At 42.9% G+C, this 118,485-nt stretch overlaps 5 protein-coding genes across 10 annotated transcripts; 3 read left to right on the top strand and 2 right to left on the bottom strand.

Moving 5' to 3' along the window:
* Positions 1 to 8,213: 8,213 nt before the first annotated feature.
* mgat3b (beta-1,4-mannosyl-glycoprotein 4-beta-N-acetylglucosaminyltransferase b) lies at positions 8,214 to 22,303 on the bottom strand. The gene is made up of 3 exons (XM_048249106.1): positions 21,890 to 22,303; positions 10,974 to 11,370; positions 8,214 to 10,746 (listed from the first exon to the last, which is right to left on the bottom strand). The coding sequence occupies exons 1-3, from the start codon at positions 21,934 to 21,936 to the stop codon at positions 9,265 to 9,267; spliced, it is 1,926 nt and encodes a 641-aa protein (XP_048105063.1). The 5' UTR covers positions 21,937 to 22,303; the 3' UTR covers positions 8,214 to 9,264.
* Positions 22,304 to 34,387: 12,084 nt separating this feature from the next.
* Positions 34,388 to 47,838, bottom strand: tab1 (TGF-beta activated kinase 1/MAP3K7 binding protein 1). Its single transcript, XM_048248576.1, has 11 exons — positions 47,744 to 47,838; positions 46,627 to 46,757; positions 45,447 to 45,597; positions 43,573 to 43,659; positions 42,806 to 42,944; positions 40,964 to 41,080; positions 40,431 to 40,542; positions 38,170 to 38,314; positions 37,381 to 37,594; positions 36,182 to 36,335; positions 34,388 to 34,610 (listed from the first exon to the last, which is right to left on the bottom strand). Exons 1-11 carry the CDS (start codon positions 47,834 to 47,836, stop codon positions 34,388 to 34,390), a joined length of 1,566 nt encoding a protein of 521 aa, XP_048104533.1. The 5' UTR covers positions 47,837 to 47,838.
* On the top strand, positions 47,790 to 48,833 carry zfand1 (zinc finger, AN1-type domain 1). Its single transcript, XM_048248577.1, has one exon. It carries the CDS (start codon positions 47,872 to 47,874, stop codon positions 48,685 to 48,687), a length of 816 nt encoding a protein of 271 aa, XP_048104534.1. The 5' UTR covers positions 47,790 to 47,871; the 3' UTR covers positions 48,688 to 48,833.
* A 7,324-nt stretch (positions 48,834 to 56,157) lies between these two features.
* LOC125298091 (integrin alpha-L-like) lies at positions 56,158 to 103,821 on the top strand. Of its 6 annotated transcripts, none has more exons than XM_048248760.1 (31): positions 56,158 to 56,209; positions 56,596 to 56,716; positions 58,945 to 59,063; positions 59,184 to 59,245; positions 59,436 to 59,547; positions 77,315 to 77,445; positions 79,001 to 79,143; positions 79,329 to 79,485; positions 79,868 to 80,006; positions 80,138 to 80,211; positions 80,324 to 80,447; positions 81,010 to 81,152; positions 81,410 to 81,550; positions 85,229 to 85,426; positions 85,582 to 85,706; positions 86,178 to 86,332; positions 87,181 to 87,347; positions 87,843 to 87,959; positions 88,256 to 88,326; positions 88,451 to 88,592; positions 88,690 to 88,788; positions 89,203 to 89,282; positions 89,447 to 89,518; positions 89,651 to 89,735; positions 90,021 to 90,128; positions 90,229 to 90,276; positions 90,492 to 90,599; positions 90,708 to 90,809; positions 90,903 to 90,938; positions 98,739 to 98,849; positions 103,773 to 103,821. In XM_048248760.1, the coding sequence occupies exons 1-31, from the start codon at positions 56,164 to 56,166 to the stop codon at positions 103,773 to 103,775; spliced, it is 3,339 nt and encodes a 1,112-aa protein (XP_048104717.1). In that variant the 5' UTR covers positions 56,158 to 56,163; the 3' UTR covers positions 103,776 to 103,821. The 6 variants fall into 6 exon arrangements, with proteins under 6 accessions (XP_048104717.1, XP_048104716.1, XP_048104715.1 ...); XM_048248759.1 differs by lacking the exon at positions 103,773 to 103,821 and adding an exon at positions 98,974 to 99,609 and having other exon boundaries at positions 79,871 to 80,006; XM_048248758.1 differs by lacking the exon at positions 103,773 to 103,821 and adding an exon at positions 98,974 to 99,609.
* Positions 103,822 to 113,480: 9,659 nt separating this feature from the next.
* LOC125298092 (E3 ubiquitin-protein ligase TRIM39-like) lies at positions 113,481 to 118,223 on the top strand. The gene is made up of 9 exons (XM_048248764.1): positions 113,481 to 114,924; positions 115,182 to 115,253; positions 115,368 to 115,430; positions 115,709 to 115,804; positions 116,054 to 116,128; positions 116,242 to 116,304; positions 117,176 to 117,262; positions 117,410 to 117,478; positions 117,602 to 118,223. Exons 1-9 carry the CDS (start codon positions 114,786 to 114,788, stop codon positions 118,117 to 118,119), a joined length of 1,182 nt encoding a protein of 393 aa, XP_048104721.1. The 5' UTR covers positions 113,481 to 114,785; the 3' UTR covers positions 118,120 to 118,223.
* The last annotated feature ends 262 nt before the right edge of the window (positions 118,224 to 118,485 follow it).

Raw genomic sequence — 118,485 nt, 5'->3', positions numbered from 1 at the left:
AGAGAGAGAGAGAGAGAGAGAGAGAGAGAGAGAGAGAGAGAGAGAGAGAGAGAGAGAGAGAGAGAGAGAGAGAGAGAGAGAGAGAGAGAGAGAGAGAGAGAGAGAGAGAGAGAGAGAGAGAGAGAGAGAGAGAGAGAGAGAGAGAGAGAGAGAGAGAGAGAGAGAGAGAGAGAGAGAGAGAGAGAGAGAGAGAGAGAGAGAGAGAGAGAGAGAGAGAGAGAGAGAGAGAGAGAGAGAGAGAGAGAGAGAGAGAGAGAGAGAGAGAGAGAGAGAGAGAGAGAGAGAGAGAGAGAGAGAGAGAGAGAGAGAGAGAGAGAGAGAGAGAGAGAGAGAGAGAGAGAGAGAGAGAGAGAGAGAGAGTGAGAGGCGAGAGAGAGAGAGAGAGAGAGAGAGAGAGAGAGAGAGAGAGAGAGAGAGAGAGAGAGAGAGAGAGAGAGAGAGAGAGAGAGAGAGAGAGAGAGAGAGAGAGAGAGAGAGAGAGAGAGAGAGAGAGAGAGAGAGAGAGAGAGAGAGAGAGAGAGAGAGAGAGAGAGAGAGAGAGAGAGAGAGAGAGAGAGAGAGAGAAGAGAGAGAGAGAGAGAGAGAGAGAGAGCGAGAGAGAAAGAAAAGGAGGAAATGCATCCATGCCGGGGGAGGAATTTAAGAATCGAAAGGCCCAACAAAGAAGAGTCCAGGAGAGGCATCGCGAGCCCACCCTCTAGAAAGGGGATAAACGGAGGAGCAGGAATGAGACAAATACTGGTGAGAAAAGAAACACAAAACCCTCCCATAAGCAGCACACACTCTCCCAGGCCCTGCTGGTTAGTGTGGAGGACCAGAGGCGTTATTTTCTGCCATTCCTGAGGAGCCGCCGGCACTCCTGTGCCAAGAGGCACATAACACAAATTCCAGGGGCTTTTGTGGCCCTGATTGGCGTGGTTCCACCAAGATCCTCTTTGGTTTCAGCCTGACCTCGATGGCTCCGGCTAAGGACACTCTGTGCTCAGCCAACAATGGTGGCCTGCATGGTCCAGTGAGGACCAAGGGGAGTGTTTCTCATCCATGAGGGCCCTGCTGCTATTTCTACCAGTGTCCTAGTTTTCAGCACACACACACACACACACACACACACACACAGGGCAAGCAGCATGGCACCTCCATCTCCTCCACATCCGTCGGAGGATGCTAAGATCCTCATAACACTTCACTCCCAGCGGATGCTGTTGCCATATAAGTATTTGATGCATATAATTGGTGAGCTCATGCCCATCTGCTTATTTTATGCAACTGATGATAGCCCCACTGTTCTACTCGTCTAGATAATTACTGGCAGATGGGACCCTCTGAGGGCAAAATGACAGACTCATCACCAGCATTAGCAAGACGATGAAATCAATGTTGTACCCCACCAGTGACCTCCCACAGCATGGCGTCTCCATCAGCATAGTTCACTATGCTGCCCTCTGGTGCATTCTGAGTGTGTCATACATCACACACAAATGACTCACAGTGACACATGGAGACTATTTATTTATCCAGCGGACACTTGCACATTTACCTCATGGCTCTGCTAGTTTAGTCACAAGGTTGTCATTAATTGATCGGCAGATTTCAGTATAGTCCATCTTGTGTCACGGCTTGTTAAAATAGCTGAGATGACATATTGATTCCACATTACCTATGTGGAATAGCGACACTTCATATGGCGCACCAACCGTCAGACTACAGAGTAATTGCAGAGAAGCAATCAACTGATTGGAGCAGTTTAATAATCTTCTCCTTGGTCACTGATGATTGGAATCGGACTGAATGAAAAGGTCATGAGTAGGTTTTTGCAATTTTACACTTCTATATAAAAGTACTGATCAAAGAGCTGTTTTTTTCTTCTTTATTTAAAGAGCTGTTTTAAAAGACCTGATGTAAAATGATGGCCTTGGTGCCAAACATCAGTGACAACAGTGACCTTCACCGAATGTTACTAAAGAGAAGGGTTCACTTCTCTGGGATGACGTGAAAAATATGGTGCAGTGTGTATGGTGCAAAAATGCCAACAAAAAAAACAACAACACACAAAGCCAACTACATGGTAAAATTTTAAAATTAATTTATTATATTTCTTTGCCATAGAATTATTTTTTAAGGTTAACATACAGCCATTCATATACAGAAAAAAAGCTTTTTTTTATATAACTCAGAAATGTACACTCTTTATTGTTACCAATAGTAGAGAAAAATATTTCTCTTTTTTTTAAAGAACATCCCTCCCTTCCCACATCTGTAATTTTCCCTCGTTTCCACAGGATAGAGTGTCCGTCCTCTGACCTACAACAGGCCACACTGGAGTCGCTACCAAACCACCAGACCTCCTTTCCCTTCTAAACAAGACCAGTGCCAAAACCCTTCAGACCACCCCAACCATCTCTATTTTTTGGGGGATAAAAACAACCTTCTCGTCGATAAACAATATAAAACATATTGTTTTACAATCAGCAATCAGTGCATTGTGACAGAGCATGGTGTGGCATTGAATGGGCGTGAGGTTATTGGCTATCGAATGAAAAAATAAAAAAAATAATAATAAAAAAGAAATAAACGTGAGGAGAAAATGCTTCAGGAGGGGGGGGGAGTAAGCTGCTAGATTCAGAGGCATGAATCTAGCAGTGTAAGCCAGTTCAAGCAGACAAAATGCAGTGGCACTTTAATTGCTTGAGTGCCTGGATGCTGAGAGCATAAGACTGTGTATGTGTGTGTGTGTGTGTGTGTGGCTGTGGTGGTGCTCTAGGCGTAACACTGAGGAGTTTAAACTCTAACCTCAAAGTGTGCCAACACTGCGAGACGCTTCAGTGAAGAGATGGACGGATGGCAGAATGTAGGGATGGACACGGCATTAAATGAGGGCATTATGGGAAGGCTTTAAGGAAGCGTGCTGACTGGCGTGCAGATGTGTGGACTGCACACAGAGTGATAATCTGGATGAGAGCGGGATCGGCAAAATCCGTGCCACGCACCACTCCACTACTGTCAGTCCTTCTCAGAAAACAATGGACGGTTTTCCTACTTGTGAAAATACAGAGACCAGGCATGCCATTCATCCAATCTCTTTGTACACATTAAAAACGTTGCCCTGTGAACTGCTATACTCCCAGCAGCAAGCTTCATCCATACATGGGTCATGATGGTGTATTAGAAAGTATAAAAAGAGGCTGAAGGTCTCAGATGTGAATCAGCAGGCATAAAAAAACCTCTGAAGGACCTAGCGCCCCCTAGTGGCTGCAGTTGTGAATGACCACTCCAAAAAACCATGGTTTTCTCTCAAAAGGGTGTTGGCCATGGAAACCATAAAATGTGAATGTTGCAGCATTCACTCCCACAAGCGCATGGGTTGAAAACAGCATTTTATTTTTACCTACCGAGATGCTGTAAGCTTGATAGGAATATTACTTTTGGGATGTAAACTGTGTATCATATCAAAAAGAAAACAGAAACCAGATTGATAAGAAAAAATCAAGTTATGCTAAAATCATAGGTGGTGTGTATATGTGTTTATGTGTATGTAAAAGAAAAAGCTTGATGATAAGCCAGAGAATTATAGCTGATTGTATGAACCGCCTCTTTTTTTGACAACGCTAGAAAAAGACGCAAGTGCAACGCCACTCCTCCAGAAATGGACAAAGAGCAGAGGATTAAAGTCTCTCTCTCTCTCTCTCTCCCTCTCTCTCTCTCTCTCTCTACCCAGCCCCTCTGCTCATCTCCTCCAAACTTGTCTGATCTCAGGGGAATCCTTCTGCCCTCTCCTCACTGGGAGATGTAAGAGGTATCAGAGTTCATGAGGAGATAGTTTTAAAAATGAAGGCCGGAACGGTAAGGGCTAAAACAATAATAAAAAAAAGCTGCCTTGTTTGCAAATCAAACAAAAACAAATTATAATTACATCTTTAAAAAAAATAACAGTTGAACTCACAACTAAAAATGGAATATACAACATATAATGTAAATTAAAACCATATCTGTATTAAGCGGCATTAACAAGAGCATAGTCAAATGCAAATCAATACACAAAACATAAAAGTATACATATTTAAAAAAAAAGATATGGAAGTGGTTTCATATCTTATATAGATATATAGACACAGTGCCTTTATGTCGTGGTTCAGAACTAGACATCTCATTCTGTCTCTACTGTTCAGTCACAATGCAACCTGCCCAGGGAGAAGAGCTCAGGCCGTCTCCTGTACCTGTCCTCCCTGCCAGCAGGTATGGTGCCGATGGCCCTGTCACTCAAAGGAACAATGGAGTGTGTGACTGTGTGTGTGTGTGTGTAGCCCATGGTGTAATTCTAGAGATGGGTTAAACTCACTCACACACACAAACAAGCACACATACACACACACACACGTAACACAATGGTCTGTGCCCAGGTGCTCTGCGAATGCATGCATGTGTGTGTGTGTGTGTGGGTATGCATGAATGTGTTTGTGAGTGTGTGTTTGTGTGTGTGTGTGTGTGGGTGCACGTCCATCTGTCGCACAGCGCACACAGACGTCAGTACTCCCTTTGATCTGTTCTGAGTCAGCATAAGGCACCTGGTGCTTCTCTCTCGGGCCTCTTGATCAGCCTATGACACGGCATCCTAGAGCGACACCTTGCACCCAACACCCACCTCCCCCACCCCTTCAAAACCCCCTCTCCTCACACGGCCAAGTGGGTGACACTCGGAACGTGCTCACATGTGTTGGTGAAGGCAAGCGTTTGTCATGTAGGCTACGTGGGCTAGACTGAGCACGTGCGAGTAGGCGGATGGGTAGGGTGGATGGGATGAGAGCCTCGGTCGCTGAAATGATTATTGCAGTAAACAATCAAAACAATCAAACAAACCAAAGAAAGGTAAGTGCATACAATTCAGTAACATCAGCATACAAGATGGCCGTGCGTAGCAGTGATTAGTGAGACTGGGAGATTTTGGCAGGTGATGAGCATCGCAGCACTGCCATGTGTGTGTGTGTGTGTGTGTGTGTGTGTGGGTGTGTGTGAGGAAGGGGTCAGCTGAGCCCACAGATTTCTCAGAGGGCACCCAGTCAGTCCTCCACCCACATTCAGTTTAAGTTTTAGTTTCTCACAGGTTCCTCCTGTGTGAGCGTGGCGTACGGTTTTACTCATCAGTCCTTCCCTTTGCACACCAAGGAGTAGCAATAAATTAGATACACAATTATAACAGGGACATTAACACCAGCAACAGCACAAGTAAAAATACATACAAAACCAAAATACAAAAACAGACAAAAACTCATTGTGTCCAAAAACGAAGGACATCTCAAGAAGACGAATCCCCCCCACCCCTGATAAGACCCCCATCCATTTTAATTTCCCGGACATGACATTTTTTTTTCTCGGTTATGCATCAGTCAGGAACCCCATGAAGTTGGCCTGTAGCCAAAGCTTAGGCTTTGTGATCATTTATGTTGTGACTCTAGCTGAGAAACCGTTGCATGGACTACACACAAAACAAACGCTGTACAGGAAAGTGTTTCTTTTCCCCACACACATATGAAACAAAAACTGTAATCATATCAAGCTCTGATTAAAACTGGCACAAGCACAGCCATAAGCACATAAGTGGCCCATTTAACGGTGATCGAACCTTCCTGTGGCAGACAATTGATAAGAATGGATTTTCCCTCTGGAAGATGAATCGTTCATCACAGCAATTTTAAATTCACCAAGACATTTTTTTCTTCAGCGAGAGCACCCTCTCCCAAAAAAAAAAATCAAAGCAATTTGCTCCTATTTGTGCGCTTCTCCATACGTAATGAGACATCAAATAACCGGGCCGTTTAAAAGGGCGACAAAAAATTGCGGGCTATCGGTGAAACTCATCTGCCAGTAATGAATCCCCTTCATTCATCTCGCTGACTCTCTTTTGAAATGGCACAGGCCTGGGTCCTCACCCCTAATCATCTCCCTCCCCACCAGCCCACCACCCACTCTAGTCCCAGCCCCTTGAATTCCACCTGATTGCAATCTCACCCTGCCATCCTTGCCGCACTCAAATTCCCCTCCTGGGGTTCATCATCGAGAAGAATGAAACAACGTCAGCGAGTTTCAGGAAAACATGTGGCTCTCCGCAGACGCTCTTGTGTTCTGAATGACTCACAGTTAAGTTAGTTCACAGGAGAAAAACAAGAAATATAGCATCACTTAAAAGCTCTCGGCACAACAGAGAGCCTTAATAATCCAGGTTGAGTCCCTTCCCTGATGTGTGTCTGTTAACAAGTCGAGGATATCCAGGTTGTCGGCTCCTTTTTCGCTCTAATGGCCAGCACGTATCTCGTTTTTTTGTTTTTGTTTTGGCCTATAGTGGTTCGATGAAGTGCACCAACTGTGTGCATTGATGCAGTGGAAGCGAGAGCCAAAACAGGCCGGCTTAATATGCCCTGTAACACAGCTCCGCTTAATCCTCTTTACTTTATGACTTGCGCTGGTTGGGGGAATAGCATTGGACAGGGAGTTGGTGCCTGCGGTGTGCTAGCCGCACACACACACAATAGACCAATCGGTCTTACTTGTGCAGGGCTGAAGTGTTTTACAGCATGTAGCGCCAAATGTTCAGGCGCTACGCTCCCTCACTGGCACGTCTTTGGCATGTTTTTGGAAAGCATGTGTCTGTGTGTGTGTTTGTGTGTGTGTGTGTGTGTGTGTGTGTGTGTGTGTGTGTGTTTGTGTGTGTGTGTGTGTGTGTGTGTAGTATCTCCGTGTGTAAAGGGATTGAGGGATGTGTTGTAGTGTGTAGTATCGCTGTAAGGGGACTAAGGGGTGTGTTTTTGTGAGTGTGTGAGTGTGTGTGTGTGTGTGTGTATGTGAGTTTGTGTGTGTGTAGTTAGGTGGGTAGGCTTGATGAGGCAAGTAGGGCAATCCCACGGAGGCGGCCTGGCCCGGCCCAGCTCAGGAGAGCTGGCGAGTCGTGTCATGTCATGTCCTGCGTGGTGGAGCCAGGGCGAGATCAAGCCCAAGCCCCGCATCCCAGAGGAGGAGTCAGTCTCCTGGGAGAACAGAGGGGGCAGTTTGGCAGCTCTGTTGGGATTCTCCTTGGACCCGCCAAAATCAAAGAACAAAGACTGTGTGTGTGTGTGTGTGTGTGTATTTGTGGGTAGGTGTGTGTGGTGTGTACACATGTGTGTATGTGTGGATAGTTATGTGCACATGGGAGGAGAGCAGAAACAGCAGGAGTAGACAGGCTGTCTGTGACCTTGCATTCCCCTTTAAGTGGTCAATTGGAATGAGAAAAAAAAAACTGTGAAGTTTCTTCCTGATTCCTCATCTAGTATTTTTCTCCCCCTCCCCTCCCCTCCCCTCTCGCCTTCCAATCTGCTTCAGACGAACTCTGAATGCTCTCTGCTGTGGGCGCTCGCATACTTACACGCACACATGGGCACACCCACCCAATACACACACACACACACACACACATATATATATATATATATATATATATATATATATATATATATAAACACCACACACAGCGCTCGAGAGGCTCGAGTGTGCTCTACATTCTCTGCATACACAGGCCCCAGTGACCTCAGATGAACGCGTGTGTGTTTTCGCCGAGTTGGTCCCTCCCTCTTTTCCTTCCCTCATCCTGCCCCCCCCCCCCCCACCGCCGCCTCCCCCGCCTCCCCTGGAGCGCCTGCCCCCTCGACAGCCAGCAGACCCAAAACACCCCTTCCTCCTCTTTCACCCCTTCATGCCAAGCCGCCAAGCAAGCGTAGGCAAGCACACTTTCTGTTTTGAGATATCTGGTGAGGGTTTTCTCTTTGTGTGTGTGTGTGTATGTGTGTGTGTGTGGCAGAGAGGGAGAAAGAGGAGAGAAACAGAGTTCCAACTCATGTCCCTAAAAGCCTGTCCCCTGGAAAAAGGCTGTTTGAGACTAAGAGAGAGAGAGACAAAGAGAGAGCAAGAGAGAGAGGAAGAGAGAGAGACAGAGAGAGAGAGCGAGAGTGCAAGAGAGAGGGGGGGTTGACTTTAAAACCCTTCTATTGAACCATTGTATGGAAAGAGAATGAGAGAGGGAAGAGGGAGAGAGAGAGAGAAAGAGAGAAAGAAAGAAAGAGGGAGAGAGACAGAGGGGGAGAGGAAGAGAGAGAAATAGAGAGATACTCCTGCTGTGTCTGGACACTCATGCCAGCCATGATTTATTCATCCTAGTCTGCTGAAGGAAGCTGTCAGCTCTACCCCATCCCATGCTGGGCGCTCTGAGCCACAGCACCAGCAGACCCCTCCCTGTCAGACACCTTCGTGGAGCACGGCACATTACTCCGCTTGCAGCAGGCGGCGTGACCTGTGATATTTCCTGCATGAGAACACCAGTGACTGCTATCAAAGCTAATCCTCCCCAGGCCAGCTTAGCTTAGCTCAGCTCAGAGGCCAGTTGCAGGACTGAGGCTGAAGACTCTTGACACTCAGCGACTGGTTGCTCTGCTTCTGAATAACATGACTAGCTCTTATCGCCACCACCGGTTACTCGCGCAGAGTGGCCGTCATAGCGGCCGTTTCGACCAGGATCTTGATGTGAATTAAGGTCATCAAATGCCTTTCTCAGAGCAAACAGGAACTGAAAAGCAGTAGAGACCAATCTGTATTGTTCACTCGTTCTCTCCTTTCACTTCCTCCTTCCCTCGCTTTCAATAACAAAAAGGTAACACAAAACTCACGGTGATCGGACAAAAAGGAGATCAGTCTCCAGTCTACTCCCAACAATGCAATAATATTAAGCCTGGTGTTTTCTCCTCTGAATGCATGGGGGCTTGTTGTTTTGTATGTAGGACAGAAGGGTATTGAGGACCGACTGACCGACCCCCTTCTATGAGATATGTCCAGAGAGAGCTGCAGGGTTCATCGTAGACACAACAGCAGAAAGATGCGACAGGAGAGAGCCCTCCCTGGTCAGGGCTGTTATTCTGGGGGGGGGGGGACACACACACAATATCAACATCAACATCAATGGACAGTTTAGCATTGCTCCACTTCCTTGTGGTGTCTTGCGCCAGCGCTGTTTGGTATGTCCAACCATGCCAGTCCAACCCCACCCACTGCTGTGTACCCTGTCATTGGATGGTCGTGGAGCAGTGGGTGGGCCTGTGTGGAAAGGGGGGCCGGACTTTTGATGGGCGGGCATTGTACAAGTTGCCATGGTTTTATCCCTTTTCTCCCCGGAACCCCGTGACATCCTGGAACCCTCACCCGTGGTTCTCCCGCAGACCGTCTGAAAAGCCCCTGCCGCGTGCTGCCTTACCCCCCATTTATCTTCGTTTCGTACGGGTTCTCCAGCAAGTACCGGTACTGCTCGTAGTGGTCCAACATGTATTTGGGAGCGTACATGTGCTCCTTGGGATCCGAAGGAGGGTACTCCTGCACGGAGCCGTCGAACCAGCCCCCGGTTCGGATCAGCTCCCGGATGTATTTAAGGTCTCGCTTGTCCTCGTAGTCGCCCCATCGCGGGAAGTCCCCGTTCTGGGCCGAGATGAGCTTAAAGTGAATCCCCTCGGGGGTGAAGCACCACGAGCAGTGCCAACCGGCAAAGTGGAACGGACTTCCCAGCGACCACTGCACCAGGATGTGTCCCGTGTCGTTCTCGTACTTACGGAAGCCTGGCATGGTGTAGTACTCTCGCCGCCGCAGCCGGATGCCGTCGTTGTCGTAGACGTCACGGAGCATGCCCACGGTGCAGCCCGACACCACTTCCAGAGAGCCCAGCTGCTTCCAGAAGAAGCCGTAGAGCGACTTGCGCATGTGGATGGCGAAGGGCTCCGTCCAGCCGTCGAACAGCTTGAGGAAGAGGATGCCCTCGCGGGCCGGGATCTCGTCGGCGTCGTTGATGAGGAAGACGTCGTCCGGCCGGAGGCCCGCCACCCGCGACACGCCGTTGCGCGTCAGAAAGGTGCGCAGGTAGTCGTCGGCGATCCAGCCGTCCTGCCGCCCGCCGTCGGGGAAGTGGTCGAGGAAGACGTAGAGGATCTTGTGGCGGATGTAGTCGTACGTGCCGTTGAGCAGCAGGCGCAGGAAGCGCAGCGGCCTCCGGTCGCCGTACGCCGTGAAGTTCGACTCGCACACCAGGAAAAGGTCCACGGCGCTCGCCAGCTCGTGAAAGCGCACGTGCAGCAGGTCGAACTCGTGGTTGACGTTGATGGCGTTGATGACGCGCCGGGGCGTCTCGCGAGGCGTCAGCCGCTCCTTGGTGGGCAGGTTGGAGTGGTAGACCATGGTGGGCACGCCGCAGTAGGGCCCGTGCCAGCCGGGCCGGCACACGCACTTCACCAGCCGCTTGCCGCGCCTGGGCTTGGCGCGCAGAGTGCCGGCCTGCTCCTCGGGGGGATACTGCAGCTGTGGCTGCTGCTGCTGCTGCTGCTGCTGTTGAAGCTGGGGGTGCATGGGCTGCTGGAGGAGCTGCCGCTGACCGTGTTTGGTCGCTGCTGCTGCTGCTGCTGCTGTGGGGCCTGCCACTTTGGCCTGGCCACCAGGGGGCGCTACTTCGGTCCCCTGCCGGAAGCACAGGGCGCCGGCTTTGGTGCGCACAAAGTAGGGCGTGCGGTCGTTCTGGAGGTGGTGAATGCGGCTGTGGAGGTCGTCCATGGACTCGATCGGGTCGGGGGTAGGAGCCGTCGTGGGGTCGAGTTCTTCCACCTCCACCACCACGTGCGGAGCCTCCGGTCTCAGACGAACTACTGGGGGATTGGGGTGCCAGGGCGTCACCTTCTGGCGCTCATTTTTCTCCTGTTGTGGAAAAGAAATTTAAAGTCTTCTTTAAACCCAAGAAAAGAGAAAGGGGAACAGCATAGAAGAAAAGTAAAAACAGTAAACACAACGAAGTATGCCTAATCATTTATCTATCACATTTATCATTATCTTTTCACATATTTATGACCTCATCACAACTCTTTCTGCACACACTACCAAAACAATAAACATTGTACAGTAGGAACTGCAGATTCTGTGCTTACTTCAATGCCAACAGGATCCCGGTGTGGTGGTTCCTCAGGCCTCCCCCACGGTCTGGGCACTCCAGGATCCTCCCCCACCTCCATCACTAGCCCCCCCGGGTCATCAAGCCCTCCCATCATCCTCTCACCCTCCATGTGCTCCCCGGCCCGGGGCTTGGTGTCCGAGGGCCTGAGGTCCAGCGGCGGCCCCTCCTCGGGCACGGCGCTGGCCAGAGGCGTGGCCCTCTCCCTCCAGAAGAAGCCGGTGACCATGATGAAGGACTTGATGTTGGGGTAGGGGGCGGAGAGCTCGCGCAGCAGCGACACGTAGTGCAGCGCCTTGTAGTAGTGCAGGAAGGAGATGACACACAGGCCCACCGTGCAAAGCAAGAACACCCTATGCCGTCGCATTTTCATCCTGAGGAGCAACAAAAGGAAAGGGGGGGGGGTAAGGTCCAGAGAGAAGAAACGGAAACCATGTTTAAGGCCAGAATACAATTTTAGCTTTATTAAAATTATACGTGCATTTCCAGGCATTTGCAGAGCAAGGCAGCAAAGGTTAAGCAGATTTCAATGGTTGCAAATGCATTTCCCTGATTGAGAAGGTGACCGCTAAGGTCAGTCAGTGATGAAGTTCAGTTTTATATGTATGACGTACATGGAGACAAATAAATAGATGGCAGAAAGCAGGGGACTTTTCTCAAGACCCTTAAAAGAAGTTCCTCCAGTGAAATAGCTGCAATCTGAGTTCTCAGTCGACAAGCCTAATGCAGCACTTGGCTGCACTACAACTGTTAATGTGTCCTCTCTCAGTGAGTGAGTAAGTGAGAATGACCGAGAGAGAAAGAGAGAAAGTGTCAAAAGGAGGAGTGGTGGAGGACAACAACTTCATAGGCTCTGGACTTCCCCTTCAGAATCATTTCCTCTTTTGTCTTTATCAGCACTCTCCCTCTCTCGCTCCCTCTTTCTGTCTCTCTCCCTCCTTCCCTCTCTCACTTTTTCTCTTTCTTTCTTTCACACCTTCATACCGTCTTTTTATCTAGACTTCTTTTTTTCACGTCTCCTGCTTTTCTTTTGTTGGCGCTCTAAATATGCCTCTCCTCTCTGCCTTATCTCGGTCTCCGCAGCCAGGCGGGCCTGTTCCAACACCACCGGCGCGCCACGCCTGACTGCGAGGAGAAGGACGTTTCGCTCTGGGGCCTGTAATAATCTGCGCAAGAGATAAAAATACAAAGAATATGCTGAGTGTCGAGTTTCCACGGGCCACCAGGCTGCTGGGACTGAGGTAAAATGGGGACGCCTTTAGTTACCGGAGGGAAAAGCCATCGGGGGCCTCCGGGCTCAGGGCCGACTATACTATGAGGAACGATCCGATCTTTTTCCATGCACTTGAGCATAAGTTTAGTGCACTACAGGGCCACGCTCACTCACTATATACTGAGAGTTCAGGCCAGCGAGATGGATTGTGAAGTGTAGCAGTCATTTTGAAGCAATATAAATGCATCTGGCTTTAGTTTTGTGGCATGCACGTAAACAGAAAGAAATGTCGCTCATGTTGACGCAAGCAAGCCAGTGAAAAGGCTTTCTTTCAGACTGCAGGCAGGAGTGAGTGGTTGGACCAGAGAAACATAATACCAAAAGACAAAAGACAGTGAAGCGCACATGTACAACATTTCTGGGAGAGCCAGGTGCTGCTGAGTGCACACTCTCGTGGGTCATGTCAAACATTAGACACTCACACACGCACCAGATGGCTCTTTCTGGAAATGAACCAACGACCCAGAGAGAATCAGGTGACCTGTCATAAGAGCATGAGAGCAGCCAACCATACTGGTATACAGGGCACCTATTCATCTGTTAAAGGGCAACGCATAGTCAGGTCCAAGGCCTTGTCGCCTCGTTGGAGCCATAAACACGGAAAATTGCTGAGATGAAATTAAGCTCAGCACTCGCCTCTGGTTGTTTATTTGTCGCTTTTACTTTGCCAGCCTGTGTCCACATTGTGACGCTTGGCAGTGGGAAAATAGACTTGGGAGGAGGATTTTCTTAGCGTAGTCTAAATTTAAATAATGTCCTCTGCCACTGTATTAGCAAAGCCAAACATTTGGGGTTTGGAGTCTCGGAGGCGTCTGAAGTGGCAAACAAACTGTGGTGAGCGGCGGCGCACTGAGCGGAACTGTCCACAGCAACGCGGTCAAAGTCGACGTGATTGGGCCAGCTTGAGTGTGGGCGCAAAAGAAACACAAATGGACGTTTAAAAAAGAAAAAAATGCAGCGCGGATTGTCGTGGCACCCAGGGCGGCGCACGTCTAATGACTTGTCCTCCGCGGCGGGCGCTGTGACTGGATGCCATTATGGACAGACGAGGGCGAGGCGGAAGTGGACAAAAACGGCATTGTGGGTCACCATGGGAGCAGTGGAGGGGGGGGGCAGGACAAAACGTGCAGCCAAATGGGCTTTAATACAATTAGAGCCCTGGCAAAGAACCAGAACGCTTCTATGCGCTCATCACACATACACACACTTCCTGACACTGACACACACAGACTTTTTTGTCCTTTTCTGTTTTAGTAAGACACAAAATGCTACTATTCCTGCCTGTCTGACATTCCCATAGACATGACCTATTTAGAGGAGAAAACACTGAAAAAGATAATTACCACACACTATTCTGTGCTTTAAATAGCACATTCATAGATTCAGCGTTTTAAATAACAGATTCGCGTGCGCTTTCTGGAAACAGGGTATGGAAGTCACCTTCAGACGAAAGGTCTTAGATTCAGCGTTTTAAATAACAGATTCGCGTGCGCTTTCTGGAAACAGTGTATGGAAGTCACCTTCAGACGAAAGGTCTTATTGAGGCACTGTGATGAAATCATAATTATTGCGCTGCTCTAGCAGCGTCCCCAAAGAATTCTCCCGCTTGGTTGCTCAACGTCTCTGATATCTCCGAATCTGTAGCCTTGACTCTTGACTCAGCACACACGGGCTCTTCCTCCCTGTATGCTTACTATGAAAAGAACATAGAAAGAACGTACAGGAACGTACAAAGAGCGTACAGGAGCAGCCCTCTCTCTCTCACTCTCTCTTCCTGTCCACGGTGCCCGAGGCAGCCTCCCTCCAGGGGCTTGCGGCCTGGGGGGATGCAGTCATTGTCTGTGGTGCCCGTCGTTCCTAACGAGAGGCTTCCTTTCTTTGTGCCTGTTGTCAACACTGGAGCCAGCTTAGCTCGGTTACTTATCGCTCAGACGACTGCAGTGGTGGCACAACGTTAGAGGATGGCTCGGGATTTACAGATCGATCGAGGCCCCCCTCTGCTTCCTGATGAGTCAGATTTCTGAGGAGGAGAGCAGCGAGGCTCGACCTTTGTTAGCCACCGGAGCCAGGAGGCCTCCTACTCCACTGGCAAGTGAGAGAGAGCCAACCATGCAAGCCATGGAGATGGAGGAACCAGGCTAGCAGATATTGACGTGCTAATTTTAAACCCATTCTGCCAAAAGTAATGCACATGCGTTTATACAGATGTAGGGTATTTGAAAGACTATCTCCTCCCTGAATTGAAAATCTGCCACCCACAGCACTGATCCCACTCCCTGAGTCTGCACAGGTATGCAGCAGACATCAGGCGCTCCCCAATGTCAAGGAGAGAGTGTGGGGAAGGGTGCTAAGTGCTTTTAAATAATTCAACGGCACATTTTGAAGAATGAGGGAAGGTGGCGAGGAGTGTGCTGGAAGGCGCTGTTCCACAGTCCAGGAGGAGCGAGAAATATGTGCGGCGGGCTCATCAATAATGGAGGGAAGCGGGTCAGGCAGGGCAGCAGCTCTCTGATGCAGTGGGAGGAGAGGAGCGGCGCTCGCTGACGGATGATAGAGCCAGCCAGCCCGCCTGCCGGCCTGCTGGACATACCCCCACTCCCCAAAATCCCCACCTGAGCGAACATAATGGAGAACAGCTTTGACTCACTAGTGGCTCCATGCATCGTAATCAATCCCCGACCCCCCCCCCAACACACACACACACGCCTCCACCCTATTCCTATGTCATTCCTCATGATGTGCTCCTTGGAACGGCCGCCCCCCAGGTGGCACTCGGCCTTGGAACGGGTCCACCACAGATCGGGGCCAGATGTGGTTGAGAGCGGCGGTCTCCGATAGCCTCCTTATAGGAATAAGCGGCTGCTTTTCAACTTGCTGCCGAGCCACTTTGGCCAGCCCCACGAGTACTGGAGCGCGGTGGCAGCAGCCAGTGATGGCAGGGCACACCGATCCCGTCCCGACACTGTTGGGATTGAGCTCTGTCCGCCCCAGGTGAGTCATCCGTTTTTTTCCCAGACAAAACACAGGCGCGCTCTCTGAGGACCTGCACTCGTTTGCCATTGACTGGGTGATTTGGTTTGTTTTTTTCCTCCTTTTCCTCGGAGGACACTTGCGCTGCTCCTGTCTTGGTGCTGACAAACCACTAGCGTGTAATTAACGTTAACGTGTTATTTAGGCTGAGGACAGCGGATCAGCTAATGGCTGGCTGGGCTTGTGTGAAGGAGGTTTTTGCATGCAGCAACCTTGCAATTACGACACTGTTATGCTCTGCTGCTGTCTAGACACTGAAGTGATAACGCCACATCAAACTAACCCAGCAGGATGACAAGCAATAGGTGAGTATGTGCAATGCATAATTATGTAAAAAAAAATGTTGTTGGTGTTTGGTGTTTGTTGAAAAGATGTACGTTTATTTCACCTCAGACCTATAATTACAGTTGACTGGAGGGCTGATAAATTGAGAAATTGAGATGTAAGAGAGAGGGAGGGAGGGAGAGAGAGTGAAAGAAAGAATGAAAGAAAGAAAGAAAGAAAAAAAGAGAGAGAGAGAGAGAAATTGAGAGATAGAGAGAGGGAGGGAAAGAGAGAGAGAGAGAGAGTGTACAATAATTGAACACACTGGCGGCCCCATTGGGGTTCACCATCATGCACCTATAATTACAGTCGACTGGAGGGCTGATAAATTGAAAACAAGACAAAAGTTGATGTAAGAGAGATGTAAGAGAGAGAGAGTAAGAGTTGAGATGCAAAGTCATGACAGTACAATAATTCCACTGACTACCATTGACCTGGGGCTTCATTGTCACACACCACGTTACACCACATCCTGCAGGTTACGCAGAGTTTCTGAGCCTGCTCAGCAGTCTCTGTTTTACCGCCTCACTCTCTCTGCTTTCCTCTCCAGTGGCTTCAGGAAGGAAACAGTGACGGGGGTGAACACCCATTTCAAAAGCCAACACCAGAGGAGCAATGACTGACAACAACAACAGATGGCAAAGCCATTACATTCCAGTGCAGTGCTTCTTCTCATTTCACCTATTGTTCCCTGCACGTCCCCGACAAGTCATGTTGAGGCACGCTAACGTTATGCCTCTTTTCTCTTTGCAACATGGCATAGACAGACCATGAGTCACCAAGATGTCTCCTAGGTGTCTTGTCAGGGCACACACACTGTCAGCTTAAGTGATCACTGTGAGCGCCTGGACTTGGAGGCTTAAGGTAGGCAACTGCAGCTCTGTTGGTGGGTGTGCTGTTATTGTTTGACATTGCTGAGGCCTGACTGCTCTGCTGACACAGACGTCTTTGGTAACAGTAAAAAAAAAAAAAAACTTGCTGATTGCTGCAATCACACAGCGGTTGCACAGTGATGAGGAGTAAGAGCTCTCCAGACTAAAATTGACACAAAACAGTGCTTCACTTCAGTGCCACGAGGGCATGCCAACATCTTTCATCAGAAGAAGAGCCAAAAAGGAAAGATGAACAACAAGATCCTTTGGGCAAGGTGGTGGACAATCCACAGTAACGTGAGCTCAATCTCGCTGACACCTGAGATAAAGCCAACGAAATGACCATGCACATTAACACCCTCCTGCAGACCTAACCTCTCTGCTGGCATCTGCATAACTTCAGATAAGGCCTGCATCTCAAAGCAAACCTCCCAGAACAATCACTCGTGAAGCGGAGACTGAGTTACAGCATGCTGGGTGGCAGTGTGTGTGTGTTTGATATGGGTGTATAGTATGTGTGTGTCTGTGTGTGTTTGGAGGGGGAGGGGGAGGGGGGGGCGTGTCTAACTGATCCCCAGACCCGGAAGAGTGATGGGGCCCCAGACAGGATGGCAGCGGCAAATACGCGTCTGCGGGGAGCCTGAAGATGAAAGGTGCTACTGGGGTGCTGGCTCTAATCCCGTTATAAAAACTCCTACAGAGTGGAACCAAAATGGCCGCCGCTGAGCTATCAAACATGGAGAAAGCTTTTTCCTCCCTCCCCACCCCCCCTGCGATCCGAGAAACAAACACACACAGTTAGATGCAAGCAAGCATAGCTCTCTCCCCGCGGTGACAAAGTGGATTATTCCCACAGCCCTGGCTGGCAGAGCGAATGATATTTAGATAATGCGTGGATGAGTACGGTAGCCTCTCTGGTAGCATAATAATAATCAAAATAAAGCCTTGCTCCCCTGCAAATGGCTGTGACCTTTCCCAATCCGGCACAACTGGCTTTGCTGTGTGCGGCGCATGAATGCAGACTGGAGCAAGGACGCAGGGCTTTGCATAATATGATTTTATTATCAAATGGCACGGTATTTGCACAGGTCACTCGGGGCAGGCGGTCAGCGGGGCGGTCTTCATTCCTAGTCTACAAAGCGAGCTCTTTGTGATGGCAGCCACCTTGTGAAGTGAGAGGAAAGAGAGAGGGGAAGAGAGAGAGATGCCCTCTGTGATAGAGTTCAACCCAACATCCTCCCCAGATTAAACCCACAACGCTGCAGTGCCTCGCTCATCGTAGTCGCTGTGCAGCCGTGCTAGCAACCTCCCAACTGTCATCTATCTATCTATCTGTCATGCTAGCAGCCTCCCGACTGTCATCTATCTATCTATCTATCTGTCTATCTATCTATCATGCTAGCAGCCTCCCAACTGTTGTCTATCTATCTATCTATCCATCTATCTATCTGCCATGCTAGCAGCCTCCCAACTCTCATCTCCTCCTGCTCTCATCTCCTCCTGCTCTCATCTCCTCCTGCTCTTACCTCTTCCTGCTCTCATCTCCTCCTGCTCTTGACTTGACACCTGTCTGCAGCTGTTTCCCTCCCCATTCAAAAGCCGCAGTGTATAAACTCACTCAGCCGCGCTCGAATGGACACACAGGAAAAGCACACAAGACGTCTGAGGCCACCGTGTTTTCTTTCTTATCTCGCAGCCTCCACTGGGGCCGGACTCATAAGTGGGTCACTCATCTCGACCACTTAATGCATGTGGGCCATGAAATACAGTTTTGAATATGATTAAGTATTAAAGCAAAACACAATGACATACAGAGACATACAAAGAGTGCCATTCAGAGTGCTATCGGGAGGAGAGACAGGGGCGTGTGTGTGTGTGTGGGGGGGTTGTGGCCTTTCCTCAACGCAGCCGAGCCTCTGAGCAGAGCAAATGTTTTGTGGAAAAATGTAAGCACACCGCGCAGCACTGACAGATATACGACGGTCAACTTGGGTTTAATTTGAGTTGAAAATCAATGTGTGGGCGGGGGGTTGCACCTAATATATCAGCTTCTCGGACGGCGGCCTTCGCCAGTCCCTCAGCATGCGCCGTGACCTTTGACCCTTCCCCAGAACACACCAGCAGGGGCTTGGATCAAGACTTACAACATGAGAAAGGGGAAGAAAACGGTCAGGTATGTGAAATACAAACAAGAGGGAGAAAGTGCTTAGTGCACCCACCCCCCCAGTCTCCTCTCACACCTTTAGTTCTGGGAAATGAGCTGGCCAGCGTTGAATCCCAGAGCTAGGTAAATACCGCAGGGCTTGGAGCATCCGCTGTTCCACTAACTAGCGTGATGATCCATTGGCTGGTGGTTGTTGGGGATGGGGGGGTTGGGGCCACAGATGTCCAGAGTTCCCCTCCAGGGCCAACTGTCCTGTGGACAGACGAGGCCAAGATGGTGAGAGAGTCTGTGACGGACCATCAGGCTTGTATCATAGCATGCAGATCTGGCTTTTTCAGACATAACAGACTTAAAGGTTAGTTCAGACGTTTTTAGAGTTGGAACCGTGACGATAGCTCAAACGCTCTGGGAGCAGTAGTTCGCACAAAAAGTGGATGAATAGGAATATATAATAATAAGAAGAAGAAAACTTAAGAAGAACAATAGTGGGCTTGCGGAGCATAGCATGCAGATCTGGCTTTTTCAGACATAACAGAAGGTTAGTTCAGATTTCATCCCTATGGTTGGTCCATAGGGCCCTTTCCACATCAAAGCCAACTTTTTCTCTTTGTTTGGGTTGTTTGCACTCTGAGTGGAATATAATATATGTGAGTGTCAGTATGTGGAGCCTTGGGAATGCGTCCGGAGCACAATGACCATGGATTGTATGGTAACCTACAGTATGGCGTGTTGCTGCTCAACACACTTACAAAAGATGCATGCTTTTCATTAATCATAACTGATGTTATGCAACTTTTTTTTGCAACAGTAGTTTCACTTAGAAATGTTTCTCAACAAAGACGAAACTGATTTCACAGACAAAAGAAATTTTTTGTTCTGTCCAAGTGTCTTTCTCTCTGTTACTGGAAAATATAATCAAGTGACAGAAAACACTTTCAGTCACACAGCACTCAACTCTATGTGTCACTGAGGCGTTCAGTTAAAATCAAGACACACAATTGTGCTTGTGTTCTGAAGTCTTCTAAAGCATAACAGGAGCTTTTTCTCGCTTCATAATGGATCTACTGGAAGTCAGCGCAGAGACAGAGAGTCCAGTGATGTAGCCTTCTTGGCCAACATCCCAAAGCAGGTTTCTGTGTCCGACTCTGTCATCATTCCTGAGAACTGACTGGCCGACTCAATCCTCACACGGGTGTTACACACTGATTCACCGTGAGAGAGCAGGAAGGCTGACGCAAAATGGCGGTCATGTTACTTATTACAGGGATTTGGAGCAGACAGGTTGCCTCAACAATGTTGTTCTGACAAAAAAAAAGGGGTCGAGACAGAAGCAGTTTGTCTCTTTCAACTGAGGTCCAGCTGTAGGCTACCCAGAAGAGCACTGTGTTGAGTTTCTGCTGAAGGGCACAGAAAAACAAACACACAAATACTCCTCCTCTCAACTGTAAATCTGAATTAAAATCTTGAAAATTCTTAAATTCATGACATACAGTACAGCCAGTTCCAACTAGTCGGAGAACAATGAGGCATGTAATGTAATTCTGCAGAAGAGTGAGCGCACCTTGGTTTCACAGTAGGCCCAAATGATGATGAAAAATCATCTGATTACTATGCGCCTGCTTCATAGGCTAGTCTCAAATATATATTAGGCTACTGATTAACATTACTGAGCACAGACTAACCTACCTGCTTAGAGATGAGTCATTCTACTTTCAGAGCAACTGCTGCAAATGAAATCATTCGTGGATGTTCTGTCCTGTATGGTGTCCACTCTCTCTGTCCTTTATGATACTACTGTGGTGCTACTCTCTCACTCACTCTATAAACAACAGCAGTTTCACTCACCTGCTATCTCTGTTGAGAAACTGAAGAGTACACAAATCTCATTAACAAACATGTAACATACATAGCAGTGATCAGCTCAGAATGTGAATGCATGCCCTGATAACAAGATTAATGTGTCCTTTCCCATCAATAAAGTTTCTTTTTGAAGGAATGCCTTACCACTGTTCCTATAGTCTCTTCACCACCACTGAATGGGCTTGTTAGTCTATGACATGTCAATTTACACCCAATGCAATCAGTATTTGGCTTTGGGAAGCAGCTTTGTTTTCATGTATATGAGGGTGCGTTCAATCTCTGGTTCTGTTTTTAACTTGTGTGTGTTCTCAACACAATCTAACATACGTAGCTAATGAATTATTGACCATTTTGCAGCAGACGCTGTGGTTTCCACGTTTTCTTTGATTTTATTCAGCCGTGTTTTTATGGGTCACTGAACAAAGGCGGCTGTGCTAAGTGAGCACATGTACACACCTGGGGGGGTTCAAAGAGCAGAAAAAAAAGGTGTTCAAAGAGCATCAAATCTAGCCTGGGTGTTCCCATGCTGCCTTGCGCGCGATTTGATTCACGCTGCTAAGGCAGCCTGGAGACCATGGAGCAAATTTTCGCCTGAGATAGGGAACCAATCACAGAACAGGGGAAAGCAAGGCGATGATGAGCTATGCACAGACGCATTTGATAGACATCCGTGGCACCCAATAAACGGATCTGGGCATTTTTTTCAAATACGAGAAAATTAACGTTTGGTTCCCAGACCACGTCTCATTGAGAAGTGGTGGCGCTAGCCAGGCTACATCAAATCAGAAACCGATCTAAGCTTTAAAAAGACCTATTCTATCTTGAATCATAAAACTGCCACATTACCACATGACTTGAGCAGCTGTGTCTGTGTGCAACAGTATCCATTGACGTATCCTCTACAGCCAGTCTCCCATCTCCTACTACAGCGCTTAAGCACTGCTGATAGGTGCCGATAAGTGCCGCTGTTAGAGTGAGGTGGTGCAGGCAACGCTGTAACAAAAGGTAGTCAGTTCCACGCCCATCAATCGAGATCTCCATGGAGGTGGCATGAAGACTGGCGCCGCCACTGGGCGTTTACCCAGGGCACCACCTCGCCTGTGCCCGGGCAGCGACTGGCAGCCTCTCAAGACAAGCCGTGTCGAGGCTAGCTTGTGTTTCAGTCAACATACTGCAGCATGCTCCATCAAGGCTCACGTGGCTTAGCAGAAACCTGGATGAGATTGAATGCCCTCTCAAGCATGTTGGAAACAGTTTCATAACAAGTCACGGCTCAGCTCATTGACATTAATTTACCCCCCTTGGAAGAATGAGCTAGTCCCTATGCGATAATCACATGATATGCGTACAACAACAAACACAGTACATACCATGTGAAAAAGGTCATTCCACCACGGTTCCGATTACCCGTCCACATCTATGTGTTCCGGTGATCTCTCCCTTTCTTTATTGTGCACAACAATATCATGCGCTGTTCACCTTCAGCGCCATGCATTCACCGATGGAGGCACTTGATGACTAATCGAGAGCTATGCTGATGACACACCACCAAGAGTTTGAACAGGAAACTTTTATATTCAGTGTGTGTGTGTGTGTGTGTGTGTCTGTAAGCAAGTTTTCAGAGTGTACAGTCTAAGCAAAGCATGCGTGTGGGTGCATGAGTTTGCACTTGGCAAGCTGTTTGTGTCGTTGAATGAGGGAGGCCTTTATGGATGTGTTTGTGTCATGGTTTACAACTTACTTCAACGGACTTTCAACTTGTGTGTGTGTGTGTGTATGTGTGTGTGTGTGTATGTGTATGTGTATGCGTGTATGCATGTGTGTGTGTGTGTGTGTGTGTGTGTGTATGCGTGTGTGTGTGTGTGTGTGTGTGTGTGTGTGTATTTCTCTGTGGGTCCATCTGTTAACGTGTGTCCACTGGTATGGTCATCTATGACTACAGACTTCCATTTTACTGGCTATTTCAAAACCACAGCTTGTAAAACGCCAGCTTTTCGCCTAGTCCTTACGCTGGGAACCCACACTCACTCTCTGGTTTCTATTCTCTCTCTCACACACACACACACACACACTGACAAACACACACACACACCAACAAACACGTACACACACACACACACACCGACAAACACATACACACACACGCACACAAACTCTCTTTTCTTTAGCAAATACCACAACTTGCCAGTAACTAAACTGGGTATAGTTCAGTGCCAGGCTCTCTCCAACTGGTGCCTTCCTGCCCCCGCCACAGCTACCTCCATCAGTCATGCCACCCAGCACTGTGTCCCTGTTAGTGTGGGACTGAAACAAGGCATTAACCCAGGAGCTGTGTGTGTGTGTGTGTGTGTGTGTGTGTGTGTGAGGGGAGAGAGAGTGCTTGTCCCGCAATCGCCCATCGCTCTCCCACTGTTGCCGCTGCAGTCTCATGCGATACAATAGAGCTCATTCTGCTCCTTATCCTCCTCCTCCTCCTCTCTTGTGCTTAAATATCGCCTTCCATCAGAGTTCCTTACAATGGCTTCCTATTACACACACACACACACACACACACACACACTTTACTTTTAAATTCATCCCTTTCAAATGAAATGGTAAAAGCAGTTCTGGCAATGCAAAGGTTCTGGCAGTTCTAGCCATGCTGGAGTCTTTTTAGGCCAGCAGTCAACAATGGTGGATACATTGGTCACACCTGATACGACCAGTCACACACACCATATGCCAAGGCCACTCGTTTCTAGGCTAAGTCACACCCAACTGATTCAAGTCTCAGCCATCATAACAGCTTGTGTTGTCCCCACCATGAACAAACAAAAAGGCCTGAGAGGAGGAGGAGGGAGAGAAAAGAGAAAGAGAGAGAGCCGAAGGTGCCAAGCTGCAAGCTGATATGGCCGCTCAAGCCTCCGAGGCCGAGTAAGTTTATAGGCAGCGCCCTTTTAAAGAACAGATGGGAAGTAGGCCAAATGGAGAACCGATACCTCCACCTTTAAAACACAGCGCTGAACAAATCTCAGCCTCTCTCATTTACCCAACCCAGCTGTCTTGGCGAGCCAGCCGCCGAAGGCTCTGTTGATCACAAGATGACCACAAGGCATCACACCACAAGTGTCAGTCGCGAACTCAACATGCGTCAACGAGAGCTCCAAATAGATGGTTTATATACAGCCGTTATAAAAACAAATAAGGTTCTAAAAAGGTCGGGAGATGCTATCAGATGGAGGCTGCCTGCTGCAGATTGTTCTTCCTGTTGACACGGAGTACAAAGAAGGTCTCTCACTGTCACACTGTATATAAACCGCATGGCACAACCACTGGTCTATGATCTAGTTTTACTAACAGTGAACACAGCCTTTTATAGTAAAAATCACAATCACACACATCGCAAGAAGCAGAAGTGCAACTTGAAGTGATATGTGGCACTGGCAGCCATCTTGTAAAGTACCTCGCTTCTCACTGCTGTTGTCAGAGAAATATCAATATGAATTTATTAAACATGCATCAGTTCTGCAGACAGTCTAAAGTGAGAAAGAAAAAAGAAAAAACATAGACTGAGCCATCAAGAAATAAATCAGCTTTTGCGGGTACCTCCAGGCTATCATAACAAGACATGGACCAGTGGATTCTATCAATGGAATTTTAAGTGTTTGGAGGAATTTCTTGGCAAGAGAGGGCACAGGGGCACCCACAAAACACAAGAGTCGACCACACACCCACACAAACATGCAAAGTAGAGGAAACCGGCTGCCAAAGAAATGGCATGCAACACAAAGCCAAAACTATGCCCAACACACACACACACACCTCTGACCAAACTCAGCAAAACACACGCATGCACAGCTGCACACGCATGCGCACACACACACACACACACACGGCTTAGAGGTCAAAAAGAAGTCAAACAGACTGAGCAAAGTTGTGAGCGGAGCCGTGTGGTTGGAAGTGGATTAAGGGGAGAAATATTAATGCCGCCGCCAACAGGATGGCTTTTCCCTCTCGTCCACTTGGGACTGGGTGGAGGTGGGTGTGTGTGTGGGTGTGTGTGTGCGGGTGGTGGAGCGGTTTTCTCTGGGACACTAAGTGTCTGGGAGGAGGAACACGCCGATTGAGAGACGCTTTAATGATTCATGGGTCCTAAATCCCCGCCATGGAGCCGGCGTACTGCTGGAGGGGTGAGGCTGGGACAAAGGTTCACACACTCCTCCCAGAGGCTGAAAACAACACGGGCCCCGGTACCTACAAGGGGGACAAAGGGGGCCCCACCCCTCCGAGAGGAGGTGCCATCCAGCCAGGGAGAGGTGAGAGAGGGCATGGACGCATCCTCCCAACCTCCGGAGTGGAAGGGTCCAGGAGCGTCCGGCAACGTTGAGACTCAGTTCCAAAGATAATCCTAGTCAAATGCTCTGCTCCCTCTGTCCCTCCCTCCCTCTCTCTCTCTCTCTCCCTCTCTCTCTCTCTCTCTCCAGTTTGATCGCAGCTGGGCTCGACCAAGATGGACAGCTGTGTCAGGGCAGAAGCTGCCTCTCTGTTCTGTGTGTGCTCGCGCTTGCTAATGTTTATGATTCCATGGTCAGCTGGGGAGAGCTACCGAGCCTCTAAATGAACATCCCCACACAAGGTACAACACTTCACCTGCCTCTGTAGCTTTGCCCATGAATCAATATGTAAGCCAATGTAATATAATATCATAAATGCTGTCATCCCACCCACGCACACACACACGCACACACACACTTCACCTACCATGAAGATGCATTTACCCCACCATTAACTAAATGAATCCATTAAAACCCTGACAGAGAGAGGATGTCTCTCTGCTTGCGGCCAGGATTGGCCAGAACCTTCTAGAATGGCTCAAGCGCTTGGACGGATTGGGGGCACTTAGCAGACAATGTGGAAGGAAGGCATACTGCTGAGGCAGAATGCGGACGCTTTCAGGGGATGGCATGGCAGCTCTGTGTGTGTGTGTGTTTATGTGTGTGTGTGTGTGTGTGTGTGTGTATGTGACATGGAAGCGTTTATTCAGCGAATTTTGGACCGGGCGGGCACTGCAGGAGGAGTTTCAATTAAATCCCACAGATAAGACTGCAATGTCATTACGTCCTTCACTTAATCTCCCCCATCCCTCTTTCTCTCTCTCTCTCACACACACACACACACACACACACACACACACTCCTCTCTCCTTGCACTAAACACATCTCTAAGGTCAAGTACAGGTCAGAGTCTGTTTCTCCCCACATACCCCTGTGAGGGACAGGTATGAAAGGTGACACCAGGCACAACAAAAGGCCGCAGAGTGAGCGTGTGAGGGGACGGGCCAGTAGGGAGGGGAGGTGGGTGCGGGCAGCAGGCTCTACTCTGCTCTGCGACAGGGTTGGCAGCCATGCTGGGGATGGATGGTTGCTATTTTGGCTTGCTTGGTAAACGGGTCCTGGATGCCTGACAAGGAGCACTGTGTGTATGTGTATGTGTTTGTGTGTTTGTGTGTGTATATATGTGTGTGTGAGGACTGGAGCCTTATTTAGCGAGGGGAGTACCACAAGGCTGCCTGCTATGGTTGACAGGGGTGCTCCATCATTCATGAAAGCACCTGAGAGAGAGAGCAAGAGAGGGAGGAAAGGAGGGAGGGAAGGAGGGAGATGGAGGGAGGGAGAGAGATGGAGGGAGGGGAAGGCTGACAATGTCAATGTTTGCTGTCCCCTTTGAAGGACACTTCTCAGAGAGTTGTGGGCTGACTAATGCATCGAACAAGCAGAAGTGTTTCACATTAACATCAAATAAGGGACAAGATGAAGTGATTTCCTGCAAGCAAGGAATAACAAGAGAAAGGCAAACAGAAAGGTATAACAACAAGGGACACAACCCACAACATAAATGATCCACAGCACATCCAATAAAGCAACAGTCTATTTACCTATATACACTATTTTAACGGCAGATTTCTTCCACATTGCATCAGAGCTTTGCCTTATCTCATCTTGCTAGCACATGTCCTTGATGTTGAACTGGGCCTTCGACACAAAAACGAAATAACATATCATATCTCAGGTCTCCTCCGTTAATGTGTCACTGCTAGTCACCACGGGCACTAGTCAAGACCTCTGCCAAAAGCCCTCTCTTTTGAGACGGGCTGGATTTCGCCAACAGATGTAGCAAATCTTATTATCTGCACCACTCCAATCCACTCAGGCAGGTGCCCACTGAGTCTTTGAACACAGACGCATCAAAGAAGCCCTAAGTCGCTAATAAGGATGAAGCCATCAGCCTTGCAGAAAGAAACAGAGTCTTTGGGTAGTGAGATCTCTCTTCCCCCCGTCTTGCCCTTTCTCTCTCTCTCTCTCTGTCTCCCCCTCTCTCTCTCACTGTTTCTGACTTTCTTCTTCTATTTTCTTTCCAGGCAAAAGATCTTACACTCACCCTGCGTGGGCAAGGAAAGCTCTTTTACTGAAGCGTAGAACTCTTCAGGGCAAAGAGATAGAGAGAGAGAGAGAGAGTATGTGCCAGGAAAAGAGAGCGAGCAGGTTGCGAGAGAAACCGAAAGACAGACTAAGGTAGAAACTAAAGAGGGAGAGAGAGAGAAAAAAGTAATGACAGAAACAAAGAACCTTCTCAGTAGGACAGGAGTAAGCGTATCTATTATAGATGACGGAACCAGAAAATCTAGTCAGGCCTTAAAGCCAAACATTGCACCAACACCAAAACTGAAGAAGCCCCGACCTCCAAACACCAATCTGAACCTCCTCACCACAACAACCTGACATGAGACAGCAGGGGGAGGAAGAGGAGGAGGAAGAGGAGGAAGAGGAGAAGGGGGGGGACACACTTGACTTGGACCTTGGCTGCCGCTCCTGCAACTCTAATGATTAGAGCACTACATTCCCAAAAGCTAAGGTCATGGGTTTCTGTTTCTAAGGAGTGCAAACAGTCCATATATAATGTGCTGATTTTGTGTGAGCCTGTGCAAGCCTGTCTGCCAGCCTGCCTGCTATGTCAGATTAAATTGTCTGCAGCCAAGTAATGGACTCCTAACACATCAGGGTTAACACCCATGACAACAATACCTCATGATAATTTCTCCAAAATGCATCAAATCAACAGACCACAATTTAGATCCACTCAGTTAAATGTTCTTCTAATGTGTCTTGATTTGACTCTAACACAAACTCTAAGGTTGACTGAAAATGATCTGTCTCTTCACCACCATCAGTTTGCTCAAGACGAAAACACTGAACTGAGAATGCCAGAGCAGATGTTTTGTGGGTGTTGTGAAATGAGTGCTACAGTTGGATCATTGTGCGATAAAGTGTCAAGGCAAAGTTTATACTTTCACCAAAAAAATGCGTATTTAGTGCCCCTTAATTTAACGCTGAGGTTAGGCTGCTGAATGTGAGCGTTTTGAAGTCCTACTCTAAGTACCTCATACGACATTGGCAGACTGTATCACAGCAGCAGTGCACCAGTAATGACAATAAATTCTATGTTTGAAACATTGTTACTCCAGTGTAATCAATAAAGATCTCATTCCCAGAGTTGGAAAATGTTGACCTAACTAGGCCTATTTTTTTTAAAAAATTGGCCACTGTTCCCATCTTACCATGCAAATACTGTTGGTCGTCATATGGTAGGCTACATCTGTTCAGTCTTTTTTGAGCAACCATAGCATAGGCTACTCCTGACTCTCCTGAATGTTGGTCCTTGGGGCAGTGGCAGCAGCAGCAGCAGCGTCTAGCGTGAACGCACGGTCGATCAGCATTAATTATCAGCGCTGCGGTGTAGCGACTGCAGCCTCCCGAGGTACCGCTGTTTCCTAATGCACTGAATCGAGAGGCACACTACAGGGAGCAATGCAAATCTCGGCACATTGAGATTTGACTGCGGCTGACTCACTATAGACGTACACTCTACAGGCCTTTATAAACCCACCGGCACTCCTGCAACCACGCCACGATTGGATCAAATAAAGCAAATCTTGTCATAGTCCATTCGGAGTGATGGACTAATCGAGCTATATGAGACTTGCACGTTTTTCTCACTGCTGTTGATACTCTCGTGTTGTTCATCTACTTGGACGAAACCTCGTTTGAAATGGAAGTCTGTGTGGGGCGTGATTGTATTCCAATCTCTCTACGGCACAGACGCATTTTTAATGCATTAGATAAGTGTGTTACAGCTGACAATTCAGCTTAGCAACAACACAGGCTAAAAACAGGCAAAGGCTTTTAAAATAAAAATACAAAATAACCTGATACAATTATCATCACATCATTTTATAGATGGCTTCGTGGTGGTTAGGTCGCCTTTTTTAACGATTTGGCGGTCCCATTCATCTTATGAAGTGCCAAACAGTATTTGCCCTTATACATGCGGGTGAGTTGGGGTCGCTGGACAGTGTGTCTCCTTACGACACCCTGGCTTACCCCATGGAAATTTACTTGACGACCCCAGGAGGCCAAAAATCATCTGGAACGTCTCCAAAATTTCGTCAGTGACACAGCCGAAATAGCTTGGGCTTCTCCTGACCGAATAATAGCCTACCAATCAATAATCATAGCAATATTATCGATAAAATAGTAATATTAGCTGTAGGGAACATAATTGTCGCCAAGCTATTCACAGGGATTTAGATCAACTATCATAGCACGTCATCACTGCCTTTTCTATTTCAGCACTTTCGTAGTCTATAGTTTTGAGTCAGTCCAGGCCTGTAAAATGAAGGCATCCACGATTGTTTTACATAAAACACACACCCACCAGATGCAGACATACAAGTGTAATGACATGACAGCCCTAGCGCTCGCCTCTCTTGTGCTCTAGCTGAAGAAAAAGAGCTTACCCATCGCCTGTTTTGGGTTGTACCTAGGCTAGATGTTCATTGCGATCCAGAAGATGCTATTGTCGTTTCCTTGGTCGTATTAACAGCCAGAAGTATCCAAGTTATAACGCATCGTAGCTTTCGTGTGTGCCTGGCTACACCAATCTCCATTACATTATTATCTTAACGCAGAGGCGCATAGCCCGCTTACGCTGTGCGGCAAGGCAGAGGCAACACTGTAGATTCTGAGGTAGGCTACCTCTGGATCCCCAGCGGAGAAAATGAGTCGGTCCAGTTGTCTGTTCGTTAGCCGCTCTGTCCATGTAAACCTCGCGTTTCGTACGAAATATTACGGACTGTAGGCTACTGGATTCAGTGACAGGAGAGAGTGAACAACAACGCTGCATTCAAGATGTTCAGAGCCATTCACTTTGTTGATCGACGTACTGATGCAGGGGATAGCTTATCTCCATCCCGGTAGCCGAGATGCGGGATAAAATGAAAATGATCCTTGCGCCTTCCTACAGCAATTTTGACGGTTTAATGACTCGCGACCCTCTCCTCTCCATCGCCGTTATCTTCGGGCCAGGCCCGTGCGTAGCAGTATGTAACTAGTCCAACTGCTTTCTGGACTAAAATGACGCCTTTCCGCTCGTGTTCAAGGCAGACCCCTCTCCTTTATTTTTCATTCTCTCCCTCTGAAATGACTGAGGTGAGGGAAAAGGAGGGGGGACCGCACGAGACGCCAGCTCCTCCCAGTTTGCTTATCACACACAGGACCCAGGGAGGGGAGTAGCCAACGGAGGGGGCCGAATGAAGGGGTAGTCACAGACGAATCATATATGAACGCGAAAATATAGGCTAACTACAACATTTGCAAGCTCACTAAAAGGTTAATGTTCTAAGAACGCTGCATGTGACAACACTCTAGAGCAAAGCCTGATACAAAATAACTCAATCGAAATGAAACATTGTTTGTTTCGCCCCATACTCGACTATCATCAACTCCAGTTTAACGGATTTGCCATTGCTCTCAAAATCAACAAGACAACAGTTACTTGAGCGTCGACTATTTCCGGAATCATACAGATCTCAGTGTAGCCTGATGTGGTCTACTACTTGACGAGGTCTTCGCTGCAGTCAGCTGCAAAAAGTAATTTCCGTGGTTTACTGAAAAAGCACTTGTAGTGGCCTCCGCTCAAGGGCTTCCTAAGACAGATGGACGCATGAGAAAATACACTCATCTTGATATGTAGACCTAGGCTATACACAAACGTAGGCTACGCCTAGTATTTGAGATTATGTTCACAACACCAATTAAAGAAACCAAGTGGAATATTCTAAAACACACGCGCTGCATCATTTTAATTTCTGCAACCGAAAAAGATACCCTTACAAAAATGAAATGTTTGCGGCAGATGTGCTGCACACTTGTGGGTAATTTGTGGGAAACATGACTTTACTAGAAAATATTGCCAGAAGCTACAGGAAAACTTCCAGCAAAGTTCTGGCAACAATGAGAACTTTGCGACTAGTGTTCGCCACCACCCTTAGCCAATAATGGCAAACTTCCAGTGAACTTCTGGTGACAAACCTAATTTGCATATTGGCAATATTGCAGCAAATTTGCAGCAAAAGTTTACCACAGTTAGCCAGAAACCTAATGTGCATGTGAAAATATGACCTTGCCGCAAATTTGCGGCAATTCTTCGCCAGAAATCTGAAGTTTCTGTAAGGGTAAGTTAAGTAAATCGGACTGAAAATGTTAAAAAGTTATTCAAATGTATCCTGTTTGCATACGATATTGTGATAGGGTTCACCTGCCCATCACAAAACCTCTGTTCACTGATGTTTAGGCTTAAAGATGCAAAAATATTGGACTACACCTACATCACCGGGGAAGTTAATTTGCATCTTATGCGAACTTCATAATCACCATAACAGAGATTATGGTATGGAATATATTTGAGTACATGCATCCAACTACAATCAGGCTCGGACTGGTAATCTGTACAACCGGGCAAATGCCCGGTGGGCCGGTCCACATGTGGGCCGGTGACCTCCAGGAATTTTTTTTTTTTTTTAAGTTATTTAGCCTATTTGCGGCCCGTCATGTAGACCTAGGCTTAGCCTATAAATGCAGTTGCATCCATTTGGATTGGGGGGTGACAGGTCAATAATTTTCGCCTCTTCATGACAGGTTCAGTGTGTGTTACGATCGCGCCCCCCTGCCCCACCCCTCAAGTGGATTTGTCCAAGCAGCCGCTTGGTTTGTGGGGAAATATAGCCTACGAGTCCATGCATGGTAGCCTAGGCTATATAAGTGCCCTCCACTGGCTGGTGTTCACAACATCATCGCAGTTTAACCGTAAACAGCAAAAACAGCAATTTTTATAGACGTAAGTTGCACGCGCTACGAAGAGCTTCCATTTACTGCACCATGTAGGCTACTGTAGTGCGGTTGGTCTGTCAACATAAAAAAAACTCCGGGTACCTACAATTTTCGCACAACTTGGTGGAAAAGTGTAGCACAGGTTAAAGAAAACCTATTCATGTTTGGACTCAAAAGGAACTTCAAAGTATTTCCCATATAGTAGCCTTTTTAGCTCACAACGACAGTGAAAGTGGAACTTGGAGAGTGGAAGTCTCTCCACCAGGGTCGGACTGGGAACAAAATTCGGCCCTGGCAATTTTCTCCTGGAGCGGCCCACTACTGGACCGACGACCCCCCCAAATACAAAATACAGAGCCATTTCCTTCAACCCAATAAAATACAAATGACAAAATACTATTTTGCATTTAAAACACATATTACATGTTTCAGAAATACTACCCATCCCTGGGAACAGGCAGATTACATCTTTATAGTTGGCCATATGATGACATACTTAGGTTAATACTGTATTTCACCAGTTAGGGCACCAAAATGGCCAGTAGCTGCACTGTGTAGCCTATCTTGACATGTCTTTAAGTTTTGGGTTACAATATACAGGTAGTGGGCTCTCTGTTGATTTTAATGAGTAGGCCTAAGCCTAAAGTTACAGCATTTCTATCACAATTGACCAGACTTTGACCTTTTGTCTTCTTTAAACAGAATTCTGGCTATGATTGTTCCTTGTATTGCATCATGAGCCATCACTGCACCTATTGCATTCTACTGTAGCCTTAAGCCTAGCTCAGTCATTATGTTGTACCACATCACCCTCCATTAGAAGTGCAATGAGCTGCATTGAGCATAATAAACTGCATTTAGAATTCCAAATCCATATTTCCAGATATTTTGGTAAAGGTAACTTAAAAGTAATACAATAGTAATGTAATGCCTTACAATTCAGAGACAGTAATATTATAATGTAATGAATTACTTTGAAATGACAGTAATAAGTAATACATAATATATTACGATTTTGAAGTAACTTGCCCAACACTGATTAAACCACGTCACTGCTTGACTAAATGAAAAATATAGGCTACTGAACATGCATGGAGATCGTCATAGTTGACAGAAATTACGATACTGATTATATAATAACCTATAGGTCCAAATCTAAAAGTTTGGGTTCAGTTTATGAAGTGTTGCTACAGCATGATACTGTGTGTTTGTTATTTATGGGGGGGAATCAGGGGGGGATTTTGGTATCGGTGGGCTTGTGTGTGTGTGTGTGTGGGGGGGGGGGGTCGTCGGTCCAGTAGTGGGCCGGTCCAGGAGAAAATGGCCAGGGCCGAATTTTGTTCCCAGTCCGACCCTGACTACAATGGTATCCTCTCTTATAGTCATAGAACTCACAGCTCTTTACTAATGATCAGCCACATCTGAACTTTACAAGACAGAAAAAAAGGTCACAAAACTTCAGGTTCTATGACTTTACTTTGGCAAGGCACTAATGCTCGCAATACATATGAGCAAACGACAGACATGAACACAAACACAGAGATATACATGTGTGACATTCGCAGATATAACCCAGTGACGACAGCATTTGCTAAGGTCACGACCCCTCTCACACTCCGACCCCACGGACTTCCTCTTTCTTTAGCGTGGGCCCACAGGGTGCCTGAACTGAACTCGTGGTCGTAGATGTGGGTGCCGTGTCAGCCGTCGGCTCCATGACAGGTGCTGGCATTTGAACCACCCCCGTCACCCACCCACTCCTTCAAGACGACATGATTAAAAGAGAAAGAGCGGTTAGACTTCTGTACCTCACGTAGCTTAAAGCGGCACCACTGTCCTTTGAGAAAATAAGAACAAAAACAACAGCCATGGTGCATGTTAAATGACAACATCGACTGATTTGTGTCAGTTTTGCACCCACCATGTTTCCTGCCAGAGCAGGAAGTAGTTGTTGTTGTTGTTTTTTTTAAATGCCCATTAGCAGTCCATCTCTTTGGCTCATTGAAGGCAATAGTTAAAACTACAGAGGTGTAAAGTATATTCCCTTCTTGACGAATTCATGTTTTCAGTGGAAGCTTGATGAGACAAGCAAAGCTCCTTTCTCACAACACCTCGTTGTGTGTATATTACTGTATCTGTTACCTGTTTATCATTACAGAATATCTGTGCATTCTATATGTTGTGCATTACAGTTCTTTTCTAGAATTCACCATTTTCAACACAATCACCTTCGGTGATGGAATGTGCCAACCATAGTAACCTTTGCCTACACTCATCCCAGCATTACTCAAAACATCTGTGATCGTAGACCATGTTGAGATAAAAATAAAAATATGAGCAGGGTGCAATGGGAACTTGAAGTCTGCCTGCCTCATGCGTGCATGGCTCAAAGATCAAAAACTTAAAAAAAAAAAAAAAAAGAAAGAAATTGCACTACAGCCATTCTTGGCAGATCCATGTCGGGAATTTGCTGACATCTGTGAGCCGTAACTTGGGAGTTATGCATTAACAATGTCACAGTTGCTGAGTTCATCATAGAGTCTAGCGGCATACTCCCACAGATGCCCCGCTTCAGGCAACCCATCTGACCCCACAACCATGCAACACTTCCACCCCAAAAATCCAATCCCTCTGATCCGCGGTACCCCCACAGCCCCCGGCTCCTCACTGAGGGCCCAGCCCGCCCTGTGTGATCTGTCCATCGCTGTGGTCCGAGCCCCAGAGCTGGTAGAACTCGGTGAAGTCCACGTAGGGCGGCACGCGTCCCGTCTCGTCCGGCTGGGCCGCCTGGCTCCCCCGCTGGCGGAAGAGGCTGCCGTCGCCCGAGCTGGAGCTGGAGCTCTGCGTCTGGGTGTTGGTGGACTGCAGGGTGGCGGTGGGGCTCTGGCTGTTGGGAGGGGTGGTGGGGGACATGGGGACGAGAGAGGACACAGGGTCAGGGTCCAGGCTTGGGTCAAGAGAGCCAGGCTCAGGAATAGCATCGGGCGGCAGGATAGGGTCAAGGTTGGGGACAGGGATGAGAGGAACAAGGTCTGGGTTACAGTTAGGCTCAGGACCGAGGAAGTCAAAGTTAGGCAAGGGATCGCGGTTAGAGTCAACATCAGGAATCAGACAGGTGCCAAGAATAAAGTCAATGTTATGAATAGGGTCAGGGTCAGAGTTAACCACCAGATTAGGCTCAGGATTAGCAATTAGGTCCAGATCAAGATAAAGATTAGTATAAGCAATAGGTGCAGCCTTGGAGACCGTGTTGAGACTAAGACTATGGTTGGTATTAGAGAGAGGGTCCAGACCAATAGGATCAAGTTTAGCAATAAGGTCTAGGTCTGGACCAAGGAGAAAGTCGAGATCGGGAAGAGGGTTGGGACCAAAGCCAATGTCGGGGTTAGGGTTAAGTCTGGGAGTTTGAGCTTGGGCGGGGATCTCACTTATAGGCTGCAAGATATCCACGGATATGGAGGGGCGAATGGTGGAGACCAGCACCATGCTATGTTTGTGGCCAGAAGAGATGAGGAGGTAAGGAGATGAGGAGACGAGGAGATAAGGAGATGAGGAGAGGCAGGGATAGAGCGCATGGACAGAGAATGGAGAGCATATGAGTGGGAGTGGGAGAGAGACAGAAATGATGGAGGATGAGACGAGTGGAATAACAGTGTTGATAAGCCATGCACATGCTGACAAGAAGTGTGTGACTACAATCAGCAATCAGTATTAATATTAGTGCAATGGAATGTTACTGCTTCATGTCATAGGCCTACATCACACATCACGCCATGTTCCTACAATAACGGACGTTAACTTTAACAGCCCCAAATGCCTGGAGACATGAATGCCTCAAAGGTTGTTTGTTTTGCATTTAATAGTGACTTGACTCGGACTTGGATAAGTAGTGGACTCGACTCGGACTTGACTTGGAATTTGTTTTAATGACTTGGACTTCACTCGGACTTGAACACTGGAGACTCGTACCTGTACTCGGACTCGAGGCATAGTGACTTGACTACAACACTGGTCCCCACACATGTAAACCATCTGGTGCTAGTTTACGATGCAATGAAGTTTGTGTGTGCAAACCAATCTCACAATGGTGTACAATTTTATGTGTGGATGAAGGGGACATTGTCCACCTTAAAGACACATTCATTTTTTTCATCTCGTTAATCATTTGAAAGTCGTATCCGTTGTAGACTAGACTGGATGGCAGCCAAGTCATTACAAGTCTCGATACAACTCTGAGTTACCAGAATTGATCTCATCGGGGTATTTCAAAGGCAGAACCACCACACAGACCCACTACATTGTTTCTGAACTTGAAAGTTACAACCGGCTACAACCGTAGCCAAAACAATACTGTACATCATACTGACATCAAATAGACGCATCAATGGGAAAGTTAGGAGTTCGGGGCTGGATCAAGCATACAGGCAATATCAACAGTCTGAAAGGGAAGTAGCATACCCAGGTGTGGGGGTCCCTCCCTCCAGGGTGGAGGCGGTGTTGGTCCCGTTGGTCAGCGTGCCCTGGGAGGGCATGACCAGCGAGAGGGTCACACTGGTCTTACTGGTGCTCTGGCTGTTGGAGTAGGGCACAGAGACCGGGTAGATGCGCCCACCTGGCATGGGCAAACAAAATGGATGGAGAATCATTATTAGGAAAAAAACACAATTTAATTAAACATTTTAATCTAATCAAAAAAAAAATGGAATTCATGTTGTATTGTTAACATTGGCCGAAGCTTGTTTAAATGTTCAAAATGAATTTGTTTGGGCTTTGCTGACCAACAATATCTGTTGGTCAGTTCCTGTTTCCATGAGGAGACTCAGCTGATGGAGAAAAACATTACAGAAAGTCAGCTGACACAGACCACAGAAAGGACCGAGATACCTACTGGATTAAAAAAAGAGAACCTCTATGAAACCATCCACAGTGTAATCTACATATTCTATGTGAATGGGTAACAATGTCAATCCCACACAGGTGTTCTGTGGCTGAGCAGTAGTCGTACCTTTTAACCGACAAGCACCCTTAAAAATGTACAATTTTGGATTGTAGGTGTGTAACCTGCGTTGTGTTGAACCTGCGTGATTCAGCCCTGCACACGCCCGGACTCGAACCCGCGAACAGCAGCACCCCGGATCGGGAGGTGAGCGTGCTGACAGTTGAGCGTTCTGTCAGTTAGAAGCGTTCTTAAGGCTAGGGGTGTGAGGATTTACACGCGCAACTAGCATGCTAGCTCAGTTCGCCTCCGTTACAGGTGTACACTGTACCTTCAAGAAGAGCTGATGCAGTAACAGCCAGTGTGGCAGCAGATTTTCACTCAAACCCAGGAGAAGCACATCTGACTTCCCTCATAAATCATGTGTTCTCAACCTTCACATGATTAATGGGTTGTATATCGAGGGCTTCTCCTTGACCCAGGTTGATCAAAATCCTTTGGCCACATCTGGCCTTTTTGTAGATATAGTCATGCAAGATACGCTTTGAGCCACTAAGCTCATGCACAATCTTTTCTGCACAAACTTTTGCATTGGTGTAATTAATGCGCTCATATTCCAGCAGAAACGAGTGCATGGCTGGGAGTTACAGAGCTAAGTGGAGAAGCGAAGGCCCACAAGCGGTCTAGGGTGCGGGGGATGGACGAGTGGACGGCGGCTCACCTTGCGTGGGCGTGAGTGAGCCGTCAGAGAGCGGGTAATTGATGATGCGCACGAGGAGGGTCATGTCCTCGTGCCGCGCGCAGTGCGATGCCCGCTGCCGCCCACTAACGAAGGCGTCGTGGTGCAGCCGCTTCACCCGCTCCACCACCGACTGCGCCGCCGCCTCCAGGGTGGTCTGCTGGGCCAGCTCTGCCGCCACCATGGCAACCATCTCCTGTAATGAGGATGGGGAGTAGGGGTCGAGGTTAGTGAGGTGTGGGAGTTAGGGAATGGAAGGGCTTGGCCTGCATGAAATGCTATATCACTGGAGTCCGTTTCCCAAAAGCATAGACGATGCATCTTCCATGGTAGTGTCACTGCCAAATGTGAGTCGACTGTATTTGAGTTACGCGTTAACGATACAGAAATACGGTGTTGAAATTCGGTCGTACTTTGGTCACATTTTAAGGACTAACAAATATGCTCTTATTTTGTCATTTTCCAAAATTAAAAATGTGATATGTGACAATATGTAATAATTAAGTGTTTGTGTATGTGCACTTCAAATCTAAAGACTCACATTTGGCAGTGACACTACCAAGCTATCATAGTTAGCAACTATGCTTTTGGGAAACGGACAAGCTGCCCTGGAGTGGCCTGCCTAGAGATGTTGACAGTTCTTGGAGCCTGTAGCTCAGCTGGTAATGTATGGCCTCAGCATCACTCTGGGAATGAGATGACTTTTTACAGAGCACATGTTCAGTTTACTCTATGTCAGGGGGAGAAGATTTGACAGTGGTGCGTCCGTACTTGATTGGCCTGCTCGGGTCCGTGAGCGGATTCCAGAGCCTTGATGAGACCCTCGGACATGAGCAGCAGAAAGCCCGTCACTCCCTCCAACGACTGGCCTCCGTGGATCTCTGCCTCTGCAATGATTGGCTTATTCTTAGCGGCGCTAAAGAGGAAAGGGGAGAAGTTGGAGAAAGACACAGAATAAACATGGTTAGAGGGGGAAAGACTTTAAAGGCAAAGAACAGAACGAGAGAGAGAGAGAGAGAGAGAGAGAGAGAGAGATTAAAAAGGGCAAATGGCATCAAAATATCCACAAATTACTAATGGATTGGTCTGGTGATTTTGCTTGTGACTCTGCATGACCAAAACGCCAGAGTTGCTCCACAAAGGGGAGAAATTCAATTAAGTGGGCTTTATTTTTTCCTCCCTTTTATTGTGTGTGTGGGTAATTTGAATCACATTCAAAGCTTAAGACCTATTTACTTCCCAGCAGGGGCAGGAAATTGGAGCTCTTGGTGTGCAGGTTAATGCAATTTAAAAGGACTCAAAGTTGTAATGCCAGACTTGGACCGCAGTCAAGCGGCGGGCCTGAGGAGCAGACCTCAGGAAACCCAAGTGAAGCGCAAGGCTCAGGAGGAGGAGACTGGGCTGGGGGCCCTCCTGCCAAATGTGGGTATCACACCTCCTGGAAATACTGATCCCTGAGACCGCAGGAGCTCCAGCAAACTCCAGCTCTATTCACCAAGTGTTCAGTCAAAACATTTGTTTTTGTTTTTTTTCTCCCAGTGTATGTGCTGTTAGAATCCCTGATGGGACGCAGCCTTGGAATCGGCAATAAACACAACTCTGCAAACAAACACAACGATGATGACTGGCCGTCTGAAGCGTTCCAAAGAGGCTCTAAAGCGACAAAATGACAAAACTGCATGGTCAGTGAGAATCTGCTCAATAAGCACAGTCTTTAGTCTACATCAAATTTGCCCGGTGTTCTTGTAATGAGTTTTAACACAACATCTGTGCTGCATTAATTAACAGGCAAATTTTTCATTTTAATGCACGCGTCTGAAACATTTATTGCAGAGTGGCAACGGAGATAATCACTAAGCTTTCGTTATCCTGCTGCTTTAAAATAAAAAAAATAGAGAGACTATTAGACCAGATTAGAGTTCAACATGGCGGTCTAAACCCGACTGTTCATGTTGGGTTGAAGCACCATTCATCAAGTACTTGTTGGGCTCGGGACAGACTAAGATGTCATGACCTGGTTTTACACCAGCTCAGTGGACCACAAACATCTACTATTATTTTAAACTTTAAGCCACTCTCCCACTACCTTTATTATTTTGAGCATTATTTAATCTGACATACCAGGGTTACGTAAGTGTTTGGCAATGGGGAGCACAACATTTTGGTCTCCTAAATCAGGGGCCAGTCTAATTTCAGACTCTGCTTCAGTGGTTAAGCTACCAAGGGATTCAGCATCTACCGAGGGTGTCCCACTGTCAAATGCATGCCAGTGCACAGACAAATTCTGTTCCCCTCCAACATCCCAGAATGCACCTCAACTCTCACTGCCCAGAATAAAGCATAATCTAACAAATAATGTGGCTAGAAGGCTTGAAAGGTGCAACAGACACGTTAATGTCCCAATGCTAACCCCATACTGTAGTAATTAAATCTGCTTAGCATCGTGACCATGCTGCGCAAATTTGTTCAAATGTGCTGCATTGAAGTTAACTCTGCTAAGTTATTCAATCAAGCTGTATCTCTAAGCTAACGTTAGAATACTGTTTGGATGTTGAGCTTAGCTTAGTTACAGCTGCTTGTCAATTTCGACTAGGTTACTCGTGCAGGACTCTATTAATTTTATTGACTCGGACACTGAATGTTTGCACACATATCAGTAGCCTTTTAATTGTGTTAAAACTGCAAGGGTTTCTCACAAACGTCTTAAAGTGACAGCCACTCAATTAGACCTACACACTACCAAGACAATCTTAAAGTGACAGTAACTTATTTCAGCACTCACCCCCCCCCCACCATTGCCCCCAGACTGTAGCACTGTAGCTGAACATGGGGGCTTATGAACATGCCCCCAGACTGTAGCACTGCACTGCTCTAGCTGTTGGCTGCAGCAACTCGAACTACGTAGAACCGACCGTTTTTGTGTTTTTTCGTACCGACAGTACTCGGTGACCACGAGAAACAGAGAGATCTATGTGAAAACTCGCCGAAGCAGCAGCAGCACTGAAACACCAACACATGCAGCAGCTGCTCACCTCAGGACGTCGATGTCCGTGTAGTTGAACTTCACCTTGTAGTCCCCAATCCGGCGGGTGCTGCTCTGGCCGGCGATGAGGCTGGTCTGACGCAGCCGGTTGGTGTCCAGACCTGTCGACGCACGCGACAGGGGTCACCTTCAGCTTTACGGCCCCATGAAACGACGGCTATTAAAACCCAATCATTAAACCACATGACACAGGGGCTGTGATCACCTCCCCCTCCCTCCTCTAGTCATCAGTGAGGTGAACATGCAATGAAACTAGCACATTAACTCAGTGAGGAAAAAATGAGGGAGGAAGAGACTACACACATAAAAAATATGAAATGAGGACCTTCAAAGGCAAGCACAATAGATATGGGATACACGGTCAGGAACCCCTCCACCTCCTACTACCCGAATGTTAGGAATCAGTTTGATCATTAAAAAACCAGCATGGATGAGAGCCATTTAGCAATATCCACCCGAAGATTAAAATCCTTCTTCATTAACACCACATATCACTGTAGGAAACCCAATCCCCCTGCTCACCGAGTTGTGCCAGCCGGGTAAGTTCGTCCTCGTTGTCCGTGGTGTGGGCTCGGCCGATCTGGATCACCTGGTTCTGGCCATCGCTTGTGGCCTTGCACAGCAAGGCGCGATTGGTCCCTGTTCAGGAAGGGCAAGGACACGGGAGCAACAAACAGAAGTTAGCACCGAAGTCTGTTTACACTAGAGCGGTGTCTGCGTTCACACACACGCCACTGTTAACTGAGCTATTAAAGATAACCAACCGCTTCTTGCTCAGGATTACCCTGGGTGGGCTTGCTAAACTCAAATGAGATAATAAAAAACAGTCGAGTTTACGGGATAATACGATCACTATTGCCTAAATAGGCAGGGCAATGGGAAGCTTAAGTAAGCCTACTGTATAAATGTTATGTTTTTTTATAGGGCAGTTCTGGTTAGGCCATATTTGAGCTGGCTTTAAGCATGTTATTCTACACACACACACAATCTATATGCAAATACAGAACATGTCTATAAAATGGAATTAACAGTTAATTGACCATGTAATTGTTAAAAATAGGCTATAATGTATTTTATAGAACTCAGCCCATCAAAACGACCACCACCCTTGCTTCACTGGTACAGTAAGCTACAGAAAACATATTTGTTCTAGTTCTATTTAATCTGATGTGAGCTCTGCTGGATCCCCATATACATTCACTGCACAAGAAACTCAGAAAATTGTGTTTGTCTAAAGCATTGTTACACACAGGCAAAAATGCTGGACACAAACAAGATCAAGCAGATGCAGACATTCCTTGAACCGACTAAAGCAAAAAGAAAAACGGGACACCGAATCCCATGTGGCATTGAGACACTGTCTCTGAGGGAAAAGTGAGTCGGCAAAAACACAAACGCTAGCCTGCCGTGTCATGAGCTCCCGTGCAGACATGTTAACCTGCCTGTCTGAAACACTTAGCATTACAACAGAGTCTGTAGTGTGTCGGTCCACTCGTACCACACACTCCTGACCCTTTCCAAGCCTTGCAGTCGGATGGGGTGAATATGAATGACTTTCACTCTCTGCCCTTCCCCGACCTCCAAAGAAAACCCTGTGGTCCCCTGCTCTTTTCTATTAAGAGGCGAGACAGACACCCTTGGCATGAACTGACCCTCCTTGATGTCTGGATTGTCAGACAGAAACAATAAGCCTCAGTAATTACCCAATAAAGAATCATTATAGGAATGGATTTGCCTTACATCGACCCAGACAAGCCTAGGGGGGGGGGTGTGCTGTTTTGCTTGATGTTTTGTGTGTGTGTGTGTGTGTGTGTGTGTGTGTGTCAGTCTGTCTGTAGGTATGAGTATGAGAGGCTTGAGAGTTGCATTCTATTAGCTTCCCATGTTATGTGCTTTGCATTAAACTATTTTAGAATTCATAGCTGGTACACAAGTTGTCTCCAAAACTGCAAACTGGCTCAGCATTTAACATTTAACAATGACTGCCTGGGGATGGTTAAGGGGTCTAAAAATGTCTGCAGTCAGTGCACTAAAGCGGAACACCACAGCTTTTTTTCACCAAGAATAACAAGTCCTTCACAAATGTTCATTGCAAACATTTTCAGCATTGCGTTACAGGCCATTGGCATTTCCCCAACACAGTTTAAGCCGAAACAATGCTGACTGCAGCAATGCTAGGAAGTGAAAGATTGTTTCAGTGCATGTTTTTAAACACCCCAATGTGCTAACAGAATAGAATGAGATGAGACCACAGTGTGTGTGTGTTTGTGTGTGTGTATATATATGTATGTATGTATGTGTGTGTGTGTGTGTGTGTGTGTGTGTATATGTATGTGTGAGTGTGTATGTGTCTATCTCACTGACCGACATTGGCGATGTAGAGTTTGTTGTTGAGGATGAGGGCCACCACTGCAGTGGCACCACCGTTCACTTCCTGTTCCAGCACGCCCAGCCGGTCAGACAGCTTCTGACACTGAGGGGACAACTGGTGGAAGAGAGCACCCTACAGGGGGCAGAGAGACAGAGATATATATATATATATATATATATATATATATATATATATATATATATATATATATATATATAGAGAGAGAGAGAGAGAGAGAGAGAGAGAGAGAGAGAGGAAGGAAGAAAGGAAAAGCATAATATGTGGTAAAAGGGAAATACAGTTCACAAATATATGTATATAAACAAAAGTAAAAATCGGAAATCAGTGCATTCAATTCATATTATACATATATATATATATATATATATATATATATATATATATATATATATATATATACACTATAGGCAGGTAGAAGGTGGATATCTGCATTCTTCACTGGCATAGATGTGAGGTGGACCTCAGGGATTCACCTACTGGCCCCCAACAGCTCATTACCACTATTCGAATATCTACAGTCATTATGCATATGCTCAAGCACACAAGCATTGTCCCTGTAGAAACAGACTGGGGTGCTTTGTTCCACAACCCTGAGTCATTCCACTGCTTGGGTAAGAATCACTCCTGATAGGAATTTTCCGTTCATGCCCAGACCAGTCCAGGGACCTAACCATGTGGATGGTCACCCGGGTGTCATGTGAGTGAGTGAGTATCTGCCCTGCCGCCTGCACGTCCTTACCTCGGGGATCTGGGACTGCAGGTTGGCTTTCTCGGCCAGTACGTCGCCAATGGTTTCAAAGTAGCTCTTCTCCACGGCGTCGAAGGCCTGCGACAACAAACAACAGCACCCAATGAGCATCTCCTCCAGTAGTATAGACAAGCTCTGTTCACTCCCCCCAGATATTAAACAACAGCTTAAGGAGACGACCGAACGCTGTTTTTGCAGCGACCTGTTCATTTTCTACATTGTTTCGTATTGGCAGTAACTGTTTGTGTGCTGCTGATGCGCCCAGAGCATTTTGCGTTTTTTTGCGCCTGCTGCTCCTCGCATTTTTGCAGGGGCGCTTTTATGAAAACATAAGGCACCTTGTGCTTTGTAAGCGGCAAAGCACGTCCTGCTTGATCGTTAGTTAGCAGACATTTTTATCCAAAGTGACAGAGACTGGAAACAGAGAGTTTAAACAGTAACACACATACAGTACCAGTCAAAAACACCCACTCTTTAATCACTGTTTTTTTACTATTGTTACATTGTAGGCCAAAACTGAAAACTATGAATTTAGTTTTCTAACAGTCCTGAAGGAGTTCCCATGCATGTTGTAGGGGAACTTTTTTTGCTTGACATGACACCTATAAGAGTAGGTGTTTCAAAACGTTTGACCGGTATTGTATGTGAAATTAATATTTCACACCGTTTACGTGTTGTGTGGTGTGCACATCAGGGTCACGCTCTTGTTCAAGAGTTGGTTGGTCATTTTGAAACCTTTTATACTACCGTAATGAGAGTGCTATTCAAATCAATTCTGCTCAGACATTCTGTGGTAGGTACAGCTTAGCCAGAAAGGAACTCCTCTGTTTCATTTTCAATGTCAATTTTTCTGAAGTGTATGTTGTAACACTGAAACATGAATAAAACAAGAAGTGTACGTTGTAACATTGAAACATGAATCAATAACATGAAGTGTAAGTGTACGTTGCCTAAATTAGTCCAAGGGACGTTTACAGGAACCTCTTTAAATATTCACAGAGTACTCTCGTGTCAAAAAAAGAAAGCCAACAGTAACCGTAGTTACTGTAAATGTTCTAGACAAATTTCCCAGTTTCATCTCAGGTGAGCCATTCTATTATGCCGTCCATTACTGGCAACACAGCAGCAAAGTTTACACTTACATGTATTCATTTAGCAGACACTTTTATCCACAGTGACTTACACATGTCAGCTAAATAACAAGGGCATTATTACATTGTACCCGGAGCAACGTGGGGTTAAGTGCTTTGCCCAAGGGCACAACGGTGGAAGCTGGGAAGTTTAACAGGATCTATTTTGGCATTAAACTAAGGTCTGGTGTCCTGTACAATGACCAGGCCTATTTTCTCAAGAAGTTCATTCAAGTTCTTGTTTTAGTGCAGGACTAGTCCTAATGAATCTATGTATGGGAAATCGGCCCTAAAAGTCTACATTTTCATGACTCCTCACATTCAAACAAAATCTGATTTGTCTGAAATGAATGAGTGTTGAAATGTGTATCCAATAATGTATTGTACAATCACTGTCAGCCCATGTCCTATCAACAGCATGCTATTATCACTATGCTTTTAGCTGGCCTGCTCAATCATTAATGATGACTTTTAACTCATAACGTACATGTAAAACTAACATGACATGACATGGTCTCTCAGTGGCATTCCATATATGGCTTGGGAACTGAATGGAGCCTTAGTAAAATTATGAATAGAATGACCTAGAATATGTGACATAATTCTAGAATATGAAAGTAAGGCTAGTCAATGAATTACTTGGACAATACTTGAGCTGACAAGTAGGTTATTTCCTACTTCACCTATGGAGAGCTATCTTTGCAACTCTTCACCTAGCGGACAGAAGTGTCGCACCTGAGAGAGTATCCGGCGGACGTCAGCATCTGAGTGTGTGGAGTTCAGCTGGCCCAGTAAGAGCTCTGCAGTCAGGCACTGAGACATAAAGTTGGCCACCCTGCTGCCATCGTAGCCATTAAACACACCATACAGGAAGCAGTCTTCACCTCTGATTGAACAGAAACAACACCACACATAGTGAGTAGAGGGGAATAAGCATCATACAGAGCATATGACTGGCTGCCTGCAGACTTGAACCTTCAAGTGCATCTTCAGTACAAAATCCTGATAAATTACTGACAAATTACAGGACAGCAAATAAGCCCAAGATGCTAAAACCACTACAAAATCATCCATACATCCATGTTTGATATTAAAGCTATACTGCTATACTGTGAAAGGCCCTCTCCCCACAAGGCAGTGTTTTGGTTTGTCCTCTCTGGCCTACTGTAACAAGATGGCAGCATGACATGGCAGATTCCATGAATGGGGTTTGCTTATTCTGAAGTAGATATAAAGGACTGCTTCCAAGCAAATAAATGCACAAGTAATTATACCCTGATTGAAATATGTATGCTTGTATACATTCTTGGATAAAGCAAAACACATGTAACTAGCAACTGCATTTGCAAGGTAATATATAGTGACCCTTGGATTCCAATCTAGAGATCAGGGCTGAACTTGGGACAAAAAAACAGGTGTCCCCTGAGGAAACAGAAGAGATAGTTTCATGAGAGTCTATGGGAAAACCCTGCACATAAACAGGTATTAGGAACATCTGTTTATTCAAATGAGGGACACTTGACTGAAACTCAACTAACTGCTGCCTCTAAACTGCCACAAAACTTAGCAAAAGAGAGTGCAGATTTTACATAATCGACAAACCACAGGTTTCAAATTCCAAGCTTCATAAGGTATGCTGACAGCAAAATATAACTTGGATCCTACAGACACTACTCAACAGCCAGCAGCCATCATTAGCCCACATCTTAAACAAGGGGAGATGCGGTGCGGTGTGGCAGTGTGTGTGAGATAATGTACAAACACTGCAGATTTTTTTAAACTACACATAGCCTGGAAAACAGAGAACTGGTGGACCACCAACGGCACCAATTATAATGATAGGCCACTGATAACTGAAGGTCCTGGGTATTTGCACCAGATAAAAAATACCCACACATCAAATACAAAGAATTACCTGAACCGGAAATGACCATCCTCGTACGGGTGGCTCTGAGTGCCCTTGCCATCTGTTCCGTACACACAGTTTGGTGCATTGCCCACACCACACAACTGGCACAGGGGCAGGTCATCTGTCCAACTCTGATGCTGAGGAGAAAAAAGAATAAGAGAAGAGTTCAGCAATCAGCAATGACTGCATCATCCAAGATTAGGCAAGAATGCCTTACTGCTATGGATGTATTAAGTAAGATATTCATTTATCCACGTAAGTATTTATCCACATAAGTAAGGTATTAATACATCCACGGCAGTAAGGTACAGTGTACTGTGATTTTTGTACAGTGATTTTACCATTGATTTGGACCTAATTAGATAAGACATTGTGTGCTACTACATCTCACGGTAAAGTGTCTGCCAGCTTGCACCAACAATGGTGAAATCGATCAGAAGAATTTTCACTTATACAGAACAGGCCCCTGGTATTTAGCCTCTGGCCACCATGACTAGCTTATCAGATTTCCCTGTTCTCTTCCATCAACAATGATGAAATGCAGTGGCTGGCAAGCTCCAGCCTCTCCTTTGAATAGCCTCTGCTGGGCACATCTAATGTGATAGCTACAAAGCCGTCGGTAACCTATAACGCAAGAAACTTGACAACTTGAAGAACGTATTGCACACCTTGATTTGTCAGCACACGTTACTACTTTGGGCAGAAGCTAATGTTTTGAAGTGTTAGCTTACTCGCAGGCCAGGTAGCCAATTAAATGTTCACGTTAATCAGTTTCATCTTGTAAAGTGTCTGGACAGTAAAGTAGATATTTCATCCCTAAATGTTGAATGTGGATATTTACTCAAATGCACATTTTGCATACAGAGGAAAATAGATGACTGAAATTAAAACTTATAATGACTTGTCAAATTAGTTAGCTAGCTTCTAGCTAACTACACTAGCTATCTGGAGCTCCATAAGCACTGCCTTGATGCAAAGAAAACATTGACCAATTTTGTACGTTTATCTCTGGAAAATCATGCAAAGTTCAATATGATAATCAAACTGTCATCTATTCGGTAGGTTCAATTGGCCATGCTGACGCAAAATCAAACAGAAAATTGTTGCTAAAACAATTTCTTACGCTCTGCATTAGATTCCTCCGCTGCGCCGCCATCTTGAGCGGAAGTGGATAACTTCTCATAATGACGTCGAAAAACCCACGTACCCCACGCATCAACGCAGTGTGCGTACAGTAAAGCGGAAGAAATCATGGCTGAACTAGACATCGGCAAACATTGCAAAGTCACGGCTTGTAACCAAAAAGACTTTTTGCCCTTTACTTGTGATGCGTGCTCTGGTGTTTTCTGCGTGGAACACAGAACTCGTGAATCACATTCATGTCCTCAGCTGAATGTTCAACGTGAGGTGACTGTTTCAGAGGGTAACGTTAGCAACTTATACCAATGTGCATTTCAGGATTGTAAAGGCAGAGAACTGCTGCCAGTCATCTGCCCCCATTGTGAGAAGAACTTCTGTCTTGCACATCGACATCAAGATGACCACAAGTGTGAAAAACTTGAGACACAGAAACCGCGAATGGCAGCCACAAAGGAGCTGGTTCAAAAGATTGTTGAATCAAAGAAGAATACGCCGTCGAGTGGTCGTCGTAAAGGAGCGAAGAACAGCGCAACAGCAGCAAAGGTTGCACTAATGAAGTTAAAAATGCATGCATCTGGAGATAAAGCAATACCACAGACGGAGAGAGCCTATTTCCAAGTTTTCTTGCCTAAAGAATCCAAAGACCGCTCTGTGTCCATGTTCTTCTGCACTAAATGGACTATAGGGAAAGTGATTGACACGGCTGCTTCGCAGGCTGGCTTGAAGAACAACAACAACGTGCTAACAGCCAAGAAGCTGCGGTTGTGTCATCCTGAGACAGGTGAAGCCCTCAGAATGGATGTTACTCTGCTCTCTCTACTTGAACAAGAACTTCCACTACATAATGGAGGCAATATGATCTTGGAGTACCTAGACAGCGGGTGCACTATGTTGGATGATGTAGGAGCATACATTCAAACACCATAAGATCTCCATCTTCAGTGCTGATGTCTTAGAATTGGAAGTTGTTATTACCCTGAAAATCTCTGTTGAGACTTTATTTTCAATGTTTAAGTTCAAAATGCCCATTAATGTATGTTATTTTACATATTGATAATAATAATGTGTTAAGATACAGTTTCTGTTGCATTATTTCTGCTATCATAGCCTACAACAGCATTTTCATGGAATGGAATTATAGAAAGATAGATAGATACTTTATTGATCCCCAAGGGGAAATTCAAGAAATTCTAGTCAAAGTAGATCATGTAACGGAAAGATGGTAGGGCCTAGGCCTAGGGTATCTTTTAAGTGTGCTAGCCCTCTTTGCCAGGGGCTGGATTTTAAAGGTAAAGAGGGACACTATATTTTCTGAAATCTATGTGTTTGGGGGACAGTAATGAAGGGTTAAACGTTTAGTTTAAGTCAGAGGTTGTCTTCGAGTATGGTTTCTAGTTTTGCCAGCTGAATTTCGTCTGATTGTGGGGAAATGCAATTGGATTCCATCTAACCTACATAGCAATGAGACTGATGTGATCATGGTTAATTATGCCTGAGTGTTTTTTAGAGGAAATCAAGGAGGTAAAAGCAAAGTCCTTCAAGTCCCTCCACTCGGCGGCCATATAGCAACGCTTTTTGAGCACTCATCGGGCATCCTATTCGGCAGAAATGCGCATGCGCAAGGCTTCACGGCACCAATCTTGCTCCAGCTGCGAGTTCACAACACATGATTGGCACGATGTCTTCACAACACACCATATGATTGGCTCAATGTATTCACATCACACCACATGATTGGCATAATGCATTCACATGTCAACGTTTTGCCGAGGAAGGGGTAGGATATGTGTAGACAACAGCCATTGGCATTATAAACTAGCCCCATGCATTTCTATGGAGGATTTTTTGAGTGCTGTGTCTCATTAGAAAGTCTCTGGTCAAAGCACTGTTCGTGGCTTATTTAATGTATTTTTATGATGTCAAAAGTGATAACGGCTGCACATTCTTTTCAAGAAGCAAAATGTTGACTTTTAAACTTACCTCAAACTCTAAAATGTTATTGCTTATTTTCTTTTGATGTGAATTATTGGGAAATTGATCTTAATTCATTCATGATACATGTATTTCCATGCATGCATGCTATTTATCTTATCACTTAAAAAGTGATATATAGTGTCTTAAAGTCAGAATGTTTTCAAAATGACACATTTGTTGATAAGACGTCTTACAGTTCTGTCCGCACTTTTTATATCTGTAAGACTTTCATTAAAATGTATTACAATTAGGCAATATCAAGGGCGTCTGTCACTCTAAAAAAACCCTCGGCACATCTCACCTCTGCTGAATATATTCAGGCTCTGAAGTGTTTTTAGTGATTGAATATTTTAAATATTGTTCTCGAATCAAAATGAAAATGAAATGGTTGCAAAAAACAAACACTGTAGGCCTATTTTACAAAGCATGATGACCTCAAACTGCCTATCTTGTGCAACTAGACTACCCTCTTGTGGTGAGAAAAAAGCACACAGCAGTATCATTTGTGATTACTTTCCTGCAAGACTACTAAGCTGGCTGGAGAGATTAACTCTTCCTACTTAAATGTATTATCTAAGATATGTTAAGAAGATCCATCAGTGTTAGTCTACAACTTTCCACAATCAAATAGTATAGAAGTCCTACATTTTTCCTAACTCGTCTAAAAATATGTTACAGTTCTTTGTAAATTTACTCTGGTTATTTGGTCACTGAATTTGATTAAGACTGATTTGTCTTAATTGTCAATCCATAATAATCAATCTGAATTGATCACATTATTAGGAATAGGATAAGTATAAGGATTGGGCTTGTAATACCATTCATTTGAGGTTAGTCCATTTTTTTTGCAAATGAGCAAAAAAGATCAGAACACCAAACAGGTATAATTGTTTTTGGTCTTTATTGTTAAATTACAAAAGTAGTGTTAATGTGATGGTGAATTGAAATGGTAAACTTCAATTTTAAAACAGGAAAGTGACACAGGAAAGCCATCAGTTGAATGTGTATGCTGTTAGTCCTCTCCATATTCCCATGTGCTCTCTTTGCTACTGAGCAGCTTTGGGCATCTCGTCTTCTTTTGACGCTACTGGCTCTCCTCCTCCTGCAGCCACCACGCCGTGTCACTCAGCTTGATCTGAAACGTGACTCTTTTCCTCTCTTGTCCAGTCCCCTTTGTCCTGCCTGACCCCGCAGTAGTCTCCATGATGCAGGAGTCATGTGATCTCACGGTGAACGAACTCCAGGTCTGGTTGGCCTGGTCGAGTTTCCTCTGTCTCTCCTCTCGCTTCTTCTCCTTAGTTTGTCGACTTGCGTCCATTTCAGCCAAAAAGGCGGTTATGTCGTCGTCCCTCTCCTGGACCCCCTGTGCGTTTCTCCACCTCTCTTCCTCTCTCAGTCTCTCGTCCTCTGACAGTTCTAATGTCTGGTCTTGTCTCATCAGATCCAGCTGTCCCACCTCCTCATGCACTTTTACAGCAGCCATTTCTTCTCGCTTGCCTTTTTGTGTTTGAGTGTCAGCCCCACCAATGGCTAATTCCTCAATCCACAAAACACTGTCAAAGTCACCTTCGCTAATGGATGTTGTACGCCTCCCCTCCTTCCTTCGTCCCTGCAGATAGGTGACCGGTGTGTCTTCAGTTTCCAGTGGGGACTTCTTCACTGGGCTGTTTGACTCACAATCCTTCGCTCCTGTCTCCTCGCCCCATGCCTGCAGCCATTGCGGTCGGGCCTTCTCCATTTGCCTCACCTGCGCCTGTGGACTCGTATCATCATCACGTCTGCCCTGCGCAGTAACTCGCTTCGCTTCCTCTCGCTCATTCTCCTCCTCCAGTTCCTTCAGAAGCATGTCCACCTCTAACACTATGTCATCATCTTTCTCGTTCTTTAATCTATCTTTATCCTCCTCTTTTCTCCCCGCCATCGGTTTCACCAGGTCTCTTGATTGTCTTGATTTAACATCATTTCTGATTTCCTTTGTCACACCTTCATCACTTGCTGGTTCATGTTTGTCAGTCTCCGTGGACAGCAGTATCTCACTCACTTCATCCATCTCTTCCAAAGACATATCCACTTCAAGTAACTTTTTCTCATCAGTAGTCTCCATTGCTCCACTTTTGACTGCTGGGACAGGGGTCATTTTTCCCTCAGTGATAGACTGTGGCTCTTTTTCTGTTTTTCTTCTGTTCTCGTTCTCCACCTTCTTTCTTTCTTCCATCGTCACACCAGTCTGTTGACATCCCTCTTTCTCCTGATCCCATTTCTCTCTCTGCTTTGTGTTTGTTTTACGATTCTGTGTCCGCATGGGTTGCTCCTTCTTAGTTGCCTTCTCTGTTTCTCTGTTGAGAGGCACAAATGCCTCCAGTAATAGCTCATCTTTGGTGTTGTTTTTTCCCTCTTGCATTTGTGCCTCAGAATCATTTTTCTTACCAGTCATGCTCAGGGGGTCTCCTTCTTTTTGTTTGAGCTCTTTCATGGTCACATGCTCCGTTATCACTACCTCATGTTTTTGGTGGTGTGGACTTTCTTTTGCCTTCAGCAACCTCTTCGGCTCCGTTTTCTCTTCCTCCAGCATTTTTTGTGCACTTTTCTTTTTCTTTTTCTCCTCCTCTGCTCTCTCTTTCACAGCTCCAGCTAAACACCCTGTCACATATCCAGATGTGTCACACTCTCTTTCCAATCTCTGCACATACTTCTCCATCCCCCTCTCCTTCTCCATCTCCATCCCCCTCTCCTTCTCCATCCCCCTCTCCTTCTCCTTCTCCATCTCCATCCCCCTCTCCTTCTCCATCCCCCTCTCCTTCTCCTTCTCCATCTCCTTCTCCATCTCCCTCTGTGTGAGCTTTTCCTCAATTCTCCGTAGCTCAGTGACACTTTGCCTCTGCCGTCCCTCAGTCTTCATAGTCTCTTCACTTCCCTGCATCTCCTGGATCGTTTTATGCTGCTGCTTTATCTCCGTCCTTTTAGTTGTCGTCTTCAACCTCTTCTCCACTCTGTTGTTGTTGTCTTTGAGCTCTCCATCCTCGGCCTTCCTTTGGGCAGCCACGCATCGGTCTGGAAGAGGTTGGATCTCCATTTCCATCACTCTTAAAGACTCTATCTTTGTCTGTTCCTTTAACACACAGCTGTTTCTTCCTGCCTCTTGTAACTCAGCTTGTAAGATCTGCTGTTGAATCTGCATTTCTGTTTCTTTCTGTCCCCTTAGCTGGTCGCTTTTCTTCTGCAAGTCAGATTTCCTCGTTTCTCTCACCTTCCGCACCACTGGAACATCTATCTGACTTATTCCTCTGTTCCCCACCATTTTCAGACTGTCCTCCTCCACATTCTTTGACCATCTTCTCGCCATCTCTTTCCTCTGTGGCTCTAGCGGGTTCTCAGTGGTCGTCCTGTGCAGTCTCTCTTGGAGGAACCGGATCTCCTTCTCCCGGTTCACTATTCTGATGATGTCCCTGGTTCGGTCCTCCTCCAGCTGGTAGCGCGCTCTTCCCACCTCTCGCAACTCAAGCACCAGGAGCTCCAGCTGGAGCTGCAGCGTCTTCTCTCTCTCTCTCCCCACTCGGCCGTCTTTGCTCGCCGTTGTAGCTACCTGACGCCTCCTGAGTGGGACCCACCCCCCTACATTCCCAGCGCTCTCCTCTTCGTCACTCTCGTTCTCATCCATCTGTTGCCGTCTGTGTCCTTCATATTCAGACATGCTCCGACCACCCCTATGGCTAAACTCTCCTGCCTCCAGCTTCATCTCCAGGCTGCAGAATCTTTCACTGAGCAGGCCCATTGCCCTAGTCAGCATCTCAAACTTCTCCATGAAGAAGGCTCTGTCTGGGGGCTGCAGTCTCTCCTTCCTGTTTCCATTTACACTTTGGCTTCCCATCGGGTCAACCTGAACGGATGATCCAACCTCTCCTACTCGCCGCCTCCTCCTCTCTCTGGGCAGATCCTCTTCCAGCATCTTTGCAACTGCCTCACTGTGTAACTACCATCTCTTCAAAGTCATCCTGGACCCTGGCCATTTGTGTGCAAGGTCAGTTTCACAGTAATCTCACTATGTGTAGGATCAGCTAAATCAAGGAGAAGCAGAGTGTTAAGAGGCCCATTTACATAAATTAAACAATACAACTGAAACATAAAATAATTAGTTATTAGGCCAATATTTTGTCCATTTCCCTCACATGATAAGTTTCCTTCTTGCCTGAAACATAGCTGGTTGTAGGCCTAATTAATCTAATCACAGATTTTTTTCTGATGTATTAGTCCAGTACTTTTCAATTAAAATGATAAGCCAAATACCAGTCGACAATTTAAAACAAAATCTTAAAATTTGTAATCGTATAACATAAATCAGCATCTTACCAACAAATGTGTTTCTTGTCTGGAGATACTTTTGTTAATATCTGTTTTCTATTAGGCTTAATAAGATCTAAATAGTGGACAACTATGTGCTGGTTATTCACTATTGTAGTGCAGTAGTGAATGAGTGGATGTTTCAAACACTGGAACCCCAGGTGACACAGGCTTTATGACATCATCAAATGTTTTGTGATTATGACCAGACCAGTGACCAAAGAGCGGAGTGTTCTAATCTTTGGTTTGTACCAGCATTCTAAGCTACCCATGACATGGGGGTTTATCAATTAAATTGATAAAATATTTTTCCACTATTTCTTTTCTATTTCCTATCGTCACAGTTCTAAGCTTGGTTGAAGTCACTTGTGCAGATATAGGATAAAGCAATGAATAGGGTCTGATAGACTAATGTGATTGTCACTTTGTCTGCTATTAAACAACCATAACCATAAATAAACTTGAACTTGTACTTTTTTAAATTATTTATTTTAAGAAATTGATGACCGGGGCCATCACATAAAAGGGTAAATCTTTGCTAAGCCTTCATCTGGCCACAACCATTAAAGATTTGGGAATGTTATGAATTATCCCATGGATTTGTTTGATATGGTGTAGCAATTGTGGTGGAATTTTGGTGCACCCTCCACCACCTCTGGGCTGTGCAGAGCGTTTTCCTTCAGAGCAGTGCATGCCTAGAATCTTAATCCATAAAATTATATTGAAATGAAATTGAAATCTGATTTATTACACGGCCCTACTATTCCTATTTTTATCCTTCTTATTATTAGTGGCAGTAGAAGACTTTGTTGAAATGAATCACTTTAGTGCAATTTGTTGTATCAGTTGTTTATTGTTTCTGTCTTGGTTTACTGTATTCCACTGTTACTGGAGTCATTATTGATGATTATTTGAAAGCAATCAAGTTGTGTTGTTTACCCTGATGTGTCCAACAGGAACCCACATCACCCCACTCTGGTGAGGACAGGGCAGTATTGAAGAATACTCTCAATCAGACATTCTACAGCTCTGAGGGCAGATCAGTGGCTACGTAAGGGCATCTCTGCATCTCCACAAAGGTGCTACATAGACATGTTATGCAATAAATCATCACAATAAAATGACCATAATATGCCATCAGAGATTAATAAAGAAACATGTTATTTTCATGTTTCATGGCTTCACTGACAACAATCCTACAACCAGGATATTCACAATTCCAACTTTCATTTGCAGCCTACAAATACGGTTTATATTTTGAGTTTTAGCCTGCTGTGCTACCCTCCGCCATTTTCACACACATTTCGATCTTTCGATTGCAAGATTAACCTACAATAGGTTCTACTCTAAAATGTTGATTTTGGACTGTAATGCCCATTTTAAATGCTAGTGGTCATTCTTGCATACCTTTAATATATCAGTTTTATTTTAAATGTTTTTTTATAGTGCATTTTAACATTAATTTCACACAGTTATTCCTCTTGACGATCTCTACAGCATCTAGCTCCAGTTCATGCTACTGTACATAAAGTTTATAAAATCTACAAGAATAGCAAAAAGTAATGCACAGGCAAAAGTACAAAGCTTTATTCACAATGTCGGACAGGTTACAATGCCAGCCCACAGGTTACAATGCATCCATCATGTTTAAGGTCTGCCAAATCATGAAAAAATCTGAATCCTGTAGGTTGATTATGTCGGGTGTCACGCCTCACTCTTGTTCTAAAGGGCTCAGATCTCTTTCACTTTGGCATCTCTGTGATACCCGGAGTTGTGCTCTGTGACCTGGTGAGAAGGTCAAAAAAACAATAAGTAGAGTTTGATTGTGTGGGAGATTGTGTGGAATGTGGTTTCAAGCCAAGTCACTCTCTCTCTCTTTCAGGTCTATGTGCGTGGACAAGGCCCCTTGGCTTTCCCCACAGCTAACTTCATCAGCTGCAGGATAGCCAGGATTCGGTGGCTTCCTACTGCTCGACTTCCTGCTGGTTGGCTTCCTGCAACTCCCGGCAACCCCGCCCAGCTTGGTGAGCAGTATTTGAGCAGCGTTTGCCTGGCTCTCAGTGAAACCCAGTGGTGAGGGTTCTAAGGAGGATGGCTGTGATCAGACCTCTCCAGCTAGTAGTCTTGTGGACATCAGGTAGGTGGCAGTTTTTACCAGACTGGACTCTTTTGTCCAGATCTGAGAGAGAGAGAGAGAGAGAGAGAGAGAGAGAGAGAGAGAGAGAGAGAGAGAGAGAGAGAGAGAAAGATGCTCTGGCCTCAGCAAATAGCAGGGGCTACAAGGTTGCTTTTATCTTTTACCCGTTTTAACCTTCACTTTCCCAGCTTCCCCTGTGATGTTATTGATTTCACTCCTGATGTTTAACATCCATGCAAGTGTGTTCCTCTCATAAAGAAAATCCAATATACAGTATACTCTATGCTTGCATTCAAATTACATTTAAATTCAAAATCAAGACATTTCACAAATGCACTGTATTACATTAGCAATTACCGACCAAAGCTAATTCTCTTTCCCTATAGTGTTCTTTTCTATGGCCTTTAACATAGATATTGTAGGACATAAGATTTACAATGGATCGGGATCCCATGAAGACTTCTTTGGATACAAGGTATTGCAGTACCAGTCTGGAAGAGAGAAAGGGTGAGTGACTCCACTATGTATATCAGTGGCTGCTGGTGGTTCTAAAAATAATGGAGGAAGGAAGGTGCGTTTGATTGGTGGCAAATGTGAGGTTGTAATGGTGTTGGTGGCATATGTGAACAATAGAGTATGTAGGCCGCCTATCCAGACACATTTAAAGCAGTAGTACTGTATGTACTATGTAGCATTTTACCTGGCAATGTTGTGCTATAAAAGCTGTTGGGTCATTCCACGTCAATTCAACCAGGGCCCACACACTTAGGTCTCAAAAAATTCTGAAAAAATTACCAGGTGTACCTATGTTACCCAGGAGACACACTGTAAAATTACTCTTATGTAAGATCAATACTTTCCAAGATACAGCCAGTTTTACAGGGGGAGGGGGTGTCGATTTTGTTCGGGCTCTTTTTTTTGTCAAAGTTCACAAGCCCACAGCGCAAGAACTAAACCATGTAGGAGGCTCAAATTTTGCATGCTGGTACATAAATAGGAATAGTATGTAGCAAAATCGTCACGTTTGCTCTGGATAATCCTGCATGGTCATAGCTGTCCCTCAAAGTTGATACAAATTTTATTGGAGTTTTTGGCTGGGCTCTGTTTAAGCCTTCAGAAGACATATTTGTACTCAACATAGGCTCTTGATTTATTTTCCTTACTGAGATAAGTAGAAACACTCTCACAAAAAGCAATGAACAGAAAATAAATCCCTTCAGGGTCTGAACAGCAGACCTCACAAGTCTGAAAAATCATTTTGGTTCTCATTTTCAGAGCACCCAAACACCTTGTGGGAATATACAAAGATTTTTTAAATATGTTTTTCCTTATTCTCCATGATCCCTTCTTTTTGAAAACACCAATTTGACTCCAGGATCCAGATCCGGCCGCCTTGTTTTCTCGATCGATTCACTCGACGTGCACACATACAAATCTTTTTGCTCCTATTATATCGCCTAGCCAGGAGCAAAAGTATTGTCACTCGTAGAAGCAGATTCGAGCACTTGTATCAATTGACTTGTAGTCGTGCAAGAAAATCAAAGCCATCTGTAGAATTTTATTAATGAGAAATTATTTCACAGATGCACAACTTCGGATGCATTAGTTCACATTTGGGTTTACAAATGCACGAATGTTGTGCATGTTCTCAGATTATGAAACACGAATGTGCAAATGTGTTTCGCACAAACTGCGCTGCAACGATTGGAGCAAAAGTGTCGAGTGCATGACTCTTGAAAGTTGTGACTCACAGGATAGGATTTGTGTACCTGTAAAAAGGATTTGTGAACCCGTAGCCAGCATTTTGTGTTAACAAGATATAAAAAAATATGTACAACTTCAACTTTACTGTTACACATTTATGACTTTAGTGTGCACATGCAAAATCTGCAGTTAAATGTGCTCGCCACTTTTGCACCCAATATACCTTCATAGAGGAACCGCTGACCGCTGCTCATTGGTTCACCGTTGGCGCTAAATTCCAGAGCTTCTGGCTAGACCCGCCCACTAATACGGAGGAGCTTCCTCCCTTGTCCATTGAAAACGACAGGATTCACGAGCCGTGTGTGTGTAATTAAAAAGATAAAGGCAAAGAGCTGGTATTTAATTCAACTGTGTATAAAGTCCACAAACGTTTAGCTTAGTGCTACTTAAAGGAACACGCCGACTTTTTGGGAGTTGTCTTTAGCCAGAGACTTTCTAATGAGGAGACACATGAACACATGATTTCCATGAACTGTAAACCATAATAATCAACATTAAAAAATGTTTCACTGTATGTGTAATTAATCTAGATTATGAAAGTTTCACCTAACTTCCTAACTGTCAACCGCTCCTTCTTCCTCTGGAACTGTGTGGGATAGTTCACATCTTCTCTGCATGTCTCTGTGCTGTGTGTTGACTGTAAGAACTGACCACACGTCTTACATCCACACTTATACACTTCTGTTAAGGGGAAATCCTGTGTATAACATCTGGGTCTATGTTTGGATGATAAATGAGTGTAGCCTCCATGTGCCTTGCTTTTCCCCCTCTCTCCCTCTCCTTCTCTCTCTCTTTTATCCCTGTCCCCCCTAGACAGGTCTAGACCTACATTTCTGTTGGAGACCAAAATTACATTATTAGAGTAGTTTTGATCCATGTCATTGCATCCAGATACTGTATAAAGACCAGATTGCTTTATACTCAATGGAAATAGACTGTGTGTGTAATAAAAGCAATTGTTCCATTAACAGGACTGTTGTCAGTGCACCACTTCAAAACAATGGAACTGGTGGGGTCTTCCTGTGTAATGACACAAGTCCACACTGCCATCCCATTCCACTACCGAGGGCAGCAGAAGCCGATTCTGAAGGTCTGTCCAGCCATCTGCATTTGTTGACCTGTATAGTAATCTGTTAGAGAGTCTATGTTAGAGTGTCTAGTAATCATAAGACCCATGTGTCACAAGAGTTACACTGTATTTCCTACTCAGATTTTATCAAGGCGGTTGGAATGTCGGTCGCTGTCAGAACAAAACCAACTGTCCAGTTTACTGTAAGTTCACTGCTGTTTTGCATTTCTTTTTCTTCAAAATGTATTTCAGTGTGATGACATGTCCATCTAAAAGTAATACAAGAAGAAGATGATAGAGTGAAAAAGTCTTTTGTGACTTTGTCTGTGTTTGTTTGGTGTGTTGTGAAACCCTCACCTGTGTTTAGATGATGTTTCTCTAATTTCCCTTCAGGCCTGCAGTCCTTCATGGAGTCATGAGTGTGATGGGACCCCCTATCTCAACAGCATCTGTTATCAGTGGAGCAGCAGAGGCCAGGTCTCTAACATCACCTCAGCTTTTAAAGGTTTGCAACTCTTTATTTTAGCATAACAGGGTCATCTGCATAGCAATGGAAAGACATACCATATTTTTTAGCCTAAAGGGAGTATATAGAGGGCAAAGAGGATAGGCACAAGAATGGATCCCTGGGGGACACCACAGAATAGAGGTGCTGGGAAGGAAACAAATAGCCTACTTTCAATACCAACACACTGCTAAGATGGAAGCTCTAATAGTGGTAATCTTGCTAACAAAGAAATGCAGGAATTTATCACATGTATCTGGGGAAATGTCAAGACTGCTAGATTGAGGGGTGTTCAGAACAGAGTTAATAGTACTAAAGAGCACACATGGATTGTTGCCGTTTTCATCAACATTATCAGAAAAATATTTAGTTTTTTCTTGTTTTACACAAGCTGTAAGCATCTCATAAACTACCAGTTGGTATTGTTTCCACTTTCTTAAAGATGACCTGCCACACATATTTCATTACTTTGTAGTAATGTCTGAAATTCTACCATGGAATCTGTAATTTTTTTCGGAAAAACATGCCTTGGTTACCTTGTTTCAGGCCATTCTAGCAAACATACAGTCGGTTAAGACGTTCGGAAAGGTTACCGCCCCCCACGAGGGGGAAAGCATGCTAACATCACACAATGGAAGTCAATGGGTGAACTCTCTAACAGTTAGACTTTATACATTCGTTGCTGTGATGGTAGCCTACTGCTCCAGGCTTAAAGGAACACGCCACCCAAAATCAGTAGTAATATATGTTCTTACCTTAACTTTCACGAGTTGAGTCATACCTCTCCCGCGTCGGTATGTGCACTCAAACGCTCTGGGGGTCGTTTCTAGAAAAGTTAGCAACGGCGTTGCTCAACCACCATGGTACGACGCAACTTGCGACCAAACAACGACATTGTTACACCTGTTTCCAGAAAGCATCGTACCTGTGTCGCAATTCGCTACCTCCGACGTTCGAACACTGTAGTTCCAACAACGTTGTTGATGATGCAGCGATAGATATCATTGGTGGAAACAGTGGCAACGTGTAATACCCCACCCCCTAGAAATTCTCTGCCACAGCCTATGTTGACATTTTTCTCATTTAAACCGAGTAATTAATGCTGGCATTGTCATTATCATCTGCAAAAATCTAAACCTATTAATTGCAAGTATATAAAACATTTTACTAAAGCCGACCAATATGTGCCATTATTTGTGTTAAATATCTATGTTGGAAAAAATATATAGCCTGGACGAATGTCTGGGTATCGGTCTCTTTTTTCATCTCTGAGTAAGAGTAGGCCTACGATACACAGTAGATTTTGACCATACATATTTATGTATATAGTTACTCTACATCGAGAGACCATAGGAACAAAACATCAGTCAAAAACAATTTAATAGGGCCTACGTGTCACACTAGTTCACCTGCAGGTAGCGAGAAGCAAGAGGACAATCTCACATCATAAGAAAATCGAACCTACAACGTTGGGATAATAAGTCATCTGCTTTAGCCACTACACCATTTATCACTACTGTTATAAGGGTCTGGGAAGATTATAATACTTAAAGCAAGGCAATCCTTGAATTAACATAAATAGCAAGAATGAGCCAAGTAGGGGAGTCAGTGTCTTAATCAAAATTAAGCTACAGGATAGATCAATCATTGAGTCACGAGATGAACATCCACTTCGCAATTTTTGGTTAGGCAGTTGTGATTTTTGGCTGGGCGCTCTACTCTCTCTCTACTCCAGACACCAACAGGAACTACCAAGGAACGACACAAGTGCGACTGCCTAGGGGCAGTAGTTCAAACGACCAAACTTTGCGTCCTTGTTTGCGATTGAGAGTTCGAACTACCCTTTCTAGAAACACCAAATCCAAGAACGATGGAGCGAACTACCAAGGTTGTGACGCAAGTTAGCAAATGATGCTTTCTAGAAACGACCCCATGGCACGCGGCGGGAATGTGTTAGCATGTTGCTATGCTAGCGGGCTCTGCCGTAGCCGTAGAGGGAGTAAGATGGCATTAATCAAACACATCCACGTTTTCCCTTAAATACAGTTGCACAAGTAGTTGATTAAAAATGTTAGGTCACACAACATGAAACATGACGATTTTCCAAGCGAATAAACAGGAGAACTACAATGTCTGGCGCAATAGCACTTGGGAGTACTTCGACCTAGGTAGTAATATTAATTAACACCAAATTGTAGATCCTATCCACCACAGAGTTTAGAATCCATGCTTGATCGACCCCTCAGCCTCCCCCTCCCCTCTGAGCGAGAGAGAGGCACACACACTAGAGATGCGCTGATGGGCTATTATTTCAACCATAACTGCATAGCAAAACTTAATCCATCCAGCAAAGTTTTTTGACCAATTTTCAAAACCGCACCCGCCCGCCATCCGTGTTTTAATGTAGCCTATATGGGATGCGGCGCTGCTGACGTGAGGCTAGAAAGCTCTTGTCTGTTCTTTCTAGAAAGACTGATCCAATGCAGCAAATATATTAAAAGGCTTAAGTCCTACATGTTGTAGCCTATATCCCCAGAATATCAGCAGCAAACTCAGTCTCTGTCTCGCAAAACAGTCTCCAAATAAAGCGCACATCGGCCTGTTGCCTAGCCTATTCTGTGTGCCAATATAGCCTATCGTCCTAAATGCTTGATTGCATTGCATTCTCCACATTTTTAGCTAAAGTTTCATGTACCACATCAGCGTTTTTATTCCGTGAATCTTTTGTAAATTGCTTTACAATAGCGTCGGGCCCTTGTCAGCAGCCTTCGGCTTGCCTCTTGCCACTATTCACTCCTTCGTCTTCAACATTCCCTGTAGAATTCTCAATATTTTTATTTATAATGTGAACATGCACGTTGCGGAGTTTCTTTAATATCGAGTCGGAGTTTCTTTAATATCGAGGCGCTAGTTTGTCATGAATCATCATGAATTGCGCTGAATCATCATGAATTGCGCTGTCTGTCTGAAAAAGACGCGCTCTCTTCCCATGCAGTCAAAATGAATGGGAGTCTTCAGAACAGGCTTGTCAGTGTCACCCTGACATGCCAGTGCGTAAAGTAATGTGAATGACTTGTTATTTTATCAAGGATTTCTTTCTTTTTGCAAAAAATAAAGTACAATAGGCATTAATTAGTAGGCCAGCAGCATGTTGAAATTATGTGCCAAATTGCGTTTTTTAGCCTATTACAATGATAAAATTGTAAAAGGACGTGACCAGGCATGGACTGGCCATCGGGCGTACCGGGGTGGGCCGACGCACATTTTTGGGCCGGGGCTGTCATAATTTAATAATAATTTAAAAAAAAAATATCCACCGCGACGGTATTTGAGACACGAAACGCGGCCCATTGGTTGATTTTCTTGACGGACATTGGGCTAGTCCAATGACATCTCTCAGCCCTCCCCCTCCCCTCCCAGGGTTATCACATTTTGCCATTTTTTGCTGTCTGACCGCGGAGAAAAGAGCGTTTCCGTCTGTGAAATTGTGAAAATGGATAGTAGGTCTGATAAACCACAAAAGCGTAAGGGGGGCGCACAGAAGCTGCGAGACAAAATTCTAAAAAGCCTACAAGTGGACGCAGCAAAATGTGTCAAAATCACAGAAATGTTCACCCCAAGGTCGACTGTTACAGCGGGTGCAGGGCCGTTGACATCGAGTGCACAGGCTGAAGGAGTGGAACACTCTGATGTGCAGTGTAGTAACACAGAGGAAGGCGAAGTACCGGTGGATTCGGAGGAGGAGGAGAGAGACGTTACGTTTGATGTGCAGTGTAGTGACACAGAGGAAGGAGAAGTACAGGTCGATTCGGAGGAGGTGGAGAGAGACGTTACGGAGGAGTAGGAGGAGAGAGACGTTACCCAGCAGGGACAAATTGAGGAAGAGGTCAGAATAGCTACTGTAAATGTTAGCAGAATGAAGAGGGACGTTTCATGCAGGGAGGGCTGTTGTGTGTGTGTGTGTGTGTGTGGAGGGCTGGGTGACCACCTGCTCCTCCGCTTTCGATTGACATGCATTTGAGCGTTTTTCTGCAACATGCATCAGTAGCAAAGAAGCCATCTGCATTTTACATTGCGCTATTCGACTGTCGTCGACGCGGAGAGGAGAAAAAATAAAATAAGTTATCCACAACAAATCAACGAGTGGTCGGCCTCAGAACGCACTCAACTTTTTGAGATCTGAAGTCAGTCATGATTGGTCGAAATTGTTGTCAATCTTGACGCAGTAGGCCTACAACAAGCAAACCTATTACATTTCTGTGCGCATACAGGCAGGTACTACACACACGTAGGCCTAGGCTACACACGCACGCACTCAGAAAGACACTAGAATGACACAGAAATTATGATAGCCCGTAACAATGAAAATGTTTTGGGATGTGTGTATCTTCACTTAATAGTATCTGGGGAGATTGTTGGCTAAAAGCGTGTAAATGCTCAACATAGGAAATAATTACAGGACTCATTTTATTCAGTCGGACTTAAAACATGCATAATACTAGTAGCCTATAGAGTTTTGTGCACAACCTTGTCCTTGCTGGTTTGGAGGTGGTCACCCTAGTGTGTGTGTGTGTGTTTTAATAGCCTTTGTTTTCAAATAATGCTATGAGTAGACTCGGTGTCCAACTTACAGTGTTATTTTAGCTTGCCATAAAGTTATAGTTTGCAGATGTTACAGCTTACAGTTATTATCATGTAATATTAGTGAAACATTGCTTTCCCGAAATGGATGGTAAATGTGCGCACATATCCTCTGGTATGTCGTGTGCCTCAGCATATCGTATAAATAATCATGGTGGGCCGCCATGGCCAAAAATGCCCGGGCCATTTTTTGGTCCCAGTCCAGCCCTGGACGTATGGAGTGAGGATTGTCTCAAAATGATTTAAATATATATAAAAGGATATATATACATATACATACATTTATAAATATCCAAATACAAAATACAAATATAAAAATGTGACATAAAAATAAATAAACACATTTATATAAATAAACGTGTCTTTGTAAATATATTTTCGAGATTTGAAAATAAATATGCTTGACTTTGTATGTGGAATCTGCATTTGTGAATCTCCTTTTTGCTTTTATATCAATGACGTAATTTTGAGACATTCCTACTGCACACCAAGATCCACAAATAAATACCACTAGATTTGAATGCGAAGACACCCTCCACTGAACAACCAGCAGATGGCAGTGTTGTACAACATGTCTGTTTTCAACTGATAGCAACTGAATCTTTCCGACGCTGTTTTCCCTAGTTCAGTTCAGTCAAGTCGTCTATGACCAGCAGGATTAACGACATGGAAGACACTGGATTAAATGGATAGGTAAGTAATAACAACTAGCCAGAACAATTTATTATCGGTTTTGATGTGCAGTGCCGTTTTTAATTTCATAGACTGTATAAATAAGTCCATTTAGTCAGCGTACAGCTGCTAACGTTAACAGCTAGCTAAACAGCTGGTGCCTGTTCAGCTATGTTGGTGCCTGCACAAAACACATTAAGTTAAGATTTCCCTTAAAATCCGATTTAGGGCCCCCTTAAAATAAAATGTAGTTTTCCCTAAAGTTATTGTGACAGGCTGTGTTCGTCTCCGCTGTTTTACAGATGTTGCAGATCTTACGTTACAGATGTTAACATAGCTTCTAGGTTAACATAAAGTGAGAGCCAGCTCAGCTGAGATGCTATCTGACATACTGCCATTAACCTAATGTCAATATTGCTAAATGGACTTATTTATACAGTCTATGAAATTAAAAATGCCACTACATCGAAAGCGATAATAAATCGTTCTGGCTAGTTGTTATTACTTACCCATCCATGTAATCCAGTGTCTTCCATGTCGTTAATCCTGCTAGTCATAGACCACTTGACTGAACTGAACTAGGGAAAACAGTGTCGGAAAGATTCAGTTGCTATCAGTTGATAACAGACATGTTGTACAACACTGCCATCTGCTGGTTGTTCAGTGGAGGGTGTCTTCGCATTCAAATCTAGTGGTATTTATTTGTGGATCTTGGTGTGCAGTAGGAATGTCTCAAAATTACGTCATCGACATAAAAGCAAAAGGGAGATTCACAAATGCAGATTCCACATACAAAGTCAAGCATATTTATTTTCAAATCTCGAAAATATATTTACAAAGACACGTTTATTTATATAAATTTGTTTATTTATTTGTATGTCACATTTTTATATTTGGATTTGGATTTTTATAAATGTATATGTATATATATCCTTTTATATATATTTAAATCATTTTGAGACAATCCTCACTCCATATGGACGTGACTGAAGCTGAGGCAAGCCTGGCAATAGGCCTATAGGCCCGACGGTAATTGTAAAGCAATTTACAAAAGATTCACTGAACAAAAATGCTGATGTGGTACATGAAAATTTAGCTAAAAATGTGGAGAATGCAATGCAATCAAGCATTTTGGACGATAGGCTATATTGGCACACAGAATAGGCTAGGCAACAGGCCGATGTGCGTTTTATTTGGAGACTGTTTTGCGAGACAGAGACTGAGTTTGCTGCTGATATTCTGGGGATAGGCTACAACATAGCCAATGTAGGACTTTAGCCTTTTAATATATTTGCTGCATTGGATCAGTCTTTCTAGAAAGAACAGGCAAGAGCTTTCTAGCGTCATCAGCAGCTCCGCATCCCATATACATTAAAACACAGCGGATGGCGGGCGGGTGCGGTTTTGAAAATTGGTCAAAAAACTTTGCTGATGGATGGATTAAGTTATGTTATGCAGTTATGGTTGAAATAATAGCCCATCAGCGCATCTCTAGTGTGTGTGCCTCTCTCGCTCAGAGGGGAGGGGGAGGCTGAGGGGTCGATCAAGCATGGATTCTAAACTCTGTGGTGGATAGGATCTACAATTAGGTGTTAATTAATATTAGGCTACTACCAAGGTCGAAGTACTCCCAAGTGCTATTGCGCCAGACATTGTAGTTCTCCTGTTTATTCGCTTGGAAAATCGTCACGTTTCATGTTGTGTGACCTAACATTTTTAATCAACTACTTGTGCAACTGTATTTAAGTAGGGAAAACGTGGATGTGTTTGATTAATGCCATCTTACTCCCTCTATGGCTACGGCAGAGCCCGCTAGCATAGCAACATGCTAACACATTCGCGCCGCGCGCCAGAGCGTTTGAGTTCACATACCGACGCGGGAGAGGTATGACTCAACTCGTGAAAGTTAAGGTAAGAACATATATTACTACTGATTTTGGGTGGCATGTTTCTTTAAACAGCAAACTTTTTGCAGAGTCTGTGGCATTTTTCCAAAAAATAAACTGAAGCCATTTGATCCTCAAGTCTGGGTTCTTGGGCAAAATGCATTGTTGAAGTTCTATTTGTGCATAGCGCACACGCCCAGGCCCGTCGTTAGAAGGCAAGCAAACCAAGCAATTGCTTGGGGCCCCAAGACAACGACTGGTTAAGAATAAAATGCAACGACAAACTGTGAGCGCCCCTTTGATAGTCAATGCAGTAAAGTGCAACGACACTGTTACCCGGCAATACCGGGATCCCCTCAAGGGGCCCCTCTCAGTAGTCGCTGACAGCAGCCAGCCAGCCAGGTTTGTGGTCTCTGCTGCTGCGAAAAAATATAAAACCTCGGCAGTCATAATGAAGCGGAGTTATGCGTCCGGAAGCCAGAAGAGAAAGGAAGAGGATGACAAGAAAAAACAAGATATAGTGGTAAGTGATAAATTACTCTACTGGATAAAATAGCTTTACTTGTCTTGTACAAATGGTGTAATGTCGCAGCAGGAAGGCTAGCCTAGCAAAAAATGTTTATGTTAACTACCTGCCTGACGGCCCATGCTGCTTGTAACAAACTAGAACAGTTAAGCTTAACTTTTTTTTTCCCGAGCGGACGGAATATGGTTACATACTGTAATATGTTTATTAACGGGATAAGGAAGACGATCTGCTCCAGAATCACTGTTTATCGTATTTAATGACATAACATTGCTATAGCTTTGTAATAGGTTTTAATGAAAGTGGCATAGCTTCTCTGCTATAGGCCTACTAACTATTCGACCGTGATAATCTATTTACCAAATGGGGGTTAGGAAAACCACACGATAAATTCCGTGCATCAAAGCAGACTGGAACTTTCATGTCTAGTAGTATTCATGCACGCCAGCTGTTTACTGTCTTTAAAGCACCAGGTGCGTCTGTCTAATTCTCAAACAGCAGAATGCTTAAATGCTATGTTAAGCTACAAGTAGGCCTAGGTCAATGTATAACATTAGCTTGGGATGTTTTTACAGTAAGCATTGGAAGTTGTGAAAGCAGCTGCATCCCTTCTAAATATCAAAATATGGAAATGCTAACATATCTTTTCTTTCTCCCTCAAGGTGCTTTGCTTAAATTTCTCAGCCCTCAGGCTCTTCCTAAGGATACCTCCACTGATGAAGATGGCCTGAAAGGTTAATCTTATGTGTGTGCGTGTGTGTGTGACTGTGAGTGTACTTGTATTTATTTTGGATTTTTAAATTGCTATACAACCTGCACTCTTTATAGTTTGAACAATGCATCCTTTTTCTGCATAAGATGGCAGTGTTTTATTTTCTCACTTTGTGAGAACTGAAAAATGTTAATGTGAGTGTGTGTGTGTGTGTTTAAGTATGTTGGATTTAGTTATTGTGCACTTTTTTACATTTATATTGGATTTTATGGTACGGTGGTGTTTTTGCAAATGTTCAAATGTTCAAAATGTTCAAAACTAATGCACAGTATATATATGCAACTGCAGTCAAATTTTTGTATTTATATAAACTGTGGTTGAACTTAAACTGTATGGCTATGCGGTGGTTCCTGTAGGCTTAGCGTGCCTCCATGTCCATTTTGCTTGGGGCCCCCAAATTCCTTGAAACGGCCCTGCACATGCCTGTTGACATTCAGCCATCCTTGCATAGGCCTACGAAAACTGTCACAGAGCTAAACGGATTTTGTGGGCATGGTCTCAACTGGGCGAGCTCATGAATAGCAATGAGCTCTATCAATTTCATGTCAAACTGAAGAGCTTTTGCAATTGGCCTAATTTCTCCGCTCATTTCTTTTCAGTGGCTAGAGCTGACAGAGGAGGTAGCTGTTAATTTTCACATTCACGACATAGCACAAACACATATGGACCTAACATATAAAAAAAATTACAAGTAAAAACGGTTTTGTGTGGCAGGGCACCTTTAAAAAGATAGTTTAGAAACAGTACTGTTCACGTATACAGCCTGGCGCCATCTTGGGAAATCAGTCACGTGACAATTCAGCTCAAGGCGCCCGCTTGTATACGTGAACGGTACTGTTTTTAAACTATCTTTTTAATAAACTGTCTGTACACTTACAAAGTTCTCAATGCTTCGGTTTACATGTAGGGCCCCTCATTATGCTACCGTGTAAGTGTGGTGCTATTTTGAGCCTTGTTAGTGGTATAGAAATAGCCATTTCTTTTTACTTTGCGTGTGCCCCGAAGACTCGCGTTAAATGCTAATTAGCGGTTTGTGGTAAAATTGGTCACGTTCAATTAGCATAAAAACATATCCCAGAGAACGGACAAACTTGGTACACATGTGTTATTAACCCCTAGGTTCATTTTGCGCCGGAATTGTCCTTTAAATTCTGTTTTGCTCATAAAATGGCAACTTATTCCACAATAATGAAAGTGAAAGTGAGAAAATCACTAGAGAAAATAGTGAGAGTAAGTGAAAGTAAAGTTAAGAACTCAAAGACCATTAATCCCATTCCCACAAAATTTTGTATACATCAGCTACAGTCAATATTGTTAAAAGCATAGGAATGTCAATCCCTTTTATAGTTAAACAATCAAATGTCAATGAAGTGGCCAGTTATAACTGTTTGTCCCATGTTTTGTGATGCGAAGCGTCCAACATCTCAAAACTTATATGCAGTATAATTTACAGTTATCTTTGCAAAATTGGTGGAATTTCAAATAAAAAAAGCGGAGTGTCTATTTACACCCCTGTTAGGCTACGAATAGCCTTGGCCACACAGCTGAGCTATTCATACTCTGTGACATAACAACAAAAAGACGTTGCTCACATGCACAAAAAACATGGCGGACATTTGTTTTTCGTCAGCAGAAAGTGAAGAATTCTGAAAGGTTTCAGCACTATATCTGTTCAGATTAAGTTTTAGATTGAAAATTTGTGTTTTATTTTCATAATCTTGGTTCAGTGAACACATACAACCGTCAGTTTGTTAGTTAACAGAAATTTTGTGAATATGACGTTCAGGCCTATAAACTATAAGTTTACCTGCAAACACCAGAGGTGGAAAGTAACGAAATACATTTACTCACGTTACTGTATTGAGTAGTTTTTCTGTGTATTTTGTATTTTTTAAGTAGTTTATAAAATCGGTATTTTAATATCGATATTTTACTTGATTACATTTTGAGTGAAGTATTGTACTTCGCTACATCAAAAATCCCATCCGTTACTTGAGTAAAAAAAAAAAGACTAACGAAAACGGAAAGGGAGAGAAAAAAATCGCGCCCTAAACCACTAGCCTAGTGATAATGATCAGCATGTAGCCTACAACAGGACATGAATCAAGCTGGCGCCATGCAGTCTTTCTGAAAGTGATGGAGACTGGATCACGAAATGCATCAGATTAGCCTAACCTATGAAAGTGTATTTTACGCTATTCCAATCGGTTGTCTCAGTTCGTTTAAGCACTAATGATTGCGGAGATATTTAAGCAAACACCATAGGATTTCGTGTTTTGACGTTTGTGCTCACCTTTCTTTGGAAAGAAGTTTATTAGCAGTTGTTTCCCCTCATTTTGATGTCTCTCTTTTTCCTGTTTTGGCCTTTGTTTTTAGTAACCTGACTTGGCTTTCTTGGAGAAAGACATTGCACCAGCAGCAACACAATTAGCGGTCCACTACTAGCGATGCTCAACTAAATAAACAAAAGATAGACTACCTTATGAATCGTGCAGGCAGACTAAACCATTTAGCTCTTTAGCAAGGGAGAGTGAGAGTGACCTTACACAGTTTTCACTATGTTTTGTATACAAAATCCAGTCAGTCAACCTTTAAATTTCGTCTGACATTCATTTTGACATTTAATTTGGAAGTTAAAATATTCAGGTAAAATAAATATATGGTGGAAATAAGTATTGAACGCTTTTTTTTTTTTTTTTTTCAGTAATTAGCCTAAACTTCCAGTGAGTCTATTTGAAATTTTCACCACACATTATATTAACACACATATAAAAAATCCAAACATAAGAGTTTTTAAAGTGGAATGACACAGGAAAAAAGTATTGAACATGCCTACTGAAATTTCTTCAATACTTTGTGGAAAAGCCTTTGTTTGTAAAGACAGCTTCAAGACATTTCCTGTATGACAAAACGTATTGGTCGCAGTATCAGGTCTGATTTTGGCCCATTGTTCTAAACAGATTCCAGGGGTCCCTCTTGTGAATCCTGATCTTTAGTTACTTCCAAAACTATTTAATTGAATTGGCTGCCTTCAAGTCTTTCTGGAGCTTTCTCCGAGTGGTCCTTGACTCTTGGAATTGACTATCCTTCTGACTCCCTGGTCAGAAATATTACAAGGAGCATAGCTGCCAACTCTCACGCATTGGCCGTGAGACACACGCATTTGATAAGTTTCACACGCCACACCCCCGATTTCTCACGCAGATGCCTGAAAAATGAGTTTAGCCTATCTATAGATCTACCTGTTGAGCCACGATTATGCTTTCAGAGACGGTGAGAGGGTTCAAGAGCACCCCCTGTCTGTGGACTTTTCTCAATTTTCTCTCATTTGCAATGCTACTTCAGAAGCCGTCCCAGGCGCATTCCCCCCGCATTTCCCCGGCTTTAGGTATGCTTTGAGTATTATTGAGTATTTTTCACACTGAAGTGTCAACCTGGTAGGTCAAATACCTGGCAGATGAGGTTCAACTAAACTAAACCTATACATATGATATCACACATCAGGTCACACATGCGGAATCTAAGCTTTCCAATGATATTAGCGCCAAGTTGCTGCGATAAATGGTTCATGAGAAAATTAACATTGAACCGACGTGCAATTTAGGCTAATCATATTTGCATTTTGCACACAGTGCACACCCATTACTCTCGGTTTAATATTTCACTAACCCTTCACACAACACGGCAAACCCAATATCACAATAAACATCAAACGCGTGCGAATACGAGGATATAAAGCATGCCTCTGTGCAATAAGTGGTTCCTGAGTAATCCGGTTTTGAAATTGCAACACATTTCTACATAGCCTCATTGGGGCTTAAATTATAATGTATTCTAATGTAAACTATTTGTCAGTAGGCCTACATAATTTTTGTAAATTGCTCAGCCATAGATTATCCCACTATCATGGTTCTTATATTGTCAGGTTCCAGCCAATCCCATTACAGATAAATAAATATATTTATATTGGCATGCTTCCTAGTGACATTAATGCAAAATATGAAGAATCAAATAATGAGACACAAATATTGATATAAAGCCTGACATAAGCCATATGCAAACATTCACATCATGCAGATATGGGTACATCCTGAAAAAGGAATAGCATGTAGGCTATAGGCTATGGCTATTACAATGGCCAATATATTATCTTAAATAAACTAGCTGAATAACACAGGTGACCACTTCTGCATAATTTCATGGAGTGCTGAAATGTACAGACATTTTTGAACATTTCTGAACTGTGAAATGTAGCATATGTTTTTGTGAACTTATTGCAATATCACCATAACTATTCCACCTGTGTGTGCATGGTTATAATTCTGAAGTGCAAAATAGCTTAGGCTATAGCACAACTATTTCCATAAAAATAAGCAAGTCTGACCTCTGAATTTATTTTGAAAGTGCACCTGATTGATGCATTTAAAAGTTAAAATATACAAACTCTTAAATTCTTACAAAACACCCACCCACTTTTTAAAATTGTTAGTTTGGACACCCCCACTTTTGCCGTGTGAAATACCAGTGCTGTTTTCAGCATCTGTTTAGTGCTTCATTGTCATTTTCATTGGATTCTCCCATTTGCATGTAAATCGTTCATAAACTTCTTTTTTTTGTTACACGCATTCTCCCATTCCTCTTCTGTCACACACACAGTGACAAGCGCCAAATCCCCCGCAGTGTTGAAGAGATCAGTCATCCCCCTCACTTTTGATAAGGTAAAAAGCCTTATAGGTATGCCAAATAAATAATAACCTATAGGTTTACGCTAGGCTATGTAAAACTCCCCATTAACAGCATCACGTCACTAACCACAGCGACTGCACAACTCGTATTCACTCTGTTGGATATCTGAAGCCAGTTTGTCTACTTAGATAGTTTAAATCCTCAAATTATGGCCGGGGTCTTAAGACAAAGTACAGGCCTTTAGGGGCAGGATTGTATTTGAGACAGCCCTTTATTTCTTATCGAAGTTTTATTTTGAGACATGCGTTTCTTGGAGCCGCATACTGGTAGGCCTTCAAAAGCATGACATTTTCGGGTTTAGTTTGATATTTAATTTACTTTTGGACTGTTTGATTATATTGTTAAATGTTGGGACTGATGGGCACTGAAATCTGGGAGGTATTTGATGATCACTATTACATTCCATGTAGTTGAAAGAGTGTTGGGATTTCAAACAAACCTTTCATGCGTTCATTGAAGGTCCAGCGGTGCTATAATGGAAACCTTATTGAATAGCCAAGTAGCCTATATATTGAGTTATTTTTAAATTATGCATGATTTCCTCTTTATTAATTTCGTAGGCTGGCTTCATTTTGTTATATAGAAGTATCTAAATAACCTGTTAAATGTACCAGAATTCAGGAAATTGCATCTAGTCCAAAAAAAATTTTCTGGGGGAGGACCCCCATACCCCCTGCTAAAATGTCCCACCCACTTTCAGAATGCCTCCGATACCCATGGTCCTACTAGTAGGCTAGATCCCTTAGATACCAATGTTAATTTAACTCTGGGACCCTGGTCCCAGGGATGGATTACTGTACGGGCCTTCTGGGCCCAGACCCAGGGGCCCAAGGTGTCAGGGGGCCCTGAAGCCCAAGCCTTTGCATGGAATCATTGCCTCAATATCAACACATCAGGATGTAGGCTATGAATTTGATTGAATTTAGTATTGGCCATCCCCAAAATGCACCAGAATACAGGAAATCACATCAAACAAATGAAAAAAATTCTGGGGGAGGACCCCCAACCCCCCCTTCCACATATGCGACAAATAGTTGGGAGCCCTTAATACATGTGGGCCCAGGGGCCCAAAAGTTCATAATCCGTCCATGCCTGGTCCCTACACCTGAGAACCACTGATGTATGTTTTTTTTTACTGTACGGTATAATGCTGAATGAGCCAAACAAAAATTTCCGCAGGAAAATTTGGGTTGGCCCCACCAAATCTCACTCCAAGATTTTTTGAAAAGTTGGCAGCCCTGCAAGGAGATCCTGTGTATGGCCGGTTGATGATGCAGTGATGTTTCTTCCACTTGCAGATAATGGCTCCCATGCTGCTTACTGGAAGATTCTGATGTTTTGAAATGCATCTGTAACCAGTTTCATTGATATGTTTTGCAACAATAAGGTTGCAAAGGTCTTGGGAGAGCTTTTTGCTTTTATCCATCATGAAATGTTTATCGTATATAGACGTATATCGTATATCGTGTATAGCCCATCAATATGTAGGCTACTAACCAAGCTTATATTAATTTGCACAGATAGAAAGGATAACTACTCTCTATATAGATTCCTTCCCTTTCCTTGCCAGAGGGCTTTTTCTTAGCATGTTTAATACTTTTCCCCTGTGTTATTCCACTTCATTACATGACTCTACTTATGGAGTTGTTTGGATTTTTTATGTGTGGATTACCTGAGTTATTACTAATGCCTGGTGAAAATGTTGTGCCCCCTGTATTCCACTTTTCACGGGCCCTCTCCTCCATTGGGGCCCTATACTTCCCACTTTCCCCCCCAGTACAACGCCCTTTAATCTGCTGAACCTTCTGCTCGTTTCCAAATATAAAAAAAGCTCTGCAACTCAATATTGGCCTGCCTGCCTCAGCTGCCTGTGAGGGGCTTTTCAGTTGTGCTGGATTACTGTTCACTGCAAAGCGACCCAAGGATGAGTGCAACTAACTTTGAAAATCAACTACTGCTCAAACTTAAAGGAGAACTCCGGTGATTTTTCACATAGATCTCCATTTCTCAACGTCCTTTTTAGGCAAGTACCTCCACTTGGCGGCCATATTGCAATACTTTTTGGGCACTTATCGTGCATCTATTTCAGCAGAAATGCGTGTGTGTAAGGCTTCACGACACAAATCTTGCTCCAGCAGCGAGATCACAACAGATGATTGGCACGATGTCTTCACAGCACACCACATGATTGGCTCAATGTATTTTACAACACACCACATGATTGGCTCAATGTATTCACATGTCAACGTTTTGCCGCGTAAGGGTTGTGATATGTGTAGACATATGATGTGTAGACAACTGCCATATTGGCATTACAAACTAACCCCATGCATTACTATGGAGGATTTTTTGAGTGCTGTATCTCCTCATTAGAAAGTCTTTGGTGAAACTGGTTGTTCTGGTACCCCCAAAAAAAAAGTAACTAAGTAACTTTTACTTGAAGTACATTTTAAATGAACTACTTTTTACTTTTACTTGAGTACATTTTCAGATTGGTATTTTAACTTGTATTTGAGTAATATTTCATCAAGGTATTGGTACTTTTACTTGAGTACAATATTTTCGTACTTTTTCCACCTCTGGCAAACACTATTTCCTTGTGGAAGCAGATAGTACAGTGGTCACAGACAAGGGCTGGCATGCGGGAGACCGGGTTCGATTCCTGTGTGATGAGTTTTGGCAGAGTGAGTGTGCATGTGTACCAACGTCTCTGGAGAGAAGGCGCGCAATTTGAACAAGAAATCGGTTCTCAAACGCAAGTTTTGATTGCAACAATTAGCCAGTTCATGCACCAGGGTGTAAATAGCTAACCTGACTCTCGCCAGATGAATTTCGTTCCGCCTAGCTCCACTCATCCATCTGGGACCAATCCATTCAATCAAAAAATGCTTGCATATGATTGAATAAGCCACTTGTCCTAGATATAGCTACTTATCTATTGACGTGCTACTTCAACCACTCACATCGAAGCCAACCCGTGACGCTGATAACAGTCCCACAGTCGCTTCTACGCTATGTCACATCTATGAAACTCCCGCCCTGCGTCCTGATTGGCTGTACCATAAAATCGGGTGCAGAAATCACTCTCAATGGAAGAGGTCCCAGATGGATGTGAGTGAAGCTAGGCGGAGCTAAGCGGAACGAAATTCATCTGGCGAGTGTCAGGTTAGTAAATAGCATGCAGTACTATAAACACCAGGGTACGAATAGCATCCACTTCTAACTGTACATTTATGCAAACAGCACCTTATTCAGAGTGTCTATTACACAGCTGAGCTATTTACACCCTGTTACGTAACAACAACAAAAACATGTTGCTTGTTTTAAAAAAAAAAAAAATATTATTACATTGTGTGATCAATATGCCAGAATAAATGCACAGGGGTGCAAATAGCATACACTGATATTTGTACCAGACGGGGTACTAATAGAACACATTGCTGTGTGCACCGGGGTACGAATAGCATACATTGATATTTGTACCAGACGGGGTACTAATAGGACACATTGCTGTGTGCACCGGGGTATGAATAGAATTCACTTCTTATTGCACCAGGGTGCGAATAGCATACACTGCTAATTGTACCAGGGGTGCAAATAGCCTTACCCTAAAAAAAGATATAGGCCTATCTATTCCATTTTATAGACTCTCAAACACATGTCAAAATTATAAGCTGGCATATAGCTGAATGGTAAGTAACTTGTCTGGAGACTAGGAGATTGGGGTTCGATTCTTGTTTGACAAGTGAGATGTGCCTCTATCATACCCAGGTAGTCAGACTTGTTATGATAAACACTGTTAAATAAAAGTTTGCAGTACTGAGCCAGCATGTTAATAAGGATTTCAGATAAAAATCAACATGCAGTGACCACCTGCAGCAGATTCCAAATTTCATGTTTAATTCCAAAGCCCCCGTTTCAGACAATGTTTCACCATGAAATTATTTAAACTTGTACACACACAAATGCTCCGCAAAATATACGCAAACAGTACACACAGAGACATAGCATTCATCAGCATATGCACCCTTGCTCACATATTTCTATAATCCAAACCATGAATCAACTTCCAAAAATAAAACAATTTATTCTCAACCCTACAATGGATTCAGCTTCATGTCTAATATACACTACACAAATATACATTCAATAACAAACACAGAAAAGAAATACACTGTCCTAGACAGACAGATAGATACTCAGACAAACACTCAAACAGACAGATACTCAGACAGACATTCAGACAGACAGACATTGACAAACAGACACTCCGATAGACAGACAGACGGCAACAGACACTCAGACAGACAATGTTCAATGTACAATGTTCAACAACTTCTTGGACCCCAACAATAGCTGCTATTATTATTATTATTATTATTATTATTATTATTATTATTGGTAGTTGTAGTATAGTAGTATTAATAATAATAATAATGTTGTTGTTATTGGTGTTCTGGAGTGGTGGTGGTTGTTGTGTAGCCTAAACAATGTTTACATGCATTCCACCAACTGTTTTCTCAGAGTGCACAAAGCAAATAGTGGATCTAGTATTCCTCTTTGATGGATCCACGAGCATGAAGACAGAGGACTTCAGAAAAACTAAAGAGTTAATCAAAACCATCATGAATAAGATGCAGAACACATCAATTCAAGTAAACTTATTTTATCATTTCTATTTATTGTATCTAAGAACACACTGTAAGAATTTGTGAGATTGTTTGACCTCAGTTGTTCTTGGCCTGCAAATATTGAAGCCCTGTTTAGACGACAACGAATACGATGCAACCGGTGATGTTTTTCTGCGTTTGACCCTATCATTTAGATGCAAACAGAGGTTTTATCCCCCCGCAAACAGTTTTTAAAAACTCCGGGCTGAACGTTTTTTTGGGTAAACTCTGTTTGTTCGTTTGCGCCTAAAGGTACAAACGGAGACGGAGATTTTTAGTCAGTTCAGAAGAGAAAGAGGAAGTGATTCGTTGCTGGGTCATTCCACGTCAATTCAACCAGGGCCCACGCACTTAGGTCTCAAAAAATTCTGAAAAAATTACCAGGTGTACCTATGTTACCCAGGAGACACACTGTAAAATTACTCTTATGTAAGATCAATACTTTCCAAGATACAGCCAGTTTTACAGGTGGAGGCGGGTGTCGATTTTGTTCGGGCTCTTTTTTTTGTCAAAGTTCACAAGCCCACAGCGCAAGAACTAAACCATGTAGGAGGCTCAAATTTTGCATGCTGGTAGATAAATAGGAATAGTATGTAACAAAATCGTCACGTTTGGTCTGGATAATCCTGCATGGTCATAGCTGTCCCTCAAAGTTGATACAAATTTTATTGGAGTTTTTGGCTGGGCTCTGTTTAAGCCTTCAGAAGACATATTTGTGCTCAACATAGGCTCTTGATTTATTTTCCTTACTGAGATAAGTAGAAACACTCTCACAAAAAACAATGAACAGAAAATAAATTCCTTCAGGGTCTGAACAGCAGACCTTAGAAGTCTAAAAAATCATTTTGGTTCTCATTTTCAGAGCACCTAAACACCTTGTGGGAATATACAAAGATTTTTTAAATATTTTTTTCTTTATTCTCCATGATCTTTTCTTTTTAAAAACACCAATTTGACTTGTATTATGCAAATCTTTCTTTTTCACTTTCCACCCTGAACATGGGCAAAATGCACCATTGACATCAATATGTTTTGTATAGAGCTACCACAGGTTACTCTATACAACCACAGGTGGCAGTGTGGTGACTCTATATAAAACATAGAGCCCGACCAAAATCGACACCCCCCTCCCCCTGTAAAACTGGCTGTATCTTGGAAAGTATTGATCTTACATAAGAGTAATTTTACAGTGTGTTTCCTGGGTAACATAGGTACACCTGGTAATTTTTTCAGAATTTTTTGAGACCTAAGTGCGTGGGCCCTGGTTGAATTGACGTGGAATGACCCTGCTGTTGTTGGTATTTTCGGGATTCTGATTGGCTAATTTTTTCTGATTGGATTAAGCTTCTCCTTACACTGCCACCGACAGGTTTGGCATGCTCTTGAAGGCATATACCCAGGTTAGTGTAAAGGAAAAGTTTTCTGAAAACTGACAGGTGTGCACGATGTTATTTTTGAAAACGGAGAGGGTGAAATGTCAGTTTTTGGCCACGTGTAAACATAGCCTTAATCTTTATTGTTTGTTTGTTTTCTTAATTAGTTTGCAGCAGTTCAGTTCTCTTCACAATTCAAGACCGTTTTCACATTTAAAGACTTCCAGGACAAGAAAGCCCTGAAAAAGCTGGACGATGAACCACAAATGAAAGCGCTGACAAACACACACCAGGCCTTGCGCTTCACTCTGTAAGTACTGTTCTTTCCTTCCTTCATTCATTCATTCATTCATTTATTTATTTATTATATTATTATATTTAATACCCTTTAAATGTTATTGTATTATATTACATGATATTATATTGTATTGTATTGTATTAAATTATATTATTATATTATTACTTTACATTGTTTATTATTTGTTTGCAATGCAGGTTGAATCTATTTGACAAACAAGAGAGTGGTAGACACCCAGATGCAATAAAGGCAGTGGTCATCATCACTGATGGCAATCCTTCAGACACTAACAAAATGGGAGGATACATTTTAGAAAAATATGAAGCCAGACACATCATCCGATTTGTCATTGCGGTGTGTAATGCATGTTTGTTTTGTTTATCTTTTTTTGAATCCCACAGTGGGGTCAGAATCACATGAAAGATGATCAGTTCCTCATGCCATATCACTGCATAAGCAGTGTGCCACAGTGTATAACATGTGTGTTCACAAAATGCTATCACTGACATGGGATATATAAAAAGTATACATTATACATATACATTCACATTTAAAACTACAATATCCAGCTTCAATATCTTCCTTCTGTATGAAGCTCTGGGGGGGGGGGTGCTTTTGCTATTTCCAATTCCCATCACTATGTGGTCAGATCTTCTAAATATTATATGTTGTCATGGAAAAGCACAGTCATTAGTCATTCAGCAGTCATTTTATTGATAATTATTTTTCTTTCCAGAAGGTTGGAAAAGTGGACATGAAAAAACTCGAAAAATTGGCATCAGAGCCCAAATCCAATAATTCCTTCTACATTCAGGATTATGCTGGGCTGAATGGTCTTCTGACAAACTTGCAAACGAAGATCTTCAACATAGAAGGTAATGCCAACTCATGTAATTGTATAACGACTGTTTTGCAGTTTGAGATTGTTATGTCCTCAGTGTGTCATCCATGTTGTTCATGTTGTTCATGTTTTCATGTTCATGTGGTTTGACTTGATGTGTTTAAGGCTCTAAACAGGACCTGGCTCAGACATGGGAAAAAGGACTTTCACAGAGTGGAACGAGTGCTGAGTTTACTGAGGTGAGACAAACGTGATTAGTGAAAGATTAATACTGTGTGAAATATTATTTATAACAATATAACATCATTTTCAGTACAAATATAAATTGCCTCTCAATGTTTTTCACAACAGGACACATTGATTCTAGGATCAGTAGGATCCAATAACTGGAAAGGATCTCTTTATCAGATTAAGGATAAGGATTCATCTGAGATAGAAATTCAAGACCCAGACATGAAGACTGACTCTTATATGGGTGAGTTCATGATTATAGAATATCTACTAATCTAATGTTTTAGCACTGCCCTTATCAAACTATTTAACACACTGCATTGAATAGGATGTTTGAATAGATTTCCACTTGTTCAAATTTGTAATCTGATGGTTGATGTCAGTTTCAGTGAATCCTCCTCCTTGAGTTGACTTATACCACCCAATGTATTTTGTTTACTTCATTTGATTATTTGCCGGCACACAGATAAAGCTTTTTTCTGGTATGTAAATGTATTTATTCAGAACAGCAAATGAGTAGCATAGAGTAGCATTTACATCAAATACATAAAATAGTTTAATGTCAGAGGTGGCTCAAATCCCATTTTTCCCCTTTGCTGCATAGTGTCCTATGTGGACAGTTAAATAACTTCTAAATACATTTTTGCAAAACATTAAAATGGATTTCAATTTTAGGTCAATTTCAAATGAGAAATGTCTTTGTTTAGGCATCTAGGCATTTTTTTTCAAAAGGGTTCATTCAGAGCAGCAGATGAGTAGCATTCACTTTATCATATTTTTGTGTATTTTTATGTATTGTCTTAAAGGCTACTCTGTTTCTGTTGGAAAGAAGAATGGCGTTCCTTTGTACTTTACGGGTGCTCCCAGATACAAACACAGGGGACAGGTCATTGTCTTCAGCAACATTGGAGGTCAATGGAACGTCACAAAAAGAGTTGACAGTGAGCAGGTTAGTTGTGACTGGATTATATGGGCTATGGGTAATTATTATTTCTATTGAAAATGATCACCTTTGTTACAGCATTTCATTTTATGCCACAGAAAGAATAACCCACAACTGGTCATATGTAGGGATGTACTGTAGGTACACGTTTGTTTTGGATGCTAGATTTAAAAATCTGAGTACAACACTTTTGATGCTGTGCTTGAATGAGTTTGTGAGTACCTGTACAGTATGATGACTGTGGGATTATCGTTGTGTTTTAGCTTGGATCTTATTTTGGGGCGGAGCTGTGTGCTGTTGACATTGACTCTGATGGCACCACTGACTTCCTGATGGTCGGGGCTCCCCTCTATTATGAGCCTCAGAGAGAGGGCCGCATGTATGTGTATGCCCTTACGGAAGAGGTAACTATGAGCACTTTATTTCTCTAACAGCAAAATGTGTATGTGTAACGCTCATAGCATCGTACATGCTAGGTCTGTTAGCAAGTGTGTGTTTAAACACTTTAATTTACAGGACAGTAGAGAAAGACAGGAAGCGAGTGGGAGAGAGAGTCGGAGTGGGATCCAGAAAGGACCACGGGGCGGGAATCGAACCCAGGTCGCCGGCGTACGGTGCAGGTGCCCCAGCCAGCCGTGCCACGGCTAGGGCCTAAACATGGCATTTTAAACAATACAATGCCGAGACTCAGGATGAAGTAGTAAGCATTGTTTAGCAAAGTGAATTGCCACTGAAAAAATTAATCACCGCACAGTGGTACATTATAAGACCGCCACACCCGCAAACTATACTTATAACGTTACTTACAATATATAGGCTAAATGTAGTCTTCACAAAGGCTAAGACTAATGTCAAACACCCTACAGTTATAGAGTTCATTTCCTTTACAGGGCTGCCAACGTGCGTGGAGCCAATCAAATGAATGAGTCTCACGGTCAATGCGTGAGAGTTGGCAGCCTTGCCTTTACTCGAGTGAAAGTACTTAAAGACATCTAATAATAGGGTCCTTGGTTGAAAATTGCCAACAAAATTCTGGCTAAACTTATGCATTTGATCAAAGATGCCCTGCCACACGTATTTCATTACTTTGTGGTTATGTCTGAAGCAGAGTGCGAATTACCCCACCATAATTGGGGGGTACTGCTCCTTCACTTCTTCTATGACCATCATGGTCATATCAATCCCCATCGTGATCGCCAAGTGCAATATGTGTTGTGCAACACACATACAAGGTGTAAACATGCGACAAACTGATAATCAGTTGGCTACAGAATATCTCATTCTTATTATATCCAAAAGAGAACTGTTTTGATCAACTCTCAAAAGTTAGAAGTTAAGTGCACTGAAATACCATTCTAATTACTAGTAAAAGTAATACCTTTACAAGAAGCCTATTGCTTATTTCATGACATATTGATTTGGTTTATTTTTAGATTTCATAAGACCTGGAGGTAAGATCCAACCCTCTAATATAGCCTAGCCTACTGTATAAACAGAAACCAATTTTCCATTATAGTCTATGGTAGTCAGTGTCAAATCAACACAATTGCCTAGAGATATGTGAAACCTAAGCAATCTTTAATGTGATTAAGGAGCATATAGCCTACTATGAAAAAACATAGCCTACTACCACATAAGAACTACAGAGCGGTAACCTACAAGAATCCGATAACCAGAATGTAAACACAATAGGCCTACTAACCAATTAAAAACAAATTCAAATACTAGCATGTACTTGGCTCTTTATGTTTCCACACGTTTCACTAATGTTATGTAGGCTTAGCTACATCAGACCCTCTTGTGCATAATAAAAACAACACAGGATCTGTGCCAAACTAATTTCAAAAGGGCACAATAATTTATTCAAGATAAAATGAGAATCAATGGACACCTAGGCTATGGACTGGAGTTCATCTCCTTGGAAATGACAATCGATTTTACCTCACCACAATGTAAAATAATAATAAATGATTTAAATAGAGAATTATCTTGCTAACTAACCTTGGTAACTAACCAAGGTCCACTTTACTAGCCTCAGTGGGTAAGTAGGCTTAAGTAGCAGGTAATTAAATGTATGAAGACGTGACATGAGCTAAAGAACAAAACACGTTAATACATGAAGGTTGTAAAATAGCACATTTTCAACAAGCTAGACGTCTGCTAGCAACTTACATTTACCCATGCACGTCAGCAGCAAACCGAATTTAGGCTACTGGAGGAATCTAGCGTTTTGTCATTCAATGTCGTTGACACTTGCTTGAGAAGTTGAAGTCGTTCTCTATCTCCGTTGCTTCTAGCGCCTCGGTGGTTAAAAATGGTACGGTCCATAATAGGGGTGTCTGAAATCGCTTTACATTAAACTTTTCCTAGTGAAAATATGAGTTGACTTGTATTGTAGCCAACTGTAATGATATTTTTTCACAATATCAGAAAAATGATCTGACCTCCCCAAAACTGATATTTCTGTCTCTTTGGGGGTGTCTGTAATTCGAACTATGGTCTGAAGTTCTAGCATGGACTCTGTAACATTTTTTGTGGAAAACATACCTTGGTTTAGCCTAGAAATCTAGACGCATCCTAGCGGCAAATTAATTTGCTCAGCCTGTACGTCTAGTATCAAACCATAGGGATTTCTATTGGCTGACGCCGTGGACGTCATCCAATCACTGCGCTCTATTTTGTTAGAGAGTCTTAAGGCGGGCTTAACAGGATAACGACAGTCCTGCGACGGTGAACAACAAGGAAGGTGGTTATGGCGAACGAAGAGCGGTTGTTTGAATTGGCGTTGGCGTCAACTTTGGAGGAGTTGGACTTGTGCTTTTCTTTGAAAGTTGAGCAACACAATGCACTTAAGTCATTCCTTTCGAAGAAGGATGTATTTGCCGTTTTGCCTACCGGATACGGATATGGTCGTAGCGCTGGCCTATTGCATGCCTAGGCAGATTGAAAGACAATTCTCTGCCCGCCCCTTGGATTAAGCGAGTTGAATGGTTTGATTCCAGACTATACATTTCAATGATATAGGATGGCCCGCCAGGCTAACCTTGGTTACCTTGTTTCAAGCCATTCTAGTGTGGTATTGAAAACCTGCATGAAGACTCGGCTTGATTTGCGCCAGTTCTCATTAATATTCAACGAGCTAAGCTGTTTGACTCTGATTGGCTAACAGCTAGTAGGTTTCGTCCATAACATGACAGCCGTTATCAACTAATTTTAGATCATGACATGAACTTAGCTTGGCTAGCGAGTGCTAGCATTGTCCAAATGTGCATAAATAAAACCTGATAGGCTAGCGAGTTCATTAAACCTGTATAACAGCACTTCCTTGAGTTGACAATTACGTTTTACTTACAGGCACTGGTCGTAGACTGCGATGGTAGCCTGCTCCAGGCTTCAACAGCAACATTTTTGCAAAGCCTGTGGCATGGTTCCAAAAAATAAACTGAAGCCATTTATCCTCAAATCTGGGTTTTTGGGCAAAATGCATTGTTGAAGTTTGATTTGTGCATAGCGCACAAGTTCGTTGACATTCAGCCATTCTTGGATTCTTGCATATAGGCCTACGAAAACTGTTAGAGCTAAACGAATTTTGTGGGCATGGTCTCAACTGGGCGAGCTCATGAATAGTAATGAGCTAATCAATTCCACGTCAATCTGAAGAGCTTTTGCAATTGCCCTAATTTCTCCGCTTATTTCTTTTCAGTGGCTAGAGCTGACAGAGGAGTTAGCTGTTAATTTTAACATTCACGACATAGCACAAACACATATGGACCTAACATGTTGGCAGGGCACCTTTAATTAATGCTTTCTGGAAATCCTTCTGTGTGGTAATGAGAGTGAGTATGGCTAATCTATCTGTTAGGTTATAGCACCATTTTCCCATTTTAAACTATTATATCACATTTTTTCGGAAGTAAAATGAAAATAAAAGTTTTAATAGTTTGGCCAAAAACAGTGTCACACAGTTAACATTCTAGTAACATCCAAAAAGAGCCCTGCTGCCTCTACGTAACAAATATAATGAATGGTTTCCTGGTCTCCTTCCAGCCAAGGCACTAATCTGCATATTCCCCCACCCACAGAACAATCTGGAGAAGATGCAGAACATTTCAGAGTCGTCTCAGGGCAGGTTTGCCTCCTCCATGGCTTCCCTCAGGGACCTCAATGGTGATGGGCTCCAAGACCTGGCAGTGGGAGCCCCACTGGAGGACAACCAGAGAGGAGCCGTCTATATATACCTCGGAGACAAAACTACGGGAATTCGCCAAGAGTATAGTCAGGTAATAAACGACTCCTCTCATTTGTGTTTACATTTAAATGTGAACTACTTCTTCTTATTCACTGACACAAAACCCTCTAGAGTAGATTTTTCGTTGTGGCTTTCCATTATGAAAACACGTTTCCCAATTAAAATATCTCTTTGCCAACTGTGCAGCGCATCAGAGCGAAAATGCTGTCAGAAGGTTTGCAGCAGTTTGGGGTGGCCATTGATGGGAAATCTGACGTGAATGGCCTGACGGAAATTGCAGTGGGTGCTCGTGGACAGGTGGTTCTGCTAAAGTAAGATACAAACTTTCAATGATTGAACCAGGCCATCCACCATTTAATTATGTTTAATTCTTTGAAGGATTCAAAATGGTGTCATTCAACAACAAAGACCTATGTTTTGAGATGAAGTGAGAGATTTGTTAGATGTCAGTAATTTGTTATGGCATGTAATAGTAAGTGCAATAGAATGTGAATGAAGAAGTAGGTAGAAATGCGGCAGAGGCGTAAGAAGTTGAAATCAGATGTACAGAAAAGGGAATGTCAGATAGACATTTAATGTGGGATTGATAGTTGTGTGGTCATGCTGAAGTGGACCTGTGCTCTTTGTTGCTGGGCTTTCTTCAGGGGACTCTTCTCCTGCTTACGGTGCCATAATGGCAGGGCAGGTGTGCTTTTACCAGTTAGCCACAGGTAGTGAAGCCCCCCCTGTTATTCAGTGCTTTTATATGATGTAACCGTCCCCTATCCCAACATGCTCCACAGGTCCAAGCCCATCTTTAGTGTGTCGCCGCACCTCTTATTCAGCCCCTCAGAGATCAGCATCCAGCAGTTTGACTGCGCCAAGCACAAGGAGGATTTCCCTGTGTTCTACGTGACCATCTGCTTCAAGATGAGCGAGCAAACCAGAAGCACAAACGGTACATTTTAACAGCCAATAGTGGATTTAGATTATATGAGGATATACCTTGGGTGAACCCATGAATCTGGTCTTGTTTCACAAACACATGATTAACAGCTGTTTACAAATGTATCTGTATAGTATATGAGCCAAAATGTAAATCACAGGTTGATGTGTGATCTCACAAACATGTACTGTATGTTCAGTAGCCTCATACTGACCGTGGAGAGTAGTAGTTTACTGGTGAGTGAGTGCTAATGGTAGTTTCCTGGTGAGTGAGTGCTAATGGTAGTTTCCTGGTGAGTGAGGGCCAATTGTAGTTTCCTGGTGAGTGATAATAAGAAACACCTCCAGACCTCCGGAACATGTTCCCACCCTCTTCAGTGTCTGACATCACTGCACGACAAGGCAACACTAAGGAAAGCTAATTGCATCCTAGAAGACTCTACTCATGTCCTACACAGAGTTTTTGAATGGCTGCCCTCTGGCAGGCGTCTGCACTGTCCTCTGGCTAGGACTAACAGGAGGAAGGCCACCTTTACTTTTGAGGCTATTCGCCTTTTGAACTTGCTATGCTCCAAGCCCCCTCCTCCATCTTCTCCTGGGACTAACCCCCCCCCCCCCTTACACTCCTGTCTGTCCTGTTCTTTCTTTGTCTGTCCTGTTCTTTCTTTTGTCCTGTCCATGTTGTGTTATATCTTATATGTTGTGTTATGTCTTAAATGTCACTATGCCTGCATAGAGAAAATTGCCCCTCGGGATAAATAAAGTTTTTTGAATTGAATTAAGTGCTACAGTAATTGTAGTTTCATGGTGAGTGATGTGAGCAGTCTGTGAGCTTGTGTTTGTTTATGTCTCTGTTGCCAGATGCACTGAGCAAAGGGATTCAGTTGGACTATGACCTGGTTGTTGATTCCCAAAGACAAAACAGCCGAGGTTTCCTTGCTGTAAAAAATGACACTGTGAGAAGTGTTCAGTCAAGGCTTCATCTAAATAAGAATACAACTTGCCAAAATCACACCATCTATATGCCAGTAGGTCACATCTCTAACATGTCACAAATCAAGTGTATAAAACAGCAATTTTTCTCTGAAGTTGTTTCTCTGAATTTTGTGTAAATCCATTGTCAGGATGATGGTGAATTCAGTTGGCCCAGTGAATGTCTGTCTGTCACGCCATCACAGGCTTCTCTGAATATGATCACCCACTGCCTCTTCCTGAAACATGTTTAATTTGCTACGATGCTGATATTAGTGCTGATGTCAAGTGGATATATTATGTGCAATAGTGGATATGTGCAATAGTGGGTATGTGCAATAGTGGGTATATTATGTGCAATAGTGGGTATATTATGTGCAATAGTGAATATGTGCAATAGTGGGTATATTATGTGCAATAGTGAATATGTGCAATTGTGGGTATGTGTAATAGTGGGTATATTATGTACAATAGTGGGTATATTATGTGCAATAGTGGATATGTGCAATAGTGGCTACTGGTGGGATACTTACTGAGTCTCTCTCCCGTAGACCTGTGTAATGGACACACTGTCTCCTGTCGTGCTCAACGTGAACTTCTCCCAAGCTGAGAGCCAGCAGTCTTTTGGGATTTTAAATGTTGACAGCAAGAAATTGGCCATGGTGGAGGTAGGCCTTGATTACCAGACGTTATGAATCATTTGTGGCTTTTATGAGAATTACTGTTCAGTAACAAAATAATATTAATAATAATAATATTTCAGCATAGAAATTCGTTTTAATTATTTATTTTCTGGTCACCGGAAGTGGTCAGTTTTCAGTGTGTTGCAATGATTGAATTTAGTGCAGAGTCATTATAGGAACATCACAGTCTTTATTCAGTATTAAAGATAAAAGAAATCACTTCTACTCTAATGCTTTTGCCATTTTTATTAGAAGTTAACCATCATACTAATGTTTGGCAGGTGCCCTTTGAAAAATCATGTGGACACAATGACACATGTGTGGCAAAGCTAAAAATGGACTTCAACTTCACGTGAGTCACTCTTTAAAGCAACATTATACAGCACCTCCCAGCCAACAATCTGACCCACCATGGCATCACCTGAGCATGGTTTTATCAGCTGTCGTGAGTAAAATTAACTCTTATGTCCCAACAGCTCCCCACTGTTGTTGTTTACTGATCAGGAGTATTTACATGTGAGAGTGGAACTGGCAAATGAGGGTGATGATTCTTATAACACCAGCCTCCTTTTCAAGTATCCAGAAGGCCTGTCTCACTCAAAGTTATCACCTATCAAGGTAGTAGCAACATAGACAGCTAACATTTTAAATCAAAATGTATTATATTTTATGTGATGTTTATTTAATCTGAACTGAATGTTTAATTGCCTTAAAGCAAAACAAGAGAGCTGAAACTCTCTGTGCAGGAGACCCAGAGAAAACTGACCTCACCATCTGCAGTGTGAGTCTTCCTGTCTTCCGCAGTGAAAGTTGGGTAAGGGTTTCAATTCAACACACATAAATGCATGTGTGCACACACGCACACACACACACACATACACACACACACTCACACTCTCTCTCTCCTTTTGTCGCTCACTGACCCTGACATTCTTTCGTTGATCTCATGTGCTGCATTTGCACAGGGCACAAACTCTATGTTACAGAAATCATTTTTTTGGGATTTGATTTGATCTACACACACATATACACATAGAGAGAGAGAGAGAGAGAGAGAGAGAGAGAGAGAGAGATCCCCACACACTTGTGGGGATATCTCTGTCATGTCACATTTTGGTGAAATTGAGATCCAAAGATAGGCTAGGAATCCAGTATTCCTTGGTAGGCATTTGTGCCCATGTGGAATAAATGCTTCCTAGTTCCCTCAGTTCTTGTTCTCTCTATACAGGCCATATTCAATGGGTCATTTTACATCACCCCCAATGTAGATTGGAATGATTCATTTGCAATGACCATCATTGCACACAGGTATCTTTGTCTCTAAGTTTTTCATTGACCCTCCATACATCCTCTGTTCTTGTCCTGCATTCATCAATCATCAAAATGGCCATGCACATCTTTAGAAAAAGATTACCGTACTCAATCATAAAAAGGTGTTTTGCTCAGATGTTTATAAACGCTGTATTTTACAGTGACAATGGGAAGGACTATCCTGTAACAATGACCATTCCTGTACTTTTCGGTGTTGGCCTGAAAGTGAAGTTGTAAGTCTCCACCAAAACAAATGAAACCTTGTCCACATCACGCCATTACAACAGTATTATGAAATAAACATGTCCATCATTGTGTAATTGACATACTGTACTGTACATGTACGTGTTTGTTTACATCTCAAGCTTAGACATCCCTGGGGCCTCAACAATATACCTTGATTACTCATTAGAGGACAAAGGACCCAAAACACTTACACATATGTATCAGGTAATCTACACATATGTATCAAGTAATCTACACATACCAGGTAATCTACACCTTTTTATCAGGTAGCCTACCTTCGATCTAGCGTGACTGCAAATGCCCATGGAGCTACACATCTTTCATATCACATATTATATGTGTAATTTAGTAGCAAAGTATTGCCCAGAGAATGTATTTCTTAAAGTCATATTATCTCATATTACAGTTGTATTCACAAACTTCACAGCATTGTTGAAAGACCATCATGTCTTTAGATCTGATTCTGTTTGTCAAACTGTTACGTCACAGGTAGCCAACATGGGAAGGGTGCCTCTGCCGGTCACAGTAAATTTTACCTTTCCAACAAAACCTGAGAACCACTTTGAAATCCATAATTACAGAATTTCACACAACAAGGTGATCTTGCATATCAATCCTACAAAAATATGATCCATCTGCATTTCATGTTCTGTGTGCTCATTAGGAAGGTAACTCAAGATAACATTTGTTTTTCAAGGGTAATGAAACAATCCAGTGTGATGACCCTGAGGATACAAGTACTCCGGTAAAACCACTTTGCACATTTTCTCACTACACACAACCTAATTAAGCAGATATAGAGAGATTGGTGAAAAAGGATTTCTAAACTAGTTACCAGTTGTAATTCAGCATTTACAATTTTAGCAGTGTTACAGATTTTGGTGGGCCATTCCCCTCAGTCATTACTTTTGAACTGTTGTTGATATTTTCAGTCAAGCAAAGCCTTTGTTTGTTTCACAGAACTGTACAGAGTGCAAGATGGTGAGGTGTTTCATTCGTACATTAAAGATCTCTGAGAGTGTCCTGTTCTGGCTGACTGCGGATGCGGTCTTCAACCTCAGTCCAAATGTGAGTCCGCATGTTTGATTCATACTAGTCTGCATGGCTGTAATAACTAAATGATGTCAGCTCAAATGAAGGGTGTGAACCATCCACTGACACTACAGTGTTCTTCAGAAATATACATTCTCTGAAATGAGATATAAGGTGGAATACAAAAGTTCTGCGCAGATCAGCTATGATGAAACACGTTACGTGCAGACTGGAAATGACCAAACTGTAAGTTGGTTCCATTTTAAATAATTAAATAGTTCTGATACGTACAGCTACACACAAGTGCAGTCATGTTCACTGATGGTTGTTTCACGGCAGGTTACTGGAGCAGTTCCAGACTTCCACAGGAATCAGGTAACGCAGCGTTTGTATTCACAGTTTATGGAGGAAGGGCAAGTCTTTACAGTTTTTTCTGATTGCTTAAGCACATTTTTTGTAACTATGGCTTTTTTTGCAAAACTCTACACACAAATGGCAAAACCTCTCACCCAATCAGCAAAACATTGTAGTTCTCTTGCAAAAGCTAACACACCTTGCTTACAGTTTTTTCTGAATGCTTAAACACATTTTTTGTAACTATGGCTTTTTTTGCAAAACTCTACACACAAATGGCAAAACCACTCACTGAGTTCGCAAAACTAAAAGCACAAACACTGCTTTGCACTCAGTTTGCAATTTTGTAACACACACTTTGCACAACTGTAGGCACAATGGCTATTATTATGACCGCCGCGCAGCGAAGCGGTCATATAGGTTTAGTCAGATTTTTTTTTTTTTTTCTTTTTCGCATGCCCAAATTTCCGTCAATGATTCCCGGGACACTGAAAGAAAGTTGAAAGTTTTTCGTTTTGATCTGTAGCCCCCCCGCTGGACTGGACCCCCCGAAAGGAGGGTAGGACAAACACAGTTTTCTGTGAATATCTCGAAAACTGTAGGGTTTAGGAGGACCATTTTTTTTTTGTATGTTGATCTCAAGGGGCCATGTCAACCCATTCCATAACCACTCATTTCATGTATAGCGCCACCTAGTTAAACACAAAAAAGTAAAAATGAGGTGTTGTAATTGAAGGTATCTGTGACCTAACATAGTCAAAACTGCACGAAATTGGAATTGTAGGATCATTATGACACCCTCTGTAGGCACGCCAAGTTTTGTGGAATTCCGTTCATGGGGGGCCACACAATAAATTAATTTATGTTACTATACACCAACTGGCCTGTAGGTGGCCGGAGACAGTTTTCTGTGAATATCTCGATAACCGTAGGGCCTAGGAGGTCCACCTTTTTTATGTATGTTGGTCTTAAGGGGGCATGTCAACCCATCCCATTACCACTTATTTCATGTATAGCGCCACCTAGTTAAAAATTAAAAAGCAAAAAATTAGGTGTTTTCATCACAATATCTCTGGCTGACAAGGTCAAAACTGCACGAAATTAAAAGTGTAGGATCATTATGACACCCTCCGAATGCATGCCAAGTTTTGTGTACTTTCGTTCATGGGGGGCCTTACAATAAAATAATTTATGTGTACATTTAGTGACGTACACCAACAAGGATTCGGGACACTGAAAGACCGGGGTACACAAAACTTGGTGGGCATGTACCCCCACATGGATAGCATGGAACCGTCATTCTTCGTTTTGATCTGTAGCCCCCCCGCTGGACTGGACCCCCCGAAAGGAGGGTAGGGCAGACACAGTTCTCTGTGAATATCTTGAGAACTGTAGGGCCTAGGATGACCAATTTTTTCCGTATGTTTGCCTCCAGGGGTCATGTTAACCCATTCCATGTGCACACATGTGCATAAACAGATACACACGCACACACATACATTTACAGTAATCATACGTATGACACATACTCACACAGTAGACATATGTACGCATGCATGCACATGCACAAACACACATACGCAGGCAAACACACAAGCACGCACATACACACACACACACACACCCACACACATAAACATAAATTTGTACACGCACACATGCACATAATTCAAGAATTTTTCCCATCATCTACTCCCTGAATTTTTGGTCATTGATACCCGGGACACCGAACCACCGGGGTACATGAAATTTGGTGGGTATGTAGCCCCACTAGACTTTTACGGAAAAATTTCATTTAGGTCCCGGTACCACCACCAGCCCGGGCTGGGCCCCCGAACTGCAAAAAAAACAAACAGTTTTTCCTAAATAACTACCTGAACCGTGGCACTGAGGATGAAGAATCTTTTATGGTATGTTGGTCTCAAGGGCCCACATCAGCCTGGCTCATAATCACTCATATATGATTTGCACCCCCACCCCCTGGTAAAAAATGAAAATGCAATATTATTCTGCTTTAATTGCCCCTATTTTCAGTTAAGATGTTCAGAACTGCACCAAATTTTATGTGTATGATTGACCTGGCATTCTCTGGGGGTATGCCAAGTTTTAAGTAGAATTTCATCCATGGGGGTCTAAAAAATTAGGTTATGTGTACATTTAGTGACTGTACACTCATTGGCCTGTAAATGGCGGTGCACACATATACACATGCACACACACAGGCACCCACATACTATCGGTATTAGAACGGCCGATACATAATTACAAATTCAGTAGGATTAAAAAGAAAGCCAAAATAAATATTCATCATCATCATCATGGCTGCATTTTCAGTATTGGCGAGAAGTAGTCGTTTGTCCACTAGATGGCGATCGTTGCAGTGAGGCGTAATTTTGTTGGAAGTTAAAAGTGGGTTGGAAAAAACAATGGACGCTTCCTACAAGGACTGTAATTTACCTCAGCGGACATCTAATAAGGATAGGACGATGTTCACATGAAGTGTAATTCCCATTTCTTCTTGAAGTTGAAATAAATCTGAGGATGTTTATCGGACATGCTTGGTTTTACTGCAGATGCGTTAATCTTGTAATATCAATAAGGACCTAGGTAATGTTACGTTAAGCGTTAGTTGAGTGATGGAGGCATTTGATTGATTGCATTTGTAGAAAACTATAAATGCGGTTATACCAAGCAAATTGATAGCAGCACTGTTTGTATCTTTCGACTGTCATTTATTGCACGTGCTACAAAATCATTCTGTGCAATGGAAGATTTACCAACGTTACACCGGTCTGATACAGTTTTGCATATACATCGTGAGACTGAGACGCCTGTTTATTTTGTTTTAAGTGCGTGCATGGTGTGAGAGGGGAATCGATGTGCTTTGATTACAGCTTGGTAGTTGTAGTCTTGTGAAATTAAAAGCACGTGTGTGAAGTATCCAAACAATGACACCTTCATTTCATTATGGCTGCTTTAGCAACACACCTTAAGCTACTGTGTAGTGGGTCCCATCTAGAAGTGGCTACTTCATTCAAGGCGCTTTCCTTGACTCATGGAGCTGCTTGAATGTTATTAACATTTTTCGCCACGCGATATGGCAGTTTAAGTCCCGCTTGATACTGTAAGGCGTAAGCCATTGGTTTCAAAGGAGATTTTATTAGTGTCGCCAGCATAGCCTATTGACAATTTATGTTGTAAATAGGCCTACCTTATAATCCTACCTGTAGCTTAGGGAAGCTAACAGCTTTCTATTAGGATCTAGTTTGTTAGTTACCGTTTTTTGTCATAACTCCCTGATGCATTTTGCATTTAGAATAGCCAGAGCGTGTATATCTCAATCGGAAAATTAAACAATATCGGGTGCCTATGGTCTAGGCTGGGTGAACCCAGCCTGATCTGCCCGCTATTTATTTTTTGATTTCTTAAAAGATTGAGCTTGGTCTGATGAAAGCCAGACTAGCCATGGACCTCAGTTACACAATGCAAGTGAACATGAATCAGCCTATATTTGCACGAACAATAACGGACAAAAGCTCTTCAACTTTGGCCCGTTAAAATGTGTATGAACAGTCTAGCGACGCATTTCATCAAGGCCCATTTGGACATGTCAGTTATTTGCACCACTGGTTAGATGTAAAACAGCATTTCGTTTCAGACTAGGCTACTGTTACTTAATTTGTGCATTAACAATAACGTTTCAGACTACTGTTACTTAATTTGTGCATTGACAATAAAGTATTACATGAACTAAAGATGACTAAAATCTTATGTAGAAGAAGAAACATTCACAAAAAATCCATCCATCCAAAAATGACCTTTGTTTTTGATAGCTGTTGAAAACGGCATGGAACTGACAGAGATGTTTTACACAAAAAATAAATAAATAAATAAATAAATAAATAAATAACATTATGCTGATACCTTTTGCTTTTCCCAAATACAATGTAGCCTACAGGTGTAAGTGACCTTTCATCAATCCAGTTGCAATGGATGAACTGTGATTAACTGCCCTACTTGTGATTGTTTAGAGATTTTAAAGGTTTTATAACAATGCTACATCTTCTTTGGCTATTCTACAATCTATTCACCTTTTTAGCACCAGTAGGCTACTTTCTGTGCAGCCGCACACACACACTCAGGCATGCCAAACAAGCATACACAAAAGTTTCAAGAGTGGGGGATGGAGTAAAATATGGAGACAAATTGAAGTGTGATTTATTTTCGCGGAACGGATGTACAGGACTGAGCGGCGGTCATATTTTGTACCGCTATGCGGTACATCTAGTTTACACTATTTTGCCAACTCTCTGGCACACTTTCTCATGTGAAAACTGTTTTAGATAATTAGTTCACTTTGCAATTAGCCTAAGCACTATAAATACAGTTTTTTCTGAATGCTTAAACACAACTGTGATTCTTATAGCACAATTTCTAAAACTATTAATACTTATAGCAAAACTACTCACTGACTTCGCAAAACTAAAAGCACAAACACTGCTTTGCACTCAGTTTGCAATTTTGTAACACACACTTTGCACAACTGTAGGCACAATTCACTGCACTTACACTATTTTGCCAACTCTCTGGCACACTTTCTCATGTGAAAACTGTTTTAGATAATTAGTTCACTTTGCAATCAGCCTAAGCACTATAAATAAGCCACAGGTAATGTACAATGGGTACAATGGAGGGAACAGGAAGAGTGAGAAGAGAAAGAAATAGCCCTTTTACAGCAAAAAAACAGTCTCATGTGGGGATATTGTCATCTCAGGCCAGGATCGTCATTCCAGAATATATTTTTCCGGTGCCTTGGACTAGGACATTGCATGTGATGTGACGAATTTTGAGAGAGGCGACCCGATGTAGACTGATTTGTTTTGTCTCAGTGAAATTGCTATTTTGTGTTTTGACTTGGAAAAACAGACGTGTGTTTGTTTTGATGTGTAAGTATTAGTGTTTATTTACACACATCAAAACAAACACAAGTGTGTTTTTCCAAGTCAAAACACAAAATAGCATTTCACTGAGACAAAACAAATCAGTCTACATCGGGTTGTCTCTCTCAAAATTCTGTCTACATCACATGCAATGTCCTAGTCCAAGGCACCGGAAAAAATATATTCTGGAATGACGATCCAGGCCTGACATGACAATATCCCCACATGTAGACTGTTTTTTGTCTGTTTTTTTCTCTTCTCACTCTTCCTGCTCACTCCATCGTACCCATTGTACATTACCTGTGGCTTATTTATAGTGCTTAGGCTGATTGCAAAGTGAACTAATTATCTAAAACAGTTTTCACATGAGAAAGTGTGCCAGAGAGATATGGTTATGGTTATGGTTATGGATTTAGCAGACGCCTTTGTCCAAAGCGACACATACATACAAAACAACATAATAATATTTCAAATTGAACAGGGAACAGATTAAAATGTAGGTCAAATATAGTAAGGAGAATAGTTGTAGTACACAATAATATCAATTCAAGCAATAGCTTAATAAAAAGCAATGTAAAAAAGGGGAAAGGCAATAATAAAACAATAATGTCAATTCAATCAATAATATAAAAACAATGACATGCTAAGACTACATTAAGGAGAATATCAATAATAAACAATAATGTCAAATTAATTAACAGCCCAATTAAAATAAAACAACATTATATAAACCATAACACATAAGCGCTTAAACAACTAAGTATATGTTGAATAGGAATGTCTTTAGACCCCTCTTAAACGACCCAAAACTACCACAGGAACGGAGAGCACTGGGCAGTTCATTCCACCAACATGGAACCACTGAAGAAAAGAGTCTGGAATTAGACCCAGTTTTCATGACTGGTCGACATAACATACGCTCACCAGAAGACCGCAGTGGGCGGTTGGGGATGTAAGACTTGATTATTGAATTAAAATAACTAGGAGCAGATCTAGTTAGTGTCCTATAGGCCAAAGTGAGAGATTTAAATTTAATTCTGGCTACTATAGGGAGCCAATGGAGAGTAACTAGGAGAGGAGTTACATGTGTCCTCTTTGGCTGATTGAAGACCAGGCGTGCTCCAGCATTTTGAATCAGCTGTAATGATCTTGTTACACAAGCGGGTAAGCCAGCTAATAGTGAATTACAATAGTCCAGCTTAGAGATGACCATGGTCTGAACAAGAAGTTGTGTGGAATCTTGTGTCAGATAAGGTCTGATCTTCCTAATGTTGTAAAGCATAAACCGACATGATTTTGCAATAGAAGCTATATGCTCAGAGAAGTTAAGTCGGTCATCAATTACAACGGCCAAGTTTCGTGCCAATCTAGTTGGAGTCAGTGAAGTTGAGTCAAACTGGATGTTAATCTGTTGGGGAATAGCTGTTTTAGCTGGAAACACCAAAAACTCTGTTTTTGAGAGATTAAGCTGAAGGTGCCGATCTTTCATCCAGGCTGAAATATCCTTAAGGCATGCAGAAATCCGGTGGGAAACACTAGAGTCATCAGGTGGGAAAGACAGGTAAAGTTGAGTGTCGTCTGCATAACAGTGATAGTCAAATCCATGGGAGCGAATGGTATCACCTAAGGAAGTGGTGTAAATAGAGAAAAGCAAGGGTCCTAATACTGATCCCTGAGGCACACCTGTGGTGAGGTCATGAGACTTAGATACCTGTCCCTGCCAAGACACGTTGAAAGAACGCCCTTTAAGGTAAGATTCAAACCAGTCAAGAGCTTTTCCAGAAATTCCCAGTTCAGATAGTATAGATAGGAGAATGTCATGGTTAACAGTATCAAAGGCTGCAGATAAATCTAGTAGAATTAATACTGATGACTGAGCAGAGGACTTAGCTACTCTCAATGCTTCAGTCACAGACAGAAGAGCAGTTTCAGTAGAATGACCACTCTTGAAACCAGACTGCATAGGGTCTAGTAGATTATTCTGATGAAGAAAGTCACAAACTTGCTTTGAAGACCACTTTCTTCAAAACCTTTGACAAGAAAGGAAGAAGGGAGACAGGTCTGTAGTTCTTCACCCTCAGTTGGATTAAGTGTACTTTTCTTTAGCAGAGGTGTAACCCTAGCCTGTTTAAAAGAATAAGGAACTATTCCAGAACTGAGTGAAGCATTAAATACACGTGTGACTGCTGGTAGAACAGCGGGTGAGATAGACTGTAGAAGAGTGGACGGGACAGGATCTAATGGGCATGTTGTTGGACGACATCGCTGAAGCAATTGAGAGACTGCTTCCTCATCAAGAGGAGAGAAAGAGTCAAATGATGCGGTCATACTAACACAAGGCAAAGCCCTCCTTATAGGAGCATCAAACTGAGCACTTATTTTAGCAACTTTTTCAGTGAAAAATGTTGCAAAGTCATTTGCTGACAGTGAAGTAGTTGACGGTGGTGGTGGAGGATTGAGAAGAGATTTGAAAGTAGAAAAAAGTTTTCTACTGTCAGTGGCACTCTCAATCTTGCTTTGATAGAATGCCTTTTTGTTGGCAAAATAGTGTAAATAATAGCCATTGTGCCTACAGTTGTGCAAAGTGTGTGTTACAAAATTGCAACCTGAGTGCAAAGCAGTGTTTGTGCTTTTAGTTTTGCGAACTCAGTGAGTGGTTTTTCCATTTGTGTGTAGAGTTTTGCAAAAAAAAAAGCCATAGTTACAAAAAATGTGTTTAAGCATTCAGAAAAAACTGTAAGACAACTAGCTTCGCCCACCCACCTAATCACTCATCATAAGCAGATTGTTTACAAGGGATGGAATTTGTTAATCCTTTGACATGGACGGTAATGTTCAGTGTTTAATCACCTTTCATAATTGTTTCTTTCCTGTAATGTAGGGCGTAACCAAAGCTGAGTTCATTGTCCCAATCCACCAAACTTTGATCATAGGTTTAGCAAGTAGCGGAGGACTGTTACTGCTCATCATTATTACTGGGGCTCTATACAAGGTACAGTGAGCTTTGGGTATATTGTTTATGCCCAATTCTATATTTGATTTTCTCAAATGTCACCATAGTACAGGTAAGCACTTCTTTCACCCCGTCTCTCTCGTTCTCTCTCTTTTCCTGAAAGTGTGGATTTTTCAATAAATCTGGACAATATATACTTCAGCAAGGAGCTGACTCAAGAGAACCGGAGCTCACAGCAGTGTCCCAACTCAGAGGAACCATACTGAGTGTGTGTCACTCACAGTTTGAGCCTCCTGCCTCTTGAGAATTTGAGTTGAAAAAAGTACAGCCTGTTTTTTTACCACAACTTTAAATAAAAATGGCCCTTTATGACTGTATCTAAATATGAAACCTGCCTGGCATACAATAAATGATGAAAGTAGTTGCTGATTATGCTAAAATGATGAGTGCTACTTTAGTTGCTAGTATTTAGTTGCTATAGAATAATGAAAAAATGATGAGCGCTAAATTGCATGATTTGAGCTCAGCTGGCATTGCCTGTGATGTGGATGCGTCTCAGTGGGTTGCAAAAGTATTCAACCCTCTTGAAATTCATCACCATTTTCACATTTTAAAAAGATGTTAAACATTTTTGCTCAATTTGAACATCTAAAATATTTCTGATATTTTTTCTACTGTATTTGTGTTTTTTGTTGTTGTTGTTTAAAAAAAAAAAAAAAAAAAAAAAAAAACATTAATTAAAAGCTAAAATATGAAGTGTTCAACCTCCAGAGATTTTGAGTTCCAGGTGAAGACAAGTTATTCACAAACAGTACAAAGGTGCCACTTATTTGATCATAACTGATTAGGTTCTACCAACAATGAAAGAAAAGATCTCTGTGGACAAACCTCCACAACAAAGGCATTTTCATTGCGATAGGGGGGACAAGTCACAAGGATCTTGCTATTTACAACAGCAGAGTAACATATAAATATATTGCGACTCTTGAATGTATGACAGTCTACAGAAGCCAAAAATACCTAAACCTGCATAATGTACCTTAAAATCTGCAGTGCCATAGGATGCGCGCTAAGGTTCAGGTAAGGTGAAAATTATGTTAATTTGAAATTAATTTAATTATTTGATAGGCCTACTAGGCAAAAGCAAAAACGTGACCAGGAACTGCACAAGATAAGTAGCCTATTGAATATGTTAAGATTAGTTGGGCAATGCAGTAGGCTAGCCTAACTATGTGATTGATGTGATTGTTGCCCATTTAAACTGTTTCAAAAGGAGGTGACTGTAGGCTTACAGTTAATATCGGCTTAATTTGTAGAGAAAAAACATTTTTTGTCTAAAAAATAAGTTTAAGAAAGTGAGAAATGTTCAAAGAAATGTTAAAATGTATAAGGAAATATATTTAAGGGAAGATTTAGGCTAAAAAAAGTCAGAAGTAAGATGGTTTATGCGAACAGTCAGTGGCGTGGTGCCCCCTAACAATACAGCATAGTAGTGCGCATCAGTAGAAAACGAAAGTAAGTGATTCAATCCGCGCAGTTTGTCCCGAGGCTACGTTATAGCCTAGACTACAGAAATCAATCCTGGTTTTTATAACATCTTGAATCCTGGTGGACAGGTAAGATCAAAACCTGCAATTTTATAGGCTGTTTTAACATTGCACAAGTCTTTCAATTCATTCTATTCATTTTCCTTAGCAGTAGTAGCCTTGGATTTTCCCATTTGCCACTGCTGCTTCACTATGCCTACTTATTTTGATAGGCTACCTTTTATGCCCTTTATTCCAGAAATAGCCTATTTGAATGTGCAGGGTTTCATTTTTTGTTTATTACATACAATTAAATGTAGGCTATTTGTTTTTTGTTTGCCAAGGACAATGTAATTTTGCTACATTCACATGTTCCTCGGATAGTTGAGTTCTCGAGTAGAAAAGCGTTCTGCTTCGGAGTTTGTGAGTTTTTAATGCGGCCATCAAGTGATTGCGGAAATATCCTAAATACTTATTTCCGAGCACATGAATGCTTAAGCAAAGTCGTAAGCAATGGGGAAACTCGAGTTAGGATACTCGAATTGCAGGACACGCCAACAAATGTTGTACAACAACAACAGTGTTCTCAAAAGCTCAAAGTCCATTTAATCAACCAGTAGGCTAGATATATGATAACAAATGATTGGCCTTTGCATATCAATATCATGCTTTGGTATCAACGTGGAGAAGATCATCTGATGAAGAGAACAATCATTATACATATCATAATTGTATAACACACCAATGAAATTTGAACACATTTTGTAAATAAATCTTGCAAAGAGTTCCCATCTGGACAGCGCTGAAAAAGTGTGTGCAGGCATGCGAAAATTCTGCTCACTGCACATTTATTATAACGTACAGTATACTGTATTCATTATTGAATGCTTAGCTGGAATGATATTTTTCTCCATCATCCTATTTTTTAAAGCACCTGCAGGCATATAATTGGGCTACAGGTTTTCTACAGCAATAGCATGTTTGAACGGGCACTGCACTATTTCATCAAATTTAGAAACATCTGTTGGGCCATCACAGTAGAACACAGTATCAGGCATTCCTTGGGATTCTGCATTGCTGGTTGAGGGTTTTACTGTAGGCCTAGGCTATTTCCAGAATGTGGGTCCAGCTTTTGGGGATGGTTTCTTGTCGGGTGAACGGCAGACTATTTCTGACAGCTTCTGCAGGTCTATATGTCATAGGGGGTGTGGGACCAGAGGGCAGAAGACACGGAGGAGCTCATGTATAGGTGGGCAGTTTTAAAGACCCACAAGGGTCATTTGGTTAAACCCAATCTAAATCCGAGGTTTTCAGTGATGCACATTCACAAATTGTTTTGTTTTTTTAATCCTGTCATGCCGAAGTTACAACTACTGTAGTATGTAGGCTACTGTATCTCTCATAGACTGTATATAGAACTATATATACAGTCTATGGTATCTCTGCACCAAAGATCCTTGATTACTAGCTCCGCTTTAACCCTCTCTGTCTGCACCTTACAGGGATTTACTTAGCCCCGCCCTCCATCTCTGCCTCTGTCACAAAGGCCCGCCCCCGTCTCTGCCCTAAGATTCTAGAGCAGGGGACTCCACGGACCATCACCTACAGTAATCACTATACTGATTTTCTCTTATCTACACTAAATTATCTGCAAACGATTGTATGATTCCACACTGCTGTTAGGTCCAATCACAGCAACTGTAACAGCAATGGCTACTGGCGGCATGCACTAGCTGTCTAGCACTTGGTTTGATGGTAATCGCTTGATTGTTTGCGAGTTGCACAGACGTAGACATTCAAACTGAACGATTGACATTTTTCCTTCTGAAAGTGTGAAAATGGCTCACTCAAAACTGGCCAACAGCAAGAAAAAAAAAACCTATTAATCAAGAACCCATAGCTTGACAGGAGATAGGCTAGGCCAGCGGTCCCGGGCCGTGGGACATTCCTAACCGGGCCGTAGCCTACGACATGAGTTTTAAAAAAAAATGCATGCAAACTAAACTAAATTTAATTCGCAATAATGTCACGTTTTTACATGGTATAGGCCTATATGCAGTTGTTTGATTGCACGCATGTTTGCATTTTGCAAGGTCTATTTTCTACGTCTGTCTGTCCCGCCAACACTTTACATATTGCCTTCAGCGCTGCCCAGCCTCAGGTCAGCTCACTTCACTTGATCAGTTCTTGGCGAACGGTAGTGTCACACGAAGTTAGCTAAACTGCTAGAATGAGCAACAAAAAACAAGCATCTTTAGCACTGGCCAGAGTGTTTTCGTTGCGAGAGCCGCTGCAGACATTTCTTACAGAAAAAAGTCACCGTTAGCTGCGCATTTTAGTGATGAGGACTGGGTGTCAAAACTACCTGTGTGGCATATTCGGGTTGCTTAATGACCTCAACCTGTCACTCTAGGGGAGAATGACGACTGTCTTTAAACTGGCAGATAAAGTCACTGTATTTAAATCCAAACTTGAGGATTTGTGGGGACGAATGGGAACGGGGTGTATTTGATATGTTCCAAACAGTAGTGGGGATTTTGGGAGAGACTGAGGCAGGGCCCTTTCTCTGGCAGCTGGTGCGCGAGCACCTTGTGACCCTTGCTTTCAAATGAGTTTGAGCGTTAGGCTACTTCCCATCCTCCAAAGATCCACGGCAAACCAATGAGTGGGTCCGCAACCCATTTGTCAATATCCAGAATAGTCCTAACTTGTCAGCGCAGGAGGAAGAGCAGTTGATCGAAATTGCAAATGACGGTGGTTTTAAGAGTGTGTATGAGGAAACCTCTCTGGCGGGTTTTTGGATCAAAACCAAAGCAGAATATCCCGAGATAGCCGTAAAAGCGCTGAAAACGTTGCTACCATTTTCCACCACGTATCTATGCGAGGCCGGGTTTTCTGCAATGACTGCAACTAAGACCAAATTGCGCAATCGACTGGACATTTCAAACACACTGAGGGTGCCACTGTCTTCCATCACCCCCAGATGGAACCTTCTTGTTGCAGGGAAAAAAGCACAGGGCTCCCACTGATTATATTCGTAATGCACGTTTAGTTCCCATGTTTTGTTCCCATATTTTGTTAAGCATGTTCACACTTGATGTAGCTTCAAGTTGTTCAATTTTCATAGTTCATAGGCCTATTGTTAAATTTTTACTTCTTCAAGTTCACGTTTTTCACATTTTTAAGAGTTCGTTACCTTCACTGTACATAACTGGAGCTAGTTATTTTGAAGTAATGCATGCACAACACATATGGAACATGGAACCCCCAACCCACTACCCCCCCCCCTCCGTGAAAAAAAAATGGGATCAAACCGGTCCATGGCGCATAAAAGGTTGGGGACCCCTGGGCTAGGCTACTTATTACCCCCTGTGTGTGTGTTTGTGTCTCTGTTCTAGACACATGTAAAAGTAATGTCTTGTTTTGTTGTTGGCAGTGATGTGGTGGCTGCTGCTCTTTTTACCTGTCTGTCGAGGTGCACAAAGTAAGTGTTCTTACTAATTTTATGTTTGCTTCATCCAGTCTTAATAATGTATCTGGTCTATAATACAACAAACAAGGAAACATTCTACAGAGAGTTTGGTTATAGCCTACTTGTTGCCATATATATATATATATATTGTAGCGTTTCACCAAGAGCCAGAGTGTCATGAACTGGTTTATTGTCACAAAAGCACACAATGCAGCATATAACACACAGCTGGCCGTGTCAGGCCCAGAAACGAAAGAGGCAGAACTTCCTTGAACCGTAGCTTATATTCCCCGGGAGTCCCGCCCCCCTCTCACCAGGCTGCCAACCATGAGCGTGCCCGGGGTTATGCATAGCGCGGGCACTCCCTGATTGACAGCCGGTCGCTACAATATTATATATTTAATATAGCCTACTTGTTACCATGTTACCATGCTAGATAATGATTACATGACGATAGACTTCTATTTATTGTCTATACCTACCTGTATAATTGATGTTGCAATGCTACAGTGGTTCACAAACTTTTTCTGTCATTCCCCACTTTGGACAAGGGATTTCCAAGCCCTTCCACTCAACAAAATGGTAACAAAATTGGCCAAGTTCGAAAATAGAGAAAATAAGAGTGTAATGACGTTATTACTTGCCTCAAATAACACCAAGTTCAAATATAAAGTAAGGTGCAATTGTGTTATCACTTAATTTTATCACTTTGCAATCTGTGCAGAAAAAGAGCAAATGCATTTGGCAAGATAGATGAGCAAGTGAATGTATGAGTTTCATCACTGCATTAGTGACTGTAGTGAGCCTGTTTTGCACATCTTTTCACAATGGTTTTGCCGGTTTGATACTGCCCCTTTTCAGCTGAGATCTGTACTTTGTTTTCAGTGAAGCAACAGCTGAGAAGCCCATCTCACAGAGACAGGATGTGGCTAAAGGAAGAAAAATACACATAGTTGCACACACCTCTGCCCGATGAGAATAAACTCCTTCTCCACTCCAAGCCAGAATTAATTTTCCAAATATTCCATTGCTGAGATAGGCCTGTTTCATCAGAAATTGTTAAACGCTGAATTTGCTTGCAGCCTGCCTCATTCATGCCCTCCTCTAAAAAGAGCCGCATATCTGCTCTGAGCTCTGAATCTCCCATCTCATCACAAAGTGCAGCTTTCAGTGTTGTGCTTTCAGTCTCTGATTTTGATCAAATTGTCCATGCTCACAACCTCTGCCTCAATCTCATTTAGTTCGGGGCTGAGTTGCCTTGACGTAAGATCGTCAACAAAAAAATCCTCCCATTTGGTGCAGCCCACCTGTCATGTCTGCGCCCCACACTTTGAGAACTGCAGCAAAACCACAAAATGTGCCAAACATGAATGTGTTACAAATCAAGGTTATAGTCAATAAAAGAGTTTCTGGTGCAAATTCTCGCATCATGAATATTATTCCAATACAGCCTTAGGCAAATTGACAGACCATTCGTAAGGTTTCATGTTGGATACTATACTAGGTATTATAACCATTAAGTGGTTCTGTGTGATTTCTAAACTTGGTTGGGTGAGAGCTCTTGCAGGTTCTTAAAACACGGTTGGGTTACGTCACTTCTGTTGACATTTGAAGTATTATCAAACAAAAAAAGAGTGCTAGCTCGCCCCTCCCCCGTGTGCTTCCTGAAACTGTCATGAATGCGCATCTTGTCTGTAATTGGCTGGAACACAGTTTGTTATGTTTCATGGTCCAAGCTCGAGCGGGCGGTTTTCGTTGCAGTTTTTGGAGCCTGGGTTGTCCACAAGAACCACGTTTTTTGTTTTTTTACAGCTTATTCAGGGGACAGAGAGATGTTTGTTCTAGAAACAAAAATGGTTCTAGCTTAGAACCATTCTAGTTGCCCTCTCTGACTCTTTCTTTCTGTCTTCAGGTCCTGACACATTCACCTTGTCTGTTCCTGATGGCCCACTCTCTGTCTGGATGGGATCCTCGGTCATCCTGCCCTGTTCACTCTCTCCTGCGTTCACTGCATCACTAAAAGTGCGTTGGCACCGACCTGATAAGTACAAAACTCCAGTTCTGCTTTATGAGGAGCAGCAGATCCAGCAGCAGCCTGCTGACCCTCAGTACAGGGGCAGGGTGTCACTGATAGGCGGGCTGGAGAAGGGGAACGTGTCCCTGAAACTGGAGAACGTCTCACTGGCAGACACTGGAGAGTTTGTCTGTTTTGTTGCTGGGGATAAGTGGTACGATAAGGCCAGTGTTCACCTCATTGTGAAAGGTGGGAAAAAATAACAATCAATCAAAGTACTGCATTAATGATTATTATTCATGTTGCTCAGTCATTGATAACCCACTGTACCATTATGGGCCCTATCATGCACCCAGCGCAAGGTGGTGCAAAGCGTGACGCAAGCCTCATTCTTATCTTACTCTCACTAAAGTGAGGAATTTTTTGCCATGCGCTCCACTTTATCCACTTTATCATTAAACCTTGCGCCCAGGAGTGTGGCAATTAACCACATAAGATGTGGTCTGGCGCATGATCCAAAAATCGCTATCTTACATCCTAAGACTAGTCATTATGCCGCTGACCAAGGAAAACCTGGTCTATAGCGAAAGGCGCATATAAAGGACAGCTGAAGACGCACTGTCATGAGATGTAAGCAGCAACTCTGGCGGATAAATATCCTTAGGATTTTTATTCAGTCATTTGCATCATAGGAAGGCTTTTTGCACACCTCTTTTGTCGGGCAGGTGCGTAGGATATGACCAAAGGTCGCAGATCAGGAACCTAGAAAGAGTCCTGCACATTCCGCAAGCAATTATTTTTTTTATTAGAAATCACAACGTTTCGGTCTTAGACCTTCATCAGGTAAATTCTTCATCGTTGTAATTTCTAATTAAAAAAAAAAATTTGCTTGTGGAATGGTAAGTGTGCGGGACTCTTTCTAAGTTCCTATTCAGTCATTTGAGCATTTTTGGGGTACACTGTAACAAGATTCTGTGATTTTCACAGCATCACTGCTGTTTTTGAGAAAAATGTATACTGTATTTGTGAATACAGTATGTTGCTGTAGTTTCGCTATGAATTATGGTCAAAAATGGTCAAACTACAGTAATAAAAATTTGCTGCGAATCATAACACAGTAATAAATCTGACTCCTCCCTCACTTGTCAGCTTTTTGAAAATTTTGAAAAAACATGGCGGAAAATCAGTTGGAGTTTTCTGTTTTCTTTTTGCACATAAATACAAAGTTAAGCTCCAGGATAGCAAGGTGACATTGATATTATGTTGATTTCCCATCCAAATCATCATTTTGAAAAGATATTGAAAAGTCATGGATTTATGGTTTAGTAAAGGAAGGTTTAATGGAATCCCTGTTGCATATGGTCTTGCGTGCAAGCAGATTCCTTCAAATGCGCCGCTGACAATCAAAATACCAAGTTGCGCTGCTTGCTGTTAAAGGGAATAGCAGATGTCATTTGTATTGATTTAAAGGATGTCACGCCCAAAACACACCCATGACTGATTAAGAAACATAAGAACAACCCTTTTGCACCGAGTGTTTGATCACAAAACACCATTAAATTAGTGATTCTGGACTGGCCATGCTTTTAATGTCTATAAACTTTGCGCCTCTGACCATCCGTTTCTGATCACCAAAATAGAGCTCTTCAGGTGATACAAAAACAAACTTCCATTCTCTTGAAACTGTACATTTGGAGATTAATGGATCTTCCTTCCTGTCTCCTCCACCGTCTCCTATCAGTGATGGGCTCCCCACCGGTCCTTTCAGTCAGTGATGGGGGCAGTGGGCAGGTGAATGTTACCTGTGTGTCAGATGGTTGGTCTCCAAAGCCTACACTCACCTGGAGAAACAACAGAGGTGCACTAATCCCCAGTCAGAGCCATCAGAGTGCGACAGGTGAGTGCAGTAATATATCGAAATGCGACATTCCCCTGAAAACTAATATGCATTATGCTGCGATTAATTGGTGATTTGGGAGACAGGCTGTTCATGTACGTTGACTAAACCTTGTTTGCAGGAACCATCTTACAGTTTTTTCAGCCAAGCACTAGCCAACAAATACAGACACTATGCCAGTCAGTGTGGTTAACATTGCATGGTGATCTTCAGGTTTGGCCAACAGTTTAAATAATACAAAATTGTCTCTGATGTTTTTCTCAGATGCACGTGGACTTGTGAGTTCCTGGCTGTTGCACTCTTCCTCTGATTCCGAGTGGGTTGCGTGCTCTGTAGGTCTGTCTGAAGAGGAGAGAAAAGAGAGCAGGGTCTTACCTCACACCTCCAGGACTGGCACAGGTATAGATATACCTCCTTGTAGGTATAAATGTATACATGTTTGCGTAAGACTTTGTTATTGTGATTCATCAATAGTATGTTATGTTATTTACAGCACTGATATTAGTGCTGTATTTACCATATTTTCCAAAACTGTTTTGGGAGGCAAAGGGGGTGCAAATAGCATGTACAAACGTACAGTAGAGTTGAAGCTAGACTTACGTTTGAATGAGTGTATTGAGAGTACAGGGAGGCACAATGAAAGGTGGAAAGGGTGACATAGTTTGGTTATTGAGTTGGCTAATTAAAGAAAAATGTGGAACTGGAGAGGATACTGAGGGACAAAGATGCAGAGATGGAGAATCTGAAACAGAAGAGTAAAGGTAGGAGTTCTGTTCAGAACTGAGAAGATTCCACTACACACCCACCACACCAAATATGGTCTCACAGGTAGAAAACACAGGTAGGTTTTTAATGCTCACATTATTTTAAATGCTGTGTAGAAATTTGTTTTGTTACAATGTTTTTGTATTTTTTGTGGGTGTCATTTACCGTATTTTCCGGACTATAAGTCGCACTTTTTTTCATAGTTTGGCTGGTCCTGCGACTTATAGTCAGGTGCGACTTATATATGAAAAAAATATATAATTGAACATGTTTTTAAATGTTAATTTATATTAACTGACATGAACCCTACGTGACACATTATGTCTACAGCCGCGAGAGAGCGCTCTCAAATGCACAAGTCCTGTGCACTTTCAGTCAGAGATTAGTGCTTGCACTAAGCCTGAAACACATGTGCATACCTAAATTGTCAAATTATGGCAGGGATTCTATTTATAGCCGGGCCTCAGATTTGGACAAATAAAAGCCAGTATAATTTTGTTTCAATTTAACTCATAAAAGAGCTCTTCTTAATATTTTATATTGTTGGTTGGTATTGTTGCCAATGAAAAGTCATTTACACCATGAGTCTCCAACACGTTGCTCTCATTGCTCTCAAGCTAGTCGCATGCCGCACCCTTCTGAGCTAGAGGCTGAAGCCTACATTTAAACACAATTGTTGCTGCCAGGCATCAGCCTATGAATTTTATAAAAAGTAAATCATGCATAATTTAAAAATAACTACATTTAGGCTATCTTAGACATCTTTGGCTATCTGAATAAGGTTTCCCTTGCAGCACAGCACACCTAATGAATGAAAGCGGATACCTTATCTCGCAATAAGTGGATGGCAATCGAAATTCCCGACACTATGAAACTTAATAGTAAGCCATTAAATACCCCACAGATTTCAGTGGTCATCAGTCCCGATATTTAGCAATATAATCAACAGTCCAAACGTAAATTAAATCTCAAATTAAACATCTGCTTTTGATAGCCTACCCATGCCGCTCCAAACGAAAAGTAGGCCTATGTCTCACAATAAAACGCAAGAAATAAAGGACTATATTATAGCTGACTCGAATACAAGCCATGGTCAAATAAAGGTGCTGTGCGTTGCGCAGCCTAAATTTGAGGATTTACGAGTCTCCTAAACATCCCTCACCTGTTATCTAGACATGCATGAAAACATTTGAAAACAAAACGCACTGCCATGTAGGCTAATATTTGATCGCTGTTTTGCTACTAATTATCTTTCACGTAATGAATACGCACAGAAAGTGAAAGTAGGCCTAATGTGCGCTCCGTGTCTGTAGCTGTCTGTTCACGTCCGCAATAGAACGTCAAATAAAGAAGTCATCCATGTTCTCTACGTTATAGCCTAGGCGGTCATGCTTCTGTATTTGCAAAATTCCTGACGGTTCCTGATCGCTAAATGTTTTTCCTTTCCTGTCGATAGCGGTTGATGTTGAAGCACCTAGGCTATAATTTGAGAGAGAGCAACGAAAAGAGAGGCACCCCCAAAGTGGTCCTGCGCGCGCGTGTGTGTGTCTCTGCATGGGGTTCAATTGAAATCAGAGTTGGTCCATCAATAGTCCCGCATTCAGGCCGCTCCATTATTATATTAATGTCAGACAGGGTACAGGGTAAAATGTGTGGGAATCTCTCGCATTATGATGGCTAGATTTGCGGGACTTTTATTATTATGCTCAATACTAAGTAATAATTTATTCGCAATACCCGCAATTCCGCGCTGGAATTTAGACCCTTTTAAATGTGCATTTTTTTTTCTCTGGTGGCCAGCCAAGCAATTGTTCTGCTGCATGCCAGCCTGTGCCAATATATCGTACAAAATGATTGATTGCATTGCATTCTCCACATTTTTAGCTAAATTTTCATGTACCACATCAGCATTTGAGTTTAGTGATTTTTTTGTAAATTGCTTTACAATTAGCGTCGGGCCTTGTCAGCAGCCTTCGGCTTGCCTCTTGCCACTATTCACTCCCTCTTCTTCATTAACAATCCCTGTAGAATTCTCAATATTTTGGCCTCAATGTGTACAGTTACATAGTCTGTCTGTTCTTAGTCTTGGATTTTGTGAAATACATTTCTAAATATCACCTGCTTGTTGCAGCTTCGGTCTGCACGTCAATTTAAACCCGCATCTTTTTCTCTCTCGAGCATTTAATCTGCTGCCAGCTTGTATCTCCACATCGTCCAAAATGCTTGATTGCATTGCATTCTCCACATTTTTAGCTACATTTTCATGTACCACATCAGCATTTTTGTTCTGTGAATCTTTTGTAAATTGCTTTACAAATACCGTCGGGCCTATTGGCCTATTGTCATGGCTTGCCTCAGCTTAGGTCACCTCCTTTTAAAACCGTCTTTTTCTCTATCGTGAGCATTTAATCTGCTGCCAGCTTGTGACTCCACATCGCCCAAAATGTTTGATTGCACTGTATTCTCCACATTTTTAGCTACATTTTCATGTATCATATCAGCATTTTTGTTCAGTGAATCTTTTGTAAATTGCTTTACAATTACCGTCGGGCCTATAGGCCTATCGTTTTCGGTCACGTCTAAAACTGCATCTTTTTCTCTCTCATGAGCATTTAATCTGCTGCCAGCTTGTGACATCGCCCAAAATGCTTATATGCGTTATATTCTCCACATTTTAGTAACATTTTGGTGCACCTCATGGCATTTTCTTTCAGTGAATCTTTTGCTTTGCAATTACCTTCCTGCCCTCCTCTTGGCTGCCTTCACTCCTTCATCTTCATTAATCTTTTTGGCCTCAATAATACAGTTACATAATCTCCATTTTTGGTTTTGGATTTTGTGAAATACATTTCTAAATAAATACGATTTATAGTCCGGTGCGACTTATATATGTTTTTTTCCTGCTCATGACTCATTTTTTGACTGATGCGACTTATACTCAGGAGCGACTTATAGTCCGGAAAATATGGTAATTTCATTTAAGAGTGATGAGTTATGTATGAGTTATGTAGTGTTTCAGTTTAGGTTCCTGTTTTGAACACTACACGTCTGTTTTCTTACCATGTGCAGGCCCTTGGAAAGAAGTTTTCATTAGTGGTCTGGTTCTGTTGCTTCTGTCTTCCATTGCTACTGTACTCATCTTGTACAAAAAAGGTTTGGATAGTTTCAGTAATGTGGCACCAATAATGGCATGTTTAAATCCAATGTTAGAAATAATGTGAAGTAAAATTATAGGTAATAGTAATGGTATTTATTGTAGTTCATTGGTACAATGCATAGGGTTTAATTCATTTACATCATACAGTCCATACAACTTGCTGATCATGTTAAATCATGTCCATATCATTTTCACATTGCTGCTTTATTGTCACAAATATACAATATATTATATTTGTGCTCATGTATGTTGTAGACTAATAGAAGACTGTTTTCCTGTAGGTTTTATTAAATGGAAAGACTCAAAGGAAACAGCAGCAGGTAATTCACAAGGTGTAATTTAATGTTATCAAGTGTCATGTATCATCTTGTGTCATCTGAGCCCTTGAAACAGAACTGATTTTAAATCCTTTAAATCCTTTTACATTTTAAAAACCCATCCCATTACCACTTATTTCATGTATAGCGCCACCTAGTTAAAAATTAAAAAGCAAAAAATTAGGTGTTTTCATCACAATATCTCTGGCTGACAAGGTCAAAACTGCACGAAATTAAAAGTGTAGGATCATTATGACACCCTCCGAATGCATGCCAAGTTTTGTGTACTTTTCGTTCATGGGGGCCTTACAATAAAATAATTTATGTGTACATTTAGTGACCGTGACACCAACAAGGATTCGGGACACTGAAAGACCGGGTACACAAAACTTGGTGGGCATGTACCCCCACATGGATAGCATGGAACCGTCATTCTTCGTTTTGATCTGTAGCCCCGCTGAACTGGACCCCCGAAAGGAGGGTAGGGCAGACACAGTTCTCTGTGAATATCTTGAGAACTGTAGGGCCTAGGATGACCAATTTTTTTCCGTATGTTTGCCTCCAGGGGTCATGTTAACCCATTCCATGTGCACACATGTGCATAAACAGATACACACGCACACACATACATTTACAGTAATCATAACATTATGACACATACTCACACAGTAGACATATGTACGCATGCATGCACATGCACAAACACACATACGCAGGCAAACACACAAGCACGCACATACACACACACACACACACACACACATAAACATAAATTTGTACACGCACACATGCACACAATTCAAGAATTTTTCACGATAACAATAACGGACAAAAGCTTTTCAACTTTGGCCCGTTAAAATGTGTATGAACAGTCTAGCGACACATTTCATCAAGGCCCATTTGGACATGTCAGTTATTTGCACCACTGGTTAGATGTAAAACAGCATTTCGTTTCAGACTAGGCTACTGTTACTTAATTTGTGCATTAACAATAACGTTTCAGACTACTGTTACTTAATTTGTGCATTGACAATAAAGTATTACATGAACTAAAGATGACTAAAATCTTATGTAGAAGAAGAAACATTCACAAAAAATCCATCCATCCAAAAATTACCTTTGTTTTTGATAGCTGTTGAAAACGGCATGGAACTGACAGAGATGTTTTTGTTTATAAATACATTAAAAAAAAAAAAAAAAACATTATGCTGATACCTTTTGCTTTTCCCAAATACAATGTAGCCTACAGGTGTAAGTGACCTTTCATCAATCCAGTTGCAATGGATGAACTGTGATGAACTGCCCTACTTGTGATTGTTTAGAGATTTTAAAGGTTTTATAACAATGCTACATCTTCTTTGGCTATTCTACAATCTATTCACCTTTTCAGCACCAGTAGGCTACTTTCTGTGCAGCCGCACACACACACTCAGGCATGCCAAACAAGCATACACAAAAGTTTCAAGAGTGGGGGATGGAGTAAAATATGGAGACAAATTGAAGTGTGATTTATTTTCGCGGAACGGATGTACAGGACTAAGCGGCGGTCATATTTTGTACCGCTATGCGGTACATCTAGTTTTTTAAACGGTTTGTCCTGGTTTTCATTGTTCTGTATCTCCTGCCTGAAGGCAAGAGCTGAAAGTGACAGTGACCTGGGTGTGAAGGGTCCTTTGAAATGTCTATTGCCTTCTTACGGCATCTGGAGGCGTAGATCTCTTCTAGAGTGGGGAGGGGGCAGCCTATGGTCCTCTCTGCTGCCCTGACGACCCTGTGAAGCACCTTCCTCTCTGAGGATGTGCAGCTACCGTACCAAACACACAGTCCATACGTGAGCACACTCTCTATGGAGCAGTGATAGAAGGCGAGAAGCAGATAATGGGGTAGACTGCTCTTCCTGAGAGTTCTCAGGAAGAACAGTCTCTGCTGCGCCTTCTTCAGTAGCTCCTTGGTGTTGGCGCACCATGTCAGGTCGTCCTCCAGCTCAATGCCCAGAAACCTGAACACCGGAACCCTCTCCAGACAGGCCCCACCGATGAAGAGTGGTTGAATGTCAAACTTGTTCTTTCTAAAGTCAATGACCAGCTCCTTTGTTTTTGTGGTGTTGGGGAGCAGGTTGTTGATTGAGCACCACTCTGCCAGCAGCTCCACCTCGTCCCTGTATGCTAGCTCACCAACCTCTGAGATGAGTCCAACTATCGTTGTGTCATCTGCGAACTTTACAATCTTGTTGCTAATGTGGTTGGGGGCACAGTCATACGTATAGAGAGTCTAGAGGAGCGGGCTAAGCACGCAGCCCTGTGGCGAGCCGGTGCTGAGGCTGAGAGCAGTGGAGATGTTGGAACCCAACCTGACCCTCTGAGAGCGGCCTATTAAAAAGTCCAATATTCAACTGCAGGTGGGTGATGGGAGCCCAAGGTCCGCCAGCTTAGACACCAGACGTTGTGAAAGGATGGGGTTGAACGCCGAGCTGAAGTCCACAAAGAGCATTCTTACATAGCTCCCTTGTTGTTCCAGGTGGGTCAGCGCGGCATGAAGTGCTGTGGAAACAGCATCCTCAGTGGATCTCTTTGCTTTGTAAGCAAATTGAAAGGGGTCCAGGTCAGCTGGCAGGCAGGAGATGATATGACTCCGCACCAGTTTCTCAAAGTTATACCAACAAAGAGGACCTGTATTGCATTATATACATATGGAAAGGCAGGGAGGTCCCGTGAAATAGTCATTCAACCCAAAATAAATGCACAAATTGAAATAAATACTCTCCTTAACTTAAGTGGTCCTGACTGAGCTATTATAATGTGTCTCAAACTGATATAGCCACTGAGTTATGTATAAAAATGTAATGTGTGATGTGATTTGTAAAAAATGTATAATAGCAACTGATGAAGATGAAGGGAAAAAATTGAATGGAAAAGTGAATGACATCGAGAAAGAAGAGCATCAGAAACTGAAACAGCAAAATGAAGGTAACACATTCATCTGAAAGCTCTGGAACATAGTCTTATGTTACAGTTCACTTATTTATAATTTCTTTCTTTTAAACATTAGCTCAATAGCAGTTTCCTGTATCATTGCATTTTTGGCATTCAGGCATTTGTGTTTGTGTTGAAAGCCTGTCAGTCATATACATTAGGGTGGTGAAATGAGTGAAACAAGGCATTCTGTCCTTTAGCCAGGGACAATATGCAATACATACAAAATTACCTTCTGTGTCATTTGCCAGACCTACTGAAACAGCATGAGGAGGAGAAGACTCTGAAAAAGGAGGTGGAGACTCTGAATCAGAAGATCACAGGTATTGCTCATACTCAGTGTAAACAGCACTAGCTTATTTATCAAACCTTGTGATACTATGAATTGACTCCTGGTGTAAATGTATTTCTTACATCAACTCATATCTGTATGTCAGGGCTGCTGAGTCAACTGGAAGAGAATAAGAGAGAAGTGGAGAGACTCAACCACCAGATTAAAGGTAATGTGTGTATATTTGTATCATGTTTCTATTCCCAGTAGCTGCTTATACCAACAAAGAGGACCTGTATTGCATTGTATATGCACATGGAATGTCAGGGAGGTCCCATGAAAGCCATTCAAACCAAAATAAATGCATTTTTATTGCAAATTGAAATAAATACTCTCTCCTTAACTTAAATGGTCCTGACTGAACTATTATGATGTGCCTTAAGAAAGAGTATATGTCCACCACTGAGTTATTTATAAAAATGTAATGTGTGATGTGATTTGGAAAAGGAAAAATAGCAACTGATGAAGATGAAGGAAAAAAACTGGAGGGAAAAGTGAATGACATCAAGAAAGAGAATCAGGAACTAAAGCAGCAAAATAAAGGTAACACATTTATCTGAAAACTTTGGAAAACGTGTCTCATGACACCCTTCACTTATTTCTAATTTATTTCTTATAAACATCAGAAATCACAGTTTCCTGTATTGTTGCATTTCTGGCATTCGGCATTTGTGTTGAAAGGAAGTCAGTCATATACATTAGGGTGGTGAAATGAGTGAAACAAGGCATTCTGTCCTTTAGCCAGGGACAATATGCAATACATACAAAATTACCTTCTGTGTCATTTGCCAGACCTACTGAAGAAACAGAGTGAGGAGGAGAAGACTCTGAAAAAGGAGGTGGAGACTCTGAATCAGAAGATTACAGGTATTGCTCATACTCAGTGTAAACAGCACTAGCTTATTTATCAAACCTTGTGAAATATGAATTGACTACTGGTGTAAATGTCTTTCTTACATCAACTCATATCTGTATGTCAGGGCTGCTGAGTCAACTGGAAGAGAATAAGAGAGAAGTGGAGAGACTCAACCACCAGATTAAAGGTAAAGGTCAAGTTTCTATTACGGTAGCTACTGTTAGGATAGGTTAGGTCACATGGTAGGGAGAGCACTGACTGACAGGCCTGCGGGGCTTCAGTGATGTCACTACCTGTGGCTAATTGGTAAAGGCACACCTGCACTGGCATCCTTGGTTAATTGTTTTTTTGGTTCGGCTTGCTGGAGAATCCTGTGGACAAACACACACACACTTTGCTAACATTTTGGATTATATATAAACTTTATTACAGGCTCTAGGCCGAGCAGTATTATACAACAACAATTATCACCACCTAAAAGAAAACTGAACAAAGACCCGATGCTTGTGCTAGCCGTAGCACTTTTTTGGTCATAGAGCCACTGGGCAGTGGGAGCCACCTCTCAATGGGCTCTGCCAAGCTGACACGCACACACTCTAGGTCACAAGCTAGGTCAAACTGCCACCCAAGCTAGGACAAACTGCCACCCAAGCTAGGTCAAACTGCCACCCAAGCTAGGTCAAACTGCCACGCATGTCCATCACGTAGGGCTAGTGGATAGGATTAGCTGTTGTGGAGTTTTGGTCATATTCTTTTAGGTTGCGAATTGTGGGAGAACTTATCGTAGTAAACCCTAGACAATGAAGAGCTGGCCTCCCTGCCTCGTAACACTACTTATACCATCAAAGAGGACCTGTATTGCATTGTATATGCATATGGAATGGTATGAAAGTCATTCAACACAAAATAAATGCATTTTTATTGCAAATTCAAATAAATACTCTCTCCTTAACTGTAATGGTCCTGACTGAGCTATTATAATGTGCCTCAAGAAAGATTGTATGTCCACTACTGACTTATTTATAAAAATGTAATGTGTGATGTGATTTGTAAAATAGCAAATGATGAAGATAAAGAAAAAAAAACGGAGGGAAAACTGAATGAGAAAACTGAAGAGAATCAGGAACTGAAGCAGCTAAATGAAGGTAACACACTGATCTGAAAACTCTGGAAAACATGTATCATGGCACAGTTCACAAATTTCCAATTTCTTTCTATCAGAAAGATTTTCAGATTACCACAACTTTCAGTAGATTCTTCATATTAATCTATCTGAACTCTTGACTTTCCAGGTGCTTTTCCTCAGAATCACGGACTAGTAATCCAAGTAAAACCGTGGAAGACAGTGAAACGTCTTAAAGGTAAAGATGGAGAATCTACATACTTTCACATGTGTATGATATCAAATAGTACTCCAAGTTTAAACAGATGACAGGATTGAGTGCTGTGTGAAATATAATCTTTCTTTCGCTCTCTCTATATAGAAATCCTCACCATGGATGAAGCCAGTGTAAAGGGCGACCTGGAAGTAGATAGTTGGAGGAAAAGTGTGAAATGCACTAAACTAAACAGAAATGAAACACTAAACGCTATGTCTACATACATTCTATGTAAAGAGACCTTCAGTTCAGGACAACACTTCTGGGAGGTGAATGTAAATGATAAACAATCCTGGTTTGTAGGGGTTTGCAGTAACACACTGAGAGGACAGCATGGAGTGTCTTTAACTCCTCAGAATGGCTGCTGGCTTCTCTGTTATGACAAACACCAGGGTCTCTTTGTTAACACTGATCCGAAAATTACTTCAGTCCAGGAGGAAAATAAATATCAGTTTAAGAGGCTAGGAGTGTTTTTAGACTGTTGCAGGCATTCTTTGACCTTTTATGATGGTGTTTCTCTGTCATGCCTCTGCACTATCTGTGATGTGGGACCAACTCTCCCACTGGTTCCTGTGTTTAGCCCTGGAGTGAGAGACCTGTATGAAGTGCAAATTATGAATTGAAATGATCAGATTGTGCATTGATTTCTAAGGTTCCTTCGATTTTCATAAATGTATGTAATATTCAGTTTTTTTGCCATAAAAAATAAAAAGGCATCTTAGTAGCATTCAAAGTCTTCACCCAACTAAGTTGTAAGTAAAGAACATTGGTTCACAAAGACTGGGTTGCTCATGGCCCACTTGTGTGTTGCTGGAGATTTTATAGTGGTGATATATACAGCTATGGAAAAACTAGATGTACCACAAAGCAGTACAAAATATGACCGCTGCTCATTCCTGCACATTCTGCCCATGTTCAGGGTGGAAAGTAAAAAAGAAAGTTGCAATGGATGAACTGGTATGAACTGCCCTACTTGTGATTGTTTAGTG

This window comes from Alosa alosa, chromosome 7, assembly GCF_017589495.1.
Source record: "Alosa alosa isolate M-15738 ecotype Scorff River chromosome 7, AALO_Geno_1.1, whole genome shotgun sequence".
NCBI lineage: Eukaryota > Metazoa > Chordata > Actinopteri > Clupeiformes > Clupeidae > Alosa > Alosa alosa.
Note: the sequence above shows the minus strand (reverse complement) of the source record. Positions and strands in the feature narration are given on the sequence as shown.

Excerpts from the sequence above, each read along its gene's own strand:
- LOC125298092 (XM_048248764.1), top strand. The coding sequence starts at position 114,786 with ATGTATAAAAATGTAATGTGTGATGTGATTTGTAAAAAATGTATAATA. Across the intron at positions 117,263-117,409 it reads ACTGAAGCAGCTAAATGAAG|GTGCTTTTCCTCAGAATCAC; the intron begins GTAACACACTGA and ends TTGACTTTCCAG. Across the intron at positions 117,479-117,601 it reads GACAGTGAAACGTCTTAAAG|AAATCCTCACCATGGATGAA; the intron begins GTAAAGATGGAG and ends CTCTCTATATAG.
- zfand1 (XM_048248577.1), top strand. The coding sequence starts at position 47,872 with ATGGCTGAACTAGACATCGGCAAACATTGCAAAGTCACGGCTTGTAAC.
- mgat3b (XM_048249106.1), bottom strand. The coding sequence starts at position 21,936 with ATGTGGACGGGTAATCGGAACCGTGGTGGAATGACCTTTTTCACATG. Across the intron at positions 11,371-21,889 it reads GGAATGACCTTTTTCACATG|GATGAAAATGCGACGGCATA; the intron begins GTATGTACTGTG and ends GTTGCTCCTCAG. Across the intron at positions 10,747-10,973 it reads GGGATCCTGTTGGCATTGAA|GAGAAAAATGAGCGCCAGAA; the intron begins GTAAGCACAGAA and ends TTTCCACAACAG.
- tab1 (XM_048248576.1), bottom strand. The coding sequence starts at position 47,836 with ATGCGTGGGGTACGTGGGTTTTTCGACGTCATTATGAGAAGTTATCCA. Across the intron at positions 42,945-43,572 it reads TGCAGTCCCAGATCCCCGAG|GGTGCTCTCTTCCACCAGTT; the intron begins GTAAGGACGTGC and ends TGCCCCCTGTAG. Across the intron at positions 37,595-38,169 it reads GACCCGAGCAGGCCAATCAA|GAGATGGTTGCCATGGTGGC; the intron begins GTACGGACGCAC and ends TCCTCATTACAG.
- LOC125298091 (XM_048248758.1), top strand. The coding sequence starts at position 56,164 with ATGGCTGTGATCAGACCTCTCCAGCTAGTAGTCTTGTGGACATCAG. Across the intron at positions 87,960-88,255 it reads AGAAATTGGCCATGGTGGAG|GTGCCCTTTGAAAAATCATG; the intron begins GTAGGCCTTGAT and ends AATGTTTGGCAG. Across the intron at positions 89,283-89,446 it reads ATGACCATCATTGCACACAG|TGACAATGGGAAGGACTATC; the intron begins GTATCTTTGTCT and ends TGTATTTTACAG.